A 144,179-nucleotide genomic window follows, 5' to 3' on the forward strand; every position below is an offset into this window, starting at 1 on the left:
ACTCTATGGTGTCATTTGCTTCTCAGTATGTATAATAACATAACTTTAAGTTGTGATCTAAACTCTTGGAGCCCACCATGCGCTGTTCCTCTTCATAGAAAGGAAAAGAAACAGAAACAGACGAATTTGGCCGTCTCATTAATCACCGAACATGCCTTGTGCCTAGCCAGAAAGGAAATTTAGGGCCCTGTGTTCTCAATAATGCATGGGTCCCATCGGTCAAACTCCCACTCAACTACCTTTTCTAACCCATCTTAGACTATGTGCACACAGAGTTTGGGAGTACTTGGAGCAAAAAGTAGTTAAAAGAACGTGACCTCTTTTTCAGGCAAATTCTGACCGAAATCTGCTTGAAAAAGCGCCAAAAAAGTTCTGCAAAAAATGGACATAACACACAGTAATGTCAAAATCACATTGCTGTGCACAGGTTCAGTATTTTGTTACTTCTTTTAACCGGTTCAAGTTTCGGAAGCATTTAAAAGTAGTGACGTGTTCCTTTTTCGGGCGGCTTCGTTTGGAAGCTAAAACTCTGAATTACCAGAAGAAGCAGGCAAATGATGCTAGTGACGGAGCTGCCGCAAAAACAAGAGCAGCTTTTTCCCTGAAAAAAAACACTGTTGGCTCCACTGTAAGACTAAGCACGTTGTGTGCACATATCCACTAAGCGGAACTTTCCAAATCTCAAATTTTTTCAAAAATGTTACGTTTCGGCTCAGTTTCTACTCCATAAACTCAGCAAAAAGACTCCATGTGTACACAGCCTTAAGTTACGTGCACACGTCTTTTCCAGGAGGATTCCGCTCGGAATCCACCTGAACAAGTGTCATGAGAGCGCCCGATAAAATGAATATAATGCACAGCAATGTCAAAACTGCATTGCTGTGTAAATGTTCCGTCTTATGTCACTTCTTTAACCGTTTCGGGCTTTAGAAATCCTGAAGCGGTTAAAAGAAGTGACATGTTCCTTCTTCGGGTGACTTCTGCTGGGAAGCCACCCACTTGCTATACTTCACAGTATAGCTTAAAAGACACTACTGATAATATCCTGCTGATAAAACAATGATTTTATGAAATTTCATTGGTTAGGGCAGTACATGCCAGTCATATCCTGCAGTTAAGGAGCACATGACATATTTTTATATTTCTATAGGGTATAGAGTGGATCTATCTCATCGTGTTGGATCCATGTTATAGATCTGTGCCAACCTACAGTATATGCAGTCTTGTGGCTGAGCCTTTGAAATGAAGAACCAGCTGAGTTAGAGGAGTTTGATTTGCATTTAGGATGTTCGGTTTCTTCTCTTCCTATGTGGAAACAGTTAACAAGCTGCTCATTAACTTATAATTAATCAAGGTACACGGCGTATTAAATATTTATGTGTTAATCAGGCCATTCGGATATTTGTGCAATAATAATGAGAACTCTGATAGGTAAAAAACTGTGGCTTTTCGGAGTTCTTAGCTTGGGGACACAAGTCATTAGATCCATCAACAGCACTTACCCTGCAACTGGACTATTTCTAGATAACAATATTATTTCACCTACAAAATGGTAAATAAAAATCAATAAATCATTTGAAACAGCAAAAAGATAATGCAAATACATGAGGCCAAATAAGAATTGAACACATTTCAAAGTAAATATATTTCTAAAGGTGCTATTGACATGAAATTCTCACCAGTTGTCGGTAACAGCCCATCCACTCCACACAATGAAAGAAATCAAACTATAGATGTCCATAAATTATGTGTAATAATGAGAAATGACACACGGGAAAAGTATTGAACACACTTTCTGAAACTGATTTAATATTTCATACAAAAGCCTTTGTTGGTGATGACAGTTAGACATCTCCTGTATGGAGAAACTAGTCGCAGGCATTGCTCAGGTGTGATTTTGGCCCATTCTTCTACACAAACACTCTTCCAATCCTGAGGCTTCCGTGGGCTCCTTCAATGAGCTTTAGTTCCTGCTATACATTTTCTATTGGATTCAGGACAGGTGATCGGCTCGGCCATTCTAACAGCTTTAGTTTCTTTCCCTGAAACCAATTGAGAGTTTCCTTAGTTGTGTGTTTGGGATCATTGTCTTGCTGAAATGTCCTCCCTTATTTCATCTTCATCTTCAAGATTGATGGCAGCAGATTTTTTTTAATCAAGACTGTCTCAATACATTTGTCCATGCATCCTTCCTTCAATCATATGAAGTTTGTCAGTGCTGTATGCTAAAAAACAGCCTCACAAAGTTCACTGTTGGTATGGTGTTTCTGGGTGATATGCAGTGCAGTGCAGTGACCGTCAATTTTGGTCTCATCTGACCAGGCTATATTCTCCCAGTATTTCACAGGCTTGTCTAAATGTTGTTGAGCAAACTGTAAACGCGCTTGAACATGCTTTTTGTTCAGCAATGGTGTCTTGCATGGTGAATGTACATACAGGCCACGGAGGTTGAGTGCATCACTTATCGTTTTCTTTGAAAGAATTGTACCTGCTGATTCCAGGTCTTTCTGTAGGTCTCCACCTTTGCTCTTTGACAACTCTTCAGATAATTATGTTCACTACCTCTGTCTGAAATCTTCCAGGGAGCCTGTGGTCACGGCTTGTTTATGGTGAAATTATTTTCTTTCCACTTCCAGACTGTGGCCCCAACAGTGCTCACTGGAACCTTCAGCAGTTTAGAAATTCTTCTGTAATCAATGCCATCAGTATGTTTTGCAACAATAAGGATGCAAAAGTCTTGAGAAAGCTCACTGGTTATACCCATCATGATGTGTTTCATGTGTAGCACCTTGGGAATGAGACATCTATTTATAGACTGTTAGTTGAATCAGCTGATATTATTTTTCACTAAGTGGCAGGATTTCTTTCTAATTACTGATAGATTTCATGACTTCCCATGACTTTTTGCAGCTCTTTGTCTTCATGTGTTCAATACTTTTTCCCTGTGTCATTTCTCATTATGACACATAACTTAATTTATGGACATCTATGGTTTGATTTCTTTGCCTGTGTGATTTGGATGGTTTGATACTGAAATCTGGTGAGAATTTTATGTCATTAGGACCTTTAGAAATATATTTACTTAGAAAATTGGTGACATGTTCATTACTTATTTCACCAGCTGTATATGACATTGCCAAGTATATAGCCAATATAAAATGTAGTTGTCTCATATTAGAGCATGTAGATGATCAATAAAGGGTTATACTCAAGTTCACAGAAGGGTGCTGTTGGGTAGTGCTTGTAAAAAAAAGACTTTTGTGATTTACTGCTTATTACAACTTTTCTTGAGATAGTAACACTTTTTTTTCTTTTCCTTATATCTAGGCTGTGTGTTGTTGTTTCGATAAAGTCAGCAGGAGACTATCACTACAGGACTAGCTGCCTTGTGCCACCTAGTCAACCTGCTATGTGTAACCCCGCCCCCACCATTGATTGGCTGCTCTCTGTAAATGCACAGTATACACAGAATGCGGCCAATCAGTGGTGTGGGCGGGTTTATACAGAGCTCAGCATTCTGAGCACTGCAGCAGAGAACACAGGGATACTATCAAAATGACACCATGCAGACCAGCAATTTGCAAATCGCTGGAATCAAAGTCTCAGCCCCTACATCATGCTGCTTTCATATTGCATTACACAAAGCTGGTAATAGATTCCCCTTTAAATTCCCTTTTATTTACTTTCAACTTTAGCTAGAGTAAAATGTTCATAATTGTTCTACCCTGTGTCTATTATGTCCCTCTTCTGACTTAAACTGATCTTTTACAAAATAGCTATGGCAGCACACCGCATACTTTACACACAGTGGAGTCAATAATAACACAGTATGCAATAGGCTCCTCAGCTCCCTCTACTGGTGACAGAATATAACTGCATGTCCATGCAGGAATTTGGGTCTGTATATGAAAAAAAAACCACTAGAACTCTGATTCTATAAAAATCAGCACAGAATGTTAGACCTAGAAATGATTAAGGTTTAAGTAATGTAAATTAAGCAATATCGAATTTCCTTTTGGTGCGCGTGTCGCCAGGGAGAAAGAATGAAAGGAAATAATGATTGTCACACTAAATGGATGTGAACACAGGCAGGTAATTGTTCAAAGTTAATTAAAAGAGAAAAAGTGAGAATAGCATAAGAATAAAATAAAAAAATAAGAAACCTCATTGGTGGCAGAACGTGCTAGGTTGAGATGTAAAGTGATAGATGACTAGATCTACTGGCTTGCTGCTTTCTTCCTTCTGGAGGAGAGCCAGTTTGCATACCTTTTCCTGATGGAGGGTTTCCTTTGCATATAAGTCTCCCTATGCTAGGTAGTCCATCACTTACATAGTCCATCAGAAGTCTCTCAGATAGCCCACCGGTACCCTGCTCATGAGGGGCAACAACCTTGATAAAGCCCATTGAACATTTTTTTTCTTGCCATGACGAATCTAGATTGGATGATAATGCATAGCCATATTGAAAGACACATTTTAAAGGGAATCTGTCACCCCATCTGAGTGCAGCATGATGTAGAGATGAAGATACTGATTCCAGTGATCTGTCACTTACTGGACTAATTGCTGTAGTTCTGATAAAATCACTGTCTTATCAGTTTATCAGCAGGAGATTATCACTAGAGGACTAGTCATGCTGCTGTGTAGTCCTCCATATTCATGAGCTCTGTAAATCTCCGCCCCCACCATTGATTTGGCAGCTTCCTGACTATGCATAGCGTACTCAAAAAGCTGCCAATCAGTGATGTGGGCGGAGTTATACAGAGCTCAACATTCAGAGAACTGCTAGATTTGCAGCAGATAAAACAGGGATTTTGTCAAAACTACAGCACGTAGCCCAGTAAGTGATATATCGTCTGAGTCAAAGGTTTCTGCACCTACATCACGCTGCTCTTAGATGGGATAGCAAAAATCTGGTGACAGATTCCCTTATGTGATGGAGAATGTCCTTTTAGTTTTATATTCTGTAATCGCCCCCATGACAAGTATCTATGAGACCCAGGACATTTTGCCGTCCGTGCTGTAGCGAGGGCAGCTCTTCCTGACCGCAGTCTTCTGAAAAGATCGAGGCCACATTCCAGTAACCCGGTGTAATAATATCATCATCACAGTAATAAAACATTGGAATAATATAAGCTGCATTGTTCTCTTGCATGTTGTGCACGTAGAACATTGCCAGCCGTTAACATTCTCAAGCTCATGAGAATAGAAGACCAAGAATAAAAACGAAACACATAGACCCTGATTCATCAGGACCAGTGTTATTCTCAATGAGGGAGTGCGATGAAGCGCACACCTCTTAATAAATTAGACGACGCGCAAATTGACAAATCACTTTTTCACACAGGACCCTGTAGGTTTGGATTTCTTTTTCTCGTAATAATAAAGACCTTCATTTAAAAACTGCATTTTGTGATTACTTGTGTTATCTTTGTTTAATATTTAAATTTGGTGATCTGAAACATTTAAGTGTGACAAACATGCAAAAGAATAGGAAATCAGGACAGGGGCAAATACTTTTTCACACAACTGTACATACCCATGTAGACGGTTTAGGAGGGGTGATTGTGTGTGGCGATGTAATGGGGGGCGGGATTATGTGTGGTGATGAGGTGGGGGGAGGGATTATGTGTGATGTGGGGGGCGGGATTGTGTGTGGTGATGTGGTGGGGGCAGGATTATGTGTGGTGATGTGGTGGGGGGGCGGGATTATGTGTGGTGATGTGGTGGGGGCAGGATTATGTGTGGTAATGTGGTGGGGGCAGGATTATGTGTGGTGATGTGGTGGGGGGGCGGGATTATGTGTGGTGATGTGGTGGGGGGAGGATTATGAGTGGTAATGTGGTGGGGGCAGGATTATGTGTGGTAATGTGGTGGGGGCAGGATTATGTGTGGTAATGTGGTGGGGGCAGGATTATGTGTGGTGATGTGGTGGGGGGGCGGGATTGTGTGTGGTGATGTGGTGGGGGGGCGGGATTATGTGTGGTGATGTGGTGGGGGCAGGATTATGTGTGGTGATGTGGTTGGGGCAGGATTATGTGTGGTGATGTGGTGGGGGGGCGGGATTGTGTGTGGTGATGTGGTGGGGGGCGGGATTGTGTGTGGTGATGTGGTGGGGGCAGGATTATGTGTGGTGATGTGGTGTTGGCAGGATTATGTGTGGTGATGTGGTGGGGGGGCGGGATTATGTGTGGTGATGTGGTGGGGGGGCAAGATTATGTGTGGTGATGTGGTGGGGGCAGGATTATGTGTGGTGATGTGGTTGGGGCAGGATTATGTGTGGTGATGTGGTGGGGGGCGGGATTGTGTGTGGTGATGTGGTGGGGGGGCGGAATTATGTGTGGTGATGTGGTGGGGGCAGGATTATGTGTGGTGATGTGGTTGGGGCAGGATTATGTGTGGTGATGTGGTGTTGGCAGGATTATGTGTGGTGATGTGGTGGGGGCAGGATTATGTGTGGTGATGTGGTGTTGGCAGGATTATGTGTGGTGATGTGGTGGGGGGGCGGGATTGTGTGTGGTGATGTGGTGGGGGGGCGGGATTATGTGTGGTGATGTGGTGGGGGGGCGGGATTATGTGTGGTGATGTGGTGGGGGCAGGATTATGTGTGGTGATGTGGTTGGGGCAGGATTATGTGTGGTGATGTGGTGGGGGGGCGGGATTGTGTGTGGTGATGTGGTGGGGGGGCGGGATTATGTGTGGTGATGTGGTGGGGGCAGGATTATGTGTGGTGATGTGGTTGGGGCAGGATTATGTGTGGTGATGTGGTGGGGGGGCGGGATTGTGTGTGGTGATGTGGTGGGGGGCGGGATTGTGTGTGGTGATGTGGTGGGGGGGCGGGATTATGTGTGGTGATGTGGTGGGGGCAGGATTATGTGTGATGATGTGGTGTTGGCAGGATTATGTGTGGTGATGTGGTGGGGGGGCGGGATTGTGTGTGGTGATGTGGTGGGGGGGCGGGATTATGTGTGGTGATGTGGTGGGGGGCAGGATTATGTGTGGTGATGTGGTGGGGGGCGGGATTGTGTGTGATGATGTGGTGGGGGGCAGGATTATGTGTGGTGATGTGGTGGGGGGGCGGGATTGTGTGTGGTGATGTGGTGGGGAGGCAGGATTATGTGTGGTGATGTGGTGGGGGCAGGATTATGTGTGGTGATGTGGTGGGGGGGCGGGATTGTGTGTGGTGATGTGGTGGGGGGGCGGGATTATGTGTGGTGATGTGGTGGGGGCAGGATTATGTGTGGTGATGTGGTTGGGGCAGGATTATGTGTGGTGATGTGGTGGGGGGGCGGGATTGTGTGTGGTGATGTGGTGGGGGGCGGGATTGTGTGTGGTGATGTGGTGGGGGGGCGGGATTATGTGTGGTGATGTGGTGGGGGCAGGATTATGTGTGGTGATGTGGTGTTGGCAGGATTATGTGTGGTGATGTGGTGGGGGGGCGGGATTGTGTGTGGTGATGTTGTGTAGGGGCGGGATTATGTGTGGTGATGTGGTGGGGGGCAGGATTATGTGTGGTGATGTGGTGGGGGGTGGGATTGTGTGTGATGATGTGGTGGGGGGCAGGATTATGTGTGGTGATGTGGTGGGGGGCGGGATTACAGTATGTGTGGTGATGTGGTGGGGGGCAGGATTATGTGTGGTGATTTGGTGGGGGGTGGGATTATTGTGGTGATGTGGTGGGGGGTCGGATTATGTGTGGTGATGGTCGGATTATGTGTGGTGATGTGGTGTGGATTGTGTGTGGTAATGTGGTGGGGGGTGGGATTATGTGTGGTGATGTAGTGGGGGCGGTATTATGTGTGGTAATGTGGTGTGGGGGCGGGATTGTGTGGTGATGTGGTGGGGGTCGGATTATGTGTGGTGATGTGGTGGGAGGCCGGATTATGTGTGGTGATGATCGGATTATGTATGGTGATGTGGAGCGGATTGTGTGTGGTAATGTGGTGGGGGGTGGGATTATGTGTGGTGATGTGGTGGGGGGTCAGATTATGTATGGTGATGGTCGGATTATGTGTGGTGATGTGGTGGGCGGGCGGCATTATGTGTGGTGATGTGGTGCGGATTGTGTGGTAATGTAGTGGGGGGTGGGATTATGTGTGGTGATGTGTGGGGGTGGAGCTACTGTGCAGGGGCGGGATTAGCGAGTAATCACGATGCTTCTTATATATATATAGATTGTTACTGATGGCCAGTCCTTAGGCATCAGGCATTGCTACTGATGGCCAGTCCTTAGGCATCAGGCATTGCTATTGATGGCCAGTCCTTAGGCATCAGGTATTGTTACTGATCGCTAGTCCTTAGGCATCAGGCATTGTTACTGACGGTCTGACCTTAGGTGTTAGGCATTGTTGCTAATGGAAGCCCCCCAAATCTAATGTAGGGGGGGTCTCATGGAAACACAGACGCTTTTTATTATTCTGTCAATTATAGTTCATATGCTATTTGGGTTTTCAAAATGGATTCCTGTGCTTTCTATTGAAGTCATAGGTTGTCTTGGTAAGCTGTGAGTTCACAAGCAAGTTCATACCGTTTTTTTTTCCACCTGTTCTTGGCTCTCTTTTTGTGATCTGTGATTGGTCTACTATTAATAGACCAGGAAGATTTTTCCTATATAAACCCTGCTTTTTGTCAGATGTTCTCATTCACCACAAGAAGAAAGAAGATAGAGGATGGACAGTCTACTGCAGCAGCTTGTTCTGAGGGCTGGTGAGGAGGACAGAGCGGAGTGGATGCAGAGCTGTCTAGCTTTAAAACCTGCCCCGGCAGCGGGCAAAGCCTCCGCTCCTGTTGCTATCCCTACATCTCCTAGCCGGCTGGTGGATGATGCAGCACAAGCAATGCGGAGGACCCAGAGTGCCAGGAGGACATGGCATCCGAGAGTTTCATACTCACCACCCGGTGAGCCTGCAGGATCCAGCAGCTGCGCTCGGGATGTGTGCGTGAAGACGTCTCACCCCCCTAACCAGAAGTCTCGCAGCTCGGCGCGAGACTTTCGGCAACATAATCAGTCGGTGCCCCCCTCATCATCGGGAGCTGCCAGTGACGTGTCTAGCCGCCGGTGACGCGTCTAGCCGCAGCCGTAAAAGCGCTGCGGCGGCCCAGTCTTCCTCGTTCGCTCCGTCTGGGGGCAGTTACAACAGCTGAAGCCGCGATCCCCCCGGACAAGGCCCCCACCTTTTCCTGGGCAGCAGCGACCTCGGATCCCGAAGACCATGAGCCATCAGCGGTGCAAGTTCCGGATCCGATCCGCTTGCCTCCCACGCTGGGCTCGAGCAGGAGCTTCTTTGAAAATCAGGACCTGTCCCAATCCAGAAGGGGTTAGACTTTCTGTGTGCTCTTGTCTATGTCTCATTCAGATCTTAAATCTTTGGTTAGCCCCCTTTTAGCTGAGGCCCTGGGCGAATCGGCATCAGCTGTTTCTCCTATGGCTTATCAGCATCAGTCAGATATTAACCCCATACCTCATAGTGTACCCCAATCTCTTTTAAAGGAGGCTCTCATTTGTGAACTATCCCGAGTTGGGGTTTCATTTGAGTGCCTCCATAAAAGAAGCATATTTGGTCTAGGGGTTATGTGGACTTGTTTTCAATTCTGACTTCTCAAGGGAACAGCATAATAAATCTGACAAAAAAGATGATAAGTTTTCCATTGATGACAGAAAGCCTGGAACGACAAGATCTTCTAACAATTGGCTCCAGGCATTTACAATTTATTCTGCTGTTCTTGGAGAGAAAATTCCAAAATTCTGTAGTGGTCTTTTTCAGCACATTGACATTATTCTGGAAGCTTACCATAACTTTGGCGGCAAGCCTGACTTAGTTACGACAAAGCTTTCAGATGGAAAATGGCAGTACATTCTAACGTTTCATGGGGTGTTAAGGACGTCGGCCTTTGGATAAATATGATGCTCCAGCAAAGACACTCATTTGTGAAGCAGCCTCTTCATTCAACGGCAAAGAAGGGCATTTGTTTTGTTTTCAATTAGTCATCCTGTAAGTGGCTCCACAATTGTAGGTTTCGCCATGAGTGTTCTTTCTGTGCTGGGGCTCATCCTTTATCCAAATGTTATAAAAAAAAGGCCTGTGGTCCCATAGCTCTCACGTTTGTATCAGCTCTGATATTAAGGAGGATGTTAAGATATGATATGGCTTGATTTTCTCTCTAACTTTAATGGTTATATCTTGCTGGCAGTGTTCTTTCGTTTGTTCTGATTCAATTCCTTTATTATTCTCTATGGATATTTCTGTTGGTTATGGGATTTTTCCTTTTCCCATTGGTCGGGGCCACAGTGGCCTGATTTGTGGGTTTCACTCTTTTTATGAATTTTTCTTTGGGGTCCTTTATAAAAGGATAAAAGAATTTTGATTTTGCCAAAGTGTAGTTTTTTGCGTTAATACTGGCTTCTAAGAATATTTTAGCAGCTAGGGTCCATAGATATTTAGTATCATATTGCTTAAAGTTTAATATTTGGTTGAAAGCTAGACTCTGCCAGAGCCAAAAAATGTTAATTTCTGATTCTATTTGTCACCGCCAGTGGTCACTATTCCTTCATTTGGCGCTGGATGCCAACAGGGAACCGACACCTTGCCCCCCCTCATGTTTGGGACATGATTCAGGGTTCAGCAGTGGGTTGATTTTTGTATTAGCAATAATTTTAACTATGTAGAATCCTCTCCGGTACCGGCTCTGAAGTTTGCGGAGTTTTTGATCAATAAAGAGCAGTCATATTTGGCTTTAGCTTAATCTCTTGCTGGAGTATCTTTCTTTTTAAAATTGGCAGGTAAAACCCCTTTATCACACTTATTACCTGTAAATCAATTCTTAGAGGGTTTTAGGAGAAGCTCCTTTAAGGTGGACACTACATGCCCGATATGTTCAAGTTGCTAAAAGACTTGTGTCAAGCTTTAAATTCAGTTTGCATTAACCATGTTAAGGCATGCTTGTTTAGTTCAGCCTTTTGCTTAGCAATCTTCGCAGCACTGCGAGTTGGTGAAATTGTATCATCAAAAAAGTGTGAGCCATCAGATTTGATGGTCTCAGATGTTTTACTCAAGGATTCTTATATGATCTTCCTCGTAAGAAAATCTAAGAATGATCAGTTAGGTAGGGGAGCTATCATGACTGCGTATGCCGAATAAGGTTTTTCTTAAGCGGAAACCTCAATCCTAAAAGCACCGCCACGGCTGTTCCAACCCATTCCTTAAATAAAAACACTACTATTCATGTTCTTTGGATAATTTTGGCCACAGCAGCCAACTTTTATTAACAAGCAATAACATAAAACAGTAATACAATCAGTTTGTAAATATGAGGGGAGGGTTCTTGGAGCTAAAAGATCTGGCTTATATCTGGCAAAAGCATCAAATTGAAGATCAAATACCATGTTATCCTCAGCCATCCATCACCAGCTCGAGGGCACCGTACATCCCGTTCCGAGAAGACAAACCACCAAAAGCTCCCAGGGTAAAACCCCGTCCAGAGCCCATAACCAATGCCAGATCAAACCCCACACCATTTGCAATTGCCGGTAATTAGGCTACAATTCCTTCCCCTGACCAATCAGCGTCAACTCCAAGAACCCCCCCCAACACAGCCACTGTGACAATAAAACTACCGTATATACTCGAGTATAAGCCGAGATTTTCAGCCCAAATTTTTGGGCTGAAAGTGCCCCTCTCGGCTTATACTCGAGTCAAGGTGGGCGGCAGGGTCGGCGGGTGAGGGGGAGAGGGCGCTGAGGCATACTCACCTAGTCCCGGCGGTCCTGGCGCTGTCCCTGCCGTCCCACGGTCTTCGGTGCTGCAGTTCTTCCCCTCTTCAGCGGTCACGTGGGACCGCTCATTAGAAAAATGAATAGGCGGCTCCACCTCCCATAGGGGTGGAGCCGCGTATTCATTTCTCTAATCAGCGGTGCCGGTGACCGCTGATAGAGGAAGAGGCTGCGGCACCGAAGACCAGCTGTGCGGGGAGCGTCAGGAGCGGCAGAACTAGGTAAGTATGTAATATTCACCTGTCCGCGTTCCAGCCGCCGGGCGTCGCTCCATCTTCCCGGAGCCTCCATCTTCCCGGCGTCTCTGCGCTCTGACTGTTCAGGTCAGAGGGCGCGATGACGCATCTAGTGTGCGCGGCGCCCTCTGCCTGATCAGTCAGAGCAGAGACGCCGGAAAGATGGAGGCGCCGGGACCGGACCCTGGGAGCTGCAAGCAAGAGAGGTGAGTATGTGTTTTTTTTTTTTATTGCAGCAGCAGCAGCGGCGGCGGCGGCACAGATTTATGTGGAGCATCTATGGGACAAAATGAACTGTGCAGAGCAGATATGGGGCACAGATAATGGACAATAATGAACGGTGCAGAGCAGATATGGGGCACAGATAATGGACAATAATGAACGGTGCAGAGCATATATGGGGCACAGCTATGGGGCAATATGAACGGTGCAGAGCACTATATGGGGCAGAGCTATGGGACAAAATGAACGGTGCAGAGCATATATGGGGCACAGATATGGGGCAATAATGAACGGTGCAGAACACTGTATGGGGCAGAGCTATGGGACAAAATGAACGGTGCAGAGCATATATGGGGCACAGATATGGGGCAATAATGAACGGTGCCGAGCACAGTATGGGGCACAGCTATGGGACAAAATGAACGGTGCAGAGCACTATATGGGGCACAGCTATGGGACAAAATGAACGGTGCAGAGCACTATATGGCACAGCTATGGGGAAATAATGATCTATTTTTATTTTTGAAATTCACCGGTAAATGCTGCATTTCCACCCTAGGCTTATACTCGAGTCAATAAGTTTTCCCAGTTTTTTGTGGCAAAATTAGGGGTGTCGGCTTATACTCGGGTCGGCTTATACTCGAGTATATACGGTACTAAACATATGCAAAACATATACCCAACATTCCTCCTATTCTCATATATATATATATATATATATATATATATATAATAACCCCCCCACCCCTTATGAAAATTCCAGGAAAAAAACGCAAAGGGAATGGTGGGTAGTTCTGCCTGCTCTGGCTTCCTGTAATAGAATGGTGGTTTTCCCACTCTTTTTCTCTCTACTCCCCCTGACCTCCACCTCCTTAAAACTCCTCCCCCCACTACCATTCACCTATCACATCCCTTATATATTTTCAAACCTCCCGGCCATTCGCAGTCATGGGGGGCTTCCATATAGCTGCGCCCTACTCCTGCCCCCATCTTCCTTTTAACCCCTTCCCGACCTGTGACACAGCGTATGCGTCATGAAAGTCGGTGCCAATCCGACCTGTGATGCATATGATGTGTCACAGAAAGATCGCGTCCCTGCAGGCCGGGTGAAAGGGTTAACTCAGGAGGAGTTGTACTTTAGCCCAGGGGGGGTGGCTTCACCCCCCCCCCCCCCGTGGCTACGATCGCTCTGATTGGCTGTTGAAAGTGAAACTGCCAATCAGAGCGATTTGTAATATTTCACCTAAAAAACTGGTGAAATATTACAATCCAGCCATGGCCGATGCTGCAATATCATCGGCCATGGCTGGAAACACTAATGTGCCCCCACCCCACCCCACCGATCGCCCCCCCCAGCCCTCCGATCTGTGGTCCGCTCCCCTCCGTCCTGTGCTCCGCTCCCCCGTCCTCCTGTCCGCTCCCTCCGTGCTCCAATCCCACCCCCCGTGCTCCAATCCCAACCCCCTGCACTCCGATCCACCCCCCCGCACTGCAATCCACCCCCCCGTGCTCCAATCCACCCCCCGTACTGCGATCCACCCCCCCGTGCTCAAATCCACCCCCCCATGTTCCGATTCACCTCCCCATGCTCCGATCCACCCCCCCGTGCTCCCCCCCCCACCCCATCATACTTACCGAGCCTCCCGGGGTCCGTCCGTCTTCTTTCCTGGGCGCCGCCATCTTCCAAAATGGCGGGCGCATGCGCAGTGCGCCCGCCGAATCTGCCAGCTGGCAGATTCGTTTCAAGTGCATTTTGATCACTGTGATAAAACCTCACAGTGATCAAAATAAAAAAAATATTAAATGCCCCCCCCCCCCCCCTTTGTCACCCCCATAGGTAGGGACAAAAATAAAATAAAGATTTTTTTTTTTCTTCCACTAAGGTTGGGATTAGAAGTAGGGTTAGGGTTAGGGTTTCGATATGTGCACATGTATTCTGGTCCTCTGCGGATTTTTCCGCAGCGAATTTCATAAATCCGCAGTGCTAAACCGCTGCGGATTTATCGTGGATTTACCGCGGTTTTTCTGCGCATTTCACTGCGGTTTTACAACTGCGGTTTACTATTGGAGCAGTTGTAAAACCGCTGTGGAATCCGCAGAAAGAAGTTACATGCTGCGGAATGTAAACCCCTGCGTTTCCGTGCAGTTTTTCCGCAGCATGTGTACAGCGATTTTTGTTTCTCATAGGTTTACATTGAACTGTAAACTCATGGGAAACTGCTGCGGATCCGCAGTGTTTTCCGCAGTGTGTGCACATACCTTTAGAATTAGGCTATGTGCACACTGTGCGGATTTGGCTGCGGATCCGCAGCGGATTGGCCGCTGCGGATTCGCAGCAGTGTTCCATCACGTTTATAGTACCAAGTAAACCTATGGAAAACCAAATCCGCTGTGCCCATGGTGCGGAAAATACAGCGCGGAAACGCTGCGTTGTATTTTCCGCAGCATGTCAATTCTTTGTGCGGATTCCGCAGCGTTTTACACCTCTTCCTCAATAGGAATCCGCAGGTGAAATCCGCACAAAAAACACTGGAAATCCGCGGTAAATCCACAGGTAAAACGCAGTGCCTTTTACCCACGGATTTTTCAAAAATGGTGCGGAAAAATCTCACACGAATCCGCAACGTGGGCACATAGCCTTAGGGTTAGGGTTGGAATTAGGGTTGTGGTTAGGGGTGTGTTGGGGTTAGGGTTGTGATTAGGGTTATGGCTACAGTTGGGATAAGGGTTAGGGGTGTGGGGGGGTTAGTGTTGGAGGTAGAATTGAGGGGTTTCCACTGTTTAGGCACATCAGGGGTCTCCAAACGCAACATGGCGCCACCATTGATTCCAGCCAATCTTGTATTCAAAAAGTCAAATGGTGCTCCCTCACTTCCGAGCCCCGATGTGTGCCCAAACAGTGGTTTACCCCCACATATGGGGTACCAGCATACTCAGGATGAACTGCGCAACAATTATTGGGGTCCAATTTCTCCTGTTACCCTTGTGAAAATAAAAAATTGCTTGCTAAAACATCATTTTTGAGGAAAGAAAAATGATTTTTTTATTTTCACGGCTCTGCGTTGTAAACATCTGTGAAGCACTTGGGGGTTCAAAGTGCTCACCACATATCTAAATAAGTTCCTTGGGGAGTCTAGTTTCCAAAATGGGGTCACTTGTGGGGGGTTTCTACTGTTTAGGCACACCAGGGGCTCTGCAAACGCAACGTGACGCCCGCAGACCATTCCATCAAAGTCTGCATTTCAAAAGTCACTACTTCCCTTCTGAGCCCCGACGTGTGCCCAAACAGTGGTTTACCCCCACACATGGGGTATCAGCGTACTCAGGAGAAACTGGACAACAACTTTTGGGGTCCAATTTCTCCTGTAACCCTTGGGAAAAATAAAAAATTCTGGGCTAAAAAATTATTTTTGAGAAAAGAAAACGTATTTATTATTTTCACGGCTCTGCGTTATAAACTTCTGTGAAGCTTTTGGGGGTTCAAAGTGCTCACCACACATCTAGATAAGTTCCTTTCGGGGTCTAGTTTCTAAAATGGGGTCACTTGTGGGGGGTTTCTACTGTTTAGCTACATTAGGGGCTCTGCAAACGCAACGTGACGCCCGCAGACCATTCCATCAAAGTCTGCATTTCAAAACGTACTACTTCAATTCCGAGCCCCGGCATGTGCCCAAACAGTGGTTTACCCCCACACATGGGGTATCACCGTACTCAGAAGAAACTGGACAACAACTATTGGGGTCAAATTTCTCCTGTTACCCTTGGGAAAATTAAAAAAATTCTGGGCTAAATAATTATTTCTGAGGAAAGAAAACGTATTTATTATTTTCACTGCTCTGCGTTATAAACTTCTGTGAAGCACTTGGGGGTTCAAAGTTCTCACCACACATCTAGTTAAGTTCCTTTGGGGGTCTAGTTTCCAAAATGGGGTCACTTGTGGGGAGTTTCTACTGTTTAGCCACATCAGGGGCTCTGCAAATGCAACGTAACGCCCGCAAAGCATTCCATCAAAGTCTGCATTTCAAAACATCACTACTTCCCTTCCAAACCCCGACGTGTGCCCAAACAGTGGTTTACCCCCACATATGGGGTATCAGCGTACTCAGGAGAAACTGGACAACAACTTTTGGGGTCAAATTTCTCCTGTTACCCTTGGGAAAATAAAAAAGTGCAGGCTAAAAAAATAATTTTTGAGAAAAGAATTTTTATTTTTTATTTTAATGGTTCTGCGTTATAAACTTCTGTGAAGCACTTGGGGGTTCAAAGTGCTCACCACACATCTAGATTAGTTCCTTTGGGGGTCTAGTTTCCAAAATGGGGTCATTTGTGGGGGATCTGCAATGTTTAGGCACACAGGGGCTCTCCAAACCCGACATGGTGTCCGCTAATGATTGGAGCTAATTTTCCATTTAAAAAGCCAAATGGCGTGCCTTCCCTTCCGAGCCCTGCCGTGCGCCCAAACAGTGGTTTACCCCCACATATGGGGTATCAGCGTACTCAGGACAAACTGGACAACAACATTTGGGGTCCAATTTCTCCTAATACCCTTGGCAAAATAGGAAATTCCAGGCTAAAAAATAATTTTTGAGGAAAGAAAAATAATTTTTTATTTTCATGGCTCTGCGTTATAAACTTCTGTGAAGCACCTGGGGGTTTAAAGTGCTCAATATGCATCTAGATAAGTTCCTTGAGGGGTCTAGTTTCCAAAATGGGGGCACACAGGGGCTCTCCAAACGCGACATGGTGTCCGCTAACAATTGGAGCTAATTTTCTATTCAAAAAGTCAAATGGCGCGCCTTCCCTTCCGAGCCCTGCCGTGTGCCCAAACAGTGGTTTAACCCCACATGTGAGGTATCGGCATACTTGGGAGAAATTGCCCAACAAATTTTATGATCCATTTTATCCTATTGCCCATGTAAAAATGAAAAAATTGAGGCAAAAAGAAATTTTTTGTGAAAAAAAAGTACTTTTTCATTTTTACGGATCAATTTGTGAAGCACCTGAGGGTTTAAAGTGCTCACTAGGCATCTAGATAAGTTCCTTGGGGGGTCCAGTTTCCAAAATGGGGTCACTTGTGGGGGAGCTCCAATGTTTAGGCACACAGGGGCTCTCCAAACGTGACATGGTGTCCGCTAAAGAGTGGAGCCAATTTTTCATTCAAAAAGTCAAATGGCGCTCCTTCCCTTCCAAGCCCTGCCATGCGCCCAAACAGTGGTTTACCCCCACATATGAGGTATCAGCGTACTCAGGACAAATTGGACAACAACTTTCATGGTTCAGCTTCTCCTTTTACCATTGGGAAAAAAAAAAATTGTTGCTATAAAATCATTTTTGTGACTAAAAAGTTAAATGTTCATTTTTTCCTTCCATGTTGCTTCTGCTGCTGTGAAGCACCTGAAGGGTTAATAAACTTCTGGAATGTGGTTTTGTGCACCTTGAGGGGTGCAGTTTTTAGAATGGTGTCACTTTTGGGTATTTTCAGCCATATAGACCCCTCAAACTGACTTCAAATGTGAAGTGGTCCCTAAAAAAAAATGGTTTTGTAAATTTCGTTGTAAAAATGAGAAATCGCTGGTCAACTTTTAACCCTTATAACTTCCTAGCAAAAAAAAAATTTGTTTCCAAAATTGTGCTGATGTAAAGTAGACGTATGGGAAATGTTATTTATTAACTATTTTGTGTCACATAACTCTCTGGTTTAACAGAATAAAAATTCAAAATGTGAAAATTGTGAAATTTTCAAAATTTTCGCCAAATTTCCATTTTTATCACAAATAAACGCAGAATTTATTGACCTAAGTTTACCACTAACATGAAGCCCAATATGTCATGAAAAAACAGTCTCAGAACTGCTAGGATCCGTTGAAGCGTTCCTGAGTTATTACCTCATAAAGGGACACTGGTCAGAATTGCAAAAAACGGCCAAATAGGCTGGGTCATGAAGGGGTTAAACTCGATTTCCGATATTTCTATCTTTCCAGTAGCTAATACGAATAGATGACTTTCCAGAAGACCCAAAGGTTCTGGCCCATTTTTTATTCATTCTAATAGTGAATCAGCCACCATACCGTGTTTCCCCGTAAATAGGGCGCCCCCCGAAAGTAAGGCATGCTAGGGGGAGCATTGTGCCTGCCAATATAAGGCACCTCCCCCGAAAATAAGGTATACCTTGTTCTGTGCATGGGGCATGCAGTTGTGTCTCGCTCCCGCTGTCCCCGCTGTCCGGTGCTCTTCGGTGCCCACCACTGCAGCCGCGCTGTTCGCAGGAGTTGAGCTGTGTGCCGATCTCTGCCCATGAGCCCTGTGCCAATCATGTGATTGTTCCTGGGCTGTCATTGGCCCAGGGCTCCTGCGCTCTGATTGGCCCAGGGCTCCTGCGCTCTGATTGGCCCAGGGCTCCTGCACCACCAAAGCACTGAAGGCAGCACAGCGGAGGAAACCAATAAGAAAGTGAAAGTGTGTGTGTGTGTCTGTGTATGGGTGTGTGTGTCTGTGTAAGGGTGCGTGTGTGTGTGTGTACGGTACACACATGGGAGGCTGCAGTGGGATACTGTGATAATGGGAGGCTGCAGTGGGATACCGGGATGATGGGAGGCTGCAGTGGGATACCGGGATGATGGGAGGCTGCAGTGGGATGATGTGGGATGATGGGAGGCTGCAATACTGTACTGTAGAATGATGGGGGCTGTAATGGAATGATGGGGGTGCTGTATTGGGGACTGTAAAGGGATGATGAGGGCTGCAATGGGATGATGGGAATATTTGGGGCTGCAAAATAAGACACCCCCCCAGAAAATAAGACATGGTGCAACTTTCGGAGCAAAAATTAATATAAGACGGTGTCTTATTTTCGGGGAAACAGGGTATATCAATTCAGTTCTTAGGAAATGTTTGGCTGAACTAGGTAAAGGTCATTTAAAAATCACTTCCCACTCTTTTAGGATCGGCGCAGCAACTGAAGCTGCCATATTTGACCTTCAAGATGAAAAGATTATGAAGTTGGGCAGATGGGAATTTAGGAGATTTAAGTTATATATTCACCCTGATCTTTTTGATTATTAAATTCTAGCATTCCCTTTGCAGATCCTTTAACCCTCCGTCACATACAATATTCGGACTAACGAGTTCACATACAATGTGCCTGTCAGGCGCCTGCTGGAAAAATACCTATAATATCTAATGTTTGCAATTTCAGTACTCTAAAAGTGATCAGTGACCTTCATAGGGATGTAATAAAAGAGACTACACATAATCAGTTGCAAAAAAAAACATTTACTTAACATAAAACTAATAACTATGAAATACAAACTTTTCAAAACTCCCGCCAAATAGTCCCCAGTTCGACTCTCTCAAAAAAATGTACAAAGAAAATTTTTGAACACAAACTTAATTTTAAGGTACCTTAAGTACTATTAAAAACATATTCAATCAGAAGTAGATGCTGAGGTTTCCCCAGAACAGTCACACTTGCAGAGCAAATAGCAAGAATTACACACCATTTTTGCATGTGTCAGGCAAATTGCTTTATGACATTTGAGACATTCATAATTTGAAAGCCTTCTGGTTCCGCTTTCCGTTTGGCAGGTGGTGCATCGCCTTCTTTTGTGAGGTGGTGCAGATGGTGACTTTTCACCATCATCTTCTGGGCGGAACCTTTTGAGCTGAACTTGAAGGCGAGAGGGGATACCGATTGTTTTCACGCTTCTCCTGTGTAGCTCTCCAAGTACTAGTTCATGGGCCAATTTTTTCAGATACAATCGTCTACGGAGTGGTTCAAGCTTGTTTTCAAGATAAATTACTTGTGAATTTATACCACCCAAATTCAACAGCAAAAAATATGACCATTGGCCAGCGTTTGATGTTTCTGCTGACGTTGAAAGTGGAGCACATCTGATCTGCTGTATCCACACCCCCTTTGGTGGCATTGTAAAATGTAATTATCTCCGTTTTTTTTTCTGCCCCAGTCCCAGGATCGATGGCAGCATCATCATGAAGTGTTGATAGAAGAAGTACGATTTTTTTGGCATGTGGTACATAGGAAACTAAAGCCTTTCCATTATGGAATGCAAACATACTGCTGTACTGTTGTCTCTCTTTCACACTTACAAACTGTGGCGGCAATTCCCTTTTGTTTTTTCTTACAGTTCCCACATATGACAGCTTCTGAATTTTCAGATAATCAATCAGATCACAACTTGTAAACCAATTGTCAGCTGTAATATTGCGACCCGATCCAAATAAGGGTTCAGCCAGTCTTTTTACAACATCAATGGGTTTGTTGCTCACACAGTAAGGACCTTCTGGTTGTTTTCCTGCATAAACTTCCAGGTTGTAAGTGTAGGTCTTACTGGCATCAACAAGGGCATAAATTTTTATTCAATATTTGTTTGGCTTTGATGGAATATATTGACGAAAGGCACATCTACCACGAAAACCAGGGAGCATTTCGTCAATAGTGAGATTCTCTCCAGGGTAATAACTTTGTTTACAGTTTACAACAAATCTTTGAAATATATCACGAATTGGAGCAAGTCGGTCATGTGTTTTGCGTTCGGTTCGGGTAGTTCTGTCGTCAAACCGAAGGCAACGAATTAGAATCTTGAATCTGTTTATGGACATAACAAGGCAAATTTTTCAACTCCATCCCCATCTTTACTCCAAAGTTCCTCCAAACTTTGTCTATTTGCCCTATAAGCTCCTGCAAGGTACAGTAATCCAAAAAAAGCACGCAGTTCTATTTCATCTGTGGGCTTGATGGTTCTGTTGCAGATGTACTTGTCCTTTATAATGTCTATATATTGGTTGGTATATGTGACAATAGAGTCCAGAATGTCATCTGTAAATATACTGTTCCAGCATTCAACTGCAGTTTTTGCATTACGTGCAGTTCCTATTACTGCAGGAAGGTGAGTAATAATGTTTAAAGGTTCCCTACGTTTTTTCTGGAATGGCTTCTTGTTCCATTTAGTATTTTTATCTTTTCCAATATAATATGATCCAACTTCTTCATCCTCACCACTGTCACCATCTTGCTCTGTTTCAGAATCCAGGACACATTCTTCCACCTCATCATGAGAATCAATCTCACTTTCCTCTCCTAAATCCTCATTCAGTGTGAGGTCTCTATCATCTAACAGCATGTTTGTTACTTCCTCAACATCAAGTTGTTTGGATAAATTGTACATTTTCCTCTCCATTTCAGCAGATAATCTGAAGCAAGAGAAGGAATATGTTAGGGAACTACTGTATATGCCTGAGCAGCACACTTTCTTTTATAAAATCTCCCTTATTTCTATGAAATATCCTCACATTTTGTGCTATACATTCATAAAACAAGCTAAATAAACTATTGTGATGAATAAAAACATAAAATACCAACCTTACTGAATGTGACGTATTCACATACAATGAGCCTGAGAGATCTGTGCAGCTATATCCTCTCCCCTGAAGCTCTGAAATCCAACTGTGATATCAGGTTTCACAGACCTTCAAGAGACAGGAGACTACCTGGAGGGAGGGGGTTTCCTCACAATCTGGTGAGGAAGGAGAAATAAAGTAAAAGAGAAGCGCCTGTCAGATCAGTTGTATGTGACGGAGGGTTAATAGTTTGGATTGTCGGACATTCTTTTACATTCTGGGCTCGGAAGAGAGCTAGCCAGAGATCTTGCACCGAGAATCTTTCCTTTAGCTCTTCTCACCTGCAAGACTTCTGGCACAGCGTCAGGGGAATGAGACGGAATGATTTGTTTAACGAATTGGTTCAACTACTGTATGCTTTAAGTTTCCTTTTCGAGATTTACGGTAATTATAATTCATGTGGGTGGTAACAATCTTGGGAAAAGCAAAACGTTAGATCTAGTAGCTGCAATGAGAAATGACCTCTCCTGTTTAAAGCTTAAATCTGGTTGCACTTCTTTTGTTTTTTCCGAGATCGTCCCTCGGTTACTCTGGTCAACTCCGAATTTGATCTTTCTTGACAGGATTAGAAGGAGAGTCAACACAGCAATGGACACTTTTTGGTTTTCTTAAATGTTTTTTCTTTTAGGTATATGGACTTGGAGGGTTTTACTCCTGGTATTTACAGGAATGATTTAGTTCACCTTTCCGATATCGGTTTATACATTTTCAATCTAGATCTTCAGTCTATAATTGAGCACAGACTGCAGTGTTTTGGGGGGCCATGCCGCTCTGAGCCATGGCGATGGGGAAAATTGCCCAGCTGTCTGGTTGGATTGGTTTGGTATGGTTTAAATTATTGACAATTCTTGGTATTACTTATTAATTTATTACAAAGTATTTACAGTTACCCTGAATAAAACACCACGGCCATTATTTTCAACAATTTTTTGGCGTCTGTGTCTTTTCTTATCGAAATTATGGGTTTTGTGTTACCATGGCTAGTCCATAAGTGTAAGGCATTGTTACTGATGATCAGTCCTTACTCCTTAGGCATCAGGCATTGTTACTGACACACTCCCCTTGAGAAAGCACGTGATTGGCGAAACGCGCGTCGGGGCATTCCTGCAGCGATATTCAGCATGGGTAAGCATTAACTCTATCTATTATGATTCTATAGGCGTCTAGTGAAATTGAGCTCTCATTATCCGGGTTTATACACATGACATTAGGACCTTAAAGGATATTTATATGAGCCTTATTTGCTTGACTAAGTTTATGATTGATATGGTACTAGTATGCTTTCCATGAGATACATAAGTACATTTCCGCTGCTTAAATATGGAATTTTGTCTGAGTCTTTTTGATATCCTCACATGGTATTTTTGTATTGTTTTAAATAGTTTGTCAATAAACTTTATTGATTTTATCATATTTTTGTGTGCCATAGTGGTCTGTGAGTGCTTTTTTGTACTCATATTTTGGTAGCATTATTTATTTGTGCACTATTTTTGAATTTGTTATATAGTACTGGAGAAGCAAGTATAGCGATGCTTCTGGCTGAGATTGGTTGCTTATGCTTTTTGTATCTATATTTTGATGTAATTGTTACTGACGGCCAGTCCTTAGGTGTCAGGCATTGTTACTGATGACCAGATCTTAAGCATCAGGCATTTTTCACTGATGACCACTCCTTAGGGATCAGTCATTGTTACTGATGGCCAGTCCTTAGGCATTGCTACTGATTGCTAGTCCTTGGACATCAGGCATTTTTTACTTAAGGCCATTCCTCAGACATCAGGCATTGTTCTTTATGGCCAGTCCTTAGACATCAGGCATTATTACTTTTGGCCAGTTCTTAGACATCAGGCATTTTTTACTGATGACCAATCCTTAGGGATTAGTTATTGTTACTGATGGCCAGTCCTTAGGCATTGTTACTGATGGGGAGTCCTTAGGCGTCAGGCATTGTTAAGGTGCCGTCACATTAAGCGACGCTGCAGCGATCTAGACAACGATCCCGATCACTGCAGCGTCGCTGTTTGGTCGCTGGAGAGCTGTCACACAGACAGCTCTCCAGCAACCAACGATCCCAAAGTCCCCGGGTAACCAGGGTAAACATTTGGTTACTAAGCGCAGGGCCGCGCTTAGTAACCCGATGTTTACCCTGGTTACCATTGTAAAAGTAAAAAAAAAACCACTACATACTTACATTCCTGTCGCGTCCCCCAGCGTCAGCTTCCCTGCACTGTGTAAGCGCCGGCCGGAAAGCAGAGCGGTGACGTCACCGCTGTGCTTTGCTTTACGGCCGGCCGGCGCTGACACTGGGGGACGCAGGGAAGCTGACGCTGAGGAACGTGACAGGAATGTAAGTATGTAGTCTTTTTTTTTTTTACTTTTACAATGGTAACCAGGGTAAATATCGGGTTACTAAGCTCGGCCCTGCGCTTAGTAACCCAATGTTTACCCTGGTTACCAGTGAAGACATCGCTGAATCGGCATCACACACGCCGATTCAGCAATGTCAGCGGGTGATCCAGCGACAAAATAAAGTCCTGGACTTTCCCCAGCGACCAACGATCTCCCAGCAGGGGCCTGATCGTTGATCGCTGTCACGCATAATGATTTTGTTAACGATATCGTTGCTACGTCACAAAAAGCAACGATATCGTTAACGATATCATTATGTGTGACGGTACCTTTCCTGATGGCCAGTCCTTAGGCGTCAGGCATTGTTACTGATGACCAGACCTTAAGCATCAGGCATTGTTACTTATGGCTAGTCCTTGGACATCAGGCATTTTTACTTATGGCCATTCTTCAGACATCAGGCATTGCTCTTTATGGCCAGTCCTTAGACATCAGACATTATTACATTTGGCCAGTCCTTAGGCATCAGGCATTTTTTACTGATGGCCAGTCCTTAGGCATTGTTACTGATGGCCAGTCCTTAGGCATCAGGCATTGTTACTGATGGCCAGTCCTTAGGCATTGTTACTGATGGCCAGTCCTTAGGCATCAGGCATTGTTACTGATGGCCAGTCTTTATACATCAGGCATTGTTACTGATGGCCAGTCCTTAAGCATCAGGCATTGTTACTGATGGCCAGTCCTTGGGCGTCAGGCATTTTTACTTATGGCCATTCCTGAGACATCAGGCACTGTTCTTTATGGCCAGTCCGTAGACTTCAGGCATTATTATTTTTGGCCAGTCCTTAGGCATCAGGCATTTTTTACTGATGGCCACTCCTTAGGCATTGTTACTGATGGCCAGTCCTTAGGCGTCAGGCATTGTTACTGATGGCCAGTCCTTAGGCGTCAGGCATTGTTACTGATGGCCAGTCCTTAGGTGTCAAGCATTGTTACTGATGGCCAGTCCTTAGGCATCAGGCATTGTTACTGATGGCCAGTCCTTAGGCGTCAGGCATTATTACTGATGGCCAGTCTTTAAACATCAGGCATTGTTACTGATGGCCAGTCCTTAGGTGTCAAGCATTGTTACTGATGGCCAGTCCTTAGGCGTCAGTCATTGTTACTGATGACCAGACCTTAGGCATCAGGCATTGTTACTTATGGCCAGTCCTTGGACATCAGGCATTTTTACTTATGGCCATTCCTCAGACATCAGACATCAGGCCCCCATTGAGGAAGCATTTTGCAAAACAGCACAGTCGGGGTGAGAGGACGAGGCATCTGGAACCCTTGCACTTAACACTTTAGAGGTATTTTATCATCTTTTACCTTCATCATTTAAACCATTATACACAAACATGACTGTGACAAAATTTTCATTACAATATACATATGGGCCCTTTGTAGTCATGTGGTTTGTTCCTTGTATTTGTTCAGTGATATCCACTTTATACCTTTTCAATTTAATGTGAATATTTATGGTTTGCACTATGCACTTTATGGCTCATTCACTTATGGATTGATATTATCATGGTGTTTGGATACATATATACCACTAGATGGTGGCCCGATTCTAACGCATCGGGTATTCTAGAACATGCATGTCCACGTAGTATATTGTCCAGCCACGTAGTATATTGCCCAGTCACGTAGTATATTGCCCAGTCACGTAGTATATTGCCCAGTCACGTAGTATATTGCCCAGTCACGTAGTATATTGCCCAGCCACATAGTATATTGCCCAGTCACGTAGTATATTGCCCATCCACATAGTATATTGCCCAGTAACGTAGTATATTGCCCAGTGACATAGTATATTGCCCAGCCCCGTAGTATATTGCCCAGCCACGTAGTGTATTGCCCAGCCACGTAGTATATTGCCCATCCACATAGTATATTGCCCAGTAACGTAGTATATTGCCAAGTGACGTAGTATATTGCCCAGCCACGTAGTATATTGCCCAGTCACGTAGTATATTGCCCAGTCACATAGTATATTGCCCAGCCAGGTAGTATATTGCCCAGCCACGTAGTATATTGCCCAGTCACGTAGTATATTGCCCAGTCACGTAGTATATTGCCCAGTAACATAGTATATTGCCAAGTGACGTAGTATATTGCCCAGTCACGTAGTATATTGCCCAGTCACGTAGTATATTGCCCAGCCACGTAGTATGTAGTATATTGCCCAGTCACGTAGTATATTGACAAGTCACGTTGCCCAGCCACGTAGTATATTGCCCAGTCACGCAGTGTATAACAGCCCACGTAGTATATTGCGCAGCCCATGTAGTATATTGCACAGCCCACACAGTATATTGCACAGCCTGCGCACTATATTGCACAGCCTGCGTAGTATATTGCACAGCCCGCGTAGTATATTGCACAGCCCGTGTAGTATATTGCACAGCCCGCGTAGTATATTGCCCAGCCCGCGTAGTATATTGCACAGCCCGCGCACTATATTGCACAGCCCGCGTAGTATATTGCCCAGCCCGCGTAGTATATTGCACAGCCCGCGCACTATATTGCACAGCCCGCGTAGTATATTGCACAGCCCGCGTAGTATATTGCACAGCCCGCGTAGTATATTGCACAGCCCGCGTAGTATACTGCACAGCCCGCGCAGTATATTGCACAGCCCACATAGTTTAACGTGGGCATCATATCTTATAAAAAGAATTAAAATAAAAAATAGTGATATACTCATCTTCCGGAGCCCTTGCATCCAAGCGAAGTGGTTACCAACGCTCCTCCCGCGCTCCGGTCTCAAGAGTGCATTGCGGTCTCGCGAGATGATGACGTAGCGGTCTCATGAGACCGCTATGTCATCATCTCGCAAGATCGCAACATGGACCGGTTACCGGAGCGTCGCGAACGGGAAAGGCCTGTTGTGGATCCAAGGGGCCGACGGAAGTGAGTATATGATGATTTTTTATTTTTTTTATTATTTTTAACATTAGATCTTTCTACTATTGATGCTGCATAGGCAGCGTCAATAGTAAAACGTTGGTCACACAGGGTTAATAGCAGCGTTAACCGAGTGCGTTACACCGCGGCATAGCGTGGTCGGTTAACGCTGCCATTAACCCTGTGTGAGCGCTGACTGGAGGGGAGTACGGAGCGGGCACTGACTGCGGGGAGGAAGGAGCGGCCATGTTGCCGCCGGACTGTACCCGTCGCTGATTGGTCGTGGCTGTTTTGCCGCGACCAATCAGCAAATTGGATTTCCATGACAGACAGAGGCCGCGACCAATGAATATCCGTGACAGACAGAAGGACAGACGGAAGTGACCCTTAGACAATTATATAGTAGATCTTTGATTGAAGGTTGCTATTCACTTTTTGAGTATTATATTAGCATGCTCTATGCTTTACATTTTGGCGGTTCCTTGTTTTTTCGTCCTCTCTTAATTCCTATTGCTTGATTCATGCATTTTATTTTATTTTTTTGTTTAAAATTCAATAAAGACTTATTTTTAAAATGTATATTTTGCAATATATCGTCTTTTCTCATATTGGTCTTTGAGGATGTGTATAGAAAATTGTTCTTTATGGCCAGTCCTTAGACACCAGGCATTATTACTTTTGGCCAGTCCTTAGGCATCATGCATTTTTTACTGATGACCAGTCCTTAGGGATCAGTCATTGTTACTGATGGCCAGTCCTTAGGCATTGTTACTGATGGCCAGTCCTTAGGCATTGTTAATGATGGCCAGTCCTTAGGCATTGTTACTGATGGCCAATCCTTAGGCATTTTTAATGATGGCCAATCCTTAGGCATCAGGCATTGTTACTGATGGCCAGTCCTTAGGCGTCAGGCATTGTTACTGATGGCCAGTCTTTAAACGTCAGGCACTGTTACTGATGGCTAGTCCTTAGGCATTGTTAATGATGGCCAGTCCTTAGGCATTGTTAATGATGGCCAGTCCTTAGGCATTGTTAATGATGGCCAATCCTTAGGCATTTTTAATGATGGCCAGTCCTTAGGCATCAGGCATTGTTACTGATGGCCAGTCCTTAAGGTACCTTCACACTAAATGACGCTGCAGCGATCCAGACAACGATCCGGATCGCTGCAGCGTCGCTGTTTGGTCGCTGGAGAGCTGTCACACAGACCGCTCTCCAGCGACCACCGATTCAGCGATGTCTTCGCTGGTAACCAGGGTAAACATCGGGTTACTAAGCGCAGGGCCGCGCTTAGTAACCCGATGTTTACCCTGGTTACCATCCTAAAAGTAAAAAAACCAAACGCTTCATACTTACCTTCCGCTGTCTGTCCCCGGCGCTGTGCTTTCCTGTACTGGCTGTGGGCACAGCGGCCGGAAAGCAGAGTGGTGACGCTCTGCTTTCCGGCCGCTGTGCTCACAGTGAGTGCAGGAAAGCACAGCGCCGGGGACAGACTGCGGAAGGTAAGTATGAAGTGTTTGTTTTTTTTACTTAGGATGGTAACCAGGGTAAACATCGGGTTACTAAGCGCGGCCCTGCGCTTAGTAACCCGATGTTTACCCTGGTTACCAGCGAAGACATCGCTGAATCGGTGTCACACACGCCGATTCAGCGATGTCAGCGGGAGATCCAGCGACCAAATAAAGTTCTGGCCTTCTAGCCCCGACCAACGACATCACAGCAGGATTCTGATCGCTGCTGCGTGTCAAACTGAATGATATCGCTAGCGAGGACGCTGCAACGTCACGGATCGCTAGCGATATCGTTTAGTGTGAAGGTACCTTTAGGCATCAGGCATTGTTACTGATGGCCAGTCCTTAGGCATCAGGCATTGTTGCTGATGGCCAGTCTTTAAACGTAAGGCATTGTTACTGATGGCCAGACTTTAGGTGTCAGGCATTGTTACTAATGGTTAGTCCATATGTTTCAGGCATTGTTACTGATGACCAGATGTGATAATGGCCGTCTGAAAAATAAGCTGTCAGTTTGTGAAGGTTGGTTAAGCCCTTTAAATGTTTGACACGATTTGTGAGTACGGAGTGTATGACGCTTGTGTTGGGGGCTTTCGTGTGTCTTTCGTGTATGGCATATTGTGGAGGACGTTGTATATATGGAACAGCGGCATCCAGATCGTTGCAATGGTGACCCGATGGTGTCATAACAACATCCGGGTCACCAGAACTAGTAAAGTTGCTAGATCATGCTCAGTGCATGATCAGCAACTTTATCTGTCAGTGCAGCGCTGATGCATCCCCATGCTATACAAGCGATCAGCCTGCAAAAAATGATAGACCCATAGTGGGACAAAGTAAAATAGAAAAAAAAAGTAAAAAACTTTTTTTTTAAATAATTGTAAAAATATATATACGGTATATATCTAAAAAAAAGATAAATAAATATTTGAATGAAAAAAACAAACAAAAAAGTACACATATTTGATATCGCCGCAACTGGAACGACCTGACCTATAAAACTGTCCCACTAGTTAAGCCCTTTAATGAACACCATAAAAAAATTTAAAAAACAAGGCAAAAAACAATGCTTTATCATCATACCGCTGAACAAAAAGTGGAATAAAATGTGATCAAAAAGAAGGAAATAAACATGGTATCACTGAAAACGTCACCCTGTGCCGCAAAAAACAAGCCACCATGCAGCTGCATCAGCGGAAAAATAAAAATGTTATAGCTCTCAGAATAAAGTGATGCAAAAATTATTATTTTTTCTATAAAATGGCTTTTATTGTGTAAAAGTTCCAAAACACGCAAAAAAAGATATAAATAAGGTATTGCGTTAATAGTACTGACCTGAAGAGTAAAACTGCCTTATCAATTTTACCACACGCGGAATTACATAAACCTCCCTCCCAAAAAAAAATCCTGAATTGCTGTTTTTTTGTTCATTCTGCCTCCCAAAAATCAGAATAGAAAACGATCAAAAAATATAATATGTCTGAAAATGGTATGAAAAATTATAGCTCTCAAAATATGGTGATGCCATTAAAAAGCATCTTTTAGTGTGTGACAGCAGCCAGACATTAAAACCCGTGGTAAATGTGGTATTGCTGTAATCACACCGACCTGAAGAACAAAGTCACCTAATCACTTATACCACACGAGGAATGGCATAAAAAATAAATAAATCCAATTCTTCACCTGCTGATGAGTTTTTCATTCTGCCTCCCAAAGATCGCAGTAGGGCTCGGCACACATTTATCCTGCGCTCTGTGTTGAGCGCTTACTTCGGGGTTTCCGTGTAAATCTCTGAAATACGTGATTCAGACAGAACCCTCAATGGAAGATTCCCTATAATGAGGCAGTTGTAGGCACTGTGGACGCCGTGTCTGACCCGTGATACGGCAGTGCCCATCTTTTTAGGATTACATAAAAGTGCCGTCGGCCACAGTTTTGTGCACTTCTTAAAAGAAGGACACCACTGAACAGAGGCCAGACAGAGTCCACAGTAACTCTGCTGCCTCATTATAGTGAATGGATCACTCAGGGGTTTCATCTGAATCACGTCACTCGGAGATTTTGATGAAAACCCAAAAGTAAGTGCTCGGTGTGGAGCACTGGATAAATGTTCCCAATAAAAGCTTCAACTCAATCCACAAAAAAAGCAAGTCCCCACTCAGCTCTGTCATCTGTTAACGCAAATATAGTGGGCTTCCACATTACTGGTAGTACAAAGGTTTTGGAAAAGTGAAATGGCTCCTCACCCTCCAATTGAAATTCAGCAAATTCTCCGCTCCCAAATCCAAAAAATGCCCCCACATTCTGAGCCCCACAGCGTACCTAAACCAGATATAGCGTCCACATGTTTAGCATTTCTGAAGCGATGAGAGAGTACCTAACTTACAGGTGCATGTCTCCAGACGCACGGGCTGGGCATAACGTACTGGTGACTGCAACATACTGGTCACTATAGCGCACTGGTTACTACAACGGTAGTTTGCAATTTTCACTCGTCAACATTCATTACTGCTTGTTTCTGAAAAATACACATGAAATTAAAATAGTCACCACACCTGTAGATAATTTCCCAAAGGGGTATAATTTCCAAAATGGGGTCACTTGAGGGGGGATTCTGCTCTTCTAGCAATTAGGGGCTCCATATATGGAGTTAACAAACTATTGTCACGTTCAGTAGAAATTGTGGAACAAATTATGGTACCATTTTTACCCACTTCTTGGGTGAAAATGTAAAATCTAGGGCTAAAGTAAAATTTTGGTGGTAAAAATGTAGTTATTTTTTCTTCACTGCCCAATGGAATAAAATTCCGTGACACACCTGTGGAGTCAATATGAACACTGCAGCCCTAGATTAATTCATTGAGAGGTGTATTTTGTAAAATGTAGTCACTTATGGGGAATACCTAATGGGCTCTCCTAGTTGGTCATAGCAGCTGCAAATCACCATAACTGTAAAATCTGGAGCTCCTTGCCTTCTGAGCTTTGCGCTGTGCCTGAAAAATATTTCCTGATTACATGAGGGGATTGGCGCACTCAGGAAAATATGTTTGTTGTAAAAAACAAAATCCTATTAGCCCTTAGAAAAATTGAAACTTGGTGCTAGAACAACATTTTAGTGGTAAAAATGTAATTTATTCTTTCTTCACCGCTCAATGGTATAAAATTCTGTGAGGCACATGTGGTGTCAATATGATCACTGTACTCCTAGATGAATTAATTGGGAAGTGTAATTTGTAAAATGATGTCACATATAGGGGGTTTCTGCTGTTAGGACACCTCAGGGGCTCTGCCAATGTGACATGGCCCCCCTCAAACCATTCCAGCAAAATCTGAACTCCAATATGGTGCCTCTTCCCTTCTGAGCTTTGCAGTGTACTTATACTGTACTGTACTTGTATGGTGCAATTTCTCCTGTTACCCTAACGAAAATGCAAAATTTGGGGCTAAAATAACATTTTTTTGGGAGAAAATGTGATTTTATTACGGCTCAGCATTATAAACTTCTGTGAAGCACCTGGGAGTTCAAGGTGCTCACCACACATCAAAATACATTCCTTGAGGGGTCTAGTGTTGTGAATTCTGTTGTCGGACTCCCTCCTGTGGTCATGAATGGTACTTCGGCTGGTTCTGTCCATGGACTTCCTCTGGTGGGTGTTTCTGAGTTTCCTTCCTCAGGTGACGAGGTTAATTCGTTAGCTGGCTGCTCTATTTAACTCCACTTAGATCTTTGCTCCAGGCCACCTGTCAATGTTCCAGTATTGGTCTAGTTCACTCCTGGATCGTTCTTGTGACCTGTCTTCCCAGCAGAAGCTAAGTTCCAGCTTGTATTTCTTTGGTTTACTATTTTTCTGTCCAGCTTGCTATTTTATTGTTGTCTTGCTTGCTGGAAGCTCTGGGACGCAGAGGGAGCACATCCACATCGTGAGTTGGTGCGGAGGGTCTTTTTGCGCCCGCTGCGTGGTCTTTTTGTAGGTTTTTGTGCTGACCGCAAAGTAACCTTTCCTATCCTCGGTCTGTTCAGTTAGTCGGGCCTCACTTTGCTAAATCTATTTCATCTCTGTATTTGTATTTTCATCTTTACTCACAGTCATTATATGTGGGGGGCTGCCTTTTCCTTTGGGGAATTTATCTGAGGCAAGGTAGGCTTTATTTTTCTATCTTCAGGGCTAGCTAGTTCCTTAGGCTGTGCCGAGTTGCATAGGGAGCGTTAGGCGCAATCCACGGCTATTTCTAGTGTGTTTGATAGGATTAGGGATTGCGGTCAGCAGAGTTCCCACGTCCCAGAGCTCGTCCTTTATTATCAGTAACTATCAGGTCATTCCGTGTGCTCTTAACCACCAGGTCCATTATTGTCCTGACCACCAGGTCATAACAGTCTAGTTTCCAAAATGGGATCACTTGCGGGGGGTTTCCACTGTTTAGGCACATCAGGGGCTTTCCAAATGGGACATGACATCCACTAATGATTCCACAAAACTTTACATTCAAAAAGTCAAATGACGCTCCTTGCCTTCTGTGCCCTACCATGCGCTCAAACAGTAGTTTTCTCCCTCATATAGGAAATTTGCGCACTGAGGAGAAATTGCCCTACAAATTGTATGGTGCAATTTCTCCTGTTACCCTTATGAAAATGCAACATTTGGGGCTAAAAATATATTTGCGGGGCCAATGTGTTTTTTTTTTCATCACGGCTCAACGTTATAAACTTCTTTGAAGCACCTTGGGGATCAATGTGCTCACAACACATCTAGTTCAATTTCCTGATGGGTCTAGTTTCCAAAATGGTGTCACTTGTGTTGGATTTTCACTGTTCAGGCACATCAGAGGCTCTCCAAATGCGACATGGCGTCTGCCAATTGTTCCATCAAATTTTGCATTCAAAAAGTCAAATGATGCTCCTTCCCTTCCGAGCTCTGCCGTGCACCCAAACAGTGGTTTCTCCCTCATATGGGGTATCAGCATGCTCAGGAAAAAATTAGACAACAAATTATGGGGTCCATTTTTTTCCTGTTACCCTTGTCAAAATAAAACATTTTGCATCTGAAGTAAATTTTTTGTGAAAGAAAGTTAAATGTTCATTTTTTGTTTCCGCATTCCAAAAACTCCTATGAAACAACTGAATGCTTAATAAACTTCTTGAGGCCGGTTTCTCACATCAGTGGCTCCGGTACGTGAGGTGACAGTTTCCTTACGTACCGGAGACACTGAATCACGTAGACATATTAAAATCAATGTGTCTCTGCACATGTCAGCGTGTTTCCACGGACCGTGTGTCCGTTTGAAAAACACGGAGACATGTCAGTGTTCGTGGGAGCGCACGAATCACACGGACCCATTAGCGTCAATGGGTCCGTGTAAAACACGTACCGCACACGGATGCTGTCCGTGTGCAGTCCGTGTGCCATGCAGGAGACAGCGCTACAGTAAGCGCTGTCCCCCCAGCTTGTGATGCTGAAGCCCCATTCATTTCTTCTCTCCAGCAGCGTTTGCTGGAGCAAAGGAATGAAAAATCTTTTTTTTTTGCGGCGTAAATAAAGTTCCCTGTAACCAACCCCCTCCCAACCCCTGTGCGCCCACCCTCTGGAAAGAAAATACTCACCTAGTTCCCTCGATGCTTCCTTTCAGCGTCACAGCTCTTCCTGTATGAGCGGTCACGTGGTGCCGCTTATTACAGTGATGAATATGCTGCTCCACCCCCCACGAGTACTAAGAGAACTAAGTAATGTAATAGATAAACCATTATTTCTTATTTTTAGGGACTCTATAGCGACGGGGTCTGTTCCGCAGGACTGGCGCATAGCAAATGTGGTGCCAATATTCAAAAAGGGCTCTAAAAGTGAACCTGGAAATTATAGGCCAGTAAGTCTAACCTCTATTGTTGGTAAAATATTTGAAGGGTTTCTGAGGGATGTTATTCTGGATTATCTCAATGAGAATAACTGTTTAACTCCATATCAGCATGGGTTTATGAGAAATCGCTCCTGTCAAACCAATTTTATCAGTTTTTATGAAGAGGTAAGCTATAGGCTGGACCACGGTGAGTCATTGGACGTGGTATATCTCGATTTTTCCAAAGCGTTTGATACCGTGCCGCACAAGAGGTTGGTACACAAAATGAGAATGCTTGGTCTGGGGGAAAATGTGTGTAAATGGGTTAGTAACTGGCTTAGTGATAGAAAGCAGAGGGTGGTTATAAATGGTATAGTCTCTAACTGGGTCGCTGTGACCAGTGGGTTACCGCAGGGGTCGGTATTGGGACCTGTTCTCTTCAACATATTCATTAATGATCTGGTAGAAGGTTTACACAGTAAAATATTGATATTTACAGATGATACAAAACTATGTAAAGCAGTTAATACAAGAGAAGATAGTATTCTGCTACAGATGGATCTGGATAAGTTGGAAACTTGGGCTGAAAGGTGGTAGATGAGGTTTAACAATGATAAATGTAAGGTTATACACATGGGAAGAAGGAATCAATATCACCATTACACACTGAACGGGAAACCACTGGGTAAATCTGACAGGGAGAAGGACTTGGGGATCCTAGTTAATGATAAACTTACCTGGAGCAGCCAGTGCCAGGCAGCAGCTGCCAAGGCAAACAGGATCATGGGGTGCATTAAAAGAGGTCTGGATACACATGATGAGAGCATTATACTGCCTCTGTACAAATCCCAAGTTAGACCGCACATGGAGTACTCTGTCCAGTTTTGGGCACCAGTGCTCAGGAAGGATATAATGGAACTAGAGAGAGTACAAAGGAGGGCAGCAGAATTAATAAAGGGGATGGGAGAACTACAATACCCAGATAGATTAGCGAAATTAGGATTATTTGGTCTAGAAAAAAGACGACTGAGGGGCGATCTAATAACCATGTATAAGTATATAAGGGGACAATACAAATATCTCGCTGAGGATCTGTTTATACCAAGGAAGGTGATGGGCACAAGGGATTCTTTGCGTCTGGAGGAGAGAAGGTTTTTCCACCAACATAGAAGAGGATTCTTTACTGTTAGGGCGGTGAGAATCTGGAATTGCTTGCCTGAGGAGGTGGTGATGGCGAACTCAGTCGAGGGGTTCAAGAGAGGCCTGGATGTCTTCCTGGAGCAGAACAATATTGTATCATACAATTATTAGGTTCTGTAGAAGGACGTAGATCTGGGTATTTATTATGATGGAATATAGGCTGAACTGGATGGACAAATGTCTTTTTTCGGCCTTACTAACTATATGTTACTATATGTTACTACATTCTCAAATTTCGCATTAAATAACAATGCTGGAGCATCTTTCCTTAGAACTCTGGGTTGTGCAGTTCCTCTGTTATTCCTCCTGGAAATGTATAGATATCTGGATACCTGGTGTATCCCTATGCAATGTGGCTCTGTCAGCGCTGTTTGGACTGTGTCAGTCTATGTAGCCGCTGACTAGTAACACCCGGCTGTCAGTGTATTCACATATTTCTAGAAGGAATAGAAGAACGGCACGCAAAGTTCTAAGAACAGATGGATTTGCTAAAACAAACATATTAGGAGCCAACGGAACCTTATTAACTAATTAGGGGCATAGTCAGTGTAAGGGCTCATTCTGATGTTCTCGTATGAGCACGATTCATGGTTTTCACAGACAGCATTCGTACCTACTATAGTCTAAAGGGCCAAAATTAAGATTTTAGGGGTGCTTCACTGCTGAGTGGTGCTCTGGAGAAAAATAAGTCCAAGTAATAGAATATAGGGCCAGACACATATCCATGATCTTTTGTGCACCGAGTGACTGTTTTTGATTACATTGTCATGGCTGTCCAGTCACAACATACTGAAGACCTCTTCAGCAAATTCTGCCCTCCAAAATCCAAATGCCCCTCTGCCTTCTGAGCACACAGTGTGCTGAAATCACATTTAGCATCCACATGTTTGGCAGGGGTATAGTTTCCAAAACGGAGTCACTAGAAGGGAAATTCTGCGTTTCTAGCACTTTTCTAGGGCTCTGGATATGCACTGTGCCTGAAAAGTAGTTCCCGATTACCATTGTTAAAAATCAAAAAAATTTGGTTAAAAGATCATTTTTGTGAAAAAAAGGAAAAATGTTAATTTTTTCCTTTCACATTGCATTAATTTCTGGGAAGAACTTGAAGGGTTAATAAGCTTCTTGAATGTGATTTTGAGCACTTTGAGGGGTGCAGTTTTTAGAATGGTGTCATTTTTAGGCATTTTCTGCCACATAGGCCCCTCAAAGTCACTTCAAATGTGATGTGGTCCCTAAAAAAAATCGTTTTGTAAATTTTGACCCTTGTTACTTCCTAACAAAAAAAAGTAGACATAAGGAGAATGTTATGTACTAACTATTTTGTGTGGCATAACTCTCGGGATTAAGGGCATAATAATTAAAAGTTTAAAAATTGTGACATTTTCAAAATTTTCGCCAAAGTTCCGATATTTGCACAAATAAACGCAAGTTATAGTGAACAAATTTTACTACTATCATGAAGTGCAATATGTCATGAAAAATAACAATGTCAGAATCACTGGGATCCATTGAAGTGTTTCACAGTTATTACCTAATAAAGTGACACTGGTCAGATTGTGAACCCGGCCTTAAGGGGTTGAAAAATTTGGAGGAATACGGGGGGTGTGTCTTATAGTCTGGATGTACCTTCTTTGGCGTGGATGGGTAGGTGGGGTAGTGGCAGCGGCAGCACAGCAGGTCACAGGAGGTAGGTGGCGGCTTCTGCGGCTAACTCTGTACCCACTGGTAAAGAGAAATGAATATTCACTGCTCCCCACACCCTTAGTCCCTCCCACTTCTATGCACTGAAGTAGGGGCCGGGAGGTGGGAGGGACTAAGGGCGTGTGGAGCAGTGAATATTCATTTCTCTTTAGTAGAGGGCAAAATAACTGCAACTGCCAGCTCCTGAAGTGGCTGGACAATCACGTGTAACCACTATTAAAAAAAATGAATATTCACTGATCCACACGCTCATAGTCCTGCGCGTGGGGAGCAATGAGTATTCCGGCAGCCATGCATACCAGGATATGGGTGAGGGGGCCATGCATACCGGGATAGGGATGAAGGGGTCATGCATACCGATATGGGGATGAGGGGGCCATGTATACAGGCATGGCGATGAGGGGGTCATGTATACCAGGATGGCGATGAGGGGACCAAATATACCAGGATGAGGAAGAGGGGCCATGCATACCAGGATGGGGATGAGGGGATCATGTATACCAGAATGGAGATGAGGGGACCTGTTATGAAAAGATAATTCAGTACCACAATGGACATAAAAGTCAGAGCACATACAGTGATCTGACAATAACCCAAAAAACATAGAACGAGCTCTGAGACATGGGAACTCTGCTGACCGCAATCCCTAATCCTCTCCAACACACTAGAGGCAGCCGTGGATTGCGCCTAACGCTCCCTATGCAACTCGGCACAGCCTGAGAAACTAGCTAGCCTGAAGATAGAAAACAAGCCTACCTTGCCTCAGAGAAATACCCCAAAGGAAAAGGCAGCCCCCACATATAATGACTGTGAGTTAGATGAAAAGACAAACGTAGAGATGAAATAGATTTAGCAAAGTGAGGCCCGACTTACTAAACAGAGCGAGGATAGGAAAGGTAACTTTGCGGTCAACACAAAACCCTACAAACAACCACGCAAAGGGGGCAAAAAGACCCTCCGTACCGAACTAACGGCACGGAGGTACACCCTCTGCGTCCCAGAGCTTCCAGCTAGCGAGGAAAAACAAATAGACAAGCTGGACAGAAAAAAACAGCAAACAAAATAGCAAAGCAGAACTTAGCTATGCAGAGCAGCAGGCCACAGGAACGATCCAGGAGGAAACAGGTCCAATACTAGAACATTGACTGGAGGCCAGGATCAAAGCACCAGGTGGAGTTAAATAGAGCAGCACCTAACGACTTCACCACATCACCTGAGGAAGGAAACTCAGAAGCCGCAGTACCACTCTCCTCCACTAACGGAAGCTCACAGAGAGAATCAGCCGAAGTACCACTTGTGAACACAGGAGGGAGCTCTGCCACAGAATTCACAACAGTACCCCCCCCAACTTGAGGAGGGGTCACCGAACCCTCACCAGAGCCCCCGGGACGACCAGGATGAGCCATATGAAAGGCACGAACAAGATCGGGAGCATGGACGTCAGAGGCAAAGACCCAGGAATTATCTTCCTGAGCATAACCCTTCCACTTAACCAGATACTGGAGTTTCCGTCTTGAAAGACGAGAATCCAAAATCTTCTCCACAATATACTCCAACTCCCCCTCCACCAAAACCGGGGCAGGAGGATGAACAGATGGAACCATAGGTGCCACGTATCTCCGCAACAATGACCTATGGAATACGTTATGTATGGAAAAAGAATCTGGAAGGGTCAGACGAAAAGACACAGGATTAAGAACCTCAGAAATCCTATACGGACCAATGAAACGAGGTTTAAACTTAGGAGAGGAAAACCTTCATAGGAATATGACGAGAAGATAACCAAACCAAATCCCCAACACGAAGTCGGGGACCCAAACAGCGTCTGCGATTAGCGAAACGTTGAGCCTTCTCCTGGGACAAGGTCAAATTGTCCACTACATGAGTCCAAATCTGCTGCAACCTGTCCACCACAGTATCCACACCAGGACAGTCCGAAGACTCAACCTGCCCTGAAGAGAAACGAGGATGGAACACAGAGTTGCAGAAAAACGGCGAAACCAAGGTAGCCGAGCTGGCCCGATTATTAAGGGCGAACTCAGCCAAAGGCAAAAAGGACACCCAGTCATCCTGATCAGCAGAAACAAAGCATCTCAGATATGTTTCCAAGGTCTGATTGGTTCGTTCGGTCTGGCCATTAGTCTGAGGATGGAAAGCCGAGGAAAAAGACAAGTCAATGCCCATCCTACCACAATAGGCTCGCCAAAATCTCGAAGCAAACTGGGAACCTCTGTCAGAAACGATATTCTCTGGAATGCCATGTAAACGAACCACATGCTGGAAAAACAATGGCACCAAATCAGAGGAGGAAGGTAATTTAGACTAGGGTACCAAATGGACCATCTTAGAGAAGCGATCACAGACCACCCAAATGACTGACATCTTTTGAGAGACGGGAAGATCTGAAATAAAATCCATAGAGATATGTGTCCAAGGCCTCTTCGGGACCGGCAAGGGCAAAAGCAACCCACTGGCACGAGAACAGCAGGGCTTAGCCCGAGCACAAATCCCACAGGACTGCACAAAATAACGCACATCCCGCGATAGAGATGGCCACCAAAAGGATCTAGCCACCAACTCTCTGGTACCAAAGATTCCAGGATGACCAGCCAACACCGAACAATGAACCTCAGAGATAACTTTATTCGTCCACCTATCAGGGACAAACAGTTTCTCCGCTGGGCAACGATCAGGTTTACTAGCCTGAAATTTTTGCAGCACCCGCCGCAAATCAGGGGAGATGGCAGACACAATTACTCCCTCTTTGAGGATACCCGCCGGCTCAGATAAACCCGGAGAGTCGGGCACAAAACTCCTAGACAGAGCATCCGCCTTCACATTTTTAGAGCCCGGAAGGTACGAAACCACAAAGTCAAAACGGGCAAAAAACAGCGACCAACGAGCCTGTCTGGGATTCAACCGCTTGGCAGACTCGAGATAAGTCAAGTTCTTATGATCAGTCAAGACCACCACGCGATGCTTAGCTCCTTCAAGCCAATGACGCCACTCCTCGAATGCCCACTTCATGGCCAGCAACTCTCGGTTGCCCACATCATAATTTCGCTCAGCAGGCGAAAACTTCCTAGAAAAGAAGGCGCATGGTTTCATCACCGAGCAATCAGAACTTCTCTGCGACAAAACAGCCACTGCTCCAATCTCAGAAGCATCAACCACGACCTGGAATGGAAGCGAAACATCTGGTTGACACAACACAGGGGCAGAAGAAAAACGACGCTTCAACTCTTGAAAAGCCTCCACAGCAGCAGAAGACCAATTGACCACATCAGCACCCTTCTTGGTCAAATCGGTCAATGGTTTAGCAATACTAGAAAAATTGCAGATGAAGCGACGATAAAAATTAGCAAAGCCCAGGAACTTTTGCAGACTTTTCAGAGATGTCGGCTGAGTCCAATCATGGATGGCTTGGACCTTAACAGGGTCCATCTCGATGGTAGAAGGGGAAAAGATGAACCCCAAAAATGAAACCTTCTGAACACCAAAGAGACACTTTGATCCCTTCACAAACAAAGAATTAGCACGCAGGACCTGAAACACCGTTCTGACCTGCTTCACATGAGATTCCCAATCATCCGAGAAGATCAAAATGTCATCCAAGTACACAATCAGGAATTTATCCAGGTACTCTCGGAAGATGTCATGCATAAAGGACTGAAACACTGATGGAGCATTGGCAAGTCCGAATGGCATTACTAGATACTCAAAATGACCCTCGGGCGTATTAAATGCAGTTTTCCATTCATCGCCTCGCTTAATACGCACAAGATTATACGCACCACGAAGATCTATCTTGGTGAACCAACTGGCCCCCTTAATCCGAGCAAACAAATCAGATAACAACGGCAAGGGGTACTGAAATTTTACCGTGATCTTATTTAGAAGGTGGTAATCTATACAAGGTCTCAGCGAACCATCCTTCTTAGCTACAAAAAAGAACCCTGCTCCTAATGGCGACGATGATGGGCGAATATGCCCCTTCTCCAAGGACTCCTTCACATAACTCCACATAGCGGCGTGCTCAGGCACAGACAAATTAAACAGTCGACCTTTTGGGAATTTACAACCAGGAATCAAATCGATAGCACAATCACAATCCCTATGCGGAGGTAGGGTATCTGACTTGGGCTCATCAAATACATCCCGGTAATCAGACAAGAACTCTGGAACCTCAGAAGGGGTGGATGACGAAATAGTCAGAAATGGGACATCACCATGTACCCCCTGACAACCCCAGCTGGACACAGACATGGATTTCCAATCTAACACTGGATTATGGACTTGTAGCCATGGCAACCCCAACACGACCACATCATGCAGATTATGCAAGACCAGAAAGCGAATAACCTCCTGATGTGCAGGAGCCATGCACATGGTCAGCTGGGTCCAGTACTGAGGCTTATTCTTGGCCAAAGGCGTAGCATCAATTCCTCTCAATGGAATAGGACACTGCAATGGCTCCAAGAAAAACCCACAACGCCTAGCATACTCCAAGTCCATTAAATTCAGGGCAGCGCCTGAATCCACAAATGCCATGACAGAATACGATGACAAAGAGCAGATCAAGGTAACGGACAGAAGAAATTTTGACTGTACCGTACCAATGGTGGCAGACCTAGCGAACCGCTTAGTGCGCTTAGGACAATCAGAGATAGCATGAGTGGAATCACCACAGTAGAAACACAGCCCATTCAGACGTCTGTGTTCTTGCCGTTCAACTCTGGTCAAAGTCCTATCGCACTGCATAGTTAAATAAATAGGGCAGCACACTGCAGCGCCAAAACATGCAAACTTGAAAACACGAAATTTAAACTGCATTACTGCACTAGAAATATGAAAAATGAGAGCTTTTAGCGCATAAAAATGGCCAATTTTATGTGTACCTCGTAGCCACTTTACGGCATCTCTCTTATACGAGGTCCTACTCTAAACCTACCTCACTGAGAATAAACGTCTCCATCTGAACGGGTACATGTGAAACCTCTTCTTGGACTCAAATTCTCTCTCTCTGTGGAGGGGTATTAGACCTACTATAATTAAAACACCTGAAGCTAGGAGGCAGGGAGTGAACGATCAGAAGGCTAATACCCCTCCACAGAGAGAGAGAATTTGAGTCCAAGAAGAGGTTTCACATGTACCTGTTCAGATGGAGACGTTTATTCTCAGTGAGGTAGGTTTAGAGTAGGACCTCGTATAAGAGAGATGCCGTAAAGTTGCTACGAGGTACACATAAAATTGGCCATTTTTATGCGCTAAAAGCTCTCATTTTTCATATTTCTAGTGCAGTAATGCAGTTTAAATTTCGTGTTTTCAAGTTTGCATGTTTTGGCGCTGCAGTGTGCTGCCCTATTTATTTAACTATATACGAGTTGGCGACTCTGGGTTCAGCACCTGTTCACACTCAGTCTATGTTTGGATGTGCAGATCAGGTTTTTGAAATGTATTCTCTAGCCTTCTGATCGTGCACTCCCTGCCTCCTAGCTTCAGGTGTTTTAATTATAGTAGGTCTAATACCCCTCCACAGAGAGAGAGAATTTGAGTCCAAGAAGAGGTTTCACATGTACCCGTTCAGATGGAGACGTTTATTTTCAGTGAGGTAGGTTTAGAGTAGGACCTCGTATAAGAGAGATGCCGTAAAGTGGCTACGAGGTACACATAAAATTGGCCATTTTTATGCGCTAAAAGCTCTCATTTTTCATATTTCTAGTGCAGTAATGCAGTTTAAATTTCGTGTTTTCAAGTTTGCATGTTTTGGCGCTGCAGTGTGCTGCCCTATTTATTTAACTATATACGAGTTGGCGACTCTGGGTTCAGCACCTGTTCACACTCAGTCTATGTTTGGATGTGCAGATCAGGTTTTTGAAATGTATTCTCTAGCCTTCTGATCGTGCACTCCCTGCCTCCTAGCTTCAGGTGTTTTAATTATAGTAGGTCTAATACCCCTCCACAGAGAGAGAGAATTTGAGTCCAAGAAGAGGTTTCACATGTACCCGTTCAGATGGAGACGTTTATTCTCAGTGAGGTAGGTTTAGAGTAGGACCTCGTATAAGAGAGATGCCGTAAAGTGGCTACGAGGTACACATAAAATTGGCCATTTTTATGCGCTAAAAGCTCTCATTTTTCATATTTCTAGTGCAGTAATGCAGTTTAAATTTCGTGTTTTCAAGTTTGCATGTTTTGGCGCTGCAGTGTGCTGCCCTATTTATTTAACTATATACGAGTTGGCGACTCTGGGTTCAGCACCTGTTCACACTCAGTCTATGTTTGGATGTGCAGATCAGGTTTTTGAAATGTATTCTCTAGCCTTCTGATCGTGCACTCCCTGCCTCCTAGCTTCAGGTGTTTTAATTATAGTAGGTCTAATACCCCTCCACAGAGAGAGAGAATTTGAGTCCAAGAAGAGGTTTCACATGTACCCGTTCAGATGGAGACGTTTATTCTCAGTGAGGTAGGTTTAGAGTAGGACCTCGTATAAGAGAGATGCCGTAAAGTGGCTACGAGGTACACATAAAATTGGCCATTTTTATGCGCTAAAAGCTCTCATTTTTCATATTTCTAGTGCAGTAATGCAGTTTAAATTTCGTGTTTTCAAGTTTGCATGTTTTGGCGCTGCAGTGTGCTGCCCTATTTATTTAACTATATACGAGTTGGCGACTCTGGGTTCAGCACCTGTTCACACTCAGTCTATGTTTGGATGTGCAGATCAGGTTTTTGAAATGTATTCTCTAGCCTTCTGATCGTGCACTCCCTGCCTCCTAGCTTCAGGTGTTTTAATTATAGTAGGTCTAATACCCCTCCACAGAGAGAGAGAATTTGAGTCCAAGAAGAGGTTTCACATGTACCCGTTCAGATGGAGACGTTTATTCTCAGTGAGGTAGGTTTAGAGTAGGACCTCGTATAAGAGAGATGCCGTAAAGTGGCTACGAGGTACACATAAAATTGGCCATTTTTATGCGCTAAAAGCTCTCATTTTTCATATTTCTAGTGCAGTAATGCAGTTTAAATTTCGTGTTTTCAAGTTTGCATGTTTTGGCGCTGCAGTGTGCTGCCCTATTTATTTAACTATATACGAGTTGGCGACTCTGGGTTCAGCACCTGTTCACACTCAGTCTATGTTTGGATGTGCAGATCAGGTTTTTGAAATCTATCGCACTGCATAGGCTCAGGTAATACCGCCAAATGGTGCACAGATTTACGCTCACGCAAGCGTCGACCGATCTGAATAGCCAAAGACATAGACTCATTTAAACCAGCAGGCACAGGAAATCCCACCATGACATCTTTAAGGGCTTCAGAGAGACCCTTTCTGAAAATAGCTGCGAGCGCACCTTAATTCCATTGAGTGAGTACGGACCACTTTCTAAATTTCTGACAATATACCTCTATCTCATCCTGACCCTGACACAGAGCCAGCAAGTTTTTCTCTGCCTGATCCACTGAATTAGGTTCATCGTACAGCAATCCGAGCGCCAGGAAAAACGCATCGATATTACTTAATGCAGGATCTCCTGGCGCAAGAGAAAATGCCCAGTCCTGAGGGTCGCCACGTAAAAAAGAAATAATGATCAAAACTTGTTGAACTGGGTCACCAGAGGAGCGAGGTTTCAAGGCCAGAAATAGTTTACAATTATTTTTGAAACTCAGAAATTTAGTTCTATCTCCAAAAAACAAATCAGGAATAGGAATTCTTGGTTCTAACATAGATTTCTGATCAATAGTGTCTTGAATCTTTTGTACTCTTGCTGAGAGCTGATCCACACATGAAGACAGACCTTTAATGTCCATCGCTACACCTGTGTACTGAACCACCCAAATGTCTAGGGGAAAAAAAAGGCAAAACACAGTGCAGAGAAAAAAAATGGTCTCAGAACTTCTTTTTTCCCTCTATTGAGAATCATTAGTACTTTTGGCCTCCAGTACTGTTATGAAAAGATAATTCAGTACCACAATGGACATAAAAGTCAGAGCACATACAGTGATCTGACAATAACCCAAAAAACATAGAACGAGCTCTGAGACGTGGGAACTCTGCTGACCGCAATCCCTAATCCTCTCCAACACACTAGAGGCAGCCGTGGATTGCGCCTGACACTCCCTATGCAACTCGGCACAGCCTGAGAAACTAGCTAGCCTTAAGATAGAAAACAAGCCTACCTTGCCTCAGAGAAATACCCCAAAGGAAAAGGCAGCCCCCACATATAATGACTGTGAGTTAGATGAAAAGACAAACGTAGAGATGAAATAGATTTAGCAAAGTGAGGCCCGACTTACTAAACAGAGCGAGGATAGGAAAGGTAACTTTGCGGTCAACACAAAACCCTACAAACAACCATGCAAAGGGGGCAAAAAGACCCTCCGTACCGAACTAATGGCACGGAGGTACACCCTCTGTGTCCCAGAGCTTCCAGCTAGCGAGGAAAAACAAATAGACAAGCTGGACAGAAAAAAACAGCAAACAAAATAGCAAAGCAGAACTTAGCTATGCAAAGCAGCAGGCCACAGGAACGATCCAGGAGGAAACAGGTCCAATACTAGAACATTGACTGGAGACCAGGATCAAAGCACCAGGTGGAGTTAAATAGAGCAGCACCTAACGACTTCACCACATCACTTGAGGAAGGAAACTCAGAAGCCGCAGTACCACTCTCCTCCACTAACGGAAGCTCACAGAGAGAATCAGCCGAAGTACCACTTGTGACCACAGGAGGGAGCTCTGCCACAGAATTCACAACAGGGACCATATATACCTGGATTGGGAACATTACTACAGAATTGACCAAATTTCTTGCTTCAATTTTTTTTTTATTTTCTGCCTCTAAAACCTAGGTGCGTCTTATGGTCCGGTGCGTCTTATAGTCCGAAATATACAGCAATTATAAACTCAAATACTGGACTTCTTCTCCTCACTTCCTCTTCTAGATTGCATTTCATATGACTAGGGTTCTAAAGAGCCTCGTCAGAATGGGGCAGATTTGCATCTCAACGGATCGTGTCTCCAGGATTGGGGAGTTATCTCCTGTTCCGGAGGTAAGGGATCATTTCGAAATATATCCCACCCTCTTTAGGGGAAAATGTACTTTGATGTAGTACAGTGGATAATATTGTTCTGTTTTGAATACTGTATTGTCTTATAAAATTCTCACGTACACAGAGCTTAAATACAGAAGAAGTAGGGCGGACCCTGGAGTAAATTCCACCTGTGGGCCCTAGTCATCCCAGTCCGAACAAGAGTAGTAGTCAACTGATGTGGACCACATTATAATACCTTTCTACCACCTAAAACCTGCTCATTAGAGCATATTCCAGGAAAACATATTTCTAGAATAATCTGGCAAGCTAACTGGAGTAAGATGAGAAGCAAAGCAAAATATGGGTTAACAAGAAAAAAGAACAAGACAGAAGAGTAAAAAGAAGAATGGAAAAGAATATCTTATGGGTAGGATGTAAAAAATAGAGAACATGGAAATTACATGTAGAGTATAGATAGCAGCAAAGAGAAAGAAAGAGATAAACCAGGAAAAAAAGAGATGGGTTAATGTGGGCGAGGAGTAGAAGAGGGTTAATAGAAAGGAAATGGAAAAAGCGGAATAATACAAATATGAAGGCAGAAAATTGAAAAAGACTCAAAGAGCGGAGGGCTTGAATAAAGAGAACTATCACAATGAGAGTGCAGGATGAGAGCGCAATAGTGAGACACTAATGGATAGAGTGGAGAGGTGACAGAATATGAGAATGAAGCAGGAAATGAATGAGGGTGGATAGGATGACTAAAAGGAAAAATAAAGGGTGGGAATGAAAGAGGCAACGTGAGGCGGTCTATACAGAGGGGGCAGCAGAAGTGATCGGAAGCAGAAAATGGACAAGTACAACCAGAAAGCAGGGGGAGGAGAGACAGAACACAATGGACAGAATACAGGAGAGCAGCTGTAGAAAAGGCAGGAAAGAGACCTGGGTTTATTAGAAGAGGGAGGGAAAAAAACACTCAGGGACAGATATAGGTGGATTAGTATGTACAGTCCTTACCTAGCAGCCTTCTCATTTCTGGTTATTTTTCATGCACTTGCCAGCAACAAGTCCCAGGTACTGGTAGCAGGGATGTAGTCTGGGTGTCACCTACTTCTATGCAGCAGCTCTCAGACACAGCTGGGGAGGTAAGCTACTGGCACCGCTGGCATCTATGCATTTCTAGATGGGATTGATTGAGGCAGGACATTTGTGCTTGTAATGTGTCTATGGCATTGTAAAATGTGGGGTGATATGATATATATGGATGCCATATGTGCTCCCTCCAGGCTCTGTATGGATGGGTTGCGAGAGGCAGACCATATATATCAGCATATTTCTGTGCTGCAGAGTGAATGGCATTTGTTAATGCAGTGGAGCTGCAGTGCCCGGAGTTGTAGGATGTATGCGGCAGTGGGTATATATAGGGTGGTAATGCATGTATATGGGGTATATATTGTATGTAGTCACTGCTGGCACAGACTCGTACAGGTGACTGATCCACGCGTGGGAGGGAGGTCATTAACTACCATTCTGTCCTTTTTTTATTTCAGCTTTCGGTCTGGAGGAAAAGTGAGAAATGGCGATAAGGAGACAGATAGAAGTGAATGAGTTCACACCTAGGATATGAAGAGTAAATAGTGGGATGTGTGAGAATGAGGGGTTCGCTCTGTATGTATGTATCCTTATAACCTCTCGGCCAAACTGGGCTCTTCGCCTACAAGATACTAAGAATTATTACAGTGAAGGACCATCTCTTCAAATCTCCCCTTTGGGATGGACTATGACAATCTAAGAGGGATCAGGACAAGCTCCAACATCCACGTCTTGACCCCTGTACACACAATGGTAGCAGCATGACACCATCCTTGCCTCTGATGCCAACGACTCTGCCCCCTGCCTCCGGTGTGTTGTCCGTACGTGGTCCTGGGTGGGGAGTAGTCTATGGAATGATCTGTGGTTGTGGAGTCTTGTGCAATGGACTGGTCTTAGCCGTGCTTCTCAGCTGTAGGCACACCTTGGTGTCTGACCTGTATGTGGTGAACTTGGCATTGGCCGACCTCCTCTCTTTACTTGGCATGCCATTACTTATCCATCAGCTGCTCCATGATAGAGGCTGGGTCTTCGGAGACATCCTATGTCGTGCTGCCACAGCCTTGGACTTGAACAATCAAATCACCGGTGTGGGCATTATTACTGCCCTCTGCGTTGACAGGTAATAAGTTTGGGATGCTGTGGGTATTTCTTTTACTTTATTTTCACCTGTAAGACTTTGCCTTGTCTTCTTCTTCTGTTTCTGGGACACTGGTTAAAAATGCCTATAGTGTCCTGAATCCTGAAAGTCAAAACGATATGGTTTTTGGGCACGTGAGGGTGGAATCACACATCATTAATTTTTCACAAAATTTTGGTTGCAAAATCTACACTAAAATTTTGCAACAAACTACAATGCAATATAACGCTGGCCATAAACATTAGTTAGCTGTCGAAAGAACGATTGTTTGACTGACAGCTATCTCTCCAGACTCCAGGATACTCAAGAATGCTTAGCTTCTACGTTCCTTATGAGAGAGTAGCTGCCAAAGTTATTTAGCAACTGCTTATCTCCTCTCTGAACCAAAGGGTCATCTCCTAACCGATCAATACTAATGTCTCCTGACATAATCTGTGGGGGTACAGTTGGGAGGTTCCCATGCTCATTACATGGTCAGCTGATTTTGACACAATTGGCAAGTTTGGCCAACCTTTTTTCTAATTTAGATGTTTTTTTTTCCAGTTTCTGAAAAACCCTGTATGCCTTCTGCAGTTTGTATTAAAAAGACCATCCTCAAGTCAAGCGTTGAGTCTCCACCGGAGTCTGGTATTGTCTGCAGCGCTGATGTCATGTTACTGGTGTTACCGGTGCAGCAGAATTGCTCGGGCAGAATCGCTGAGCTCAACAATTGGCGGCAATGTGACGTTAGCGCTGCAGACAGTACCAGACACCAGTTGCAGCGGGTGAGACTCATTCACTCACATTGCATAAACCTCCATCGACTGTAGACATGCTGCCGATTTTGTGACTCTGCAGCAATCACTATACGTTGTAGAAATGTTACTGATTTTCTCTATTGATTTAGTTCATTCCAATTCAATGAGACAAATATGTTGTAAAATTCTGCATCAAAATCCGTGGGCAACACACGAACATTTAAATGGCAAGTTTTGGTACAGATTTTAGGCCAGTTCCACAGTGTAGGAGGATATGCCACCTTGGAACACAAAAAAACAGGGTGACCACCCCGATAAGAGTTACAATTGTAGCCATATCGGTTGTTATCCAAATTTACCCAAGAGCAGATAATACTAAAGGTCTCATTCACACGTCCGTATTTGGTCAGTATTTTGTATCAGTGTTTGTACGCCAAAACCAGGAGTGGAGCTTAGAGACAAAAAAAAATAATTGAAAGATTTACTCCTGTTTTGGAGACAATCTTGGTTTTGGCATACAAATACTGATGAAATACTGATCAAAAAGACTGATGTGTGAACAAAGCTGGGGGTTTCCTGACTCTGCATTGACAAATGATGAGCAGACACCAGCGGTTTCCTGCCATCTCCCTATTGAAAACACATGAATGCTCGGACAAGCTGAACATCTACGTGTATGGTGGACTTAGGGTGCTTTCACATTGAGTTAAGTGTCCCCGTCGTTCCATACGTCCCGAATTCCCAGAAAAATGGGGTCAGGACGCATGCGCGGATGGGGCTATAGACTGTAATGTGGTGATGGCAGAGCGAATGTGAATTCTGCCGTTCACTTTTTTTCCGGAGTGTACGTCTACAGGAGGCGGACACTCAAACGCAGTCTACTATGTCCGAGTGTCCGCCTCCTGTACACGTACACTCCCGAAAATGATGCACGGCAGAGCGCACGTTCGCTCTGCCATCACCATTAAAGTCTATAGCCCTATCGGCACAAGCGTCCGGACCCCATTTTGCTGGAGGATTTGGGTCATATGACCCGACGGGGACACAGAACGTAATGTGAAAGCACCCTTAGGAGAGATCGGTGTCTGCCATTCGAGTGTTCCACTGACATCGGTCTCATTTGTGTGGGCACCTTAGACATGGTTGACTATCACTGCGAACAATTTAATAGAAGATGGCCACTTAAAATGCTGCCGAAAGGAGGATTTCGTTATTAAGTAGCTCAATAGAGCTTTGTGGTAATATACTGTACCTTATATCTTACGACAGAAGCGAAGACGGTCTGCTACAGCTAAGGCTTTGTGTCCTTTTGCATCTGGCTGTTCGGTGATGTTCATCCAATATTGTAAAAGATGAAAACTGTAATCTTTTCGATATTGGAAAAGTGTCATGTCTTGGCTGATGGCACCGAAGGGACTCACGCCATTTTATATAAGATTGGAACTAATGGGGATTAGTGGTGCTAATTAAATAATATAATAATAAGATTGTGTAGCACGGAACAGACACGGTATATAAAGCTACATCGCTGGGCGACATATATAAAATCGGGGCAAATTACAGAAGTAACCAAGACATTAAGGCTGGTTGATTGTTTTTTGTTCTTCTTCCAAAGAATGGACCCCCGAAATAGATCTCATAGGGGTATAAGACAATTCGAAGACTTTGCTTCTTATTGAGTCACGGCATAATTATTATCTGGAATGTGATGGGTACATTTATTTTACTTGGAAAAGAAGGAGGAGGCAATGCCCTTTAAGTGAAGTGTTGCAGAAAACCTACTTTTATACAAGGTATTAGGAAAAAGACAATGATATTTAGAGTTGCCCTAGAAACTGGAAGAAAGTAGGAGAGTTTTCCATTAATAACGGGGTGATCTATAACAAAAAATCACATAATCATGAAAAACAATCTACTGGTAAAGACTTTGTATGACACTTTAAGGGTGACAGCTATAAGTACTCAGGTCCTTTTTTTAACAAGGAGAGTAAATTGGACTTAATATGAGGTTTTGTCCTTGATCCAGCTGTGCAGATAACAACTACTGTGTGCGTGACATTCAGGGGTACATGAACACATGGGCTACTTGCACAGTGAACAAGTCTGTATGATCATGTTCACACACCACCAAGAAACCTGAAGACACAAAAGAGAATAGTGAAACCAAAAACACTCAGTTTGAAAAAAATGTTGCAGTAATCCGCAAGTGCTAGTAAAAGATGTAAAAAACAGGGTATTTGGTTGATACGTTTTTTGCAAAAAATGTATACTAAGCTGCTCTACCAATCTTCACGGTATACCCTTATCAGAGCAGTCCTAACTAATGTATGCAATCCCTATCTGATGTATTTAAAAACCTGATCATCTGTATATAACCTGTGTGAACAGGGTTCAGAGAGGAAAAATCCATGTGTGCATACAGGGTAGAACAGCTTTTGTGCAGATAGCCCAAGAGGAGTGGTGGAACTCCCCAGTCTTGTAGACACAAGAGAACAATTATGGAAACAGGAACACATGGGCTACTTGCACAGTGAACAAGTCTGTATGATCATGTTCACACACCACCAAGAAACCTGAAGACACAAAAGAGAATAGTGAAACCAAAAACACTCAGTTTGAAAAAAATGTTGCAGTAATCCGCAAGTGCTAGTAAAAGATGTAAAAAACAGGGTATTTGGTTGATACGTTTTTTGCAAAAAATGTATACTAAGCTGCTCTACCAATCTTCACGGTATACCCTTATCAGAGCAGTCCTAACTAATGTATGCAATCCCTATCTGATGTATTTAAAAACCTGATCATCTGTATATAACCTGTGTGAACAGGGTTCAGAGAGGAAAAATCCATGTGTGCATACAGGGTAGAACAGCTTTTGTGCAGATAGCCCAAGAGGAGTGGTGGAACTCCCCAGTCTTGTAGACACAAGAGAACAATTATGGAAACAGGAACACATGGGCTACTTGCACAGTGAACAAGTCTGTATGATCATGTTCACACACCACCAAGAAACCTGAAGACACAAAAGAGAATAGTAAAACCAAAAACACTCAGTTTGAAAAAATGTTGCAGTAATCCGCAAGTGCTAGTAAAAGATGTAAAAAACAGGGTATTTGGTTGATACGTTTTTTGCAAAAAATGTATACTAAGCTGCTCTACTCAGGGGTACATGTAACAAAAGCGTTTTTGCGATTAAAGGATTTTGTAATTAAAAGTGGCACAAAATTCACCAGAGTCACAAAATTCACAAAATTGCTGCTTGGATATAAATTTGGTACTTACTCCCAAAGCAATGGACTGAAGGATATTATACAGCAGTACTGAACAGTGTAACTGTGAATCCAGCTCTGTGGGGAGAATATACAAGCTCTATGCAGATGTCATCTTTGGCTAGATTGGAAGCCACTGGACCACTGTGCTTTTCTTAAAGGGAATCTGTCACCCCATTTTTCGGCTATAAGCTAAGGCCACCGCCATCAGGGGCTTATCTACAGCATTCTGTAATGCTGTATATAAGCACCTTATGTACCCTGAAAGATAAGAAAATCAAGATAGATTATACTCACCCAGGGGCAGTCCCGGTGCAGTCTGGTCCGTCGTCTTCCTTGCTTCCTGTCGCGGCTCCTGCGCAAGCGTACTGATTTGCCCTGTTGAGGGCAGAGCAAAATACTGCTGTGCGCAGGTGCTGGGCCTCTCTGACCTTTGCTAGCACCTGCGCACATAGGGGTCTATGAGTGTGACTGCACAGGGTGGTCTATGAGTGTGACTGCACAGGGTGGTCTATGAGTGTGACTACACATAGGGGTCTATGAGTGTGACTGGACAGAGGGGTCTATGAGTGTGACTGCACATAGGGGTCTATGAGTGTGACTGCACAGGGTGGTCTATGAGTGTGACTGCACAGAGGGGTCTATGAGTGTGACTGCACAGAGGGGTCTATGAGTGTGACTGCACAGAGGGGTCTATGAGTGTGACTGCACAGAGGGGTCTATGAGTGTGACTGCACAGAGGGGTCTATGAGTGTGACTGCACAGAGGGGTCTATGAGTGTGACTGCACATAGGGGTCTATGAGTGTGACTGCACATAGGGGTCTATGAGTGTGACTGCACATAGGGGTCTATGAGTGTGACTGCACAGGGTGGTCTATGAGTGTGACTGCACAGGGTGGTCTATGAGTGTGACTGGACAGGGTGGTCTATGAGTGTGACTGCACAGGGTGGTCTATGACTGTGACTGCACAGAGGGGTCTATGACTGTGACTGCACAGAGGGGTCTATGAGTGTGACCGCACAGGGTGGTCTATGAGTGTGACTGCACAGGGTGGTCTATGAGTGTGACCGCACAGGGTGGTCTATGAGTGTGACCGGACAGGGTGGTCTATGAGTGTGACTGCACAGGGTGGTCTATGAGTGTGACCGCACAGGGTGGTCTATGAGTGTGACTGCACAAAGGGGTCTATGAGTGTGACTGTACAGGGTGGTCTATGAGTGTGACTGCACAGAGGGGTCTATGAGTGTGACCGCACAGGGTGGTCTATGAGTGTGACTGCACAGAGGGGTCTATGAGTGTGACTGCACAGAGGGGTCTATGAGTGTGACTACACATAGGGGTCTATGAGTGTGACTGGGCAGGGTGGTCTATGAGTGTGACTGGACAGGGTGGTCTATGAGTGTGACTGCACAGGGTGGTCTATGACTGTGACTGCACAGAGGGGTCTATGAGTGTGACTGCACAGGGTGGTCTATGAGTGTGACCGCACAGGGTGGTCTATGAGTGTGACTGCACAGGGTGGTCTATGAGTGTGACTACACATAGGGGTCTATGAGTGTGACTGCACATAGGGGTCTATGAGTATGACTGCACATAGGGGTCTATGAGTGTGACTGCACAGGGTGGTCTATGAGTGTGACTGGACAGGGTGGTCTATGAGTGTGACTGCACAGGGTGGTCTATGACTGTGACTGCACAGAGGGGTCTATGACTGTGACTGCACAGGGTGGTCTATGAGTGTGACCGCACAGGGTGGTCTATGAGTGTGACTGGACAGGGTGGTCTATGAGTGTGACTGGACAGGGTGGTCTATGAGTGTGACTGCACAGGGTGGTCTATGAGTGTGACTGCACAGAGGGGTCTATGAGTGTGACCGCACAGGGTGGTCTATGAGTGTGACCGCACAGAGGGGTCTATGAGTGTGACTGCACAGAGGGGTCTATGAGTATGACTACACATAGGGGTCTATGAGTGTGACTGGGCAGGGTGGTCTATGAGTGTGACTGGACAGGGTGGTCTATGAGTGTGACTGGACAGGGTGGTCTATGAGTGTGACTGCACAGGGTGGTCTATGACTGTGACTGCACAGAGGGGTCTATGACTGTGACTGCACAGAGGGGTCTATGAGTGTGACTGCACAGGGTGGTCTATGAGTGTGACCGCACAGGGTGGTCTATGAGTGTGACTGCACAGGGTGGTCTATGAGTGTGACTACACATAGGGGTCTATGAGTGTGACTGCACATAGGGGTCTATGAGTATGACTGCACATAGGGGTCTATGAGTGTGACTGCACAGGGTGGTCTATGAGTGTGACTGGACAGGGTGGTCTATGAGTGTGACTGCACAGGGTGGTCTATGACTGTGACTGCACAGAGGGGTCTATGACTGTGACTGCACAGGGTGGTCTATGAGTGTGACCGCACAGGGTGGTCTATGAGTGTGACTGGACAGGGTGGTCTATGAGTGTGACTGGACAGGGTGGTCTATGAGTGTGACTGCACAGGGTGGTCTATGAGTGTGACTGCACAGAGGGGTCTATGAGTGTGACCGCACAGGGTGGTCTATGAGTGTGACCGCACAGAGGGGTCTATGAGTGTGACTGCACAGAGGGGTCTATGAGTATGACTACACATAGGGGTCTATGAGTGTGACTGGGCAGGGTGGTCTATGAGTGTGACTGGACAGGGTGGTCTATGAGTGTGACTGGACAGGGTGGTCTATGAGTGTGACTGCACAGGGTGGTCTATGACTGTGACTGCACAGAGGGGTCTATGACTGTGACTGCACAGAGGGGTCTATGAGTGTGACTGCACAGGGTGGTCTGAGTGTGACCGCACAGGGTGGTCTATGAGTGTGACTGCACAGAGGGGTCTATGAGTGTGACTACACATAGGGGTCTATGAGTGTGACTGGGCAGGGTGGTCTATGAGTGTGACTGCACAGGGTGGTCTATGAGTGTGACCGCACAGGGTGGTCTATGAGTGTGACTGCACAGAGGGGTCTATGAGTGTGACCGCACAGGGTGGTCTATGAGTGTGACTGCACAGAGGGGTCTATGAGTGTGACTGCACAGAGGGGTCTATGAGTGTGACTACACATAGGGGTCTATGAGTGTGACTGGGCAGGGTGGTCTATGAGTGTGACTGCACAGGGTGGTCTATGAGTGTGACCGCACAGGGTGGTCTATGAGTGTGACTGCACAGAGGGGTCTATGAGTGTGACTGCACAGAGGGGTCTATGAGTGTGACTGCACAGCTCTGATTAATGTGCAGCTGCTACTGAGGAGATCTGACAAGCCAGAGATGGTATGTCACTCTTCACAAGGAGAAACGTTACACTTTAGACCCCAATCCAGAGCCTCTCACCTAGCCAAATTAGTTCTCATGCTTCGCACTGACGAGGGCCAACACCCTGAAACATCGTGTCTGCGGATTGAGATACTGATTTGGCTTTTATCCTAAGTCATATTGCAAGACTCGTTAAAGGGTTGATTGTGACTTGTAGGATCGCTACTTCCAATAGGTGGCGCTATAGAGTTCAAGTCCTCTTTTTCTCTGAAGAGGCAATTTGCATAATAAATTTCTCAGAGGAGCATTGCACAGCGAATAAGCCTCCTTACCTTGAAAAGCTAACCCCTTAATCCCATATGACATACTATCCCGTCAAGGTGACCTGGGACTTAATTCCCGGGGACGGGATAGTACGTCATAGCGATCAGCCGCGCTCACGGGGGGAGTGCGGCCGGGTGTCAGCTGACTATCGCAGCTGACAACCGGCACTATGTGCCAGGAGCGGTCACGGACTGCCCCCGGCACATTAACCCCTGACACACTGCGATCAAACATGATCGCAGTATTCCGGCAGCATAGGGAAGCCCGCAGGGAGGGGGCTCCCTGCGGGCTTCCCTGGGATCCTCGGTACAAGGCGATGTGCTCACCTTGTACCGAGCGTCTCCTCCCTGCAGGCCCCAGATCCAAAATGGCCGCAGGGCTGCATCCGGGTCCTGCAGGGAGGTGGCTTACCAGCGCCTGCTCAGAGCAAGTGCTGGTAAGCCTGCAGCCCTGCATGTCAGATCGCTGATCTGACATAGTGCTCTGCAAAGTGTCAGATCAGCGATCTGACCCTATAACATGATGCCCCCCCTGGGGCAATGTTATCAAATAAAAAAATAAAAAATATTTAGATGTGTAAAAAAAAAATAATAATTCCTAAATCAAGAAAGAAAAAAAAATTGTTTCCATAACTACATTTCTTTATCTAAATAATACAAAAAACAATAAAAACAGAAAGAATCGGGTCAATAAAAATAGGGGTATACACATACCAAATGTGAATCTAATTAAACCACGATAATAGCCAGATTCTAACCCTATTTTACCCATTAGATGGACACAATAACTGTTCTGTACAGAAAAACATGAAGATCCGATGAAAAATGTACGCAAGAACACAGTATAAAAAATACAAATTTTATTGAAGAAAAAAACACAAAAAAACACAATACCATAAAAAACAACAAAATACTAAACCTGGCAGGTGTCAAAGAGTGGGAGACCAAAAAACGGCGCAGGAACCCACCATACTAAATGAAGAGGCACTACACAAAAATCTAAGTAGATCAATACGGTGCACATGGTAGGTCTATAAATATGATAAACAGGAAAACAAAAAACTAATCATAAAAAACCTCCAAGAGCAGTTACCTATATCAAGTAATAATATTAACCCAAAACAAAAATGGACACAATGAGCTAAAATATAACAATTTTATTGAAAAAAACATATATATAAATTTAACAAATGTAGAGAATAAAAACCAAATAACAAGATGCAAAAATGAGATAAAAGAGGCGACACTAGTACCACACACGGCACAAATGATATATAAATAGAGCAAAAAGAATATTGTTGCAAACAAATATCTTGATACAAAAACTACCAATACCAAACAGCATTCAGTAAAGACCATATACAATGCATAATGCAGATAGTGAAGGTCAAGCTGATAAGTTAAGTATGCAAATATATGGCAGAAAAAGTGATCAGTGTATGATATAAGTGCTCACATAATGCGTACTAATACAGGGCGATAAACACTATGAAATGCGGAGAGTAAATTAGGATAAAGTGCCTAGTGCAGATATATATATATACACTGAGAAGTAACCAATACCATCAGTGGAGAGCTCAGTATATATTGAAAGTGACAAAGTGTACTATATGGCATAAATAAGCCAAGACCGAAGGTATGGGTAAAGATAAGTCATCTAGGGAGAATCCCATATAATTGAATAGGACCTAAGGTCAGCCACCAGAGTATATGAAAAATGAAAAATACATACATAGAGTACCGACCTGTAGCCGTGTGCGGGAGAGGGAGCCCCGACGCGCGTTTCGCATATATTGCTTCCTCGGGGGGCGCTAGTGTAAGAAGAAGTGGAGGTCTCTTTATAGCCCCAGCGGTAATGTCGGCGCGTGCCCCAGCACAGCACTCGCCGGAAGCGGCAGAGTCGGCGTCCAACGTCACGAAACCGCGCCCCGCACTGATGCGTCAGTGGGAGGGGCCGGAGACGTGACGCATATAGGACGCGTATCCACGGCAACCAGGACAAGCCGGCCGGGACATGCGCACACCGCTGGGGGCAGAGATGAAGGAAGGAGGCGGCCGTGCAATGAGTGCCGGTCTGATGAGAACTGGGGACAACGGATGCACAAGCAGAGACAGTGCAAAAAGAAGGTGAAGAGAAGTATGCAAAATTACGGTGCATGTGTATAATAAGAGGATAGGTCCTACAAGAGGGAAATACACTGCTGATAAACAAGGGGCGCTGTAATGTGAAAGACATTATTAAATAGGACTATTAGGAGGGGGACACTGTTGAATAAAAGGGGGAAGCTCCGAGTACCTAGAGACTATGTGATGTGCGTAGTAAGGTGCAAATGTATACAAATACATGTAAGATATACTACATAATAAAATGCACAGGTAAAACGGATTACCCTGCAATGGAGTGTGGATGAACAGTGAAAATGACAGTGAGTCATGCCAAAAATGTTGGAAGGTGACAGCATATATGCATGTGAATGTAGGAAACATATACATATGCAGTCCTATGAGAACCAAAGGGAAACAGCAACAAATAACCAAATACAATAAAATAATAAAGGACACAGGAACACGGTGAAAGACGGTGAACTTTATCCTCAGCTACATCATAAACAAGAAGAAGAGTCAGTAAACGCCTCCTGAGATCGAAGGGATGAAACAACACATAATGAAGACAATGTTAAAATAAAAGAAAAGACAATGAGTATCAAAGAAAAATATATATAAAAACCACAAAACACTAGACTAAAAAAAGGTTTTATATAGAAAGTACTATACTAAACATAAACCTATAGAAAACCTTTTATAAAAATGGGACAAAACTAAGGACCTCATTAAGGCCCTTGGGACGAATGCAATCGATACGAACTATCCACTGTGCCTCTAGCTGGAATTGTTTGATATATTGGATGAAGCATTTAACGATGGCTTAATTACAAAGGATTTGAGGGATGGCTTAATCCCTGATGCACCACGCACACCCTGCCTGTACTTACTGCCAAAAATCCACAAGAACCCGATGTGCCCAAGTGGTCGACCTATTGTTTCCGGAAATGGGGGACTTACTGAGAATATTGGTAAGATGTTGGACTTTTACCTTAAACCGATTGTTGAGACCCTACCATCTTATCTTAGAGATACAGGAGACATTCTATCAAAGATACTGGATATTAATATGGAACCTGATATGTGGTTAGTCACATTAGACGTGGAGTCTCTTTACACCTCCATTAGGCATGCAGATGGCATGGAGGCAGTAAACTTTTTTCTTAGCAATTCTGACATCGACGACCACTTTAACAGATTTCTGTTATCTCTACTGGATTTTGCGCTGACTCACAATTTTTTTATTTTTAAGGAGGCACTCTACCTACAGCTCCAGGGAACAGCCATGGGGGTGGCCTTTGCGCCGTCCTATGCGTGTCTGTTCCTGGGGCTGTGGGAGAGAAAAGTCTTCATCACGGATGCTACCCCACTATCGTCTAACATACTCATGTGGACAAGATATATAGACGATATCTTTGCAATTTGGCAGGGCACTGAAAAAGATTTGTTAAAGTTTGTTGAAGAATTAAATACCAACGATTCTAATATTAAACTCACCTGCCATTACAGCCGTGACAGTGTTGACTTCCTTGATGTGCGTATCCATAAGGGTGATGATGATCTACTACAAAGTGACCTACATCGGAAGGAGACATCGGTCAACAGTCTGCTACACTCCTCATCTGCCCACCCAAGACATCTTAAGAACAGTATCCCCTATGGACAATTTCTTAGAGCAAAACGTATCTGTTCTCAGGAGACAGTTTACCAAAAACAAGCAGAAGATATCTCTAATCAGTTCTTGGATCGAGGATACTCATCCAGGGTGGTCAGACGATGCAAGAGGAGAGCCTCCCGGATTGATAGGACGAGTCTCTTGCGGACCAAAAGAGAATCTCAAACATCCAACCAGGTGAGATTTATAGCCACCTATTCAAATAAATCCACAATGGTAAGGGACATCTTGAGCAAATACTGGCCCATCATTAAATATGACACTACACTTACCAATTGTCTCACCAACCAACCCTCCATAACGTATCGCAGGAATAAAAATCTCCGCGACTTGTTAACTCACAGTTACTACCAAGGTCAGGAATCTAAATGTGCCTTTGGCTCTAAGGGTCTCAGATGGGGTTTTTTCCCCTGCCGCGACTGCACTGCATGCAAGAATCTGGAACGTTGTTTCTCCTGCCTCTCTAGCGATGGATCCAGGGAATTTCGGATAACCCAGCACATCACTTGTTCCACAGATCATGTGGTGTATTACGCCACGTGTCCCTGTGGACTTATTTACGTGGGCCTTACATCACGTCAGCTACGAGTTAGAACCAGGGAATACATCCGGGACATAAAAGCGGCATTGAACTCATCGGCTGATGAATTCTTGAAGCCTATACCCAGACATTTTAAAGAAAAACATGGCTGCAACAGCCAGTTACTGATGATACGTGGCATTGATCGGGTGTTGGCTGATGGCCGCGGCGGAGATATGAAGAAACGTCTTGCCCAGCTAGAGGCACAGTGGATAGTTCGTATCGATTGCATTCGTCCCAAGGGCCTTAATGAGGTCCTTAGTTTTGTCCCATTTTTATAAAAGGTTTTCTATAGGTTTATGTTTAGTATAGTACTTTCTATATAAAACCTTTTTTTAGTCTAGTGTTTTGTGGTTTTTATATATATTTTTCTTTGATACTCATTGTCTTTTCTTTTATTTTAACATTGTCTTCATTATGTGTTGTTTCATCCCTTCGATCTCAGGAGGCGTTTACTGACTCTTCTTCTTGTTTATGATGTAGCTGAGGATAAAGTTCACCGTCTTGCACCGTGTTCCTGTGTCCTTTATTATTTTATTGTATTTGGTTATTTGTTGCTGTTTCCCTTTGGTTCTCATAGGACTGCATATGTATATGTTTCCTACATTCACATGCATATATGCTGTCACCTTCCAACATTTTTGGCATGACTCACTGTCATTTTCACTGTTCATCCACACTCCATTGCAGGGTAATCCGTTTTACCTGTGCATTTTATTATGTAGTATATCTTACATGTATTTGTATACATTTGCACCTTACTACGCACATCACATAGTCTCTAGGTACTCGGAGCTTCCCCCTTTTATTCAACAGTGTCCCCCTCCTAATAGTCCTATTTAATAATGTCTTTCACATTACAGCGCCCCTTGTTTATCAGCAGTGTATTTCCCTCTTGTAGGACCTATCCTCTTATTATACACATGCACCGTAATTTTGCATACTTCTCTTCACCTTCTTTTTGCACTGTCTCTGCTTGTGCATCCGTTGTCCCCAGTTCTCATCAGACCGGCACTCATTGCACGGCCGCCTCCTTCCTTCATCTCTGCCCCCAGCGGTGTGCGCATGTCCCGGCCGGCTTGTCCTGGTTGCCGTGGATACGCGTCCTATATGCGTCACGTCTCCGGCCCCTCCCACTGACGCGTCAGTGCGGGGCGCGGTTTCGTGACGTTGGACGCCGACTCTGCCGCTTCCGGCGAGTGCTGTGCTGGGGCACGCGCCGACATTACCGCTGGGGCTATAAAGAGACCTCCACTTCTTCTTACACTAGCGCCCCCCGAGGAAGCAATATATGCGAAACGCGCGTCGGGGCTCCCTCTCCCGCACACGGCTACAGGTCGGTACTCTATGTATGTATTTTTCATTTTTCATATACTCTGGTGGCTGACCTTAGGTCCTATTCAATTATATGGGATTCTCCCTAGATGACTTATCTTTACCCATACCTTCGGTCTTGGCTTATTTATGCCATATAGTACACTTTGTCACTTTCAATATATACTGAGCTCTCCACTGATGGTATTGGTTACTTCTCAGTGTATATATATATATCTGCACTAGGCACTTTATCCTAATTTACTCTCCGCATTTCATAGTGTTTATCGCCCTGTATTAGTACGCATTATGTGAGCACTTATATCATACACTGATCACTTTTTCTGCCATATATTTGCATACTTAACTTATCAGCTTGACCTTCACTATCTGCATTATGCATTGTATATGGTCTTTACTGAAGGCTGTTTGGTATTGGTAGTTTTTGTATCAAGATATTTGTTTGCAACAATATTCTTTTTGCTCTATTTATATATCATTTGTGCCGTGTGTGGTACTAGTGTCGCCTCTTTTATCTCATTTTTGCATCTTGTTATTTGGTTTTTATTCTCTACATTTGTTAAATTTATATATATGTTTTTTTCAATAAAATTGTTATATTTTAGCTCATTGTGTCCATTTTTGTTTTGGGTTACTATATTTATTATGGCGGAGCTCTTTACCTCTGGTGCCCTGTTTATAGGTTTACTGACCTATATCAAGTAAGTAGATACCTCTGGTGGGTGCCGCCGCCTGCCCCTACGCACGTTTCGGCAATTAGCCTTCATCTGGGGGTGGCATCACACCAGTGGGACCAAGGTTATATAGTTTAAAACAACCAATCAAAAAGGACATAACACACAAACATGAAGAAACGGGTTCTCTCTATGGCCAAGAAGCCGCCGGAACTTGATACACAGGGATACTAGATCTATACGCACCAATCATGGAGTTGTATGGCTCCACATAGCTTATCCTGATCGGATGTCCACCCATCTAATTTAAATATAGTATTACAACTACAATGAAATGGGTTACACCCAATGTAACAAGTGACCAATCAGAAGGACTAAAAGGTGTGTCTTAGGATGACAATCATCCATAAAAAAGTGCCCTGTGTAAAAAAGAATACACATTATGTTGTAGGAGAACTGCACATAAATAAACTGCAGATCTTGACGGCGCACGTCGCCCTGCCCAACGGGGAGAGAAACATCGGAGAGCGCGTCAGAATCAGCGGTCCGGCCACGGACCAGACCCCGCCCCTTGGGGCAGGGTCAGGTCACATGACCGGAGCGCCGAGTTGAAAGACACGCCCAGCAATGCTCCCACACCACAACGGAAAAGGCGCGAGCGCACATCTGCACGCTGAAGACCGGCACATTGCTACACAATGAAAACCAAAAGGGTTCCAATGGCGCATGCGCACATATGCACGCTAGAGACCGGGTACATCGCTAAAAGGTAAGAACCAAAAGGTTTAAATAGCGCGTGCGCATATCTGCATATCTGCACACTAGAAACCAGGCACATCGCTACAAAATAAAGACCAAAGGGGTTATTAATGTTCATCTCAACCAATCATACACATACACTCCACATACATACAGGGGAGGGGATATAATTCCCACTAAGGTGACAAAAATGTGTAAGTATACGACAATAAAAAACAAACTTATGAGCAATCAAACTATATAATAAAATGCCCAGTGCAATGGACATAAAGGGTGGACCACTATTATACCCTATATATTAATATATGTATATACAAATGGGACAAATGTCCCCTTAAGATGTGCATTAAAAATTATGCAAACAAAAATAAGTGATCCAAATATATGTGAAAAGTGCAGTGCCATAGACACTAATGATAAAAACCAGAAGAATTATGCAATAAAATACACAATACAAAATGTGCACTTACGATATGTGAGAATGAGCTGAAAAAAGCAGCCATTGTCTACAATTATCATCATACAATATCTATCAATACAAAAATTATATATATAATAAAGAAAATACACAACTTATACATACACAACAACCCTAACAACCCTAAAAGTCCAAAAGCAATAATGCTACAAATTCTTTCAAAGAAAGTCTTCATCCATGCAGAAGAACAGATATCTCCAAGGCAACACATGGGAATGGCAGCAGTGAACCGCAAGGACCCGACATCCAGATGAGAGATGTATACACCTTAAATATATTGGCTCTAAAAAAGAAAAATATAAAAACAAAATGAATAAAAAAACTTACAGGTATGATTAAAAATGATGTGGAATGATCAGAGAAACGGAACAAAGCTAAGGGCTTCTGTTGTGATAGGCAATTCAGTATCACAATGGACACAGCGGTCAGAGCACATACAGTGAGCTGACAATAACCCAAAATAATAGAACGAGCTCTGAGACGTGGGAACTCTGCAGACCGCAATCCCTAATCCTCTCCAAACAACACTAGAGGCAGCCGTGGATTGCGCCTAACTCTGCCTATGCAACTCGGCACAGCCTGAGAAACTAACTAGCCTGAAGATGGAAAATAAGCCTACCTTGCCTCAGAGAAATACCCCAAAGGAAAAGGCAGCCCCCCACATATAATGACTGTGAGTTAAAGGGACTCTGTCACCTGAATTTGGCGGGACTGGTTTTGGGTCATATGGGCGGAGTTTTCGGGTGTTTGATTCACCCTTTCTTTACCCGCTGGCTGCATGCTGGCTGCAATATTGGATTGAAGTTCATTCTCTGTCCTCCATAGTACACGCCTGCGCAAAGAAATCTTGCCTTGTGCAGGCATGTACTACGGAGGACAGAGAATGAACTTCAATCCAATATTGCAGCCAGCATGCAGCCAGCGGGTAAGGAAAGGGTGAATCAAACACCCAAAAACTCCGCCCATATGACCCAAAACCAGTCCCGCCAAATTCAGGTGACAGGTTCCCTTTAAGATGAAAAGACAAACGTAGGGATGAAATAGATTCAGCAAAGTGAGGCCCGACTTTCTTAACAGAGCGAGGATAGGAAAGATAACTTTGCGGTCTACACAAAACCCTAAAGAAAACCACGCAAAGGGGGCAAAAAGACCCTCCGTACCGAACTAACGGCACGGAGGTACACCCTTTGCGTCCCAGAGCTTCCAGCAAAACAATTAGACAAGCTGGACAGAAAAAATAGCAAACAAATAGCAAAGAAGAACTTAGCTATGCAGAGCAGCAGGCCACAGGAATGATCCAGGGAAAAACAAGTCCAACACTGGAACATTGACAGGAAGCATGGATCAAAGCATTAGGTGGAGTTAAGTAGAGAAGCACCTAACGACCTCACCAGATCACCTGAGGGAGGAAACTCAGAAGCCGCAGTACCACTTCCCTCCACAAACGGAAGCTCCCAGAGAGAATCAGCCGAAGTACCACTTGTGACCACAGGAGGGAGCTCTGCCACAGAATTCACAACAGTACCCCCCCCTTGAGGAGGGGTCACCGAACCCTCACCAGAGCCCCCAGGCCGACCAGGATGAGCCACATGTAAGGCACGAACAAGATCGGGAGCATGGACATCAGAGGCAAAAACCCAGGAATTATCTTCCTGAGCATAACCCTTCCATTTAACCAGATACTGGAGTTTCCGTCTTGAAACACGAGAATCCCAAAATCTTCTCCACAATATACTCCAATTCCCCCTCCACCAAAACCGGGGCAGGAGGGTCAACAGATGGAACCATAGGTGCCACGTATCCCCGCAACAATGACCTATGGAATACGTTATGTATGGAAAAAGAATCTGGGAGGGTCAGACGAAAAGACACAGGATTAAGAACCTCAGAAATCCTATACGGACCAATGAAACGAGGTTTAAACTTAGGAGAGGAAACCTTCATAGGAATATGACGAGAAGATAACCAAACCAGATCCCCAACACGAAGTCGGGGACCCACACGGCGTCTGCGATTAGCGAAACGTTGAGCCTTCTCCTGGGACAAGGTCAAATTGTCCACTACATGAGTCCAAATCTGCTGCAACCTGTCCACCACAGTATCCACACCAGGACAGTCCGAAGACTCAACCTGTCCTGAAGAGAAACGAGGATGGAACCCAGAATTGCAGAAAAATGGCGAAACCAAGGTAGCCGAGCTGGCCCGATTATTAAGGGCGAACTCAGCCAAAGGCAAAAAGGACACCCAGTCATCCTGATCGGCAGAAACAAAGCATCTCAGATAGGTTTCCAAGGTCTGATTGGTTCGTTCGGTCTGGCCATTAGTCTGAGGATGGAAAGCCGAGGAAAAAGACAAGTCAATGCCCATCCTACCACAAAAGGCTCGCCAAAACCTCGAAACAAACTGGAAACTCTGTCAGAAACGATATTCTCTGGAATGCCATGCAAACGAACCACATGCTGGAAGAACAATGGCACCAAATCAGAGGAGGAAGGCAACTTGGACAAGGGTACCAGATGGACCATCTTAGAAAAGCGATCACAGACCACCCAAATGACTGACATCTTTTAAGAAACGGGAAGATCTGAAATAAAATCCATAGAGATATGTGTCCAAGGCCTCTTCGGGACCGGCAAGGGCAAAAGCAACCCACTGGCACGAGAACAGCAGGGCTTAGCCCGAGCACAAATCCCACAGGACTGCACAAAAGTACGCACATCCCGCGACAGAGATGGCCACCAAAAGGATCTAGCCACTAACTCTCTGGTACCAAAGATTCCAGGATGACCAGGCAACACCGAACAATGAACCTCAGAGATAACTTTATTCGTCCACCTATCAGGGACAAACAGTTTCTCCGCTGGACAACGATCAGGTTTATTAGCCTGAAATTTTTGCAGCACCCGCCGCAAATCAGGGGAGATGGCAGACACAATTACTCCTTCCTTGAGGATACCCGCCGGCTCAGATAATGTTGTGAATTCTGTGGCAGAGCTCCCTCCTGTGGTCACAAGTGGTACTTCGGCTGATTCTCTCTGGGAGCTTCCGTTTGTGGAGGAAACTGGTACTGCTGCTTCTGAGTTTCCTCCCTCAGGTGATCTGGTGAGGTCGTTAGGTGCTTCTCTACTTAACCCCACCTAATGCTTTGATTCATGCTTCCTGTCAATGTTCCAGTGTTGGACTTGTGTTTCTCTGGATCATTCCTGTGGCCTGCTGCTCTGCATAGCTAAGTGCTTCTTTGCTATTTGTTGCTATTTTTTCTGTCCAGCTTGTCTATTTGTTTTGCTGGAAGCTCTGGGACGCAAAGGGTGTACCTCCGTGCCGTTAGTTCGGTACGGAGGGTCTTTTTGCCCCTTTGCGTGGTTTTCTTTAGGGTTTTGTGTAGACCGCAAAGTTATCTTTCCTATCCTCGTTCTGTCTAGAATATCGGGCCTCACTTTGCTGAATCTATTTCATCCCTACGTTTGTCTTTTCATCTTACTCACAGTCATTATATGTGGGGGGCTGCCTTTTCCTTTGGGGTATTTCTCTGAGGCAAGGTAGGCTTATTTTTTCTATCTTCAGGCTAGTTAGTTTCTCAGGCTGTGCCGAGTTGCATAGGTAGCGTTAGGCGCAATCCACGGCTGCCTCTAGTTGTGTTTGGAGAGGATCAGGGATTGCGGTCTGCAGAGTTCCCACGTCTCAGAGCTCGTTCTATTATTTTGGGTTATTGTCAGATCACTGTATGTGCTCTGACCTCCATGTCCATTGTGATACTGAATTGCCTTTCATAACAGATAAACCCGGAGAGTCGGGCACAAAACTCCTAGACAGAGCATCCGCCTTCACATTTTTAGAGCCCGGAAGGTACGAAATCACAAAGTCAAAACGGGCAAAAAACAGCGACCACTGAGCCTGTCTAGGATTCAAACGCTTAGCAGACTCGAGATAAGTCAAGTTCTTATGATCAGTCAATACCACCACGCGATGCTTAGCTCCTTCAAGCCAATGACGCCACTCCTCGAATGCCCACTTCATGGCCAGCAACTCTCGGTTGCCCACATCATAATTTCGCTCAGCAGGCGAAAACTTCCTGGAAAAAAAAGCGCATGGTTTCATCACTGAGCAATCAGAACCTCTCTGCGACAAAACAGCCCCTGCTCCAATCTCAGAAGCATCAACCTCGACCTGGAACGGAAGAGAAACATCTGGTTGACACAACACAGGGGCAGAAGAAAAACGACGCTTCAACTCTTGAAAGGCTTCCACAGCAGCAGAAGACCAATTGACCAAATCAGCACCCTTCTTGGTCAAATCGGTCAATGGTTTGGCAATACTAGAAAAATTGCAGATGAAGCGACGATAAAAATTAGCAAAGCCCAGGAACTTTTGCAGACTTTTTAGAGATGTCGGCTGAGTCCAATCATGGATGGCTTGGACCTTAACAGGATCCATCTCGATAGTAGAAGGGGAAAAGATGAACCCCAAAAATGAAACCTTCTGCACACCAAAGAGACACTTTGATCCCTTCACAAACAAAGAATTAGCACGCAGGACCTGAAAAACCGTTCTGACCTGCTTCACATGAGACTCCCAATCATCCGAGAAGATCAAAATGTCATCCAAGTACACAATCAGGAATTTATCCAGGTACTCTCGGAAGATGTCATGCATAAAGGACTGAAACACTGATGGAGCATTGGCAAGTCCGAATGGCATCACTAGATACTCAAAATGACCCTCGGGCGTATTAAATGCAGTTTTCCATTCATCGCCTCGCCTGATTCGCACCAGATTATACGCACCACGAAGATCTATCTTGGTGAACCAACTAGTCCCCTTAATCCGAGCAAACAAATCAGATAACAGTGGCAAGGGGTACTGAAATTTAACAGTGATCTTATTAAGAAGGCGGTAATCTATACAAGGTCTCAGCGAACCATCCTTCTTGGCTACAAAAAAGAACCCTGCTCCTAATGGCGATGATGACGGGCGAATATGCCCCTTCTCCAGGGATTCCTTCACATAACTGCGCATAGTGGTGTGTTCAGGCACGGATAAATTAAACAGTCGACCTTTTGGGAATTTACTACCAGGAATCAAATTGATAGCACAATCACAATCCCTATGCGGTGGTAGGGCATCGGACTTGGGCTCATCAAATACATCCCGGTAATCAGACAAGAACTCTGGAACCTCAGAAGGGGCGGATGACGAAATTGACAGAAATGGAACATCACCATGTACCCCCCGACAACCCCAGCTGGACACCGACATGGATTTCCAATCCAATACTGGATTATGGGCTTGTAGCCATGGCAACCCCAACACGACCACATCATGCAGATTATGCAACACCAGAAAGCGAATAACCTCCTGATGTGCAGGAGCCATGCACATGGTCAGCTGGGTCCAGTATTGAGGCTTATTCTTGGCCAAAGGCGTAGCATCAATTCCTCTCAATGGAATAGGACACTGCAAGGGCTCCAAGAAAAACCCACAACGCTTAGCATATTCCAAGTCCACCAAATTCAGGGCAGCGCCTGAATCCACAAACGCCATGACAGAATACGATGACAAAGAGCAGATCAAGGTAACGGACAGAAGAAATTTTGACTGTACTGTACCAATGGTGGCAGACCTAGCGAACCGCTTAGTGCGCTTAGGACAATCAGAGATAGCATCAGTGGAATCACCACAGTAGAAACACAGCCCATTCAGACGTCTGTGTTCTTGCCGTTCAACTCTGGTCATAGTCCGATCGCACTGCATAGACTTAGGTTTAATCTCAGGTAATACCGCCAAATGGTGCACAGATTTAGGCTCACGCAAGCGTCGACCGATCTGAATGGCCAAAGACATAGACTCATTCAAACCAGCAGGCATAGGAAATCCCACCATGACATCCTTAAGGGCTTCAGAGAGACCCTTTCTGAATATTGCTGCCAGCGCAGATTCATTCCATTGAGTGAGAACGGACCACTTTCTAAATTTCTGACAATATACCTCTATCTCATCCTGAGCCTGACAAAGAGCCAGCAAATTTTTTTCTGCCTGATCCACTGAATTAGGCTCATCGTACAGCAATCCAAGCGCCAAGAAAAACGAATCGATATTACTTAATGCAGGATCTCCTGACGCAAGAGAAAATGCCCAGTCCTGAGGGTCGCCACGCAAAAAAGAAATGACGATCCTAACCTGTTGAACTGGGTCACCAGAGGAGCGAGGTTTCAAAGCCAGAAATAGTTTACAATTATTTTTGAAACTCAGAAATTTAGTTCTATCTCCAAAAAACAAATCTGGAATAGGAATTCTCGGTTCTAACAAAGAATTCTGAACCACAAAATCTTGAATATTTTGAACTCTTGCCGTGAGCTGATCCACACATGAAGACAGACCTTTAATGTCCATTGCTACACCTGTGTCCTGAACCACCCAAATGTCTAGGGGAAAAAAAAGGCAAAACACAGTGCAAAGAAAAAAAAATGGTCTCAGAACTTCTTTTTTCCCTCTATTGAGAATCATTAGCACTTTTGGCTTCCTGTAATGTTGTGATAGGCAATTCAGTATCACAATGGACATAGCGGTCAGAGCACATACAGTGAGCTGACAATAACCCAAAATAATAGAACGAGCTCTGAGACGTGGGAACTCTGCAGACCGCAATCCCTAATCCTCTCCAAACAACACTAGAGGCAGCCATGGATTGCGCCTAACTCTGCCTATGCAACTCGGCACAGCCTGAGAAACTAACTAGTCTGAAGATGGAAAATAAGCCTACCTTGCCTCAGAGAAATACCCCAAAGGAAAAGGCAGCCCCCCACATATAATGACTGTGAGTTAAGATGAAAAGACAAACGTAGGGATGAAATAGATTCAGCAAAGTGAGGCCCGACTTTCTTAACAGAGCGAGGATAGGAAAGATAACTTTGCGGTCTAAAGAAAACCACGCAAAGGGGGCAAAAAGACCCTCCGTACCGAACTAACGGCACGGAGGTACACCCTTTGCGTCCCAGAGCTTCCAGCAAAACAATTAGACAAGCTGGACAGAAAAAATAGCAAACAAATAGCAAAGAAGAACTTAGCTATGCAGAGCAGCAGGCCACAGGAATGATCCAGGGAAAAACAAGTCCAACACTGGAACATTGACAGGAAGCATGGATCAAAGCATTAGGTGGAGTTAAGTAGAGAAGCACCTAACGACCTCACCAGATCACCTGAGGGAGGAAACTCAGAAGCCGCAGTACCACTTCCCTCCACAAACGGAAGCTCCCAGAGAGAATCAGCCGAAGTACCACTTGTGACCACAGGAGGGAGCTCTGCCACAGAATTCACAACAGGCTTCATTAAGTCCATTTGGATGCATTGACCCCAGGGTCCAGATCCACCTCGTTTCCAAGCGGGCTAAAGATCGACTAACTTCCCCTCCCCTAACTCCCAATACAATGCGATCTATTCCCATTACCCGAAGGCCTGTTGGATCACATTGATGAAACATTTTGAAGTGTCTGGGCAAAGTACGTAAATGATCAACATCCCTCTCCTCCTTGGCAGCAATAATATCGCAAACATGTTCTCTTGTTCTAACCTTTAATGCCCTAGTGGTTAGGCCTGTATAAATTTTATTACATGGACAACGGGCCAGATAAACAATAGCCTTTGTTGAACATGTAATTGTTTGCGTAATTTTGAATTCTTTGCTGCCATCGGAGGAGTGGAACGTGGTGGCACATTCAATGTTGGGGCAAGCCACACACTTACCACAAGGGGAACATCCCCATTTGGGCTTGTGAGGCTGTATAAAAGGGAGCACAGACTGATCACTTTTATTATAGTGGCTTCGTACAAGATTGTCTTTAAAATTCCGGGCCCTTCTTGCAGTAATGCTTGGTTTCGGAGGCAAATATATCTGTAGTTTTTGATCCGCCAACAAAATTGGCCAATATTTTGCAACAATTTTTTGCATCAAAGTCCATTGTGAGTGATATCCGGTAATCAACCTAACCTTGTTATTTTCCATATCATCATTGACCTTCCCTGAGTTTGATGTATATAAGAGATCATGCCTATTTTGTTTCCAGGCACGATTATAGGCCATTTTAATCTGTCTATTACTATAGCCCCTTGCACGGAACCGTCCTTCAAATCCAATGCTCTTTTCTCAAAATCGGCGTCTGATGAACATAGCCGGCGGATCCTTAGAAATTGTCCAGTAGGTATAGATTTAATAACCTGTGGAGGATGTGCAGATTGCGCGTGTAAAACTGAATTGACAGATGTCTCCTTGCGAAACAAGTCTGTCTGCAAGAACCCATCGCCATCTCGCTTAACCGTTACATCCAAAAAATCGATTGCTTCCATATGGAATTTGTATGTGAGACGCAAATTGATGGTATTATTATTAAGATCTTCAAAAAAAGGAACAAGTGCCTGCGGACTTCCCTGCCAGATCAGAAACACATCGTCAATGTACCGTGCCCAAAAGAGGACACGATCCATTGACGAGTGCTGATCTGACAGGAATAGGTCCCTCTCCCACAGCCCCAGGAACAGATTAGCATAGGAGGGCGCAAAGGCCGCTCCCATGGCTGTCCCCTGGAGCTGTAGGTAGAGGGACCCACCGAAAAAAAAAAAATTGTGCTTCAAAGCAAACTCCAAAAGTTCCAAGATAAATTGAATTTCCTCCGCCAAAAAAATGGTCATAGACAAATAGTATGCCACCGCTTTAAGACCATCTTGATGTCTTATACTTGTATACAAGGCCTCGATGTCACACGTGACAAGGACTGCCCCCTCATCAATACTGATAGAGTCGATCTTCCTAAGGAAATCTCCAGTATCCCGAATAAAGGATGGCAAATTTTCGACTAAAGATTTCAATTGTGCATCTATATATTTACATGCCTTTTCAAGAAAGTTACCATTGCCCGATATAATCGGTCTACCAGGGGGTACCTTGCAGTCCTTGTGTACCTTGGGCAGTAGATACATGGTGGAAATTTTTGGCTCTGCCACGATTAATGCATCTCGTAGTTGTTTAGAAATTATTTGCCTCTCGCAGGCCGAATCAAGAATTTTAAGAAACGCCTCCACATATGATGCAAGAGGGTTAAAGGACAACCTCTGGTAGCATTGTTTATCACGCAATTGCCGGTAGGCCTCTGTCTCATAAAGCCTACACGGCCAAACCACTATGTTCCCACCCTTGTCCGCAGGCTTATACACCACATCATGGATGTCTTTAAGTCTATTTAAGCTCTTTCTCTCATTCACAGTTAAGTTGTCCCTATAGATATTTTTAGGAATACTCCGTAGTTCCTCAGATACCAACTTAACAAACAAATCGACATTGGGGCATGTGGACAAGGGTGGGAACTTGCGTGATTTCTGGTACAAACAATGCGGAACCTTACCCATATCCGCATCTTCCTGTTCTTTCAACAAATCTTCCAGAATCTGCAAAGCTTGTTGTTCTTCTTTAGTTGGAAACATCCGTTGTAAATCTTCATTGTGGAACCACCTCTTAAAAATCAAAGTTCGACCAAAGATGTGAAGGTCCTTGATTACTGTAAAAAGGTCAAAACGTGAGCTAGGAGAAAAGGTTAGACCTCTAGACAGCAAACTCAACTCAAGATCAGAAAAAAATATGTTCAGACAAATTGATTACCTTCAAATGGCCAGATTCATTCTTAGACTGTTTGGATTTATTGCCCTTTTGTGTATTTTCCCAGTGGCGAGTTGTTTTTTTCCGACTAAATCGTGTATTGGCAGCGATTCCAGACAACTGGGAAACGTCAGATTGACCACTAACAGAGGATGCAGACGACACTGATGCCGATCTATTTAGTCTGTTGTTATTCGTGGATTTCCTCCACCTATACACTCTTTGCTGGGTATAGTCCAACGTATCTCTAGTTAGTTTTTTAGACTGTGTTTCCTGAATCTGCTTCTCCCAGGCATCAGTAGAAGATTCCATTTGTTCATTAAAGGCAAGCAATTTCTCACTGGATATGGACTCCTTCAATAATGAATATGAAGAATCTAGTTCTTTTTCAATATTCTCAATCACTGTCTGGTTACGCAAAATCAACAACTCCATAAATTTATATGAACTGTTGTTACACACCTCCTCCCATTTTGATATGAAATTCTCATCCTCAATAGGAAAAGAGGGGAATACCTGGACCCTGAGGCCACGTGGAATCATCTGTTTACCCAAATAGTGCTCCAAAAAAGCTTTATTCCACCAAACTTTCATACGCTTCTGCAATAAGCGTTTAGTATTATTTTGTAGCTCGATCTCATTCCTCTGATCACCCACATCATTAGGAGACCCACTCCGAAAAACCTTATCAAGCTTAGTTCGCCAGGAAGATTCCCTGGCCTTATAGTCCATTTGACCGCAACAAGTACTGTGAAAAAACACAGAAAAAGTTAATGAAAACAGAAAGAATCGGGTCAATAAAAATAGGGGTATACACATACCAAATGTGAATCTAATTAAACCACGATAATAGCCAGATTCTAACCCTATTTTACCCATTAGATGGACACAATAACTGTTCAGTAGAGAAAAACATGAAGATCCGATGAAACATGTACGCAAGAACACAGTATAAAAAATACAAATTTTATTGAAGAAAAAAACACAAAAAACACAATACCATAAAAAACAACAAAATACTAAACCTGGCAGGTGTCAAAGAGTGGGAGACCAAAAAACGGCGCAGGAACCCACCATACTAAATGAAGAGGCACTACACAAAAATCTAAGTAGACCAATACGGTGCACATGGTAGGTCTATAAATATGATAAACAGGAAAACAAAAAACTAATCATAAAGAACCTCCAAGAGCAGTTACCTATATCAAGTAAGTAGATACCTCCGGTGGGTGCCGCCGCCTGCCCCTACGCACGTTTCGGCAATTCGCCTTCTTCTGGGGGTGGCATCACACCAGTGGGACCAAGGTTATATAGTTTAAAACAACCAATCCAAAAGGACATAACACACAAACATGAAGAAACGGGTTCTCTCTATGGCCAAGAAGCCGCCGGAACTTGATACACAGGGATACTAGATCTATACGCACCAATCATGGAGTTGTATGGCTCCACATAGCTTATCCTGATCGGATGTCCACCCATCTAATTTAAATATAGTATTACAACTACAATGAAATGGGTAACACCCAATGTAACAAGTGACCAATCAGAAGGACTAAAAGGTGTCTCTTAGGATGACAATCATCCATAAAAAAGTGCCCTGTGTAAAAAAGAATACACATTATGTTGTAGGAGAACTGCACATAAATAAACTGCAGATCTTGACGGCGCACGTCGCCCTGCCCGACGGAGAGAGAAACATCGGAGAGCGCGTCAGAATTAGCGGTCCGGCCACGGACCAGACCCCGCGGGTCAGGTCACATGACCGGAGCGCCGAGTCGAAACGTGCGTAGGGGCAGGCGGCGGCACCCACCGGAGGTATCTACTTACTTGATATAGGTAACTGCTCTTGGAGGTTCTTTATGATTAGTTTTTTGTTTTCCTGTTTATCATATTTATAGACCTACCATGTGCACCGTATTGGTCTACTTAGATTTTTGTGTAGTGCCTCTTCATTTAGTATGGTGGGTTCCTGCGCCGTTTTTTGGTCTCCCACTCTTTGACACCTGCCAGGTTTAGTATTTTGTTGTTTTTTTATGGTATTGTGTTTTTTGTGTTTTTTTCTTCAATAAAATTTGTATTTTTTATACTGTGTTCTTGCGTACATTTTTCATCGGATCTTTAAAAAACAATAAAAGTACACATATTTAGTATCGCCGTGTCCGTAACGACCCGACCTATAAAACTGTTCCACTAGTTAACCCCTTCAGTGAACACAGTAAAAAAAAAAAAAAAAGAGGCAAAAAACGCTTTATTATCATACCGCCAAACAAAAAGTGGAATAGCAAGTGATCAAAAAGATGGATATAAATAACCATGGTACCGCTGAAAACGTCATCTTGTCCCGCAAAAAACAAGCCACCATACAGCGTCATCAGCAAAAAAATAAAAAAGTTATAGTCCTCAAAATAAAGCGATGCAAAAATAATTATTTTTTCTATAAAATAGTTTTTATTGTATAAAAAGCGCCAAAACATAAAAAAATGATATAAATGAGATATCGCTGTAATCGTACTGACCCGAAGAATAAAACTGCTTTATCCATTTTACCAAACGCGGAACGGTATAAACGCCCCCCCATCCCAAAAGAAATTCATGAATAGCTGTTTTTTTTTGTCATACTGCCTCATAAAAATCGGAATAAAAAGCGATCAAAAATGTCACGTCCCGGAAAATGTTACCAATAAAAACGTCAACTCTTCCCGCAAAAAACAAGACCTCACATGACTCTGTGGAACAAAATATGGAAAAATAAAAGCACTCAAAAAGTGGTAACGCAAAAAAATATTTTTTGCAATAAAAAGCATCTTTTAGTGTGTGACAGCTGCCAGTCATAAAAATCCGCTAAAAAACCCGCTATAAAAGTAAATCAAACCCCCCTTCATCACCCCCTTAGTTAGGGAAAAATAACAAAAATTAAAAAAAGTATTTATTTCCATTTTCCCATCAGGGTTAGGATTAGGGCTAGGGTTTGGATTACATTTACGGTTGGGATTAGGGTTAGGGTTGTGTCAGGGTTAGGGGTGTGGTTAGGGTTATGGTTGGGATTAGGGTTAGGGGTGTGTTGGAGTTGGGGTTAGGCGTGTGGTTGGATTTGGGTTAGGGGTGTGTTTGGGTTAGGGTTTCAGTTATAATTGGGGGGTTTCCACTGTTTAGGCACATCAGGGGCTCTCCAAACGCGACATGGCGTCCGATCTCAATTCCAGCCAATTCTGCATTGAAAAAGTAAAACAGTGCTCCTTCCCTTCCGATCTCTCCCGTGTCCCCAAACAGGGGTTTACCCCAACATATGGGGTATCAGTGTACTCAGGACAAATTGGACAACAACTTCTGGGGTCAAATTTCTCTTTTTACCCTTGGGAAAATACAAATTTGGGGGGCTAAAAAACCATTTTTGTAGGAAATTTTTTTTTTATTTTCACGGCTATTCGTTATAAACTGTAGTGAAATACTTGGGGGTTCAAAGTTCTCACAACACATCTAGATAAGTTCCTTGGGGGGTGTAGGTTCCAATATGGGGTCACTTGTGGGGGGTTTCTACTGTTTAAGTACATCAGGGGCTCTGCAAATGCAATGTGACGCCTGCAGACCAATCCATCTAAGTCTGCATTCCAAATGGCGCTCCTTCCCTTCCGAGCTCTGCCATGCGCCAAAACGGTGGTTCCCCCCATATATGGGGTATCAGCGTACTCAGGATAAATTGGAAAACAACTTTTAGGGACCAATTCCTCCTGTTACCCTTGGGAATATACAAAACTGGGGGCTAAAAAATAATTTTTGTGGGAAAAAAAAAGAATTTTTATTTTCACGGCTCTGCGTCATAAACTGTAGTGAAACACTTGGAGGTTCAAACTCTCACAACACATCTAGATAAGATCCTTAGGGGGACTACTTTCCAAAATGGTGTCACTTGTGGGGGGTTTCAATGTTTAGGCACATCAGGGGCTCTCCAAATGCAACATGGCATCCCATCTCAATTCCAGCCAATTTTGCATTCTGTATTCCAAACGGCACTCCTTCCCTTCCGAGCTCTGCCATGCACCCAAACAGTGGTTTACCCCCACATATGGGGTATCAACATACTCAGGACAAATTGCACAACAACGTTTTGGGTACAATTTTTTCTGGTAACCTTGGGAAAATAAAAAATTGGGGGCGAAAAGTTCATTTTTGTGAAAAAATATTATTTTTTATTTTTACAGCTCTACATGATAAACTTCTGTGAAGCACTTGGTGGGTCAAAGTGCTCACCACACATCTAGATAAGTTCCTTAGGGGTCTACTTTCCAAAATGGTGTCACTTGTGGGGTTTTTTAATGTTTAGGAACATTAGTGGCTCTCCAAACGCAACATGGCGTCCCATCTCAATTCCAGCCAATTTTATATTGAAAAGTCAAATGGCGCTCCTTCCCTTCCGAGCTCTGCCATGCTTCCAAACAGTGGTTTACCCCCACATATGGAGTGTCAGCGTACTCAGGACAAATTGTACAACAACTTTTGGGGTCCATTTTCTCCTGTTACCCTTGGTAAAATAAAACAAATTGGAGCTGAAGTAAATTATTTTGTGAAAAGAAAAATTAAATGTTCATTTTTTTTTAAACATTCCAAAAATTCCTGTGAAGCACCAGAAGGGTTAATAAACTTCTTGAATGTGGTTTTGAGCACTTTGAGGGGTGCAGTTTTTAGAATGGTGTCACACTTGGTTATTTTCTATCATATAGACCCCTCAAAACGACTTCAAATGTGATGTGGTCCCTAAAACAAATGGTGTTTTTAAAAAGGAGAAATTGCTGGTCAACTTTTAACCCTTATAACTCCCTAACAAAAAAAAAAATTACAGCAGCCCTGCCCTGCCCCAGGCTCTGTTTTAATTAGTGCACCTGTGCCTGGGCCTGTCTCTCTCTTTATCTATGGTGCTGGTCAGGCATTGTGGAGGTCAGATCTGAACATCATGCTGGGACCTGGTCGACCGTTATTTGCGCACTCCCTTTCTGGCGCTATGGGAGTGATTCAGAAAAGCTACAGGTACGGTTTGCATTCAATATTGTCCCGCTTTTAACACATTTAGGAGGCCGTAATGGCACAGCGAATATAACAAAAAAAAGTAGAATGGGACTAACATGGTCTTTCTCCCAACATATTAAGGAGGCTGTAATGGCACAGTGAATATAAAAATCGTAGAGTAGAACTACCCCATGAGAATGCCGTGATGTAGTGGGGTGGCTCAAAGAATTGATCAATTGTTTGCTAAATGTCTCATTTTGATATACAGTCAGAAATCAATATGTGCATTTGCACTTTATGTATTGCGTTCTGACCACAAGCAGCGCTGGCTTCTCCCCTTTTGTTTAAAAAAAAAATTTGGTTCCAAAATTGTGCTGATGTAAAGTAGACATGTGGGAAATGTTATTTATTAAGTATTTTGTGTGACATATCTCTGTGATTTAAGGGCATAAAAATTAAAAGTTGGAAAACTGCGAAATTTTCAAAATTTTCGCCACATTTATGTTTTTTTTCACAAATAAATGCCGGTAATATAAAAGAAATTTTAACACTATCATGAAGAACAATATGTCTCGAGAAAACAGAATCACCAGGATCCGTTGAAGCATTCCAGAGTTATAACCTCATAAAGGGACAGTGGTCAGAATTGTAAAAATTGGCCTGGTCATTAACGTGCAAACCACCCTCGGGGCTTAAGGGGTTAATGAATGATGAGATGCTGCTTTTTTCTGTACAGAGTGAATCAAGTGAATTATGCCAAGTACTTCCCATACAGTGGGGTTGGGAGCCGAGATTTACACAGGGGCCCACCGGGGGATTCCCCTGTTACCCTGTAGGCCAGTCCGAGCCTGGCGCTCAGAGCAACATGTTGTCAGCGGCACATCTAGAGAGGATGAACCGCTGCCTGCTTAAAAATCATCTCATCTAATGAACAAGCATTTTGCTCATTTGTGAGATGATTGCCACACCGATAATCAGGAAACGAGCGTTCCTAGGAATGCTCATTTTTCAGAGTGAATGATGCAATCAGAAAATGTGAGAGAACTGGCTTATAAGTGGAGAAAGAAGTACATTTCTCCTATAAAATATAATACAAAGTTTGGTAAACATCCGTGACCATTTACAGTTTAACTGATACTACGTGAGCCAGTTCTAGCGAGAACACAAGGTAAGTATAAGCCAAGGAGCGTTTATGGGGCATCCTGCAGGAATCTATGAGGGTTAGTATTCATGGGGCACGTGTGTGTATGGCATTCACTGGGCATCTGGAGCGAAAGTATGGCTTGGGGGAGACATGTAATGTTATGGAATCATTTGTGACTTATTTTCAGAAACTGTTGGGTCAAATAAGAATTTTGGCTGTCCGCAATCTAGTTGCGTAAAAACTTGTATGTGGCGACATAGAGATTTCACAATTTTCGCCCTATTTTTAAATGTTTTGGGGTGGAGGGGATGTAATTGAGTCCTTCCATGTTTTTTATAATACTGCAAATCCTGCCACTGCTGTTCAGCAGATCCACCCTCTGATATGCACTCCTATCCATTTCAATGACGTACCAATCTTTCTCTCCCTTGTTTGCAGATATGTAGCTGTGGTGCACTCTTCTACCGTGGGCCAACGACGGAGTGTGCGTTGTACGTGGATAGTAACCGGATGTGTTTGGCTGTGTTCCCTTCTCCTCAGTACTCCGGCTCTCCTTTACTCTGGAGTCAGATGGGGAGATGGTGTGGCCCTGTGCGTTTTCGATCTTCCTGGTGCTCCGCCATCCCTTTACTGGTACACACTGATGCATAGCCTCCTGACATTTCTACTGCCTTTGTCAGTCATAATAGTATTATACTCTCTCACACTTCACCACCTCTCTCGGGTCATGAGAAGAGTCCAAAGGGCACCATCTCAGCGTAGTCGGAGGGTTACACGGATGGCTCTGGCTATTGTGGCTGCATTTCTGTTCTGCTGGGCTCCCTTCCACGCAGTGCAGCTTGTTAATCTCTTCTCCACTGGACCTCCCTCAAGCTCTACTTTCTACCTCAATCAAGCTGCTATTTGCCTGGGCTATGCTCATAGCTGTGTCAGTCCTCTGCTGGTTATCTGCTGCACCGAGGGCTTCCGAGAACGCCTCCCGCATGCACGGTGAGCACTTTTAGTAATTTTCCTATGGATATAAGTTTATGGCACTCGCCTTTTACACAACAGTATAATGACACGCCTAAACTACCTAAAGAGATGTCAGTTCTCCTGACGTTTCTATTTTTCATAAAATACAAATCTGGACAAAAATTAGCTCTTTCTCACAGCAAAAAACTAATCAAGCATCACTTATGGGAGGTGGCTACTAGAAATTTGTGAATGATTTTGAGATGAATTTTATGAAATTCTCAAGTCCTGGCGAATTCGATTGGAGCAACTCCACTACAAAATGACCACTACAATTTTACACTTTGCAAACGACTATCAGACATAGACAGCTGGCATGGCTTCAGGCATAACTGTGCATTACAGCTATCACATCATATAACACAACCAATCATGAGGGACTATAATAGCTTGTATAAAAGCTCAGGCAGAGAATGCAGCAGCCATGTTAGGGTGATACAAGATAGTGAGTGAGCATCAACGCGGACAGCTCAGAAGTAGAGATTGGAAGATAAAGCCTTAAGGTACCTTCACACATAACGATTTCGTTAACGATATTGTTGCAACGTCACGCTTTTTGTGACGTAGCAACGATCCCGCTAACGATCTTGTTATGTGTGACAGTGACCAACGATCAGGCCCCTGCTGGGAGATCGTTGGTCGCTGGGAATGATCAGGACCTTTTTTTGGTTGCTGATCACCCGCTGTCATCGCTGGATCGGCGTGTGTGACGCCGATCCAGCGATGTGTTCACTTGTAACCAGGGTAAATATCGGGTTACTAAGCGCAGGGCCGCGCTTAGTAACCCGATATTTACCCTGGTTACCATTGTAAAAGTTAAAAAAAAAACAGTACATACTCACATTTCGATGTCTGTCACGTCCCCCGCCGTCAGCTTCCCAGCACTGACTGTCAGCGCCGGCCGTAAAGCAGAGCACAGCGGTGACGTCACCGCTGTGCTCTGCTTTACGGCCGGCCCTGCACTTAGTAACCCGATGTTTACCCTGGTTACTCGGGGACTTCGGCATCGTTGAAGACAGTTTCAACGATGCCGAAGTCGTTCCCCTGATCGTTGGTCGCTGGAGAGAGCTGTCTGTGTGACAGCTCCCCAGCGACCACACAACGACTTACCAACGATCATGGCCAGGTCGTATCGCTGGTCGTGATTGTTGGTAAGTCGTTTAGTGTAACGGTACCTTTAATACAGTGGACAATACTACAGACACTAGAGTTTTGTACAGCTGCAGCAGTGAAAAAGAGAGAGAGAGAGAGAGAGTACTATTATTCTGTTAATAATAAAGTGATTCAATTGATAAAGGGGAGAGAGGAGAGAGAGAATTAGGGCTCCTTCTCACTTGCGAGAAATACGTGCGAGTCTCACATGTTAAAACCAAGCCCTGGCGCCGGCACTCTAGAGCGGAGCGTGTAGCTCCATGTATTGCTATGCAGCCGCACGCTCTGCTCCGGAGTGCCGGCGCCAGGGCTTGGTTTTAACATGCGAGACTCGCACGTATTTCTCGCAAGTGAGAAGGAGCCCTTAGGAGAGGTGCCAGCAACAGAAGTGACTGACTCATTGTAACTTGATCAGTAATACGGTGCAGCTGGCATTTGAATTACATCTTTTTTTTCTTCCTTCATTCTTATTCACTAGATAGCAGCAGTAAGACAGCACAATATTTTTAACAAAAAGAAAAAAAACAAAAACCTAAACATCGGTATCAGCCAGAGATGGTGTGCTAATTTGTCACAAGCGACTGTACTATGTTTTTGCATTTCTTGTGCAATCCCTTTTGTGAAGAGGAATAATTGTTTTTAAAAACAGAAAATTCCACAAAATCCAAGTGTGCATGTCGCAAACAATTTTTTTTGCACTCTTGTTTTACCAGTCAAATTTTACATCCGTACACACCACACTAATATAGTATCCTGTTGCAGGTACTGACTTTTTGATCGTGAATCTACCTATCTTATTACATCTTATTACATTCAAGTGGGTTGAAATTTGTTAACTAGAATAGAAAAAAATGTTTTAAAAACATAGACATTTAACTATGCATGTCTGTTTTTGCAAACCTGCATAACTAGTCCAGTTTGACAACCATACATGCCATACAGTTGTGGCCAAAAGTATTGACACCCCTGCAATTCTGTCAGATAATACTCAGTTTCTTCCTGAAAATGATAATAATACCAAATAATTTGTGATTGCAATCTTCATTTAATTTGTCTTAAATGAAAAAACACAAAAGAGAATGAAGCAAAAAGCAAAACATTGATCATTTCACACAACTATGGAACTCTCTGCCGTATGATGTTGTAATGAGTGATTCATTACTTAAATTTAAGAGGGGACTGGATACCTTTCTGGAAAAGTATAATGTTACAGGGTATATACACTAGATTCCTTGATAGGGCGTTGATCCAGGGAACTAGTCTGATTGCCGTATGTGGAGTCGGGAAGGAATTTTTTTCCCCAATGTGGAGCTTACTCTTTGCCACATGGGTTTTTTTTGCCTTCCTCTGGATCAACATGTTAGGGCATGTTAGGTTTGGCTATGGGTTGAACTAGATGGACATATAGTCTTCCTTCAACCTTAATAACTATGTAACTATGTAACTATATGTAACTCCAAAAATGGGCCAGACAAAAGTATTGGCACCCTCAGCCTAATACGTGGTTACACAACCTTTAGCCAAAATAACTGCGACCAACCGCTTCCGGTAACCATCAATGAGTTTCTTACAATGCTCTGCTGGAATTTTAGACCATTCTTCTTTGGCAAACTGCTCCAGGTCCCTGATATTTGAAGGGTGCCTTCTCCAAACTGCCATTTTTAGATCTCTCCACAGGTGTTCTATGGGATTCAGCTCTGGACTCATTGCTGGCCACCTTAGAAGTCTCCAGTGCTTTCTCTCAAACCATTTTCTAGTGCTTTTTGAAGTGTGTTTTGGGTCATTGTCCTGCTGGAAGACCCATGACCTCTGAGGGAGACCCAGCTTTCTCACACTGGGCCCTACATTATGCCGCAAAATTTATTGGTAGTCTTCAGACTTCATAATGCCATGCACACGGTCAAGCAGTCCAGTGCCAGAGGCAGCAAAGCAACCCCAAAACATCAGGGAACCTTCGCCATGTTTGACTGTAGGGACCGTGTTCTTTTCTTTGAATGCCTCTTTTTTTCTCCTATAAACTCTATGTTGATGCCTTTGCCCAAAAAGCTCTACTTTTGTCTCATCTGACCAGAGAACATTCTTCAAAACGTTTTAGGCTTTTTCAGGTAAGTTTTGGCAAACTCCAGCCTGGTTTTTTTATGTCTCGAGGTAAGAAGTGGGGTCTTCCTGGGTCTCCTACCATACAGTCCCTTTTCATTCAGACGCAGACGGATAGTATGGGTTGACACTGTTGTACCCTCGGACTGCAGGGCAGCTTGAACTTGTTTGGATGTTAGTCGAGGTTCTTTATCCAACATCCACACAATCTTGCGTTGAAATCTCTTGTCAATTTTTCTTTTCTGTCCACATCTAGGGAGGTTAGCCACAGTGCCATGGGCTTTAAACTTCTTGATGACACTGCGCACGTTAGACACAGGAACATTCAGGTCTTTGGAGATGGACTTGTAGTCTTGAGATTGCTCTTGCTTCCTCATAATTTGGTTTCTCAAGTCCTCAGACAGTTCTTTGGTCTTCTTTCTTTTCTCCATGCTCAATGTGGTACACACAAGGACACAGGACAGAGGTTGAGTCAACTTCAATCCATGTCAACTGGCTGCAAGTGTGATTTAGTTATTGCCAACACCTGTTAGGTGCCACAGGTAAGTTACAGGTGCTTACACTTATACAATTCCTTAATAAATGTAGGGATCCCCTCAAAATATAAATAGCAAACTACTGGAGAAAAAAAGAAGGAGCACTGATCCAATATGTAAAAAATATAATAAACAAATTTTATTCAATAAAGTTCATAATATCACATAAATATACAAAATATGGATATCTTACATAAGGGACAAAGTACATAGACCACAAGATTGCACTAAAGACATCACTGGCATCACGTCAAAATGGAGATAGAAACATATATAGCAACTCCCGAAGGAAATATGGGTGACATAAATATATAGAGATCAAATATCAATAGGTGTCCTCCCGACGAAGCTGTCTTTAGTACAGCCTTGTGGTCTATGTACTATGTCCCTTATGTAAGATATCCATATTTTGTATATTTATGTGATATTATGTGTTATGAAGGCAATCCAGTAACACAGTGTGCCAGTAATCAGAGCACATACAGTGATCTGACAATAACCCAAAAACAATAGAACGAGCTCTGAGACGTGGAATCTCTGTAGACCGCAATACCTGAACCTATCCTAAACACAACTAAAGGCAGCTGTGGATTGCGCCTGACACTACCTATGCAACTCGGCACAGCCTGAGGAACTGACTAGCCTGAAGATAGAAAAACAAGCCTGACTTGCCTCAGAGAAATACCCCAAAGGAAAAGGCAGCCCCCCACATATAATGACTGTTAGCAAGAGGAAAAGACAAACGTAGGGATGAAATAGATTCAGCAAAGTGAGGCCCGATATTCTAGATAGAGCGAGGATAGCAAAGAGAACTTTGCAGTCTACAAAAAACCCTAAAGCAAAAAACCACGCAAAGGGGGCAAAAAGACCCACCGTGCCGAACTAACGGCACGGCGGTACACCCTTTGCGTCTCAGAGCTTCCAGCAAAAACGAATAGACAAGCTGGACAGAAAAAACAGCAACAAAAGGAAAGAAGCACTTATCTAAGCAGAGCAGCAGGCCACAGGAAAGATCCAGAAGCTCAGATCCAACACTGGAACATTGACAAGGAGCAAGGAAGACAGAATCAGGTGGAGTTAAATAACAAGGCAGCCAACGAGCTCACCAGAACACCTGAGGGAGGAAGCCCAGAAGCTGCAGTACCACTTGTGACCACAGGAGTGAATTCAGCCACAGAATTCACAACAGTACCCCCCCCTTGAGGAGGGGTCACCGAACCCTCACCAGAGCCCCCAGGCCGACCAGGATGAGCCACATGAAAGGAACGAACAAGATCTGGAGCATGGACATCAGAGGCAAAAACCCAGGAATTATCTTCCTGAGCATAACCCTTCCATTTAACCAGATACTGGAGTTTCCGTCTAGAGACACGAGAATCCAAAATTTTCTCCACAATATACTCCAATTCCCCCTCCACCAAAACAGGGACAGGAGGCTCAACAGATGGAACCATAGGTGCCACGTATCTCCGCAACAACGACCTATGGAATACATTATGTATGGAAAAGGAGTCTGGGAGGGTCAGACGAAAGGACACAGGATTAAGAATCTCAGAAATCCTATACGGACCAATAAAACGAGGTTTAAATTTAGGAGAGGAAACCTTCATAGGAATATGACGAGAAGATAACCAAACCAGATCCCCAACACGAAGTCGGGGACCCACACGGCGTCTGCGATTAGCGAAAAGTTGAGCCTTCTCCTGGGACAAGGTCAAATTGTCCACTACCTGAGTCCAGATCTGCTGCAACCTGTCCACCACAGAATCCACACCAGGACAGTCCGAAGTCTCAACCTGTCCTGAAGAGAAATGAGGATGGAACCCAGAATTGCAGAAAAATGGAGAGACCAAGGTAGCCGAGCTGGCCCGATTATTAAGGGCGAACTCAGCCAACGGCAAAAAGGACACCCAATCATCCTGGTCTGCAGAAACAAAACATCTCAGATATGTTTCCAAGGTCTGATTGGTTCGTTCGGTCTGGCCATTAGTCTGAGGATGGAAAGCCGAGGAAAAAGATAGGTCAATGCCCATCCTACCACAAAAGGCTCGCCAAAACCTTGAAACAAACTGGGAACCTCTGTCAGAAACAATATTCTCAGGAATGCCATGCAAACGAACCACATGCTGGAAGAACAAAGGCACCAAATCAGAAGAGGAAGGTAATTTAACCAAGGGCACCAGATGGACCATTTTAGAAAAGCGATCACAGACCACCCAAATGACTGACATCTTTTGAGAAACGGGAAGGTCAGAAATGAAATCCATCGAAATATGTGTCCAAGGCCTCTTCGGGACCGGCAAGGGCAAAAGCAACCCACTGGCACGTGAACAGCAGGGCTTAGCCCTAGCACAAATCCCACAGGACTGCACAAAAGTACGTACATCCCGTGACAGAGATGGCCACCAGAAGGATCTAGCCACTAACTCTCTGGTACCAAAGATTCCTGGATGACCAGCCAACACCGAACAATGAAGTTCAGAGATAACTTTACTAGTCCACCTATCAGGGACGAACAGTTTCTCGGCCGGACAACGATCAGGTTTATTAGCCTGAAATTTTTGCAACACTCGCCGCAAATCAGGGGAGATGGCAGACACAATGACTCCTTCCTTGAGGATACTCGCCGGCTCAGATAAACCCGGAGAGTCGGGCACAAAACTCCTAGACAGAGCATCCGCCTTCACATTTTTAGAGCCCGGAAGGTACGAAACCACAAAATCGAAGCGAGCAAAAAATAACGACCAACGGGCCTGTCTAGGATTCAAGCGCTTGGCAGACTTGAGATAAGTAAGGTTCTTATGATCAGTCAATACCACCATGCGATGCTTAGCTCCTTCAAGCCAATGACGCCACTCCTCGAATGCCCACTTCATGGCCAGCAACTCTCGGTTGCCCACATCATAATTACGCTCAGCAGCAGAAAACTTCCTGGAAAAGAAAGCACATGGTTTCAACACTGAGCAACCAGAACCTCTCTGTGACAAAACCGCCCCTGCTCCAATCTCAGAAGCATCAACCTCGACCTGGAACGGAAGAGAAACATCTGGTTGACACAACACAGGGGCAGAAGAAAAACGACGCTTCAACTCCTGAAAAGCTTCCACGGCAGCAGAAGACCAATTAACCAAATCAGCACCCTTCTTGGTCAAATCGGTCAATGGTTTGGCAATGCTAGAAAAATTACAGATGAAGCGACGATAAAAATTAGCAAAGCCCAGGAACTTTTGCAGACTTTTCAGAGATGTCGGCTGAGTCCAATCCTGGATGGCTTGGACCTTAACCGGATCCATCTCGATAGTAGAAGGGGAAAAGATGAACCCCAAAAATGAAACTTTCTGCACACCAAAGAGACACTTTGATCCCTTCACGAACAAAGAATTAGCACGCAGGACCTAGAAAACCATTCTGACCTGCTTCACATGAGACTCCCAATCATCAGAGAAGATCAAAATGTCATCCAAGTAAACAATCAGGAATTTATCCAGATACTCACGGAAGATGTCATGCATAAAAGACTGAAAAACAGATGGAGCATTGGCAAGTCCGAACGGCATCACTAGATACTCAAAATGACCCTCGGGCGTATTAAATGCCGTTTTCCATTCATCTCCTTGCCTGATTCTCACCAGATTATACACACCACGAAGATCTATCTTAGTGAACCAACTAGCCCCCTTAATCCGAGCAAACAAGTCAGATAACAATGGCAAGGGATACTGAAATTTAACAGTGATCTTATTAAGAAGGCGGTAATCAATACACGGTCTCAGCGAACCATCCTTCTTGGCTACAAAAAAGAACCCTGCTCCCAGTGGTGATGACGATGGGCGAATATGTCCCTTCTCCAGGGATTCCTTCACATAACTGCGCATAGCGGTGTGTTCAGGCACGGATAAATTAAATAAACGACCCTTAGGGAATTTACTACCAGGAATCAAATTGATAGCACAATCACAATCCCTATGCGGAGGTAGGGCATCGGACTTGGGCTCTTCAAATACATCCTGATAATCAGACAAGAACTCTGGGACCTCAGAAGGAGTGGATGACGAAATAGACAAAAATGGAACATCACCATGTACCCCCTGACAACCCCAGCTGGATACCGACATAGAGTTCCAATCCAATACTGGATTATGGGTTTGTAGCCATGGCAACCCCAACACGACCACATCATGCAGATTATGTAGCACCAGAAAGCGAATAACTTCCTGATGTGCAGGAGCCATGCACATGGTCAGCTGGGCCCAGTACTGAGGTTTATTCTTGGCCAAAGGTGTAGCATCAATTCCTCTCAACGGAATAGGACACCGCAAAGGCTCCAAGAAAAAACCACAACGTTTAGCATAATCCAAATCCATCAGATTCAGGGCAGCGCCTGAATCCACAAACGCCATGACAGAATACGATGACAAAGAGCATATCAAGGTAATGGACAGAAGGAATTTGGACTGTACAGTACCAATGACGGCAGACCTATCGAACCGCTTAGTGCGCTTAGGACAATCAGAAATAGCATGAGTGGAATCACCACAGTAGAAACACAGCCCATTCAGACGTCTGTGTTCTTGCCGTTCAACTCTGGTCATAGTCCTATCGCACTGCATAGGCTCAGGTTTAATCTCAGACAATGTCCAATAGTAGAGAAAACATACATCCGCACTGCTCAAAGGTCCAACTCAGTGACCGTATTATAATATCGGTCTAGCACCACAGAAAGTGATACTGGCTGTATGAATCCTTTACACCTGAATCAACGGGGTGCTGCTGCCAGGAAAAATGTGTGCAGAATCCAAATGGCAAAAAAGAAAAAGTAGGCGCGCACTTACCCTGTTGCGGTGAGTATCACTTTATTAGGACATATAAACAAACGGATAGCAGGGAGGGATAGGGTCAGCCACGGACAACGATCGTTTCGTGCTCAACGGCACTTCAACGGGTCCTCAAAGAGGACCCGTTGAAGTGCCGTTGAGCACGAAACGATCGTTGTCCGTGGCTGACCCTATCCCTCCCTGCTATCCGTTTGTTTATATGTCCTAATAAAGTGATATTCACCGCAACAGGGTAAGTGCGCGCCTACTTTTTCTTTTTTGCCATTTTAATCTCAGACAATACCGCCAGATGGTGCACAGATTTACGCTCGCACAAGCGACGACCTATCTGAATGGCCAAAGACATAGACTCATTCAAACCAGCAGTCATAGGAAAACCCACCATGACATCCTTAAGAGCCTCAGAGAGACCCTTTCTGAACAAAGCTGCCAGCGCAGATTCATTCCACAGAGTGAGTACTGACCACTTCCTAAATTTCTGACAATATACTTCTATATCATCCTGACCCTGGCACAAAGCCAGCAAATTTGTCTCAGCCTGATCCACTGAATTAGGCTCATCGTACAGCAATCCGAGCGCCAGGAAAAACGCATCGACACCACTCAATGCAGGGTCTCCTGGCGCAAGAGAAAATGCCCAGTCCTGAGGGTCGCCGCGCAAAAAAGAAATAATAATCAAAACCTGTTGAACTGAATTACCAGAAGAATGAGGTTTCAAGGCCAGAAATAGCTTACAATTATTTTTGAAGCTCAGAAACTTAGTTCTATCACCAAAAAACAAATCAGGAATAGGAATTCTTGGTTCTAGCATAGATTTCTAATCAATTGTATCTTGAATCTTTTGTACATTTATAACGAGATTATCCACTGAAGAGCACAGAGCCTGAATATCCATGTCCACAGCTGTGTCCTGAAGCACCCTAATGTCTAGGGGAAAAAAAAGACTGAACACAGAGCTGAGAAAAAAAAATGATGTCAGAACTTCTTTTTTCCCTCTATTGAGAATCATTAGTTTGGCTCCTTGTACTGTTCTGAAGGCAATCCAGTAACACAGTGTGCCAGTAATCAGAGCACATACAGTGATCTGACAATAACCCAAAAACAATAGAACGAGCTCTGAGACGTGGAATCTCTGTAGACCGCAATACCTGAACCTATCCTAAACACAACTAAAGGCAGCTGTGGATTGCGCCTGACACTACCTATGCAACTCGGCACAGCCTGAGGAACTGACTAGCCTGAAGATAGAAAAACAAGCCTGACTTGCCTCAGAGAAATACCCCAAAGGAAAAGGCAGCCCCCCACATATAATGACTGTTAGCAAGAGGAAAAGACAAACGTAGGGATGAAATAGATTCAGCAAAGTGAGGCCCGATATTCTAGATAGAGCGAGGATAGCAAAGAGAACTTTGCAGTCTACAAAAAACCCTAAAGCAAAAAACCACGCAAAGGGGGCAAAAAGACCCACCGTGCCGAACTAACGGCACGGCGGTACACCCTTTGCGTCTCAGAGCTTCCAGCAAAAACGAATAGACAAGCTGGACAGAAAAAACAGCAACAAAAGGAAAGAAGCACTTATCTAAGCAGAGCAGCAGGCCACAGGAAAGATCCAGAAGCTCAGATCCAACACTGGAACATTGACAAGGAGCAAGGAAGACAGAATCAGGTGGAGTTAAATAACAAGGCAGCCAACGAGCTCACCAGAACACCCGAGGGAGGAAGCCCAGAAGCTGCAGTACCACTTGTGACCACAGGAGTGAATTCAGCCACAGAATTCACAACAATTATGTACTTTATTGAATAAAATTTGTTTATTATATTTTTTTACATATTGGATCAGTGTTCCTTCTTTTTTCTCCAGTAGTTTGCTAAGTTACAGGTGCTGTAAACTACACAAATTAGAGAAGCATCACATGATTTTTCGAACAGTGCCAATACTTTTGTCCACCCCCCTTTTTTATGTTTGGTGTGGAATTATATCCAATTTGGCTTTAAGACAATTCTTTTTGTGTTTTTTCATTTAAGACAAATTAAATGAAGATAATAACAAAGAATTTGTGTTTGCAATCATTTTCAGGAGGAAACTGAGTATTATCTGACAGAATCAGGGGTGTCAATACTTTAGGCCACAACTGTACCTATGCTGTGGCGTGCTGCTACATTTTACTTTTCTTACTTGCATGAAAATCACTGATGAAACTGGGTCCTTTTTTCTGAAGGAGCCTTATGCCACCGGTACATACTCACCTGTGTGGAGGCAATTATTTACTACTACATCGGTATGCCTTCAATTTCATACAGAGCCTTTTTTCTATTGAATGCCACATGTATGGATCTATTCTTCACTAGAAGCATTGTTTCTCTCAATATACATACGGCCCCTGACGGAGCGTGGTACGAAACTACACGGAATTACATTTGCATCTGTACAGATATCTGTGCATGAGGCCTTATAATGTGATGGCAGCGATATGCATATGCAGCAGCTCTACTTACAGACATCAAGCTCTGGGCTTCCCCTATGCTAAAGAGGCAAATCTGCTTGCAGCATGGAAGGGCACTCGGTCAGGACAATTGGCATAACCAGGCTGCTAGTCTTGTGGCCAGGAGAGAACGGGGATTATAAAGGTGGGACACACACCAATCCAATAATCATTAACTATCCACTGGATAGGTGGTAATATATGGAGGCTGGAATACCCTTTTAATTCACCAAATACAGTAATATCTACATACTACCTGACTTGTGTAGTGGAAGTTAGGTAAGCATAAATGATATTGATGTATTTTGGTCCCCATAACATATTGCTGTATTAACCCCTTCACCTCCTCCAGCCTGTTTCCATCTTCCTGACCAAGCCAATTTTTTCACTTCTGACCAGTGTCACTTTATGAGGATATAACCCTGGAACTCTTCAATGCATCCCTCTGATTGTTTTTTTCATGACATGTTGTACTTCATGTTAGTGGTAAATTTTGGTCAATATGATTTGCATTTATTTAGGAAAGTATAAAAAATTTGACAACAAATGTGAACATTTTGCAATTTTCAAACTTTGAATTTTTAAACCCTTAAATCAGATAGTTATGCCACCCAAAATGGTTAATAAATAACATTTGCCATTTGTCTACTTTACATTAGAATCAGTTTTGATTTTTTTTTTCGTTAGGATGTTAGAAGGGTTAAAAGTTGACCAGCAATTTCTCATTTACAACTTTACAAAATTTACAAAACCAATTTTTTAGGGACTTCATCCCATTTGAAGTGACTTCGAGGGGCCTACATGTAGTAAAATACTTAAATGTGACACCATTTAAAAAAGGCACCTCTCAGAGTGATCAAAACCACAGTCAAGAACTTTATTAAACCTTTAGGGGAGTTAAAGCCACATGAAAGGAAAAAAAATAAGCATTTTACCTTTTCCAACAAAAATATTGATTTAGCCCCAAATTTTGCATCTTGAAAAGGGTAAAATGGAGAAAATGGACCATACAATTTGTGGTGCAGTTTCTCCTGTGTACACCGATACCCCATATGTGGTGAAAAAATACTGTTTGGGCACAGGGCTTAGAAGGGAAGGAGTATCACTGGACTTTCAGCGTGAAAAAATGGCTTCAGGTTCTGCCTTGAATTTTATTGATTAGTCAAAGTGGTGGGTCCTTGGGATAACACCGCCCCCACCTCCGACGTGTCCACCTCAATGATGAACGGTTCAGACAGATCAGGTTGGACCAAAACAGGGGAAAACATAAAGCATTTCTTTAATAAAGCAAACGCCTCCACAGCCGGAGCTGACCAGTTTTTGAGATCAGCCCCCTTACAAGTCAGATCAGTGAGGGGCTTGACCACCTGTGAAGACCCCTTAATGAATTTCCTGTATTAGCTTGCAAACCCCAGAAAACATTGAAGATCATTTAAGTCTCTGGGTTGCACCCAATCCACAATGGCCTCTACATTCCCAGGGTCCATATGAAACCCCTTGACAGACAGAATGAATCCCAGAAAGGACAATTCTTGGACAAAAAATTTGCATTTTTCAGGTTTCACAAAGAGCGAGTTCTCCCGTAACCTCTGGAGAACCGCACGTAGATGATCCATGTGAACTTGTTTGTAAGATGAAAACACAAGAATATCATCTTAATATACCACCATAAAGCACCCAACAAAATCAGAAAATACATGGTTGATAAAATTCTGAAAAACAGCTGGCGCATTAGTAAGACCAAAGGGCATAACCAAATTCTCAAATAACCCTTCAGAAGTGAGAAATGCAGTTTTCCTCTCATCCCCGTCCCGAATATGGATTAGATTATATGCTCCCGTGAAGTCCAATTTAGAAAACCATTTGGCCCCCGATAATTGATTGTACAAATCAGGGATGAGCGGGAGGGGATAGGTATTTCTCACTGTGATCGAAAATCGAGGCACGGGCGCAAACCACCCTCTTTTTTTTTTTTTTACAAAAAAGAATCCAGCCACCACAGGAGAGACAGATGTGGCCTTTACGTAGGCTTTCAGAAACATACTCCTTCATAGCGGTTCGCTATGGGCCAGAGAGGTTGTACAAACGGGCCTTGGGCAATTCAGCACCCGGAACCAGATTAATAGTACAGTCAAAAGGGCAGTGTGGTAATAAGACCTCGGCCTCCTTTTTGGAGAAAAAACATCCTCAAAATCCTTCGAGATTAATGGATGACACAAGTACAGTAGTAAGGCAGTTTTTGACACGATTAGGACCCCAATTGACAATGTCCCGAGATTCCCAATCTATCACAGGGTTATGTAACTGTAACCAGGGGAACCCCAACACCAGTCCCGCAGGCAGATTGTCCAGAACAATACATGAAATACGTTCCTGGTGCAAGGAATCCACTTTAAGGAAAAACTCCAAGACAAATGTAATGACATTCTTAGCCAGTGGTGTTTTCTCAATGGCAACAATTTGAATAGGAGTCTCCAGCCTAACTGTCCCTAACTTACACTTGGTCACCAAGTCAGAGTCAATAAAGTTCATGGATGACCCGCAGTCCACAAAAGCAGAAGTGGGTGTGAAGCAACTCCCACAACTAAGTTCCACTTCAAACAATACTTTAGAGAATGAGAAAAAAGGTACCTGGGAGTCTGGGTGACCTCCTCGACAATCACCCAGACTCAGCCGCTTGTTAATGGGTGGGCAGGAGGAACAGTCCTTTTTCCAATGTCCGGGATTTCCGCAGTAAAAACATAGCTTTCCTTCACGTCGCTGTCTCCTCTCCTCCTTGAGGTTGGTGGCCCCCCACCTCCATAGGTTCAGACAGTGACAAAACAACAGGATTAGCAGGGAGCAACAGAACATCTAGCTGTGTAATACCTCTGTCTGCAGCCTCCAATCCATACGGATAGCCTGCAGCCTCCAATCCATACGGATAGCCTGAGTCATAGCCTGGGTGGTGGATGAAGAGCCAGAGCGTCCTTCAGGTGATCCGAAAGTCCTCTCCTGAACTGACATCTCAGGGCAGAGTCATCACAGGACCAGCGACGGAACTCGGAGCTATACCATTCAGCCGAGAGCTTACCCTGAAAGAGACTCATGATTGTGTCCTCAGCCACTCTGACCCAGTCAGGCTTGTCAAAAATAAGTCCTAGAGCCTCAAAGAACCTATCCACAGACATACATTCAGGGGCAGTAGCAGGTAAAGAAAAAGCCCACGATTGAGGTCCCTCCCGAAGTAAGGAAATGATTATCCCCACTCACTGACACTCATCTCCAGAATATCGGGGTCTAAGAGAAAACAATAGCTTGCAACTCTCCTTAAACGTACAGAACCTCTCCTTTTCCCCGGAGAACATATCTGGGAGCCCGATCGTAGGTTCAGGAGAGTGCAATGAGACATCAACAGTGACAAAGTGCATACAGACAGACTGTGAAGAAGATCCCTGCAAAGATTTTACCATGTCAGAAAGCTCTCTTTGCAGGTGGTTATGAGATGTGGCCAAGGCCCTATGTTCCACAGACAGATCCTGCATCATTTGTGCCAAACTAGTCATTTGATCAGCCAAGGTATCGATCTATAGAAAGCAGAGCAGAGAAAAAAAAACGTCTGTTTCTGGTCAGTTATAATGTCACGCTGCTACTATGCAGGTATGTGCAGGCTCCACTAGATGGCAGTAGAGTGGAAGCAGCACTGCACCTATAGAGAGCTGGCCTGCAGTGCAGCAGTGAGGCTACCAGAGGTGGCAGCAGAATAGTCAAACAAGCCAAGTCAAATCCTAGACTGTAGCACAGTACCAAAGGAATAAGCAAACTCACAGTCAGAGACAAACCAGGGAATCAGTAACAGTCAAGAACGGATAAGCAAAAAAATAGAAGCAGGTCAGGATACAAGTCAGGTGCAGGCACAGCAGTGTCATATATCCCCTTAGCATGGACACAGGTAATTAACTATTTGATTAGGGTGGCAGTTGCGGGGGAGTTTGCTATTGAACGTTTAGCAGAGGCTTGTATATGTATTGATCATTATTTGTATTACAAGTCTTAATTTATTGCAGCCTCTGAGGCACCTCCCCAAATGGAACTATACAATTTTTTGATGTAATATGTTAGATATTTGTTCAGCAGAGGATTGTATATGTATTGACCATTTTGTGGTATTACCAGTCATAATTAATTAGAGCCTCTGGGGCATCTCCTTCAATGGGACCATACCATTTACTGATGTAATACATTAAGATTTGTGGTCCCCTTTGCACTATAGCCACTTTATAACTTTTTGTCACAGTGTTCATTCAATGGGATACTGTATATCATAGACATATGGACTGTTACTTTAATACATTTATAAATTACCGTAATATTGTTATAGCATTTGATATATGCCATGGTATGTCTACTGTAGTTGGTCATAGTTGGTTGTCTCTATGTACACTTGTACAGTCCTATTTTTCACTTTTTTTGGTCATATTATGTATTATTGTTCTAATAAAATTTTGATATCTTTTTTACTCAATTGACTGATCCTTCAGTTATTCTCAATTGGTATAAGCTGTTTATTTGAAGGGTTTAATATTATATATAGTGAGGAAGTTCTTTTTGCTTCAGGATACAAGCCAAGTCAAAACCAGGGAGTCAGCACACTAACGGGAAACACGGAGTCAAGACAGGAATAGGGGAAAACAGAGACACGGGTTCAGACAGCAACGCAGCAGGACAAATCAGAGCAATCAGAGTCAGCTACAGCAGCACTAGGCAAAAACTACAGGGTGGGCCATTTATATGGATACACCTAAATAAAATGGGAATGGTTGGTGATATCAACTTCCTGTTTGTGGCACATTAGTATATGGGAGGATGAAAACCTTTCAAGATGGGTGGTGATCATGCTGGCCATTTTGAAGTCGGCCATTTTGGATCCAACTTCGTGCCTCCTCCTAGCAATTCTTTCCCGGCGATTGCTAGGAGGAGGCACTATCAGCTAAATATACAGATGCTGTAAGGCAGGGGACCTGGGTGACAGGCTGACACACGCAGTGCGCATGCCCAGGAATCCTAGCCCTGCACTGTGCATAATGCATAACACACTGCGGGGCTGGGATTCCCAAGGTGGGTGGCCGCACTGCCCGCACAGGCGCAGTCTGCAAGCCTGGCTGGGACGTCAGACGGCCAGAGCTTACTGCGCCTGCACAACACAGTAGTACACAGCGCAGGCACCGGTTTTGAAGCTAAAACAGCGCGGAGGGGGCGGCGCCGAAAGCCCCTGAAGATTTGAGTGACGGCAGAGTAGCAGTTCAAGATGGGGAGTGAGGACCTGCCTCCCTGAGTAAAGACAGGTATTTTGGATAAGTTTCAAAACGCTTTATTTTGGGAATACATGAACCAAAAACTAAAAGAGCCACCTTGTTAGAATGCAGCATTACTGCTGCACAAGGTGGCTCTTTTAGTTTATAACGGCTGGAGGGGGGTGACAGTGGCCCTTTAACCCTTCTAACTGCCTAACAAAAAAATGTACCGTATATACTCGTGTATAAGCCGAGTTTTTCAGCACTTTTTTTTGCTGAAAATGCCCACCTTGGCTTATACATGAGTCATTGTCCCAGTTTATGGCTGGGGAGGGGGAGAGGCAGAGCAGCAGGTCACCGGAAGCAGGAGTCGGTGAGTGGCTGCGGCTAAAGCCTGTGTCTGCTGCTAAAGAGAAATGAATATTCACTGAACTGGCAATGAATATTCATTTCTCCTATAGTGCACGCACAGCTACAGCTGCAGCCTCCAGCAGCTGCCGGGCTCTAATGGGTGCCCGCTCATTAAGGTAATGAATATTCACCTCTCTCCGCTCCCATAGGCTGGAGAGAGGTGAATAATCATGACCTTAATGAGCGGGGAAACATGATCGCCCGGCCGGAAGAGCTGCTGAATGCCGAAATGAGATGCTGCGAGGGTGCGCAGGGAAGATAAGTAGGATTTTTTTTATTTAATGCTTTTCTCATGGAGGCCATACATACAAGCATGGGAATGAGGAACCATGTAGACAAGGATGGGCATAAGAAGCTATGCATACAAGGATGGGAATAAGGAGCCACACAGACAAGGATGGGAGTAAGGAGCCACGCATACAAGGATGGGAGTAAGTAGCCACGCAGACAAGGATGGGAATAAGGAGCCACGCACACAAGGATGGGAATAAGGAGCCACGCACACAAGGATGGGAATAAGGAGCCACGCATACAAGGATAGGGATAAGGAGCCACGCATACAAGGATGGGAATAAGGAGCCACGCATACAAGGATGGGAATAAGGAGCCACGCATACAAGGATGGGAATAAGGAGCCACGCATACAAGGATGGGAATAAGGAGCCACGCATACAAGGATGGGAATAAGGAGCCACGCAGACAAGGATGGGAATAAGGAGCCATGCATACAAGGATGGGAATAAGGAGCCATGCATACAAGGATGGGAATAAGGAGCCATGCATACAAGGATTGGAATAAGGAGCCGCGCATATAAGGATGGGAATAAGGAGCCGCGCATACAAGGATGGGAATAAGGAGCCATGCATACAAGGATGGGAATAAGGAGCCATGCATACAAGGATGGGAATAAGGAGCCGCGCATACAAGGATGGGAATAAGGAGCCGCGCATACAAGGATGGGAATAAGGAGCCGCGCATACAAGGATGGGAATAAGGAGCCATGCAGACAAGGATGGGAATAAGGAGCCACGCATACAAGGATGGGAATAAGGAGCCATGTATACAAGGATGGGAATAAGGAGCCGCGCATACAAGGATGGGAATAAGGAGCCGCGCATACAAGGATGGGAATAAGGAGCCATGCATACAAGGATGGGAATAAGGAGCCATGTATACAAGGATGGGAATAAGGAGCCGCGCATACAAGGATGGGAATAAGGAGCCGCGCATACAAGGATGGGAATAAGGAGCCGCGCATACAAGGATGGGAATAAGGAGCCATGCAGACAAGGATGGGAATAAGGAGCCACGCATACAAGGATGGGAATAAGGAGCCGCGCATACAAGGATGGGAATAAGGAGCCGCGCAGACAAGGATGGGAATAAGGAGCCATGCAGACAAGGATGGGAATAAGGAGCCACGCTTACCAGAATAGGGATTAGGGGAGAATGCATACCTGGCTTATACTCGAGTCAATAAGTTTTCCCAGTTTTTCAAGGCAAAATTAGGTTCCTCGGCTTATACTCGGGTTGACATATACACAAGTATATACGGTATGTTTAAGAAATGGTGCAGATGTAAAGTAGACATGTGGGAAATGTTATTTATTAACTATTTAGTGAGATATAACTCTCTGGTTTAAGGGCATAAGAATTACAAATTCTAAAATTGCAAAATTCTCATATTTTTCAGAAAATTTCTAATGTTTCCACAAATAAACGCATGTCATATGGAACAAATTTTACCACTATCATGAAGTACAATATGTCACAAGTAAACAATCTCAGAATCACTGGGATCCATTGAAGCGTTCCAGAGTGACAGTGGCATGTAAAAGTTTGCACACCCCTGGTCAAAATTACTTTTATTGTGAACAATTAAACAAGTTGAAGATGAAATGATCTCTGAGAGGCCTATAGTTACAGACCACACATTTCCTTTGTATTTTAGTAAAAAAATATATATATATAGTCATCTTTTCCACTTTAAAAATTACAAAAAGCAAAATGGGCCGACATGTATTTTTCAAATGTTAGCAATATCTTTTTTTTTTCATTTCGTGATTAAAAAAAATATTAATCTTGCAGTTTTTCACTCTGGCAACTTGGCCTATTTTAGATAAATAATTCCTGCTGTTTCATGGAGCGTTTACAGCGGTTTCCTTGTCATCAGAGGCAGGATTACAACTGATAACTGTAACATTGCTGACATTTACTGGGTATGTTGTGAGCAGAGATGAGCGAACATCGTCGGCTCCCTCCATATTCGGCAAGCTCTAGCGCTTACCGAAGAAGCTGCCTCTAGAACCCGGATACCTGCAGCGCTCCCGATGATCAGCTCTTCGACGCCGCAGCTGCATGTGTCGCGGCTGTGTGACAGTCACAGCACACAGGCTCTCCATAAAGTAAAATAGGACAGTTGGGTCAATCCTCCTAACAAGTCTATATGGGAACGCAGGTCATATATTGAATAAAATGATACCTCTATATCCGCAATATGATGTCTTATTCCATTGTTTTTATTAATATGTAACTGAACTGTGGGTGGGACATAGATCTCCCAGAGAATCCGCCTCCAGAGATTATTGTAAATGAAAGGGGCAGTTATCAGTGCGAGACATGTAATGACTGACAGTCTGCTCCCCTGATCTACATGTCTCACACTGGTAACTGCTCCTTTCACTTACAATAATCTCTGGAGGCAAATTCCCAGGGAGATCTATGTCCCTCCCATAGATCTTAACAGCTCATTTACATAGTAAGAAAAACCTGGATTTGTCGGTATTCAGACATCGGATCACAGATATCAAAGTATTATTTTATTCAGCTTCCCATGAGCTACATGCTCATATAGACGGCTTAGGAGGGTTGATCCTACTGATACTTGACTAACGCAATACGTCACTTTTTTATGACAAATTTCCCTTAAATGCCGATGTCAGCTACTGACAGCAGCATCTACTGTAACTGATTAAATAGCAGTGATCGAATCCAGATCTGATCGGTGCTTATTATGTTCCAACATTTTTATTAAAAGAAATAGCGACATAGAGAGACATGCAACTGCAGAGAGCTTTGCCAGGGTTCTTGCACATCAGTGCAGGGTGTCGTTATCTTGTAGGTGAGACTTTGGTTTGGCCAATGTCCTTAGTCATGCTGCAATACACGCATTCCGAGTTATAGTACAGGTGGCACCTTCATACTTAGGGTACTTTCACACTAGCGTTTTTTGTAAATCCGTCACAATGCGTCGTTTTGCAGAAAAAACGCATCCTGCAAAAGTGCTTGCAGGATGCGTTTTTTCCCCATACACTTCTATTGACGACGCATTTGCGACGGATTTGCACACTTCGCATCCGTCTTGCGACGAATGCGTCGTGCTTTGGCGGATCATCGGGAGAAAAAAACCCTACATGTAACGTTTTTTTCTCCCGACGGACCGCTTTTTCCGACCGTGCATGCGCGGCCGGAACTCTGCCCCCACCTCCCCGCACCTTACAATGGGGCAGCGGATGCGCCGGAAAAATGCATCCGCTGCCTCCATTGTGCAATGCAGCAAACGCTAGCGTCGGAATCTCTCCCCGACGCATTGCGACGGGGAGATTCCGACGCTAGTGTGAAAGAAGCCTTAGATGGATTGTTTTCCTTCCTTCTGGTAAAGAACTGATTTTCAGAACTGGAAAGTCAATGGGCTTTATTAGCCAAACTTTTATGAGAAGAGTGTCCATTTGGCTGATATACGCCGTCACATTAATTGCCTCCTTTCCAATTGCAGATGCTGTCGATTCCTTTTCCGCCATTGGGCTGGATTTTGGCCGATTGCAACCTTACCGAATAATGGTCCAAGCTCAGCCATCAACAGTCCTCCCATAGATGGATATTGTGCTCCTCAGCACCGGAGGAGGACTATTCACCTGGAGACCCCACCATGTTCCATCACTGAGAACACCAGGATCAGTCTGGGAATACGGGACGAAAGCAGCATCTTGTAATACCTGTTGTAATTCTTCCTGGGGTGATGATGGAAGCCCTAGCTGTGCCCCAGTAATATCCAAGTAAACATCTTCCTGGTTGCTATACATCAGGTTTAGTGCAGTGATGTTCATCTTGTGACTTTCCACCTATTGGTCAAGCTACAACAACCAGCATCTCTGAGAACCTACCGCTATCATAACATGCTGGAAGTTGTGGTTTAAAGGGAACCTGTCACCTGAATTTGGCGGGACAGGTTTGCGGTCATATGGGCGGGGTTTTCGGGTGTTTGATTCACCCTTTCCTTACCCGCTGGCTGCATGCTGGCCGCAATATTGGGTTGAAGTTCATGCTGTGTCCTCCGAAGTACATGCCTGTGCAAGGCAATCTTGCCTTGCGCACGCGCAGTATGCTTTGCGCAACTGCGGGCAAAGCCAAAAAGCATTAGTGCGCATGTGCTGGCGCACTATGTCCCGGAACACAGCTAAATACTTCTGGGACATAGTGCGCCGCTGCATGCGCACTAAGGCTTTTCGGTTTTGCCTGCAGCTGGGCAACGCATACTGCGCGTGCACAAGGCAAGATTGCCTTGCGCAGGCATGTACTTCGGAGGGCACAGCTTGAACTTCAATCCAATATTGCGGCCAGCATGCAGCCAACGGGTAAGGAAAGGGTGAATCAAACACCCGAAAACCCCGCCCATATGACCGCAAACCTGTCCCGCCAAATTCAGGTGACAGGTTCCCTTTAACGACCAAGCATCAGATCTTTAACACAGTGATTTCGATACAGGGGCTCTACAATTGGTGCCAGTCTACTATTTTTCTATATAGTACCTGAGGTGTTATAGTTGCGGTATATTTTATGTACAGAGATCTATGACGGCACAATCATTAAACATAACTTTAGGCTTAGCTTAAAGTAGAAGACTATCTTGTTCAGAAGAGACGGGACGGACAGGGAATATATTTGCACTAAGGCATTGTTCACATGAGTTTTGATTTATTTTGACAGCTAAAACGACTAGTAAAAAAGGAAAAGCGTAAAGGGCTAATCACAGGCGATTTCTGTCTTTAAGGGCAGGTACAGATGACTGTTTTCTCCCCCCCAAAAAACGGTCCAATTATGCTAATCACACTTGGATCAGAATGGGATTCGATTTTTTTGGAGATGAAAAAAAAAAAAAAGGTTTCTCCACCTTCTCCATTTTGTCAGTCTGTGATAATCGGACTGCACTCTGATATCATCCAAGTGCGGTCCGATTTTCTTTCACACACCCATAGACATGAATGAGCAAGTGCCATCCAATTCTGAGAGGCTTGCTGCAATATTTTTCTCCGACCACTTGTCCAAGGAAAAATGTGGACTTTTGCACAGCCCCATAGACTAACATGGGTAGGAGTACTATGACATGAAAAATTGATTGGGGCTTGTTTAAAAGGAATGTATCATCAGAAAATTACACATTTTCATTTTTGTGTTCTCATAATTTTTTCCTCCCCTTCTCCCATGAGCCATTACTTTTTTTTTTTTTATAACATAGCAATATGCAGTTATTGATTTTTTTTAAGGGATGAGTTGTAGTTTTGAATGTTTACCATACAATGTACTGGAAAAAAAAAATCCAAGTTCTGTGAAATTGTATTTCTGTCATTTGTAGGTTGGATTTGATTTCATTGTGTGGTAAAAATGACCTGGCATCATGATTCTCCAGGTCAGTACAATTACCATGATTCTAAACTTATTTTTTTTCCTTTTATTGCAAAATAATACGTATTTTTATTAAAAATTTCACATCGGTCCTTGAGGCTATTTTAGACTTCTCTTTAGACTATTTCATTTTCTTTAAAGAAGGCTTTTCAGAAGTCTCATTATCATCAGAGACAGTATGACAGTTAACAGATAACACCTATATACTGTATAACACTGGATTCACCAATCGTAAGATGCAAGTAAAAAAAAAAATACAGATTTTTATAAGAAAAATGAAAAAAAAAAAACATATTTAACATAAAACCTCAATAGAAACGTTTTCTCATGATACATTATCTTTTGAATGAATGAATAAAAGTTTGGATCCGGTAGGACATGCACATTGTTGGTAGCATGTCCTCTGTTTACATGGGAGATGTGCTGCTGACAATAATGTTTTTTAGGCATGTATAATCTATGATTAGCCATAGAACAAGTGTTTTTCTCGTCCACTGGGAGCTCATCTCCACATTTTTAATGGCCAACGAGCGTTCTTACAAGTGCATATGGAGTGTACAGGATCATGATTTTTCTAAATATAAAATGAATCAGATCTGCCCAATGTGAACAAGGCCAAAAGGTTCCAAAATGTAGACCTTTCAGTGTCTAATCTGGAGATCAGTGTCCATTCTCTTCTAAGACTAAGGCTACTTTCACACTTCCGTCGGCCCGACGTACCGACGGACGTTGTGCAAAATTATGCACAACGAGGGCAGCAGATGCTGTTTTCTGAGACGCATCCGCTGCCCATTATGAGTTCCGGGGACGAGGGGGCGGAGTTTCGGCTGCGCATGCGCGGTCGAAAATGTCGAACGCGTCGCACAAAAAAACGTTACATTGAACGTTTTCTTGTGACGACGGTCCGCCAATTACCGACGCATCCAGTGCACGACGTATGGAACGTGTGTCCATACGTCGCGATGCGTCAGTAATACAAGTCTACGTGCAAAAAACGCATCCTGCGGGCAACTTTGCAGGATGCATTTTTTGCACAGAACGACGCATTGCAACGTCTTTATAAAGACGGAAGTGTGAAAGTAGCCTTATAAGACCAACTGCAGAAAATACTGTACCCCATTGCAGAAACAACATGCATTATCACCACTTATGGCCTAAAAGGGTACATCCATGACAGACATTTGTGCCATGTCCATGAAAAAAACCCTCATGTGTTTTTGTCACTTGATATATAATGGAGATTGCAGGTTTCTGGCTACTTTAACCCCTTTTGTAGTTCGGTTCAACTAGTCCTAAAGAGGTTGTCCAGTGTAAACAGGTTATCGCCTATCTAATGGCTACGTGATAAGCTGCTGATCCTATCGATAGGTGGTAACTTGTTTTAACTGGACAATCTCTTTTATAACACTATGGGGGATACAGGATCCAGATTCTCTATAAACGGATGGGGTCCTGGTATCCCACCTATTAGATCTCTGGGCATATACTCATGCTATAAATATCTGTCCTTCAGACAATCCCTTTAAAGCTCACGGCCATTTTCACTAAACTATATATGCAGATAAAATCTGACATGGTTCATTACCCTTCTGTGCCTCATCATTTAGACAGAACTCACTGATTCTCATGGTCCACCAATGAACAAAGAGTAAAATAATCCCAATGATAATTATTTTCTACCTACATTTCTATTTTTCAGTATAGAGCTCAAAGGCACAACTCCAGGACAGCAGGCAGCAATGAGGCCCATCATAAGGGCTTTGTACTGTCACCTTTGCAGCCATTTTGTTTTCTTATGTTATGCAATGCACAATGAAAAACAGATAGTTGTGATTTAGGCTATGTGCACACGTTGCGGATTTCCGTTTTTCTCCATGCGGAAACGCTGCAGATCTGCAAGTGATTTACAGCACAATGTAAATCAATGGAGGAAAAAATGCTGTGCTAATGGTGCGTAAAATTCCGCACTGAAAACACAGCAGATTCAAAAAAGGACAATGTGACTTCCTTTTTGCGTATCTGCATTGTTTCTGCGCCCATTGACTTGTATTGATTCAGTCAAATCTGCAGCAAAACCGCAGAATCTGCGGTTTTGCTGCGGAGTTGGGTGCGCGAAACGCTGCAGATCGGGAGGGGGAAGAGTGTGTGGGCGGAGTGTGGGCAGAGACAATGTGTGTGGGCGGAGACTGTGTGCGGGGAAGATATGTGTGTCTGCTGGGCTGTGTGTCTGTGTGCGGGGATAGCGGGGCTGCGGTGATCGCGGAGCTGTGCGGCGATCACAGGGGTCTGCGGTGATCGTGGGGCTGTGTGTGTCTGTGCTTGGGTGTGTGCGGGTCTGTGTGTGTGTGTGGGTCTGTATGTAGGCAGGCAATGTCCGATGGGACTACTAGTCCCATCCGGCTATGCCTGCTACAGTGACCGGTAGCCAGATGATGGGACAGTATTGTCCCTTCATCTGGCTACTGTGTTCAAGTGTACGAAAAAAAACAAATACACGCATATACAGTACATACAACACACAGAACATACAACATACAGTACAGACATACAGAACATACAACATACAGTACATACATACAGTACATACAACATACAGCACATACATACAGTACATACATACAGAACTTACAACATAGAGTACATACATACAGTACATACAGCATACAACATACAGAACATACAACATACAGTACATACAACATACAGAACATAGAACATACAGAACATACAACATACAGTACATACTCACCATCACCTTGATCCCCGAAGCCATTGCTCACCTGTAAAAAATATTAAAACAATGCACAAACAATATACTCCCTGATCCGCAGAAATCCAATTAATACGAGTGTCCCATGACGATCTTCTGTGGAGAGCAGCCACATCAGCTGATGCGACCGCTCTCCAGGGGGTCCAGGATACAATGACGGAAGGTATCCTTCCGCAGTATATCCCTCCGCCGCTATGAGAAATAGTTCCTACTCTCACTTGCGGCACTGCTGTGTGTAAAAATTCCAACGCAACATTGCCATAAAGTGAGAGCCTGAACTACAGTAACCTCTTCAGTGATGCACTGCAGGAGCCATTGTCTCCTGTCATTTCATCACTGGGAGGCCCTATAGAGCGGTGACATCACCCGATGTCACTGTTCTATAAGAGAGATCGTCATGGCACACTCGTTATTAATTGGACTGCTTTTGACAGGGAGTATACGGTTGGTTTATTATTTTTAATTTTTTGTAGGCGATCAAGTATGGTAAGTATGGTGAAATTAAGAATATTAAAATACTTTTTTTCTGGCTGTGTTTTTTTTTTACTGTTTCACTACTATAGAATTAATAATGGATAGGTGTCTTATTGACGCCTCTCCATTATTAACCGGGCTTAATATCATCTTACAATAGCGAGGTGACATTAACCCCTTATTACCCCATATCCCGCCACTATATGGGAGTGGGAAGACAGAGGCTAAGTGCTGGAATTTGCGCATCTTACAAATGCGCCATTTCTGGGGCGGCTGGGGGCTGGTATTTGTAGCCGGGGGGGGGGTAGGGGGCAATATCCATGGCCCCTCTCTAGGCTATGAATATCAGCCCGCATCTGTTTGCGTAGCCTTTCTGGCTATAAAATATAGAGGGACCCCATGTAATTTTTTGGGGGGTCCCCCTATTTTGATAGCCAGTAAAGGCTATGCAGACAGCTGTGGGCTGATATTCATAGCCTGGGAAGGGGCCATGGGTATTATCCCATTGCCAGGCTAGAAATATAATGCCCCCGGCCGTCGGCTTTCCCCCTCTGGCGCAGAAAATTGCCCACGGCATTTTTTTTCCAAAAATAAAACATTGTTCATTAACCCTAGAACGCGTACCTGGGGCCTCGCAGGCCTGCTAGGTTACTTGTTTTCTATTATCTGTAAAACTACATTAGTTAGAATTTTGAAACTCAAGGTAATCCTCAGGTATATAGTTGTTAGTAATATCCAGTTGTTCATATATTTTTATGTTATAGGCATCTCGTATAGCAACGCTTTTTTTGTGACTACCCCAGATTCACGTACCTGGGGCCTTTGAGGCCTGCTTTGGTTTACATGTACTCCTCAGTCTTTTTGTCTGTACTGTTGTTGGGGAAGAACTTATGACTCAGTCTTTATGACTATTGGTCGATGGCTGTTGCTGGGAAGAGTGTGGATTCTGCCTGACATGGTAATGTGATCCTGGAAGGGAGTTTCCCCTCACAAAGTAACGTGATTATGATGTCAGTACAGGTCCTTTAGTCCTAAATCCTAGTTGCTGGAGAGACTTTGGAGGAAGAAGTCAGCTTTCTTTGGTCTGTAACAAAGAACCTTTCTCAGCTCCAAAACCAAATGCTTCTACTGCACTTACAAGAAAGTGATCTGTTGAAGGTAAGAGTAGGGGGGCTGTACTTTACCCTAAGCACACAAACACTAACAAAGTCTTAAGGTACCGTCACACTTAGCGACGCTGCAGCGATACCGACAACGATCCGGATCGCTGCAGCGTCGCTGTTTGGTCGCTGGAGAGCTGTCACACAGACAGCTCTCCAGCGACCAACGATCCCGAGGTCCCCGGTAACCAGGGTAAACATCGGGTAACTAAGCGCAGGGCCGCGCTTAGTAACCCGATGTTTACCCTGGTTACCATCGTAAAAAAACAAACAGTACATACTTACATTCAGCTGTCTGTCCCTTGCCGTCTGGTTCCTGCACTGACTGCTGGCCGTAAAGTGAAAGTGAAAGCACAGCACAGCGGTGAGTCACACAGCGGTGACTCACCGCTGTGGCTGTGCTCTGCTTTCACTTTACGGCCAGCAGTCAGTGCAGGAACCAGACGGCAAGGGACAGACAGCTGAATGTAAGTATGTACTGTTTGTTTTTTTACGCTGGTAACCAGGGTAAACATCGGGTTACTAAGCGCGGCCCTGCGCTTAGTTACCCGATGTTTACCCTGGTTACCAGTGAAGACATCGCTGAATCGGTGTCACACACGCCGATTCAGCGATGTCTACGGGGAGTCCAGCGACGAAATAAAGTTCTGGACTTTCTTCCCCGACCAGCGATCTCCCAGCAGGGGCCTGATCGCTGCTGCCTGTCACACTGGACGATATCGCTAGCGAGGACGCTGCAATGTCACGGATCGCTAGCGATATCGTCTAGTGTGACAGTACCTTTAGCACACACAGTGTATAGTGCACAAGCCTGATTGTAATCTTTATTTTTTACTTTTCATTTTAGTTTACTCACATCTAAGATTACAATGGCACAGTCTACATCAAGGGGATTGACTGTCCAAGAAATTGAGGCGATTATTTTCAATAGTGATGAAGACAATGACATTTCTTTGTCGGATGAAGAGTATATTCCACCAGCTAATGTATCAACTTCATCGTCCAGCGATTCCTCAGATGATGAAGAAGTAATGGATCCAGCAGAATGTGCAAGTAGAACATCTAAAACAAATGTTTTTTGGAACAGTACTGCTGTGGCTCATGCACGCACCCCATCACATAATATTATTAGAGTTCCTCAAGGAGCTGTCGGAATTTCCCAATTCATGTCCAAAAAATATGTTTTCAGTAAATTTGTTTCAGATGATATTGCAGATGAGGTAGTTTTGTGTACGAATGTGGAAGGTAAACGTATTGCTTCGGAAAAAAAAAAAACTTGGAAAAATTTAACTAAAGAGGAACTATATGCCTATGGCCTTAAGGCCCCTTCACATTAAGCGACGCTGCAGCGATACCGACAACGATCCAGATCGCTGCAGCGTCGCTGTTTGGTCGCTGGAGAGCTGTCACACAGACCGCTCTCCAGTGACCAACGATGCCGGTAACCAGGGTAAACATCGGGTAACTAAGCGCAGGGCCGCGCTTAGTAACCCGATGTTTACCCTGGTTACCTTCCTAAAAGTAAAAAAAACAAACAGTACATACTTACCTAACGCTGTCTGTCCTCCAGCGCTGTGCTCAGCACTCCTCCTGTACTGGCTGTGTGAGCACAGCGGCCGGAAAGCAGAGCGGTGACGTCACCGCTCTGCTTTCCGGCTGACCGACGCTCACAGCCAGTACAGGAGGAGTGCAGAGCACAGCGCCGGGGACAGACAGCGGTAGGTAAGTATGTACTGTTTGTTTTTTTTTACTTTTAGGAAGGTAACCAGGGTAAACATCGGGTTACTAAGCGCGGCCCTGCGCTTAGTTACCCGATGTTTACCCTGGTTACCAGTGAAGACATCGCTGGATCGGTGTCACACACGCTGATCCAGCGATGTCCACGGGAGATCCAGCGACGAAATAAAGTTCTGGACTTTCTTCAGCGACCAACGATCTCCCAGCAGGGGCCTGATCGTTGGTCGCTGTCACACATAACGATTTTATTAACGATATCGTTGCTATGTCACAAAAAGCAACGATATCGTTAACAATATCGTTATGTGTGAAGGTACCTTTACTCTTCTGGCAGGGTCGACTAAATCATATGATGTGCCAATCAGAGAGTTATTTCTGAACCCATTTGCAGATCCACATTACAAAGCCACTATGTCCGTAGATAGATTTGAGGCTATTCAGAGATGCATTCGTTTTGATGAAAAGAGAACTCGGCCTGTGAGGTTGGCAACCGATAAATTAGCGCCTATTAGCTGTATATGGAATCTTTTTATCAAGAACTGTTACAAACTTTACAATTCTAGAGAACATGTGACAGTGGACGAACAACTTCTTGCCTTTAGGGGACGTTGCAAATTTATCCAATATATGCCCAGTAAGCCAGCTAAATACGGCATAAAAATTTTCTGGATGTGCGATTCAGCAACTTATTATGGGATGAATGGCATGATTTACTGTGGAAAACAAGCTGACGCTCCAGTCCAGAAAGATCTATGTTCCAACATAGTGAAAACACTAGCTTTACCAATTTTCCATTCTGGAAAAAATATCACTATGGATAATTATTTTACTAATTTAGAACTGGCCAATTTTTTGCTTCAGAAACAACTAACACTTGTTGGTACAATGAGACCAAACCGCCGCGAAATTCCACCAATAATGAAGCACAATGCACAGCGACCAATCTACGAGAGTGTATTCGGTTTCTGCAATGAGGCAACAATGGTGTCCTATAAAGCCAAGAAAGAAAAATCTGTAATATTACTGAGCACAATGTATCACGATGAAAGTATTGACACCAATGACAGGAAACAAAAACCTGAAATTATACTTCATTATAATAAGACAAAAGGAGGTGTCGACAAGATGGACGAAATGATTACTGAATATTCGTGTAAAAGGCAGACTAAACGTTGGCCTGTTGCCCTTTTTTCCAATATCCTTGATGTGTCAGCCCTCAATAGCTATATTGTTTATTGTCAAACTAATCCAGAATTCCATGCCAACAGGAAGGACAATAGACGTATATTTTTGACAGAACTTTGTTATGAACTTTTGATGCCTACTATGCTAGAGAGAAGCAGCACAAAATGCTTATCAAGGCAAATTACAGAGGCAATGATCCGATGTGGAATATGCTTTCAGGAACAGCCAGAGCAAAGAGAAAAAAAAAGAAAGCGCTGCTATATTTGTCCAGCAAAGAAAGAAAGAAAATCGGAGCGTTTCTGTTCTACTTGCGGACAAAATGTATGCAGGGAACATTCTGAAGAAAAAATAATATGCAAGAATTGTCGGGGGAATATGTAAAGTGGAAAATAAATATTCCTGCACCAAGTTTGCTACAGACTTTATGTAAAAACTTTTTATAAGAAAAAATGTATCCATCATAAAAAATTGTACTGAGTGAATATATTGGGCGTGCCCGTTTAGTTACATTTTTGTTGTTTTATGTACATAATTTTTTTTGGAATTATACACATCTTAGGCTATGTTCCAAGTAGCGCTGGGGTTCACCAGAATGGGATCCATAATGGATCTGACCTCCTGGTAACTCCAGCTAAGGCTGATGGAATGCCGGGATTCCACCAGCCTTAGCTGAGGTCACCAGGAGGTCAGATCCATTACGGATCCCCTCCTGGTGGACCCCAGCGCTAGTGGGAATGCATCCTTACTTTGCAAATTTAAAATAAACTTTGAAAAGTATTTTTATTTGAGTTATTCCATGTTATTTGCACACAGGCCTAAAAGGCCCCAGGTACGTGAATATGGGGTAGTCACAAAAAAAGCGTTGCTATACGAAATGCCTATAACATAAAAATATACGAACAACTGGAAATTACTAACTATATAGCTGAGGAATACCTAGAGTTTCAAAATTGTAACTAAAGTAGTTTTACAGAAAATAATAAAAAAGTAACCTGACAGGCCTGCGAGGCCCCAGGTACGCGTTCTACCAGCCTTAGCCGGGGTCACCAGGAGGTCAGATCCATTACGAAATCCCGTCCAGGCGGACCCCAGAGCTAGTGGGAATGCATGCTTACTTTCAAATAACTTTGAAAAAATTTTTTTTTTTAGTTATTCCATGTTATTTGAAAACAGGCCTCAAAGGCCCCAGGTACGTAATAGTGTAGATTTCTATGGTCACGCATTCTAGGGTTAATAAACATTGGCCTTGCTATTATATATCTATGGATATATATATATAAAGATAGATATGGATATATCTATCTATATCTATCTATAGATATATTTATAGACTAGATGGTGGCCCGATTCTAACGCATCGGGTATTCTAGAATATGCATGTCCACTTAGTATATTGCCCAGCCACGTAGTATATTGCCCAGCCACGTAGTATATTGCCCAGTCACGTAGTATATTGCCCAGCCACGTAGTTTATTGCCCAGCCACGTAGTATATTGCCAAGCTACATAGTATATTGCCCAGTGACGTAGTACATTGCCCAGCCACTTAGTATATTGCCCAGTTACGTAGTATATTGCCCAGCGACGTAGTATATTGCCCAGTGACGTAGTATATTGCCCAGTTACGTAGTATATTGCCCAGCGACGTAGTATATTGCCCAGTGACGTAGTATATTGCCCAGTTACGTAGTATATTGCCCAGTTACATAGTATATTGCCCAGTGACGTAGTATACAGCACAGCCACGTACAGTGGGGCAAAAAAGTATTTAGTCAGTCAGCAATAGTGCAAGTTCCACCACTTAAAAAGATGAGAGGCGTCTGTAATTTACATCATAGGTAGACCTCAACTATGGGAGACAAACTGAGAAAAAAAAATCCAGAAAATCACATTGTCTGTTTTTTTAACATTTTATTTGCATATTATGGTGGAAAATAAGTATTTGGTCAGAAACAAACAATCAAGATTTCTGGCTCTCACAGACCTGTAACTTCTTCTTTAAGAGTCTCCTCTTTCCTCCACTCATTACCTGTAGTAATGGCACCTGTTTAAACTTGTTATCAGTATAAAAAGACACCTGTGCACACCCTCAAACAGTCTGACTCCAAACTCCACTATGGTGAAGACCAAAGAGCTGTCAAAGGACACCAGAAACAAAATTGTAGCCCTGCACCAGGCTGGGAAGACTGAATCTGCAATAGCCAACCAGCTTGGAGTGAAGAAATCAACACTGGGAGCAATAATTAGAAAATGGAAGACATACAAGACCACTGATAATCTCCCTCGATCTGGGGCTCCACACAAAATCCCACCCGTGGGGTCAGAATGATCACAAGAACGGTGAGCAAAAATCCCAGAACCACGCGGGGGGACCTAGTGAATGAAGAGAGCTGGGACCAATGTAACAAGGCCTACCATAAGTAACACACTACGCCACCATGGACTCAGATCCTGCAGTGCCAGACGTGTCCCACTGCTTAAGCCAGTACATGTCCGGGCCCGTCTGAAGTTTGCTAGAGAGCATTTGGATGATCCAGAGGATTTTTGGGAGAATGTCCTATGGTCTGATGAAACCAAACTGGAACTGTTTGGTAGAACCACAACTTGTCGTGTTTGGAGGAAAAAGAATACTGAGTTGCATCCATCAAACACCATACCTACTGTAAAGCATGGTGGTGGAAACATCATGCTTTGGGGCTGTTTCTCTGCAAAGGGGCCAGGACGACTGATCCGGGTACATGAAAGAATGAATGGGGCCATGTATCGTGAGATTTTGAGTGCAAACCTCCTTCCATCAGCAAGGGCATTGAAGATGAAACGTGGCTGGGTCTTTCAACATGACAATGATCCAAAGCACACCACCAGGGCAACGAAGGAGTGGCTTCGTAAGAAGCATTTCAAGGTCCTGGAGTGGCCTAGCCAGTCTCCAGATCTCAACCCTATAGAAAACCTTTGGAAGGAGTTGAAAGTCCGTGTTGCCAAGCGAAAAGCCAAAAACATCACTGCTCTAGAGGAGATCTGCATGGAGGAATGGGCCAACATACCAACAACAGTGTGTGGCAACCTTGTGAAGACTTACAGAAAACGTTTGACCTCTGTCATTGTCAACAAAGGATATATTACAAAGTATTGAGATGAAATTTTGTTTCTGACCAAATACTTATTTTCCACCATAATATGCAAATAAAATGTTAAAAAAACAGACAATGTGATTTTCTGGATTTTTTTTCTCAGTTTGTCTCCCATAGTTGAGGTCTACCTATGATGTAAATTACAGACGCCTCTCATCTTTTTAAGTGGTGGAACTTGCACTATTGCTGACTGACTAAATACTTTTTTGCCCCACTGTATGTCACAGGTTAAAAAATAAAAAATAAACATACTCACCTAACGATCCGAGGGCCCCTTGTAGTTCTAACATACTCGCCATTCTCGTCGCTGCTCCTCAGCGTCCTGTCTCTCCACCTCCTGGGATCCAACGGCGCTGTGCCGATGGGTGCGCGGCTGCCGCCATCTTGCATTCCCAGGATGCATTGCGAAATTACCCAGATGACTTAGCGGTCTCGCGAGACCGCTAGATCTTCTGGGTAATTTCGCAATGCATTGCTGGGAAAGGAAGATGGCGGCAGGCGCGAGCGGCTCGGCGGACAACGGAGGGTGAGTATAGCAGGTTTTTTTTTAATTACTTTTAACATTACTTTTTTTACTATTGATGCCGCATAGGCAGCATCAATAGTAAAAGGTTGGGGACACACAGGGTTAATAGCGGCGGTAACAGAGTGCGTTACCCGCGGCATAACGCAGTCCGTTACCGCCGGCATTAACCCTGTGTTAGCGGTGACCGGAGGGGACTATGCGGGCAACAGGCACTGACTGCGGGGAGTAAGGAGCGGCCATTTTCTTCCGGACTGTGCCCGTCGCTGATTGGTCGCGGCAGCCATGACAGGCAGCTGGCGAGACCAATCAGCGAATGAATAACCGTGACAGAAGGACAGACAGACAGACGGAAGTGACCCGTAGACAATTATATATATAGATAAACAGATATATCTATAGATACTTAGATATACCGTATATACTCGAGTATAAGCCAAGATTTTCAGCCCAAATTTTTGGGCTGAAAGTGCCCCTCTCGGCTTATACTCGAGTCACGGTCGGTGGTGGGGTCGGCGGGTGAGGGGGCGCTGAGGCATACTTACCTAGTCCCAGCGATCCTGGCGCTCCCCCTGCCGTCCCACGGTCTTCGGTGCTGCAGTTCTTCCTCTATCATAGGGGTGGAGCCGCCTATTCATTTCTCTAATCAGCGGTAACGGTGACCGCTGATAGAGGAAGAAGCTGCGGCACCGAAGACAGCTGTCCGGGAGAAGGAGCCGGACGCCAGGACCAGGTAAGTATGTAATATTCACCTGTCCGCGTTCCAACCGCCGGGCGCCGCTCCATCTTCCCGGCGTCGCTCCATCTTCCCGGCGTCTCCGCTCTGACTGTTCAGGTCAGAGGGCGCGATGACGCATATAGTGTGCGCGGCGCCCTCTGCCTGAACAGTCAGAGCGGAGACGCCGGGACGAGACGCCGGAACGAGACGCAGGGAGCTGCAATCAAGAGAGGTGAGTATGTGTTTTTTTGTTTTTTTTTTACTGCAGCAGCAGCAGCAGCGACAATGGCAGAGCTTTCTATGGGGCAATATGAACGGTGCAGAGCACTATATGGGGCAGAGCTTTCTATGGGGCAATATGAACGGTGCAAGAGCACTATATGGGGCAGAGCTTTCTATGGGGCAATATGAACGGTGCAAGAGCACTATATGGGGCAGAGCTTTCTATGGGGCAATATGAACGGTGCAAGAGCACTATGGGGCAGAGCTTTCTATGGAGCAATATGAACGGTGCAAGAGCACTATATGGGGCAGAGCTTTCTATGGGGCAATATGAACGGTGCAAGAGCACTATGGGGCAGAGCTTTCTATGGGGCAATATGAACGGTGCAAGAGCACTATATGGGGCAGAGCTTTCTATGGGGCAATATGAACGGTGCAAGAGCACTATATGGGGCAGAGCTTTCTATGGGGCAATATGAACGGTGCAAGAGCACTATATGGGGCAGAGCTTTCTATGGGGCAATATGAACGGTGCAGAGCACTATATGGGGCAGAGCTTTCTATGGGGCAATATGAATGGTGCAAGAGCACTATATGGGGCAGAGCTTTCTATGGGGCAATATGAACGGTGCAGAGCACTATATGGGGCAGAGCTTTCTATGGGGCAATATGAACGGTGCAAGAGCACTATATGGGGCAGAGCTATAGGGCAATAATGAACGGTGCAGAGCACTATATGGGGCACAGCTATAGGGCAATAATGAACGGTGCAGAGCACTATATGGGGCACAGCTATAGGGCAATAATGAACGGCGCAGAGCACTATATGGCACAGCTATGGGGAAATAATGATCTATTTTTATTATTGAAATTCACCGGTAGCTGCTGCATTTCCACCCTAGGCTTATACTCGAGTCAATAAGTTTTCCCAGTTTTTTGTGGCAAAATTAGGGGGGTCGACTTATACTCGGGTCGGCTTATACTCGAGTATATACGGTATCTATCTATCTATCTATCTATCTATCTATCTATCTATCTATCTATCTAGAAATAAAAAAAAGGAACAGCACATATAAATACTTATCTTCGGGTGCAAGGCCCCCAGACAACCTGTCCAATGATTATCCAAACTTCATAGAATTCCAAAAAAGAGGCAGCACTCCGTTATTTCAGTGGAAAAATGTGCAGGATTTTAATCAACCCCCATGTCTGGGCGACGTTTCGGCTACAAATGAGCCTTTCTCGTCACCCAGATATGTGGGTTGATTAAAATCCTGCACATTTTTCCACTGAAATAACGGAGTGCTGCCTCTTTTTTGGAATTCTATCTATCTATCTATCTATCTATCTATCTATCTATCTATCTCATTCCTTCTATCTATCTATATATCTGCGTGTGTAATGGAGTGTGGGTTGGACAAATGTAAAAGAGGAGGTTAGACAAGAAATGACATCACAAATCTTTTTTTTTTTCAATAATAGATTTTTATTTATCTTTCAAAAACGCATACAATTCTGCATGGGAAAAAACGCAGCAAAAACGCAGCAAATCCGCACATGCATTTTCTGGCACGAGAGGGAAAAATCTGCACAGAAAATTCCACAGGCAAATCTGCAACGTGTGCACATACCCTTAAAGGGAACCTGTCACCCCCAAAATCGAAGTTGAGCTAAGCCCATCGGCATGAGGGGCTTATCTACAGCATTCTGGAATGCTGTAGATAAGCCCCCGATGTATCAAGATGAGAAAAAGAGGTTAGATTATACTCACTCAGGGGCGGTCCCCGCTACGGTACGGTCCGATGGGTGTCGCAGTCCGGTCAGGCGCCTCCCATCTTCATCAGATGACGTCCTCTTCTTGTCTTCACGCCGCAGGCATACTTTGTCTGCCCTTTTGAGGGCAGAGGAAAGTACTGCAGTGCGCAGGCGCCGGGAAAGGTCACAGAGGCCCGGCTGCGCCGTGAAGACAAGAAGAGGACGTGATTGAATAATCTAACCTCTTTATCTCATCTTTCAGGTTACATCGGGGGCTTATCTACAGCATTACAGAATGCTGTAGATAAGCCCCTGATGCCGGTGGGCTTAGCTCACCTTCCATTTTGGGGGTGACAGGTTCCCTTTAAGGTATTCTATTGCTTTGTGTCTATCCCAATTGAGGCCTGTGGATGTTGGCAGTATAATCAAGAAAGAAACCAATCCTGTGAATAGTCCTACAGTCATGCTCTCTACAGCTGTCCCCTATTGCTTGTTAACAAATATACAGTAGCTACATCTACAGAAGAGCTGAGAGTGGCCATTACTGCCAGATCAGACTACACAGGGATGGTTTGTTGTCTGTTACCATGGAGATGCATAGCTCTGAGACACTAAAGAAGACAATTCGCTCAGTTGTTTCTCCTTTCTGTAGCATTATTTTGACTTTCAGCATTGTTCTAATTCCTAGGAGACAGAGTTGGAGGTTTTTTTAGAGTATTACATAGAGTACAAGTTGGAACCAACAGAATCTGACGGCATAATCTCAATGGTATCTCTTATGTTGCTGCAGTAAAGCATTCTGAAAAGTTCAGTCATTGCATAGTATTCACACCATTGCAAAATTTAACTGATGATCAAAACTGATAATGATGCAGCCCATTCACAGCAGCCATTTTTCCCAAATTTTCTACCTTGAATGGAAATAAAGCTATTAACCAGCAGATATGGGGTTAACCTGCAGGATAATAGCATACTGAACGCACAGCTACAGGGAGAAAATTAACTGTAATCCTTCTGGGAGCAGCCGGCTTTCAGTCAAAGAGACATACCGGTGGCTGTAAGCACGCGCTGGCACTTTGACAGCCGGCTCTGCATGGATATGTTGCACTACCAGCTGTCAGTCAGCGCAGGGGCGTGTTTACAGCCGCCAGTCACTGTGCACTGAGCAGTGACTGAAGCCGTGCTGACAGTCCTCTATGACTGATAGCCGGAGGCTCCCGGGTAGGAAAATAGCTCATTTTTTCTTGGAGCAGAGCTTCCATTATGGCAGCTTTCTAACGCTATTAACCTGCAAATTAACTCTATACCTTCAGGTTAATAGCATTATCCGCTGTGACAGGTTCCCTTTAAACAAAGCTTAGTTGTCAATGTGTGTATATCCATTGATACCTGACCGTAACAAATGATCAGGTATCGCCAAATTAGTGTCATGAATAGGCACAATTCAAATACAGCATAGAAACCATACTGTAATAGCAAATACACTGAGCACAAACTGTTTCCACGTGCAGGGAACACATACAAATGAACGCTATGAAAAAAATCAATACTCTAAGGATGTCCAAAATCTTACTTTTTTTATGTTATAGCCCCTGTTTAGTAGCACTAAACAGTAGGGATCAGGGTCCTAAGACCCACTGATCGATTAAACAAGCACTGAACTTATCCTCAAGAGCACGCGAATTGGTATAGACAATAAATACAGGTGCTTCTCACAAAATTAGAATATCATCAAAAAGTTAATTTATTTCAGTTCTTCAATACAAACAGTGAAACTCATATTATATAGAATCATTACAATCAGAGTGATCTATTTCAATTGTTTATTTCTGTTAATGTTGATGATTATGGCTTACAGCCAATGAAAACCTGAAAGTTATTATCTCAGTAAATTAGAATACTTTATAACACCAGCTTAAAAAATGATTTTAAAATCTGAAATGTTGGCCTAATGAAATGTATGTTCAGTAAATGCCCTCAGTACTTGGTCGGGCTCCTTTTGCATCAATTACTGCATCAATGCGGCGTGGCATGGAGGTGATCAGCCTGTGGCACTGCTGAGGGGTTATGGAAGCCCAGGTTGCTTTGATAGCAGCCTTCAGCTCATCTGCATTGTTGGGTCTGGTGTCTCATCTTCCTCTTGTCAATATCCCATAGATTCTGTATGGGGTTAAGGTCAGGCGAGTTTGCTGCCAATCAAGCACCGTGATACTGTTGTTTTTAAACCAGGTATTGGTACTTTTGGCAGTGTGGACAGGGGCCAAGTCCTGCTGGAGAATGAAACTTCCATCTCCAAAAAGAGGGAAGCATGAAGTGCTCTAGAATTTCCTGGTAGATGGCTGCGCTGACTTTGGTCTTGATAACACAGTGGTCCTACACCAGCAGATGACATGGCTCCCCAAACCATCACTGATTGTGGAAACTTCACACTAGACCTCAAGCAGCTTGGATTGTGGCCTCTCCACTCTTCCTCCAGACTCTGGGACCTTGATTTCCAAATTAAATGCAACATTTACTTTTATCTGAAAACAATAAATTGGACCACTGAGCAACAGTCCAGATCTTTTTCTCCTTGGCCCAGGTAAGACGCTTCTGGCGTTGTCTATTGGTCATGAGTGGCCTGACTGTTATGTAGGCAATCCAGTGACACAGTGTGCCAGCAATCAGAGCACATACAGTGATCTGACAATAACCCAAAAACAATAGAACGAGCTCTGAGACGTGGAATCTCTGTAGACCGCAATACCTGAACCTATCCTAAACACAACTAAAGGCAGCTGTGGATTGCGCCTAACACTACCTATGCAACTCGGCACAGCCTGAGGAGCTGACTAGCCTGAAGATAGAAAAACAAGCCTGACTTGCCTCAGAGAAATACCCCAAAGGAAAAGGCAGCCCCCCACATATAATGACTGTTAGCAAGATGAAAAGACAAACGTAGGGATGAAATAGATTCAGCAAAGTGAGGCCCGATATTCTAGCTAGAGCGAGGATGGCAAAGAGAACTTTGCAGTCTACAAAAAACCCTAAAGCAAAAAACCACGCAAAGGGGGCAAAAAGACCCACCGTCTTTGAGAATCTCAGAAATCCTATACGGACCAATAAAACGAGGTTTACATTTAGGAGAGGAAACCTTCATAGGAATATGACGAGAAGATAACCAAACCAGATCCCCAACACGAAGTCGGGGACCCACACGGCGTCTGCGATTAGCGAAAAGTTGAGCCTTCTCCTGGGACAAGGTCAAATTGTCCACTACCTGAGTCCAGATCTGCTGCAACCTGTCCACCACAGAATCCACACCAGGACAGTCCGAAGACTCAACCTGTCCTGAAGAGAAACGAGGATGGAACCCAGAATTGCAGAAAAATGGAGAGACCAAGGTAGCCGAGCTGGCCCGATTATTAAGGGCGAACTCAGCCAACGGCAAAAAGGACACCCAATCATCCTGGTCTGCAGAAACAAAACATCTCAGATATGTTTCCAAGGTCTGATTGGTTCGTTCGGTCTGGCCATTAGTCTGAGGATGGAAAGCCGAGGAAAAAGATAGGTCAATGCCCATCCTACCACAAAAGGCTCGCCAAAACCTTGAAACAAAATGGGAACCTCTGTCAGAAACAATATTCTCAGGAATGCCATGCAAACGAACCACATGCTGGAAGAACAAAGGCACCAAATCAGAAGAGGAAGGTAATTTAACCAAGGGCACCAGATGGACCATTTTAGAAAAGCGATCACAGACCACCCAAATGACTGACATCTTTTGAGAAACGGGAAGGTCAGAAATGAAATCCATCGAAATATGTGTCCAAGGCCTCTTTGGGACCGGCAAGGGCAAAAGCAACCCACTGGCACGTGAACAGCAGGGCTTAGCCCTAGCACAAATCCCACAGGACTGCACAAAAGTATGTACATCCCGTGACAGAGATGGCCACCAGAAGGATCTAGCCACTAACTCTCTGGTACCAAAGATTCCAGGATGACCAGCCAACACCGAACAATGAAGTTCAGAGATAACTTTACTAGTCCACCTATCAGGGACGAACAGTTTCTCCGCCGGACAACGATCAGGTTTATTCGCCTGAAATTTTTGCAACACTCGCCGCAAATCAGGGGAGATGGCAGACACAATGACTCCTTCCTTGAGGATACTCGCCGGCTCAGATGAACCCGGAGAGTCGGGCACAAAACTCCTAGACAGAGCATCCGCCTTCACATTTTTAGAGCCCGGAAGGTACGAAATCACAAAATCGAAGCGGGCAAAAAATAACGACCAACGGGCCTGTCTAGGATTCAAGCGCTTGGCAGACTCGAGATAAGTAAGGTTCTTATGATCAGTCAATACCACCACGCGATGCTTAGCTCCTTCAAGCCAATGACGCCATTCCTCGAATGCCCACTTCATGGCCAGCAACTCTCGGTTGCCCACATCATAATTACGCTCAGCAGCCGAAAACTTCCTGGAAAAGAAAGCACATGGTTTCAACACTGAGCAACCAGAACCTCTCTGTGACAAAACCGCCCCTGCTCCAATCTCAGAAGCATCAACCTCGACCTGGAACGGAAGAGAAACATCTGGTTGACACAACACAGGGGCAGAACAAAAACGATGCTTCAACTCCTGAAAAGCTTCCACAGCAGCAGAAGACCAATTAACCAAATCAGTCAATGGTTTGGCAATGCTAGAAAAATTACAGATGAAGCGACGATAAAAATTAGCAAAGCCCAGGAATTTTTGCAGACTTTTCAGAGATGTCGGCTGAGTCCAATCCTGGATGGCTTGGACCTTAACCGGATCCATCTCGATAGTAGAAGGGGAAAAGATGAACCCCAAAAATGAAACTTTCTGCACACCGAAGAGACACTTTGATCCCTTCACAAACAAAGAATTAGCACGCAGGACCTAGAAAACCATTCTGACCTGCTTCACATGAGAGTCCCAATCATCTGAGAAGATCAAAATGTCATCCAAGTAAACAATCAGGAATTTATCCAGATACTCACGGAAGATGTCATGCATAAAAGACTGAAACACAGATGGAGCATTGGCAAGTCCGAACGGCATCACTAGATACTCAAAATGACCCTCGGGCGTATTAAATGCAGTTTTCCATTCATCTCCTTGCCTGATTCTCACCAGATTATACGCACCACGAAGATCTATCTTAGTGAACCAACTAGCCCCCTTTATCCGAGCAAACAAGTCAGATAACAATGGCAAGGGATACTGAAATTTAACAGTGATCTTATTAAGAAGGCGGTAATCAATACACGGTCTCAGCGAACCATCCTTCTTGGCTACAAAAAAGAACCCTGCTCCCAGTGGTGATGATGATGGGCGAATATGTCCCTTCTCCAGGGATTCCTTCACATAACTGCGCATAGCGGCGTGTTCAGGCACGGATAAATTAAATAATCGACCTTTAGGGAATTTACTACCAGGAATCAAATTGATAGCACAATCACAATCCCTATGCGGAGGTAGGGCATCGGACTTGGGCTCTTCAAATACATCCTGATAATCAGACAAGAACTCTGGGACCTCAGAAGGAGTGGATGACGAAATAGACAAAAATGGAACATCATCATGTACCCCCTGACAACCCCAGCTGGATACCGACATAGAGTTCCAATCCAATACTGGATTATGGGTTTGCAGCCATGGCAACCCCAACACGACCACATCATGCAGATTATGTAGCACCAGAAAGCGAATAACTTCCTGATGTGCAGGAGCCATGCACATGGTCAGCTGGGTCCAGTACTGAGGTTTATTCTTGGCCAAAGGTGTAGCATCAATTCCTCTCAACGGAATAGGACACCGCAAAGGCTCCAAGAAAAACCCACAACGTTTAGCATAATCCAAATCCATCAGATTCAGGGCAGCGCCTGAATCCACAAACGCCATGACAGAATACGATGACAAAGAGCATATCAAGGTAATGGACAGAAGGAATTTGGATTGTACAGTACCAATGACGGCAGACCTATCGAACCGCTTAGTGCGCTTAGGACAATCAGAAATAGCATGAGTGGAATCACCACAGTAGAAACACAGACCATTCAGACGTCTGTGTTCTTGCTGTTCAACTCTGGTCATAGTCCTATCGCACTGCATAGGCTCAGGTTTAATCTTAGACAATACCGCCAAATGGTGCACAGATTTACGCTCGCGCAAGCGTCGACCGATCTGAATGGCCAAAGACATAGACTCATTCAAACCAGCAGGCATAGGAAAACCCACCATGACATCCTTAAGAGCCTCAGAGAGACCCTTTCTGAACAAAGCTGCCAGCGCAGATTCATTCCACAGAGTGAGTACTGACCACTTCCTAAATTTCTGACAATATACTTCTATATCATCCTGACCCTGGCACAAAGCCAGCAAATTTTTCTCAGCCTGATCCACTGAATTAGGCTCATCGTAAAGTAATCCGAGCGCCAGGAAAAACGCATTGACATTACTCAATGCAGGGTCTCCTGGCGCAAGAGAAAATGCCCAGTCCTGAGGGTCGCCGCGCAAAAAAGAAATAATAATCAAAACCTGTTGAATAGGATTACCAGAAGAATGAGGTTTCAAGGCCAGAAATAGCTTACAATTATTTTTGAAATTAAGAAACTTAGTTCTATCACCAAAAAACAAATCAGGAATAGGAATTCTTGGTTCTAACATAGATTTCTGATCAATAGTATCTTGAATCCTTTGTACATTTGTAACGAGATTATCCATTGAAGAGCACAGACCCTGAATATCCATGTCCACACCTGTGTCCTGAAACACCCAAATGTCTAGGGGAAAAAAAAGACTGAACACAGAGCTGAGAAAAAAAAATGATGTCAGAACTTCTTTTTTCCCTCTATTGAGAATCATTAGGGTGGCTCCTTGTACTGTTATGTAGGCAATCCAGTGACACAGTGTGCCAGCAATCAGAGCACATACAGTGATCTGACAATAACCCAAAAACAATAGAACGAGCTCTGAGACGTGGAATCTCTGTAGACCGCAATACCTGAACCTATCCTAAACACAACTAAAGGCAGCTGTGGATTGCGCCTAACACTACCTATGCAACTCGGCACAGCCTGAGGAGCTGACTAGCCTGAAGATAGAAAAACAAGCCTGACTTGCCTCAGAGAAATACCCCAAAGGAAAAGGCAGCCCCCCACATATAATGACTGTTAGCAAGATGAAAAGACAAACGTAGGGATGAAATAGATTCAGCAAAGTGAGGCCCGATATTCTAGCTAGAGCGAGGATGGCAAAGAGAACTTTGCAGTCTACAAAAAACCCTAAAGCAAAAAACCACGCAAAGGGGGCAAAAAGACCCACCGTGCCGAACTAACGGCACGGCGGTACACCCTTTGCGTCTCAGAGCTTCCAGCAAAACGAATTGACAAGCTGGACAGAAAAAGTAACAACAAAAGCAAAGAAGCACATATCTAAGCAGAGCAGCAGGCCACAGGAAAGATCAGAAGCTCAGATCCAACACTGGAACATTGACAAGGAGCAAGGAAGACAGAATCAGGCGGAGTTAAATAACAAAGCAGCCAACGAGCTCACCAGAACACCTGAGGGAGGAAGCTCAGAAGCTGCAGTACCACTTGTGACCACAGGAGTGAATTCAGCCACAGAATTCACAACACCTGACACAAGGAATGTGACACTTGTAGCCCATGTCCTGGATACGTCTGTATGTGGTGGCTCTTGAAGCAATGACTCCAGCAGCAGTCCACTCAAAATTTTTGAATGGTCTTTTCTTCACAATCCTTTCAAGGCTGCGGTTATCCCGGTTGCTTGTGCCCCTTTTTCTACCACACTTTTTCCTTCCACTCAACTTTCCATTAATATGCTTGGATACAGCACTCTGTGAACAACCAGATTCTTTAACAATGCCCTTTTGTGGCTTACCCTCCTTGTGGAGTGTGTCAATGACTGCATTCTGGACATCTGTCAGATCGGCAGTCTTCCCCATGATTGTGGAGCCGACTAAAACAGACTAAGGGACCTTTTTAAATGCTTAGGAAGCCTTTGCAGGTATTTTTTGTTAATTATTCTAATTTACTGAGATAATGACTTTTGGGTTTCATTGGTTGTAAGTCATAATCATCAACATTAACAGAAATAAACACTTGAAATAGATCACTTTGTTTGTAATGACTCTATATAATATATGAGTTTCAGTTTTTGTATTGAAGGACTGAAATAAATTAACTTTTTGATGATGTTCTAATTTTGTGAGAAGCACTTGTATGTGACCTGTACTCTGCTCTGTGCTCATGCTCAAAGATAGGCTGAACACTTTTGTCTCTTGTCTTGAGAAAATGGTAGAGTTTCAGGACCCGGATTCCCACATGTCAACACTACAAATGAGGGGCAATAAAATATCATAAAATGTTAAAAGTTTAGTTACCCAATAAGTTTCATTTAAAAAGCCATATGCAGAGAAGTGAAAAAACTTTTAAAGTGATAGAACAATCTTTTCAGTTTATTTTTGGGAGATTTTTGTCTTTTCTTTTAGTTTTTATTTTCCTAAGCAATAAAGCGGAAGTCCAAAATTAATGGAATTTAAAAGAGTAAAATAAGATTAAGATATTTATAGGGGCCAAACACACTGGTGCTGTGGCCCAACATATCATGCAGTATATTAAGGCCCCGATTGTCAACCAGTTTTTGGCCAGAACTCTGGCTTGAAACTGCTTAAAGGGGTTGTTCAAGCTTTGGGGTTCAAGCCTGCAGTCACTTTATTGTCATTGCAGACTTGTTAATCCTCACAGAGCACGCTGTCATGATTCTTTGATGCCGGGAGCACACTGGCGCGTGACTGCAAGCAAGCGATTTGCATCACATTCCGACTAGACGTGTCCAGCCTCGCTCAATTCACTTGTATTGAGTGAGCTCGCGCATGTCTAGTCAGCAGGTGACAAATCGAATACTTGCAGTCATGCCCCCGCACCAAAACGGGCGTTGGAGAATCCTAACAGCGTGTACACTGAATACCATGAGGATTCACAAGTCTTCAGTTACATAGAGTGACTGCAGATTTGAACCCCAAGGCCGAACAACCCTTTCAAATTTTGATAAATTTTTGCATAGCGCTTCTTAATGAATTTGTTGCATCTTAATGAATCGGGCCTACATGTCTAATGATGGTCATATCAATAGTGGCAGGCATTATTTTTCTAAATTGTAACGGTTTGTAAAAAGACTATGAAGGGCCATATACTGCCACATGAAGCACAGGCAAGAGTATATTCTGTACAGTGTCCCATAAGCAAAAAACTGGTGTCATGTAATATGTGGTAATTATGCAAATTGTCTCTTCAGAGAGGAAGAGAACTAGAACTCTATTGCCACCTATTGGAAGGTAGCAATCCTACAAGTCATTGCTACCTTCCAATAGGTGGCACTAAAGTTCTAGTTCTCTTCCTCTCTGAAGAGACATTTTGCATAATTAGCATATTTCCCAGAGGAGCATTGCGGCTTTAAGTCTCCTCATCTCGGCATGCTTAACATGTCAATCTCCGCAAGGAGAATCAATATTTCTGTAATATGTGGTGCAACTAATCTCGAAGGAGAAGTCATGTAACAATAACGCTTTGTAATAATAGAAGAGATCTGTCTTCCCAGTGTCAACTTTAATCCAGTATTGTGTGGAGGTCCAAAATCCAACCCAAAAAGTCTTGTTTTATTAGTATCTGGTGCCGAGTGATTAAAAATTGGAAGCTCTGTTTACACTGGCTTCATGGTTTTTGTTTTTAGCGTCCATAGTGGACTCCTTACATGGGAGACACTAGTGGCGCCAGATGAACACCATCGACTATAATGGGATCCATCAGGTTTCCATAATGGTGTCAGACATTATACAGGAAAAGACAGAGCAGCGTGCTTTACTAGTTAGAATTCGTGATGCAGGCTCTAAACATAGATATGAACACAGCCTTAAAAGGGTGCTAGTGTGAACAGAGCTTTACTGCATGCATATTTTACATTCCTCCTATAAAACCCTGTGAGATCTGTCATGTTATTTACCGGCTGATGGATCTCTAATGATGTTCTGTACTGTGCTCAATGCCAAAAGGACAACCACGTCATGAGCTTACAGAATAATGGCGCTCCTGCTAAAAAGTCGACGCTCATACATTTTCAGTAATGAGCGACCTCTGCAGTAATGTGAACCTTTGTGGGGTTCTTTCAAATATGTTTGAAGGGGATAAAGCGGTTCTCCGGTACGTCTGAAAAATTCAACCTATTAAAATATTGTGTTGTGTTTTACTATAAGAAGTAAAAATGAAGTGTGAATATTGTGCATCGTCCTCTGCTCTGTTGCACCCATTGTTTTCTCTGCTCCATACCTCAATATGGGTGGTCATAACGAGTGATTGACATTGCTCTAAATCTAAAGCTTCCTATATGCCACAGTCCTGGGTTAGTAACACATTGCCGTAAGTATTGTAAAACATATTATTTGCCCACAGGATAGGTGATAAATGTATGATCGCGGGAAGCCCTACTCCTAAGAGCGCCACCAAGCATGAGAACTTGGGTCATAATCCCTGGTTCCTCCTCACTTCGCAGGATTGAGTGTTGAAATTCCATTCATGTCTATGGGACTGACAGAGACTGGTTACCTATCCCAGTCCCACAGACACTGGATGGAGCAGCAGCAGTCATGAACGACCATGCCACTCAAATCAGACCTCCACCACAGTAAGGTAGAATGGACGTAATGGGACATCCATACCAGTGATCGGTGGGGCCCCCAGCGATCACAGAATTATCATTTATTCTATGGATGGGAGATAAATATCTTTCATGGAACAATCTCTTTGAAGGGGTACTCCGATGAGGGTGAGGGTTTGGCCAATTGACTCCCCACGATCACTAGAACGGGGCACTTTTGTCCCTTGGAATGGAGTGACTGTGCGCATGCTTGACCTGCACTCCATTCATTCCCCATAGAAAGCTGAACATAGCAATCCCAACAGTCCCAAAGAAAATGGACTGTACACACCGTGCTCCATTATAACCGGCATAAAAGTGCCTTGTTATGGTGATTGATGGGTGTCCAAGGGGCCAGATCGCCACAGAGCTAAAAGCTATCCACAGGACAGATGATAACTTCTTCCAACCAGAACACCCCTTCAAGGCATCCTTCTATAATAAAGGGGGCACTTATTGGGAATCTTCTCCAATAACCCCAAAGCACAAAAAAAGCTCCTAAAAGCATCTTTCTCTGGATCACGACTGTCCTGATCAATGTCAATGAGAACCATGTAATTCTAAAAGGGGTTGTCCACTACTAGGATAAATGATTGGCCTCGATAAAATCTAAAAGCTTATACTCACCTACTGGGCCGGCGCCGTTTCAGCGGTGTCGGAACTCACGGTTCCGGGGCTCCCCTGTGGTTGTTATGACACGAGGGTCCGGTGCCCTATCAGTTGTGCCAGCTCTCCCTACAGATTGCACATAATAAGGGTCTCGGCAGCACGACATCCAGTCGTCAGCTTATTGTTCAATAAAAAGTGACAGGCGCCTGATGAAAATACCTGCCGGAGCTCACAATGTATTAAACGGATGGGGATATCGAAGAGATGTGAATGTATGAGATTATATGTGCACAGTAAAAGAAGCCATCTTGCCTTACCAACCCCCTGACAAATGTTCAGTGCAGCAGTTTGGAAACTGTTTCTCATTGTGCTCTGTGGAAATGATTTTCTTGCTGTGTGTTTCCAAATAAAGATGAGATTTTTCTATTATATGGCTTTTATGTGTGCAAATTATTTTATCCTAATGTATTACAAGCCAACCACTGTTTAGAAAAACTACGGGTTTTCCCCATCATTAACAACTGGATGAGAACTGCTAGGACCCACTGCGATTTTTAGAATGGGGCTCAGAGACGCCCCATCAGGACTAGATGTGCATTCGCACCACGGCACCATTCATTCTCTATGGGATTGGCAGAGATATCCCAGTACTGCATTTGGCTTTTACTGGCAGTCCATTCGAGGATGAATGGAGCAAATAAGTGCATGCACAGCCACCGTGCCATTCCAACAAGGCATATCTGAGCCCTTGTTCTCAGGATCAGAGGGGGTTTCAGTAGTCAGTTCTCCATTATTCCACAATTGATGACCTATCCTACCCAAGTTTCATTGAACAATAACAGACTGGAGTCTGAGAGCCTATATATAAATACCAAAAGTACCTTAGGATACTAGGGCTCCCTAGTATAAGTACTCCAATACTCGTTCTAGGGTATATATTTATTCATTTTTTCTATAAGGGAATGAGCCACATTCCTTTTTAAAAATGAACAATAATACCATGTACAAGGGGCAAATACTGTCACACCATGGCCAGACCACATATTACCACCACATAGTGCCTAAATAACAGCATGTACACAGGAGAAATACCGCTAAACCATGACGAGACCACATATTACCACCACATAGTGACCAAATACTACAATACTGACCATTAATAAATAACAAATACAATACTAATATCACCAATATATAAGTGCCATTATACACAGGAGCTTTGTACATGGTATACAGTGTATAGTGTAAGTGTACAGGTAATACAGGGATCTACAGTGACATTATACACAGGAACTCTGTATATATTGTAAGTGTACAGGTAATGCAGGGATCACCAGTGACATACACAGGAGCTCTTTATATAGTGTCAGTATACAGGGATCACCAGTGACATTATACACATGACCTCTGTATATAGTGTATAATGTAAGTGTGGATGTAACACACTGACTCACCGGTGACATCTCTAGTTGAAATAATTTATCTTTGCTTTTCTTCTTTATGCAGCACAGACTGCCATCACTTTTCCCAGCCAGGATTTGTCCCTGCAGAAAACAACACAGATATCAAGAGCACATTCCCCAATTTTCCCCCAACTTCCTAACTACTTCAGATGAAGAAAAAAAGTAATAGTGTTGCCCTGCACAGTAACGGGGTCCCTTTAACTGAAAAGAGTATCTTCAAAAATAAAATACATTTCCATTTTGACCCATGTATCTCCATACTGCCCAAATAGTGCGGTTTAAAAATAAAGTAAAAAATAAAATAAAAGTCTCTCCTTACCTGTCCATGATCTAGCGGCATCCTCTCCTTCATCCATCTGAGATGCAGATGCGCCGGCGCACGGCAGTGACATCATACATCAGCGACATGCATGCTGACGTCAGCTGCTGGCCTGTGGTTAGCTGGAGGCTGTTAACTATTGCCGGTGGCTTCCCGCAAGTCAACAGATTTCAACTGAAAGTGCGTCATCAGACGCACATTCAGTTACAGAACCGGAAGGATTCTGCCCCTGGAGCCCAGTGAGCAAAAGAGGGGAGACCAGGTCCAGGGCCCCCTTTGCTCACCGGGCCCCATATGCAAGTAAGGGCAGTTATTCCCTGATGGCAGCCCTGGGTCTCCTCCTTGGAGGTAGGGACTGCTCTCGGAGTTGTTGGGGAACCTACCAACAAATGGACCCGTAAGGCTTCCAGCTGCTTGACCTTTCTTTGGGCCATAAACCAAGCCATGGTAAGGGGCTCAACCTCCGGCTCACGTCTGGCCTCTAGCTCTCGTTCAGGGCATCAGATTACTTTCTCCATCACTTCCGGAATCAACTGCCTTAATCAACCTCAACCAATCTTGTCCTCATGTGCCCCACTCCGCAGCAGCAGTATCTCCCATTCCACCATCATCTTATATTGCTTCCTGTCTAACTCACAACCCAACAATGGCACCATCTCTCTTGTCACTTGAGGCCCGTCACGGATCCATCCTTCGCTGGGTGGGGTTCCTTATGACTCACCATCCTGTTTCTTGATCTTTTCACATTTTCTGTGGTCGCAACTTACTGGGTGTGCCTTTTCCTTCCACTTTGCTTTACAGCAATGGCCACTCCTTGCTGTAGGCTGGCACTCCTGATCCCGACTGTCATGATCCCAATGGCAGGGGATCACAAAAGGACAAGCACAAAAAACAAAACAAGCTCTAGGGTGATGGAAACTGAGCTGACCGCGATCCTGAACCTCAACACACAACTAGCTGTAGCCGGGGAACGTGCCTACGATGATTCTAGACGTCTCGCGCCAGCCGAAGAACTAACTTTCCCTATTAGAAGAAACACAGACCTCTCTTGCCTCCAGAGAAACACCCCACAGAAATAGCAGCCCCCCACATGTAATGACGGTTAAATGAGAGGAAAGCACATGCGTAGTTATGAAAACAGATTCAGCAAAATGAGGCCCGCTAAAGCTAGATAGCAGAGGATACAAAAGTGAACTGCGCGGTCAGCGAAAAACCCTACAAAAAACCATCCTGAAATTGCTTGAACTCATGGAACATGAGGAGTAATATCAGCCCACTAGAGCAACCAGCAAAAAGGAATCACATATCTGCAAGCTGGACTAAGACAAAAATTAAGCAAAACGTGGAACAGGAAAATCAAAAACTTAGCTTGTCCTGAAGATTACAGAAGCGGGAAGCAGAGGTAACAAGACACACTGATTACATTGATAGCCGGCGAGGAAATGACAAGAAAGCCAGGTTAAATAGGAAACTCCCATATCCTGATAGAACAGGTGGACACCAGAGACAGCAGAGAACACAAGTCACCCAGTACCATCTGTAACCACCAGAGGGAGCCCAAAAACAGAATCCACAACAGTACCCCCCCTTGAGGAGGGGTCACCGAACCCTCATGAGAACCACCAGGGCGACCAGGATGAGCCCTATGAAATGCACGGACCAAATCAGCAGCATGAACATCAGAGGCAACCACCCAAGAATTATCCTCCTGACCATAACCCTTCCACTTGACCAAATACTGGAGTCTCCGTCTGGAAACACGAGAATCCAAGATCTTCTCCACAACATACTCCAATTCTCCCTCCACCAGTACCGGAGCAGGAGGCTCAAGCGAAGGAACGACAGGTACCTCATACTTCCGCACCAACGACCGATGGAACACATTATGAATAGCAAACGATGCCGGGAGATCCAAACGAAACGATACAGGGTTAAGAATTTCCAAGATCCTATAGGGACCGATAAATCGAGGCTTGAACTTAGGAGAAGAGACCTTCATAGGAACAAAACGAGAAGACAACCACACCAAGTCCCCAACACGAAGTCGAGGACCCACGTGGCGACGGCGATTAGCAAACTGCTGAGCCCTCTCCTGGGACAACTTCAAATTGTCCACCACATGACTCCAAATCTGATGCAACCTATCCACCACCATGTCCACTCCAGGACAATCAGAAGGCTCCACCTGACCAGAGGAAAACGAGGATGAAACCCCGAATTACAAAAGAAAGGAGAAACCAAGGTAGCAGAACTAGCCCGATTATTAAGGGCAAATTCGGCAAGCGGCAAAAAGGTAACCCAGTCATCTTGATCAGCAGAAACAAAACACCTTAAATAAGTTTCCAAGGTCTGATTAGTTCGTTCCGTCTGGCCATTCGTCTGAGGATGGAATGCAGACGAAAAGGACAAATCAATGCCCATCTTAGCACAGAACGTCCGCCAAAATCTAGACACAAACTGGGATCCCCTGTCAGAAACGATGTTCTCCGGAATCCCATGCAAACGAACCACGTTCTGAAAAAACAGAGGGACCAACTCAGAGGAGGAAAGTAACTTAGGCAAGGGTACCAGATGAACCATCTTAGAAAAGCGGTCACACACAACCCAGATGACGGACATTTTTTGAGAGACAGGGAGATCCGAAATAAAGTCCATGGAAATGTGCGTCCAAGGCCTCTTCGGGATAGGCAAAGGTGACAACAATCCACTGGCCCGAGAACAGCAAGGCTTAGCCCGAGCGCAAACTTCACAAGACTGCACAAAAGAACGCACATCCCTCGACAAGGAAGGCCACCAAAAAGACCTGGCCACCAAGTCTCTAGTACCAAATATTCCAGGATGACCTGCCAACGCAGAAGAATGGACCTCGGAGATGACTCTACTGGTCCAATTATCCGGAACAAACAGTCTTTCAGGCGGACAACGATCAGGTTTATCCGCCTGAAACTCCTGCAAAGCACGTCGCAAGTCTGGGGAGACAGCCGACAAAATCATCCCATCCCTAAGGATACCAGTGGGCTCGGAATTTCCAGGGGAGTCAGGCACAAAACTCCTAGAAAGAGCATCCGCCTTCACATTCTTTGAACCTGGCAGGTATGAAACCACAAAATCGAAACGGGAGAAAAACAGTGACCAACGAGCCTGTCTAGGATTCAGACGCTTGGCAGACTCAAGGTAAATCAGATTTTTGTGATCAGTCAAGACCACCACACGATGTCTAGCACCCTCAAGCCAATGACGCCACTCCTCAAATGCCCACTTCATGGCCAAAAGCTCCCGATTACCAACATCATAATTCCGCTCAGTGGGCGAAAACTTTCTAGAAAAGAACGCACATGGCTTCATCACTGAGCAATCGGAGCTTCTCTGTGACAAAACCGCCCCCGCTCCAATCTCGGAAGCATCAACCTCAACCTGAAAAGGAAGCGAAACATCTGGCTGACGCAACACAGGAGCAGAAGAAAACCGGCGCTTAAGTTCCTGAAAGGCCTCCACAGCCGCAGGAGACTAATCAGCAACATCAGCACCCTTCTTAGTCAAATCCGTCAAAGGCTTAACAACACTAGAAAAATTAGTTATGAAACGACGATAAAAATTAGCAAAGCCCAAGAACTTCTGTAGACTCTTAAGAGATGTAGGCTGCGTCCAGTCACAAATAGCCTGAACCTTGACGGGATCCATCTCAATAGTAGAAGGAGAAAAAATATACCCCAAAAAAGAAATCTTCTGGACTCCAAAGAGACACTTTGAACCTTTTACAAACAAAGAATTGGCCCGCAGGACCTGAAACACCTTCCTGACCTGCTGAACATGGGACTCCCAGTCATCAGAAAAAACCAAAACATCATCCAAATACACAATCATAAATTTATCCAGATATTCACGGAAAATATCGTGCATAAAGGACTGGAAGACAGAAGGAGCATTAGAAAGTCCAAAAGGCATCACCAAATACTCAAAATGGCCCTCAGGCGTATTAAATGCGGTTTTCCACTCATCACCCTGCTTTATCCGCACAAGATTATACGCACCCCGAAGATCAATCTTAGTGAACCATTTAGCCCCCTTTAACCCCTTCATGACCGGGGGATTTTTCGTTTTTCCGTGTTCGTTTTTCGCTCCCCTCCTTCCCAGAGCCATAACTTTTTTATTTTTCCGTCAATTTGGCCATGTGAGGGCTTATTTTTTGCGGGACGAGTTGTACTTTTGAACGACATCATTGGTTTTAGCATGTCGTGTACTAGAAAACGGGAAAAAAATTCCAAGTGCGGTGAAATTGCAAAAAAAGTGCAATCCCACATTGGTTTTTTGTTTGGCTTTTTTGCTAGGTTCATTAAATGCTAAAAATGACCTGCCATTATGATTCTCCAGGTCATTACGAGTTCATAGACACCAAACATGACTAGGTTATTTTTTATCTAAGTGGTGAAAAAAAATTCCAAACTTTGCTAAAAAAAAAAAAAAAAAATTGCGCCATTTTCCGATACTCGTAGCGTCTCCATTTTTCATCATCTGGGGTCGGTTGAGGGCTTATTTTTTGCGTGCCGAGATGACATTTTTAATTATAGCATTTCGGTGCAGATACGTTCTTTTGATCGCCCGTTATTGCATTTTAATGCAATGTCGCGGCGACCAAAAAAACGTAATTCTGGCGTTTTGAGTTTTTTTCCCGCTACGCTGTTTAGCGATCAGGTTAATACTTTTTTTTATTTGATAGATCGGGCGATTCTGAGCGCGGCGATACCAAATATGCGTAGATTTGATATTTTTTTTATTGATTTATTTTGATTGGGGCGAAAGGGGGGTGATTTAAACTTTTATGTTTTTTTTATTTTTTTCACATTTTTTTAAACTTTTTTTTTTAACTTTTGCCATGCTTCAATAGCCTTTATGAGAGGCTAGAAGCAGGCACAACCCGATCGGCTCTGCTACATAGCAGCGATCTGCTGATCGCTGCTATGTAGCAGAATTGCACGTGTGCTGTGAGCGCCGACCACAGGGTGGCGCTCACAGCGACGGGCAATCAGTAACCATAGAGGTCTCAAGGACCTCTATGGTTACCATTCACAAGCATCGCCGACCCCCGATCATGTGACGGGGGTCGGCGATGACGTCATTTCTGGCCGCCCGGCCGGAACCGGTGGTTAAATGCCGCTGTCTGCGTTTGACAGCGGCATTTAACTAGTTAATAGGTGCGGGCAGATCGCGATTCTGCCCGCGCCTATTACGGGCACATGTCAGCTGTTCAAAACAGCTGACATGTCCCGGCTTTGGTGCGGGCTCACCGCGGAGCCCTGCATCAAAGCAGGGGAGCTGGCATCGAACGGTATAGTACGTCCGATGCCGGTAAGGGGTTAATGCGAGCGAACAAATCAGTCAGCAATGGCAAAGGATACTGATATTTAACTGTAATCTTATTCAAAAGACGGTAATCTATACAAGGCCTCAAGGAACCATCTTTTTTGGCCACAAAAAAAAAACCTGCTCCCAAAGGGGACGAAGATGGACGGATATGTCCCTTTTCCAAGGACTCCTTAACATAATCCCGCATAGCAGTATGCTCTAGCACTGACAGATTGAACAAACGACCTTTAGGAAATTTACTGCCAGGAATCAAATCTATAGCACAATCGCAATCCCTGTGAGGAGGAAGCGAATTGAGCTTAGGCTCCTCAAAAGCATCCCGATAATCAGACAAAAATACCGGAACCTCAGAAGGAGTAGATGAAGCGATAGAAATCGGAGATGCATCATCATGAACCCCCTGACATCCCCAGCTTAACACAGACATCGTTTTCCAGTCCAAGACTGGGTTATGAGTTTGTAACCATGGCAGACCAAGCACTAAGACATCATGTAAATTATACAGTACCAGGAAGCGAATCACCTCCTGATGAACGGGAGTCATACGCATGGTCACTTGTGTCCAGTACTGAGGTTTATTCATAGCCAAAGGTGTAGAGTCAATTCCTTTCAAAGGAATAGGGACTTCCAGAGGCTCCAGACTAAACCCACAGCGGTTGGCAAATGACCAATCCATAAGACTCAGGGCAGCGCCTGAATCCACATAGGCATCGACGGAAATGGCTGATAATGAACAAATCAGAGTCACAGACAGAATGAACTTAGACTGTAAAGTACTAATGGCAACAGACTTATCAACCTTTTTTGTGCGTTTAGAGCATGCTGATATAACATGAGCTGAATCACCACAATAAAAACACAACCCATTTTTCCGCCTATAATTTTGCCGTTCACTTCTGGACTGAATTCTATCACATTGCATTGTCTCAGGTGCCTGTTCAGAAGACACCGCCAAATGGTGCACAGGTTTGCGCTCCCGTAAACGCCGATCAATCTGAATAGCCATAGTCATAGACTCATTCAGACCTGTAGGCGCAGGGAACCCCACCATGACATCTTTAATGGCCTCAGAAAGGCCATCTGTGAATCTTGCAGCCAGGGCGCACTCATTCCACTGAGTAAGCACCGACCATTTCCGAAATTTCTGACAATATATTTCTGCTTCATCTTGCCCCTGAAAGAGAGCCAATAAAGCTTTTTCAGCCTGAATCTCTAGGTTAGGTTCCTCATAGAGCAAACCCAATGCCAGAAAAAACGCATCCACATTGAGCAACGCAGGATCCCCTGGTGCCAATGCAAATGCCCAATTCTGAGGGTCACCCCGCAGGAAAGATATAACAATCTTGACTTGCTGAGCAGGGTCTCCAGAAGAGCGAGATTTCAAAGAAAGAAACAACTTGCAATTGTTCCTAAAATTCAGAAAACTAGATCTATCTCCAGAAAAAAACTCTGGGATAGGAATTCTAGGTTCAGACATAGGAGCATGTACAACAAAATCTTGTATATTTTGAACCTTAGCAGCAAGATTATTCAGGCTGGAAGCCAAACTCTGGACGTCCATGATAAACAGCTGAGGTCAGAGCCATTCAAGGATTAAGAGGAGGTAAGACGCAGCCAGGCTGCAATTAAGGCTATGCAGCAAACTCTGAGGGAAAAAAAAAAAAAAAAAAAAGCTTCCTCAGACTACTTTTCCTCCTACTTCAGCCAATACGATTACCACTTTTTGGCCGGCTATACTGTCATGATCCCAATGGCAGGGGATCACAAAAGGACAAGCACAAAAAACAAAACAAGCTCTAGGGTGATGGAAACTGAGCTGACCGCGATCCTGAACCTCAACACACAACTAGCTGTAGCCGGGGAACGTGCCTACGATGATTCTAGACGTCTCGCGCCAGCCGAAGAACTAACTTTCCCTATTAGAAGAAACACAGACCTCTCTTGCCTCCAGAGAAACACCCCACAGAAATAGCAGCCCCCCACATGTAATGACGGTGAAATGAGAGGAAAGCACATACGTAGTTATGAAAACAGATTCAGCAAAATGAGGCCCGCTAAAACTAGATAGCAGAGGATACAAAAGTGAACTGCGCGGTCAGCGAAAAACCCTACAAAAAACCATCCTGAAATTGCTTGAACTCATGTTCCAACTCATGGAACATGAGGAGTAATATCAGCCCACTAGAGCAACCAGCAAAAAGGAATCACATATCTGCAAGCTGGACTAAGACAAAAATTAAGCAAAACGTGGAACAGGAAAATCAAAAACTTAGCTTGTCCTGAAGATTACAGAAGCGGGAAGCAGAGGTAACAAGACACACTGATTACATTGATAGCCGGCGAGGAAATGACAAGAAAGCCAGGTTAAATAGGAAACTCCCATATCCTGATAGAACAGGTGGACACCAGAGACAGCAGAGAACACAAGTCACCCAGTACCATCTGTAACCACCAGAGGGAGCCCAAAAACAGAATCCACAACACCCGACACTCCCTTCTGTAGGCGTAACCTCTGAAGGGCTGGACAACACTTTGTGTCTTCGTTCCTTACACACCCTCGATGGGCAGGACCTTCTTGTTATTCTTCACCACTAAACACGGTTTTAAAGTTCGTACTCGGTGCTATCTCAGACCATGGAACCGTCACCATCCTTAATGTAACTCAACTCTTCCCCGCATCATTCTGCTCTTCCAGCTGAAAGACTCGATCATGCTGACTACACCAAGTGTAACATGGTGCAGGGCATTAACCGTGGGCGAAGTACTCATCTCTTGCCCGTGGCACATTACATGAAAGTTGGGTCCTGGCTGGGTGCGTGGACTTGTGCTGTGAGGGTGCTACGCCTGTGCAGGCCACATGTAACCGATGATGCTGGTTTGCCAGGACCATATGTTAACCAGTTCATGAAAGGAGACTGGATCGCCCCCAGACACAGGGCCATGCGTTTCGGTACCGGGACTCTCTGGTTCGGTTCTGAGGCTCTCACGGTGGCTAGACCCGGTCCGCGACCCTGCTACGGGGCGTCCAGTGAAAATAGTAAAGCAGTCTGTCAGGGGTTCGTGACTCCACCTGCGGTGTTCGGTCAGGGTGACCGACGCTGCTATGGGGTCCGCTGGGGTGATGAAATGGCAGCTGGATGGTATACCTTCCCACAGGCGAAGTATGTCCCAGGGCTTCCCAGTAAGGTGGATGGTGATGGTGAGAGATACAGTCAATAATGAGGACACAAGGTTGCAGTCTCTTTACCTCTTTACTGAAGGCTTCAGGATCCTCAATCCAGAGTACGTTTAACAGGGCTCTCAGAGACCGGCCGGTCCGATGGGCACATCCAGAGTTTCCTTCGCAGATGGAAATCGTTGCCTACCTCTAGCGCCTGTGTGTTGTAGTCCTACCCTGCTGAGCATTCGGAATAGTCCTCACAACTGCTGTTCTCGTTTGTTCGTTCTCTACAGCTCTCTCTCGTTCTTTGGTTCCAGATGTTACTAGTTTCTAACGTCCCCCAGGTATGTTATGGCTAGGACGCCACCCGTGTGACGGGAAGGCTTGGAGGTCTTCCGGGACCCTAGAGACGCCCCTCTCCCAATGTTGCCCCCTATGTCTTCGTAGGTGTAGAAAGGTAGACAGCCAACCTATGATTAACTGTCCAGCGGAGTTTGAAGTAAGGCCTGAAGTCAGTTTCTCCTACGGTGTTCCGGCCACCGACTACGCGCCTCAGTAAGATGTTGCCTCTCTCTCTCTCTCGGCACGACTCTTACTGGCTCTCCTTTGTGCTTGATCTCGTTTACACGGTTCCACAATATCCTTCCCTTCGTGTCTCTTTCTTAGGATACCGCCGCAGGGTGTGCAGGTGCGGTTCCGTTACGTTCTGTTCTGTTCGCTAGGCACCTGCCAGGTTCCCACGCCTGACAGGGACCCCCCTGTGCCTTCTACCTGCAACACCCCCTGCCACGGGATGTTGCCTGGTTCCAACCCAGTCAGCTTCTGACTAACTTCCTCCCCAGCCCCTAGTTTTACCAGTGTGAGGAGTGGCCCAATAAATAAAGCCTTTTTCTCCCCCTAGTGGCCGGAGTGTGAAGTGTAATGTGTTCTGGTGATACCTGGTCAGGAGAACTCCTTAGTGCCATCAGACGTACCGCTACTCCCCTTAGCGGCAGAGTGCCATACTGCAACGACCAGGTCTCTGGGGCGCTGCACTCCCCCCCAGTTAAATCCAGTACTCCTGGACTGGGAAGAAGAACAACAATATAATACAGCAAAAGACATACAACATTTTTGAAATGCTTAGAACAAGTAAATAGAAAAGGTGCTTCCCTTTATGGGAGGTAAGGACACTTGAAACAAAACAAGGTTAAATATTTTTAAATAACATTTTTGACTATAAATAACTCTCAGTACCCAGCCGGGTATTCTACTAAGTGCAAACTCTGAACAATAAGTTAACTTTTCCTTTAAGGGCGTGTACGCTGAACCCACTAAAGGTCTACTATAAAATACTAAATAACTCAACTTCTCTTTCCGTTCTAACTTTCCCAATGCAGGACCGCCTAGCTCCTTGGCTGGGCCTACTGTCATTGTACCGACCATCTTTCTACAGTTCTCAGGAGGACTCTCTCTCTAACCCCTACGGGTTCACTTCAAGCTTTCCTGTCCTCAATCTTTATTAACATTATCAAACTTTCTAAATTTTAACATTATTAACGTTCAACTTTTATTAAAGTCATCATGTAAACATTCCCTTTAAGAGGGACCCAAGTCTCTAGTGCAGATTCTCTCTCTGTCTGCCAGTCCACCGAAAGCAAGACCTTCTGCGTCATATCTTGAAGCATCATCTTCGCAAAGTCTTCTCTCGCTTGTAAAACCAGTAGGGAGCACCTTTAAGAAGGTGCAAACTATATACAAAAACAGCTTTGAATCATTCACCGTCCATGATCCGGCAGTCTTTTAAACAGTGATAACTTGTGCAAACGTAGAAAAGAAATAGAAAACATTAGGAATCCCGGGTAAACAAAGGGATCCCTAGGAGTTAACCCTGGACGGGTTTAAAGTAGCAGCAACAGCAGGAAACAGTTAACTATATACATTTTCGGGTCTCCGAGGTTTATTTCCTCGGCATTAGTGGCTGCGACAACTCCACCGGCAGCAGTGGGCGGGGCCACCCCGCCGGGTACTCGCGGGCACTCAGTGTGGTCACAGGAGATCCCGGGCTCCAGTCAAGGGTCTGTGTGGCGATTGTCCTGGACCTCGCAACAACCGAGGCGCCAACTACTCCCGAGGTCGAGCTCTCCGCCACCACCGTAGTAACAGTGTCCACAGTACAAGTGGTGGTTTTCACAACAGTGCATGTAGGGGTCACCACCGTGGTCTTGGTGACGGTCGTGGTCCGGTCACAAGGGGGCACTCTCGCTATGGGGGACGGCTTCGCCGCTGCTTTGGTCGAGATGTCATGGGGGCTGGTCGCTTGCGCACATTCAGGGCGAACCAAACCCTCTCCCCGAAGTGCCGGGTGTAGGTGACTTCGTCCCCCTTGTACAGATCCCGGTCCGGGTGGCCTTCCTTGAAATGGGACTCCACATCCCTCCGGTTTACGAAAACCTCGGAATATAGGTCCGGCTCCTTGATGAAGCCCCATCCTCCACGGAGCCGGAACTCAACAACGGTGCCCTGCCTGCGCGGGGCCTGGTGGGTGGTACGGTCCTTGCGGGCCCGATCCTTCACTTCAAGGTCCCGCCGGTAGTGAGCTTCCCGCTGGGCCTGGTGCTGTCTCTCCGTCTCCTCCCACTGCCGATCCAGCTGGGCCTGGTACTGCTCCCAGCTAAGGGCCTCCACCATCTCTCCCTCCTGTGTCTGCACCCCGGGGAACCCCATGATGTTCGACCCCGGGTTCACCCAGCGGCACACCGTACGCTCCGCGTAGACCTCGCCTGGCATGGTAAGCGGCGAGATCGGGGCCTTGAGGAAGTGCTCCATGCCCGTGGGTTGGTCCCATTGTGGAAGGCGCTGGAGTTTATGGGTCCCAGGGAGAGGGGGCGCCGCGACCGGGCCTATCAGCAGGTCTTCCGCGGCCGGGGTGGGATCGGCGGACTCACCGGTCGATGCGACTTCCTCCGATGCGACCGACTCCAATGGTGGTGAAGGTTCCAGAGTCAGGAGTTCCTCTGCGGGTACCTCTTTGCACGAGGCCTCGGTCTCAAGCCGCCACTGGAGAAGCTGCTCCACAAGATCCTCCATCTCGCCCTGTAGGAGACCGGTCCCGGACGTGAGGCCCTGGCTGTGATGCTCATCCGGGTAGCTGGGGGAGCCCTCTGCTTCGACCCCGCAGTCTGGGTCTGAGCGGTCAGCCATGGCGTCCTCCACGTGAGTCGCTTCCTGGTCTCTTTCCCACTCTCTCCTTCGTGGGCGGTTTCGTTTCTTGTTCCTCCGCCCCCCATTGAGTATCAGGAGGCGGATCTCTGCTGCTGACGGACACGTCCTCAAGGTGCAGAAATATTTAGACTGGGCGGCTATTGTCGTTCGCGCTCTTCAGCTTGTCCACGCCCACTTCCACGCCCTTCCTCTTCTTCTCTTGCGCTCCTCATGGCGCTATAATGGCGGCAGTTTCGGCGGGAATCTTGCGGCAGATAGCAATACACAGTCTTTGCAATAAATCACAGTCCAACACGTTTCAATCACAGTTCCAAGGCACACATGACCCAATTCTTCAGGCTTGAGTACGATCCTGTTCGTGACGCCAAGTTGGATCGCCCCCAGACACAGGGCCACGCGTTTCGGTACCGGGCCTCTCTGGTTCGGTTCTGAGGCTGTCACGGTGGCTAGACCCAGTCCGCGACCCTGCTAAGGGGCGTCCAGTGAAAGTAGTAAAGCAGTCTGTCAGGGGTTCGTGACGCCACCTGTGGTGTTCGGTCAGGGTGACCGATGCTGCTATGGGGTCCGCTGGGGTGATGGAATGGCAGCTGGATGGTATACCTTCCCACAGGCGAAGTATGTCCCAGGGCTTCCCAGTAAGGTGGATGGTGATGGTGAGAGATACAGTCAATAATGAGGACACAAGGTTGCAGTCTCTTTACCTCTTTACTGAAGGCTTCAGGATCCTCAATCCAGAGTACGTTTAACAGGGCTCTCAGAGACCGGCCGGTCCGATGGGCACATCCAGAGTTTCCTTCGCAGATGGAAATCGTTGCCTACCACTAGCGCCTGTGTGTTGTAGTCCTACCCTGCTGAGCATTCGGAATAGTCCTCACAACTGCTGTTCTCGTTCGTTCGTTCTCTACAGCTCTCTCTCGTTCTTTGGTTCCAGATGTTACTAGTTTCTAACGTCCCCCAGGTATGTTATGGCTAGGACGCCACCCGTGTGACGGGAAGGCTTGGAGGTCTTCCGGGACCCTAGAGACGCCCCTCTCCCAATGTTGCCCCCTATGTCTTCGTAGGTGTAGAAAGGTAGACAGCCAACCTATGATTAACTGTCCAGCGGAGTTTGAAGTAAGGCCTGAAGTCAGTTACTCCTACGGTGTTCCGGCCACCGACTACGCGCCTCAGTAAGATGTTGCCTCTCTCTCGGCACGACTCTTACTGGCTCTCCTTTGTGCTTGATCTCGTTTACACGGTTCCACAATATCCTTCCCTTCGTGTCTCTTTCTTAGGATACCGCCGCAGGGTGTGCAAGCGCGGTTCCGTTACGTTCTGTTCTGTTCGCTAGGCACCTGCCAGGTTCCCACGCCTGACAGGGACCCCCCTGTGCCTTCTCCCTGCAACACCCCCTGCCACGGGATGTTGCCTGGTTCCAACCCAGTCAGCTTCTGACTAAGGCTAGGGTCACATTGCGTTAGTGCAATCCGTTTAGCGCTAAGCACTAGCGGATTGCGCTAACGCAATGTCTTTTTCAGGGTTGCGTTAAACGTCCCCGCTCTCGCAGATCCCCGATCTGCGAGAGCGGGGAACGGACCTCGGGCGCGCCACGGACGCTGCAAGCAGCGTCCGAGGCGCACTACAAAAGAACGGCACATCGCTAGCGCGTGCCGAAAATGACACGCGCTAGCAATGCGCTTTAACATTGCGGGCAATGGGAGCGCTAATGGACGCATTGCACGGTGTTAATTTCGCCGTGCAACGCTGTCCGCTAGCGCTCACACTAAAACGCAATGTGAACCTAGCCTAACTTCCTCCCCAGCCCCTAGTTTTACCAGTGTGAGGAGTGGGCCAATAAATAAAGCCTTTTTCTCCCCCTAGTGGCCGGAGTGTGAAGTGTAATGTGTTCTGGTGATACCTGGTCAGGAGAACTCCTTAGTGCCATCAGACGTACCGCTACTCCCCTTAGCGGCAGAGTGCCATACTGCAACGACCAGGTCTCTGGGGCACTGCAAGACCACCAGTTCTTAACAAACGAATCTTTACTAAACAGCCATTGTGTGGCAACTATGTACACAGGATAGCGGATACAGAACTTTTTGCATGTTTCTTCATTAATACACAGCATCTCAATACACAGTTTTACAAATTCTTGCCTCTACTGGTCTCATTTCTTTCACCACCACCTACTGTAGCCTAACACCACAGTATAGTCCATGAAATAATTTCCTCTTCCCATGGTTCCGCGTCTGATTCTCCTTGTAGTGGAGAGGGCTTTCCAATATGGAAGGACTCAGCTTCAAGCTCTCAGACACTTAGGGAACTACCGCCCAGGACACTCATTTCGTCTCACGTTCTATTCCGTCCTGGACCTTTACCTTTAAGAGCTGTAAGCTACTCAGGTTCTTGCTGCGAGGATTACCTTCTCTGGAGCCTTCTCACTTGGTCACTCTGCTCTCTGGGCAGTCCTGTCAGCTGGCACTTTCCTTTTCTCTGCGTCTATTTTTCTTGGTCTGTTCCTCAGGATCACAAGATCTCTGTCCTGATCTCCTTTGTCTCTTGCCACAAAACACCCACTACATATGGCCTTGCTGAGCATTCCGACCAAACGTCTGCTCTAGCTGCAAGCTAGGCCCTGTCTAAGGCCGGCGTCACACTAGCGAGTTTTACGGACATATGAGCGCATAAAATACGTCCGTAAAACACGCATTACACACGGCCCAATTATTCTCTATGGCCCATTTCCTATCTGC

At 44.6% G+C, this 144,179-nt stretch overlaps 1 protein-coding gene across 2 annotated transcripts; it reads left to right on the top strand.

Moving 5' to 3' along the window:
* The first annotated feature begins 47,034 nt into the window (after positions 1–47,034).
* On the top strand, positions 47,035–108,601 carry LOC138676981 (melanin-concentrating hormone receptor 1-like). 2 transcript variants are annotated; one of them, XR_011320852.1, is made up of 5 exons: positions 47,035–47,353; positions 47,759–48,420; positions 79,889–80,440; positions 101,028–101,307; positions 108,186–108,601. XR_011320852.1 is itself a non-coding variant. In XM_069766716.1 (4 exons), exons 2-4 carry the CDS (start codon positions 48,062–48,064, stop codon positions 101,242–101,244), a joined length of 1,128 nt encoding a protein of 375 aa, XP_069622817.1. In that variant the 5' UTR covers positions 47,053–47,353; positions 47,759–48,061; the 3' UTR covers positions 101,245–101,364. The 2 variants fall into 2 exon arrangements, 1 of the variants encoding a protein (XP_069622817.1); XM_069766716.1 differs by lacking the exon at positions 108,186–108,601 and having other exon boundaries at positions 47,053–47,353; positions 101,028–101,364.
* The last annotated feature ends 35,578 nt before the right edge of the window (positions 108,602–144,179 follow it).

Source organism: Ranitomeya imitator, chromosome 4 (assembly GCF_032444005.1).
Source record: "Ranitomeya imitator isolate aRanImi1 chromosome 4, aRanImi1.pri, whole genome shotgun sequence".
NCBI lineage: Eukaryota > Metazoa > Chordata > Amphibia > Anura > Dendrobatidae > Ranitomeya > Ranitomeya imitator.

Excerpts from the sequence above, each read along its gene's own strand:
- LOC138676981 (XM_069766716.1), top strand. The coding sequence starts at position 48,062 with ATGACACCATCCTTGCCTCTGATGCCAACGACTCTGCCCCCTGCCTCC. Across the intron at positions 48,421-79,888 it reads ACTGCCCTCTGCGTTGACAG|ATATGTAGCTGTGGTGCACT; the intron begins GTAATAAGTTTG and ends CCTTGTTTGCAG. Across the intron at positions 80,441-101,027 it reads GAACGCCTCCCGCATGCACG|ATGCTGTCGATTCCTTTTCC; the intron begins GTGAGCACTTTT and ends TTCCAATTGCAG.